The sequence below is a fragment of the Peromyscus maniculatus genome, chromosome 6, assembly GCF_049852395.1.
Source record: "Peromyscus maniculatus bairdii isolate BWxNUB_F1_BW_parent chromosome 6, HU_Pman_BW_mat_3.1, whole genome shotgun sequence".
In the NCBI taxonomy this organism is placed as follows: domain Eukaryota; kingdom Metazoa; phylum Chordata; class Mammalia; order Rodentia; family Cricetidae; genus Peromyscus; species Peromyscus maniculatus.
In genome coordinates, this window is record NC_134857.1 from 100,810,094 (window position 1) to 100,954,272 (window position 144,179).

Consider the following 144,179-nt stretch of genomic DNA (forward strand, 5'->3'; position numbering starts at 1 on the left):
TCGCTCAGTGACTTCAGTATGGGGGCGGTGTGCCACTGACCTTTTTCATTCATGGTTATAGTCATACTTTAAATACTAACACCGGTAAATGCACAATAGCAACTTCAGGCATTCCACTCTGACTACTGCCTGGAGAGTTCACTGCAAGACTTACAGTGTTCGATCTTAATCCTTTCCTTTTTCTTTTTGAGACAAGATCTAATACACCCTAAGCTGGCCTAGTACTTGCTATGTAGTGATTACAGGCATGCACCAGTTTGATGTGGTACTGGGGGGAAAAAATCATGCATGCATACATCTTGTACAACCAACTGCGCTACAGCCCCAGGCCAACTCGTCAACCTTCTAACTCACTGTTCTTCCCAGCCCTTCACTATCCATCCACTCCCCCATCTCTGCTCTTCTGTCTTCACTTTCTACTCTGTCCGCAGAAAAATCCTCAGACCTCGCTCCCTGGGGAAGAACCTTCTCTGTGTGCTGTATTCACCTGTCAAAACTAACTCTGCTTGAAGGCAATTATCTGCCTTTTCCTGTGGGAAGAAAAAACATGTAAACTATGTTGATTGCTTTCTCCTGTGTTTGTTATCACACGCCTTAAATGGCGTTTTCTTTGTTTTGTTTCTGAGACAAGGGCTCTAGCCTCTGAGCCTCTTGCTTCCTCCTCTCCGAGCTGTAATCACAGGCGTACCCCACCAACCCCGGCTTCAACAGCATTTTTAATTACCCTGGTCCTGGTGAGGGTGCCAGTTACCCATGGTTATTATCCTGTACCTTCCTTCTTCAGACCTCCTACTAACACACACACACACACACACACACACACACACACCTAAACACACACACCTACACACACACACACACACACACACACACCTACACACACACACACACACCTACACACACACACACACCTACACACACACACACACACACACACACACAGACACGTTTCAAGCTGTCATTCACTCACTGTTGTTCAAATCTTTTTTTTTTTTTTTTTTTTTTTTTTTTTTTTTTTTATTTTCTGGAGATGAGGACCAAACCCAGGGCCTTGTGCTTGCTAGGCAAGCTCTCTACCACTGAGCTAAATCCCCAACCCCTTGTTCAAATCTTAGATGGCCTTTTAATGAAAAAAAAAAAAAAAACAGAGCCAGATATCAGGGTGAAAGCTGAAAAGTCAGAGAAGCAGAACAGCCAGCCGCTAGTTCTTACCTCTATGAAATCCTCAGCCTAAAGAGAGAGAGTTCCTGTTTCCTCAGGCCTTATATACCCTTCTCTGTCCTGCCATATTACTTCCTGGGATTAAAGGCCTGTGTGCTTCCCAAGCAAAGGCATGCGATCTCAAGTGCTGGGATTAAAGGTGGGTGCCACCCTGCCTGGCTCTGTTTCTCTCCTAGACTACATCAATCTCATGTAACCCAGTGTGGCCTTGAACTCACAGAGATCCAGATGAATCTCTGCCTCCCAGTGATAGGATTAAAGGTGTGTGCCACCACTGCCTGGCCTCTATGTCTAATTTAGTGGCTGGCTCTGTCCTCTAATGCTCAGGCAAGTATTTTAGGGTACACAATATATCACCACAACTCACCAGTTCCACAACCTTCCGTGTACTGCATCTCCAGCCCCTCTCCACCCCCACCCCCCACTCCCGGCTCTCTGACTGGTTAACAGAATAAGGCTCACCCCTCTAAGAGCCCACCTTCTTGGCTTAGGTTCTAAATTCCAACCCATTTCATCTTCTGAAGAAGGTCCCCTCTTGTCACCCTCCTTTTCTCTCCTGCGGCAATATTCCTCCACTAGAGATCCTCAATAGCAAATATGTCAAGTTCTCATCTTAAAACAAATTCCCTAGGGGCTAGGGATGCAGTTCTGGGGTACAGGGCTTCCCTAACATCCTCAAGGCCCTGCCTTTGGTCCTCACAGTATGTCAACCAAAGAGGAAAGCTATATTTCCCAATTCTCTGTGTTTTACCCAAGATGCCCACTTCCCATTAAGGAAAAATTGGAAATGCCTAATAAGAAATCTGATTTTCAGTCAGCAGTGGTGGCACACGCCTTTAATCCTAGCACCTGGGAGGCAGAGGCAGGTGGATCTCTGTGAGTTTGAGGCCAACCTGGTCTACAGAGTGAGTTCCAGGACAGCCATGGATGTTACACAGTGAAACCCTGTCTTGAAAAACCTAAATAAATAAAAATCAATGAGGGGGGAGGGAGAGAAATCTCTTCTCCTCCTCCTCCTCCTCCTCCTCCTCCTCTTTCTCCTTCTTCTTTTTTCTTCTTCTTCCTCTTCTTCTTCTCCTCTTCTTCCTCCTCCTCCTCCTCCTCCTCCTCCTCCTCCTCCTCCTCCTCCTCCTCCTCCTCCTCCTCCATTTCTTTCCTGCTCATTCTCAATGGCTTTCCAGCATCTACTATGCTATGGAATGCTGCTATTTTTTTAGATTCCAAGTGACTGACCTGTTCCAAGCACCTGACTTCCTTACCTGTCAGCAACATGCATAGGGCTGATTTCGGTCTGATCCTTAAATCATTTTCTTCCCTTGGTTTCTGTGGTCAGCTGCATTTGTTACTTTTCTATTTCTGTTATAAAACACCACGACCAAGTCGACTTACAGAAGGAAGAGTTTATTTGGCTTACGGGTCAGAGGGATAGGAGTTCCTCGTGGTAGAAAGGATGGGCAGCATCCAGCAGGCATGGCTGCAGGAACAGGAAGCCAAATGCTCACATCTAGAACAGCAAGAGCAAGCAGACAGTAAACCGTAAGTGGGAGGGAGAGGCTTGTTTCTCTTAAGGCCCATCCCCAGCAGTAAGACTTCCTCCAGCAAAGCCATATTGCCTTAGCCTCAGAGTGCCACCAACTGGGGACCAAGTGTTCAAAAATGCCTGAGACTATGGGGGACGTTTCTTATTCCAAACACTCCACCACTCTGTCCTGAGTCTCCTCCTACCTCTATGACTTTTCCAGCTCCACTTTTTTTTTTTTTTTTTTACTTCTCAGCCTCTCCTACTTCTCTAAGTCAGAGCAACCCCAGACTCCTCTTTATCCTGTACTATCCAATGCAATGTCCTGTGGTGATGTATTGTGTCCCCCAAAATATTGTGTACCCTAATAAACTTATCTGGGGTGAGACAGAATAGCCACTAGATACAAAGGCTAGAAAATGGTGGCACTCACACCTTTAATCCTAGCATTCCGAGGCAGAAATCTATCTGGGATCTCTGTGAGTTCAAGGCCACATTGGAAACAGCCAGGCATGGTGACTCATGCCTTTAATCCCAGAAAGCAAGCCTTTAATCCCAAGGGAGTGAGCCTTTAATCCCAGGGAGTGATGGTAGAAGACAGAAAGATATATAAGGCGTGAGGACCAGGAACTAGAAGCATTTGGCTGGTTAAGCATTTGGCTGGTTAAGCTTTCAGGCTTTGGAGCACAGTTCAGAGCCATTCAGATATGTGGACACAGAGGCTTCCAGTCTGAGGAAACAAGAACAGCTGAGAAGTTGGCCAGGTGAGGTTAGCTGTGGCTTGTTCTGTCTCTCTGATCTTCCAGTGTTCACCCCAATACCTGGCTCAGGTTTGATTTTATCAATAAGAACTTTTAAGATTCACGCAACACTTAGCTACATCCTCTGTCATTTTCTCTAGTCTAAGATTCTTGCCTGGGCCATTGTCCTGCTTATATGCCATGCCCTGCACCTACAAGTCTGAAAACCCTCTCAGGCACGCAATCAATATGCTGACTAAATGACACATGCAATCCTACAGAATGCTGCAAAAACTCCACCTTCGTACACACTTCAGAGATATGTCTGAATATTGGTATTTCCCATAGAAACGTTAGGAAATGATTTCTTTCCGTAGTTTTGAGGAACAGTCTCATGTAGCCCACATGGGCCTTCCACTTACTATGTAGCTGAGAATGACTTTTAATTCGTTACCCTCTTTTTCCTCCCTACCTCCCAAGTGCTGATGTGAAGAGTGTGAACTTCCAAGTCTATCTCAAGACACTCCCGTGAACAGATTTAAAAGTAATCACTTCCCAGACAAACTGAATGATTGGTGTGAATCACGTATCATTCCTTTTGTCAACCATTCGTGTTTTCCCGAAGGATCATGAATCTGTTATCAACAGGCCAGTCTGACTCACCTCAGGAAACTTTTGTTGCTACTTCTTCCTGCTCAGCCTTAACGTCCAATATCACACTCTTGCTCACTGACCTCTTGATTATAGTCCACATATTCCATCACAGCTCAGTACTCTGCTTATTCACTGGACATTTCTGTTCAGGGGTTTTCCACTTGTTCTTGCCTCTGCCTGCTTAGCTCATCCCTGAGGCTTTCACTTCCTTGACAGGAAAACAGTCCCTCTGGATAACTCAGAGTAACTCCATCAATGACTCTGTATCAGTTGCTTGTCTTGTTGCTGAGACAAGCCAGCTGACAGAAACAACCCAAGAAAGGGCTTACTCTGGCTCACCATTCCAGGGGATCTTCTAGGCCACGTCAGGGAAGCCATAGTGGCAGGAACGTGAGGTATCTTCAGTCACAGAGCAGAGGGCAATGAATGCTGGCACCCCGATCCTTCCCTCCTCTGCATTCAGTCCAGGACCCCAGCCCATGGAATGATGCAGCGCACAGTTAAGGTGGGTCTTCCTGGTCTCGACTGGGATAGGCAAGCCCAGAGGCTTGTCTCCTGGATCATTCTAGATCCTGTCATGTTGACAAGTAATAGAAACCATCTCACACATCAAACACTGTCTCTGCTTCCTTTGATTACTGGCATAACTGGTAGCCCCCAAATGCTTCACTGTTCACCCCCCCCCCCAAGTTGTGGTCAAACTGAATTTTTTTTCCTTCAGTTATGGGAATTATAATAACGAGGGGACCAGAGGATCAGGGGATGGGAAGTGTAATAGTATCCTTTCCATATTAAGTCTTCCTTAACCTGGAGCTTGGGGCCGGGAGCCATGTAATTAGTATATGCCTGACCACTGCAGCGTCTGTGTCTGTTTGCAAACCCACATCTTCACAGCAAACACCACAACTGCCTATGAAAACAACCCCCTCTCCTTGAGCTTCCGAGCTGTAACCAACATATAATGGCCATAAACCATATCAGAATTTTATGTCACCCTCCATTCCTATCTCCACCAGCTTTTGGGATCTACTTCATTTTATGTATAGGTGATCTAAATATGGCTTAAAATAGTGAAATAAAGTCTCCCATGAGGGATCTGAAAAGATATGTTTCTCTTAGCAGAGACCCAGTGACAACATAACAACTTCTTAAGACTGTGGAAATTGCCTTGTGTGGAGTGGTTTCTGGATCACTCATTGTTGTTGGTTGTTTCCTTTACCCTTTTGGGGGGCCCACCACCCAGCTCCCAAATAAATCACACACAGAGGCTTATACTTAATTATAAATGTCTGGCCTTAGCTTGGCTTGTTTCTAGCCAGCTTTTCTTAAATTATTCCATCTATCTTTGGCCTTGGGACTTTTATCTTTCTCTATTCGTGTGTACATTTTCTTTCCTTCTTACTCCATGTCTGGCTGTGTAGCTGGGTTGCTGGGTGGCCCCTGAAGTCCTCCCTCCTTCCTCTCTTGTTCCTTGATCTTTCTTCTCAGCTTTCTCCTTCTATTTATTCTCTGTGCCTGCCATCCCCGCCTATCCTTTCTCCTGCCTTGCCTTTGACCATTTAGTTCTTTATTAGACATCAGGTGTTTTTAGACAGACAATGTGTTACAGTTTCACAGAGGTAAACAAATACAACATAAACAAAAGTAACACAGCTTCAAATAATAACTAATATCCCCCTTTTTGTTTGTTTGCTTGTTTGTCTGAAACAAGGTTTCTCATTCTGTAGCCCTGGGTGCCCTGGAAATGACCATGTAGAAAGGAGCTGACCACTCAGAGATCCACCCTCCTCTGCCTCCTGGGTGCTGAGGTTTAAGGTATGCACCACCATGCCTGGCCACTAATATCTTCTTTTAATTGTGATTCAAGTCTTAGGTTGAATGTAAGATGAATCTTAAATGGTCTTATCAATAAAAAAAAAAAACCTGGAGCCAGATACTGGGGTGAAAATTGAGAGATCAGAAAAGCAGAAAGAAGCCAACCACATTCTTACTGCTAGGAAACCCTCAGCCAAAGAGACAGCTACTTCCTGTATACTCATGCCTATAAACCTTTCTGTGTTTTGCCATCTTACTTCCTTTTTCCGCCCAGGTACATCACTTCCTCTCTCTCTGCCCAGCCATATCACTTCCTGTCTGTCTGTATAGACCTCCAGACCTCTATGGTTAGTGCTGGGATTAAAGGTGTGTGCTGCCACACTGCTCTCTTCCCAGTGTGTGACTTTGAACTCACAGAGATCTGGATGGATTGTTGCCTCCCGAATGTTAGGATTAAAGGCATGTGCTACTACCGCCTAACCACTATGTTTAATATAGTGACTGGCTCTGTCCTCTGATCTCCAGATAAGTTTTATTGGGGTGCACAAATAAAATGTCACCACAGTTGAAGCCACTCTGGAGAATGGCAGAGGTGGTGGAAGAAAATAACATGACACTTGGTGATGTTCTTGAACCACTCTCTTCTGTGTGTGTCCACGTGTGTATGTATTTGTGATTGCACCTGCGTGCATGGGAGGAGGCCAGAGGTCAACACTGTCTTCCTCAATTGCTTCTCTGCCTTACTTTTATACTTAAGGATTTATTTTTATGAGTATGTGTGTTTTGCCTGAATTATTTCTGGGCACCATGTGTGTGCCTGCAGATTTTGGAAGAGGGAATCAGATCCCCTAAAACTGGAGTGGGAGATGATTGTGAGCCACCAATTGGGTGCTAGGAGTTGAACCCGGGGCCTCTGGCAGAGCAGCCAGTGCTCCTAGCCACTGAGCTATCACTCCAGTCTCTTTGTCTTATAGTTTTTGAGACAGGGTCTTCCACTGAACCTGGAGTTCACTGATTGTCTGGAGCCCATGAATCCTCCACCATGCCTGGCTTTTCTATCTGACGGGGGGGGGGGGGGGGTGAAACTCCTTACATCCTCATGCTCGTCTAGCCGGCACTTTACTTACTGATCCACCTCCCCAGCACCGGAGTCGTACTGTCTGTCATACCCACCAGAGGCCCTGCCCCTGCCTCCCCATGAGGTATGTCTAAAGCTACAGCATGGCATTCTCATTGCATCCAAATGTGCCAGACACTGACTTCTAAGTCAACAACTATGGATTTTCATCACATAAGTAGCTTTAGGCAAATTAACTTTTGTGTAATCTATTTCTCCATCTGTAATGAAAAGAATAATATCTGATTGTAAAGAATGAGGTCAAGAGGGATTGATTGATGAAAGTGCCCATAGGCGAAGTGCTGTGAGGTCTACAATCAGATAAAGATACAGTCAGGAAGCCTGACTGCCGACTCAGGAACCAACACACCTGGCTTTATAAGACGATCTCATGAGCCATCCTGGAACTTATGATCCCGTATCACTTCCAAAAGCATTCTAGGCTCCAGGTAAATGTGATTACCAATGACACTGAGTTTAACAAAGGAGTATATGATATAGCATTCTTAGGCAGCAGGAGTTAGGATTTCCCGTTTCTAATTCTAGATCTGATACTATCCCACTTAGGCAAGTAGTAAGACCTTTTAGACCCTGTCTTACTCATCTGCATGCCTGACCTATCTAACCTGCAGCCCTATGAGGGTCTGAAGGAAAATAACATTTGGTGTCAAGAGGTCTTATTTTGCCTTAACTTAGGCTAAGCAGACATGACCGCATCCACAACTGAGATTGGAGGAGGCACTGGCAACCCATCATTTCAGTGGAACTAGCCAGGAATGCTTTGGGGTAAAATTAACTATTAACTGTAGGACTATGCCTTCCTTCTCTTGCTATCTGAAGCCAAGGAGCTTCCATTTCTCTCAGGAATATGACATAGTTTTAAGTGATCATGAGTCTGGTCATGGTTTGAGATCTGTGAAATTGTCTAGAAAAGTTAAAACATCAACGTTGGGAAAAGGCAGATTTGAATGCCCCCCCCCCCCGCCCCTAAGGGTATGCCTCTGACTGGCTAACATCTTCAGTACTGTCTTGTCTGTGGAACCCAAGCGTCTTGTAAGAAGGGAGCAACAAAGGAACGAAGTAATGATGTATGCCGTGAAGCTTCGGCAAAAACTGGCAGGGCGGGGGCAGCTACTAACCCGGGGCTTTGTGGCCCTTGTGGAGTACACGTAGCCTGACCTGGTCACTGGTGGAAATCAAACTTCTCCAGCAATTAACCTCCCAATTTCATCTTCGCCTGCACAACTGCAGCACAAACTCAGGTAAGACTGTCTTAACCATTCCACCCAGCCTGGCTCCGGGCTCCTGCACTCAGCTCCGCCCATCACAGGCAAGCCCCGCCCACCAAACGCGAGCGACACGTCGCTCTGCGTTTTCCAATCAGAGCTGCACTTCTGAACTTTGACCGCCCAACTCATCAGAGCCGACAAGCCCCGCCCACAAGAGAGGCGTTTCGCTCCCTGCTTCTACTTTACGGGCGTACTGGCAACCTTTGACCGCTCGCACCGGAAATACTACGCGTGTGCCAGCCCTTTGCATGGTGAGCATTCTGATTTTGACTGCCGCAGTGGGAGCGGTGACGATCTTGCTGGTCCAGAGACTATGGGCTGTGTTTCGGCCCCATCACGTCACTCCCCGAAAGTCGCTCGGACTCTTGATAGTAGCCGGATCTGGTAAGTATCCCGGAGGTGGCCGACGTACTTGTGTCCAGAACTACAAACCCCAGAGTGCACCGCGAGTCTCTTCGGCCTTCTTAGCGCCTTTAAGAGCGCTGCATGTTGAGGTTTGTAGTTTTTCTGTGTTCCCGGAACCGGTCAGCCCGTAGCTGATGCACCCTCCCCCCCCCCCCCCCCCAGCCACCTTGTCATTAAGACAAGTAATTTACACTTGTCTGTAATTAAGCCTGTGTACAGCTTTCTAACAGATAATTAGCGACGGAGTACACTGAAGCCTCTTGATGCTGACATACATTGTCTTCTTTGCTGCCGCGCGTTATTAATCTAGGGTTTTTGTATTTAGTTTAAGAAACGTGAACATTCCATGGTAAATGAGGCAGAGTTGTCGCACTTACATAAATGTGCTAAGTCCTTGAGGATAAAAAAGTGGACGTTCCATACGACAATACCTTCAGAGTGAAAATTTAATTTTTAAAAATTAAAGTTTCAATATGAAAATTTAAAAATTTTAAAACTTAAAATTTTAGATGAACAGTTTCAACGGGTGTACAGTCAGACATGACTTTACACAACCAAGGTGATACCCGATCTTATACGTCAGTGCTATCTGGAATGCATATGTTGATCCAGGGGCAGGAAAACAAAATTAAATCAAGCCTAATAGAAAATGATGCGGTCAAAAGGCACAGCAAATCTGAGGTGTTTAAGGCTGCCTCTGCAACTGGGCTTGTAGTTTTACAGTAAAACTTTAAAATAGAACACTCTAATAAAGGAATTTCATAAATAAGTAATGTAGTTGTGTATTATCATTATATAGTGTTATGTGCTGTGTATAATTTAGTATATGTTATACTTTTTAATATGATAGGCAGCACAGTAAATTTGTTTATATAGCACTACAAACATAGATCACCTTGGGCTACCCTGTTATGATGATTATCATGTCACTAGGCAATAAGGATTGTTCAGTTCCCTTTTAATCTCATGTGACTGCTGCCAAGTATACTATCATTGACTAAAGCATTATGTGATGAATAACTACACCCATGAAATCATATGTATAATATAAGCAAATGTACCAAACTTACATGCCATTATAATTCCTTACTTTTTTACTTAGCATGTTTTGAGTCGTTGGAAAGGCCAGACACTAAGCTGAGCTCTGGAAAAAACAAGACAAAAAACTGGAAATAGAATAAATACAATAAAACAAATAATAGAATAAAACAAAACTGGTATCACTTGCCACAGACCAATGTCTGTGTGCCAAGCACTAGGAAAAGGACAGAGATACAGCGGTGAATGAAAAAGAAAAGCTGACAGAAGGTCAAACAGAAGGAGTAGTTACCACACAGAGAACCAAAACCTCATAGTAATCATAGAGGAAATGCAAGTTATTTTAAGTGAGATGCAAAGCCAGAGCATTTACTTTGAGCAGAAGTAAAATATTTATCAATTTTTTTTTAAGTAGGAGCACACTGGGTGTCGTGTTGAAAATAGCCACACTGGGTGTCGTGTTGAAAATAGCCTCCAGAAGTAAAGGAAGTGGGGATGTGATCTATAAAAGCTGTATTCATAATTCATGTGAGCGCGGCTTAGAGCGAGATGGTAGCTGAGGAGGTGGTGAGAAGTGGAGGGGCAGGGGAGGTGGCTCAGCAGGTAAGAGGACTTGTTCTTGCAGAGGACCAGAGTTTGACGCCCAGCACCCGTGGGGTAGCTCACAACCATCTGGAACTCCAGCTCCGAGGATCTTGTAGGAATTCAGTGAAGTCCTGAGGGAATGTGTATTCTTGGTGTAGTCATGCCGTATTGTGGTAGTTTGAATGAAGATGGCCCCAGAGGCCCACAGGGACTGGCATTTTTGGGAGGTGTGGCCTTGTTGAAGTAGGTCTGGGGTTATTGGAGGAAGTGCATCACTGGCAGCAGACTTTGAAGTCTCAGAAGCTCAAGCCAGGTCTAGTGGCTCGGTGTTCTCGTCCTGCTGCCGGCAGATCCAGATGTGGAACTCTCAGCTACCTCTCCAGCACCATATCTGCTTGTATACCATCATGCTTCCCACCATGAAAATAATGGGGTAAACCTCTGAACTGTACGTTAGCCCCAATTAAATGTTTTCCTTTATGGGTTGTTGTGGTCATGGTATCTCTTCACAGTAATAAAACCCTAACTAAGACATATATCAGGGACCTCAATGTCTCAACCCCATGGTAGTGGCCAAGCCTAGCTGAGGTGCAAAGGGATTACAAAGCCTTTCTCTGGTCCCAGTGAGAATGTTGATAGAGTATTCAGAAAATATCCACTAAAGCTCCCCCTACCCCAATGTTTACAGCCTGAAAACTGCTCCCCTATAGAGACTGCTCCTACAGAGCTAATCGTGCCTCCTTGTCCAGCTGTATATAATAACCCTGTCTCCTTGTATATCACTATGTAATAATCCTTCTTTCCTGTTCAACTGTATATAGTAAACTCTATGAGCTTCTAGGGTCCTGCAGCTCCTTCTTCAGAGTGCCCAGACCACCCAGTTCCAGCTTTTCTGTATGTGTGTCTGCATGTCTGTCCTTTCTTCATCCCCTCACCACCCAGTTAGGTCAATCTCAGGAGCTGTGCAGAGCACAGAGATCCTACGTGCTCTTCTGACTCCCATGGTCACCAGGTAGTCAAATGGTGCACAGATGTGCATGCAAACAAAACCTTCCTATACATTAAATAAATCTTAGAAAGTAAAGAAGTGATTGGATGCTAGGTGTGTGTTAAGGTATAGCTAATAGTATATTACCAGTTCCTATTGTTCACCAATGTCTCTTTTTTAAAGATTAACTTTTATTTATGCATATATAGTTGCATGTTTGTGTGTATGCCCATCTACTAAAAGGATTTTACCCCCCCTATTTTTTATTTATTTTTACTTATGTCTGTGTATGTGTTTGTGTGTATGGGTGTGTGTGTGTGTGTGTGTGTGTGTGTGTGTGTGTGTGTGTGTACATGCCTGCAGAGGCCAGAAGAGGTTACCAGATCCCCCTGGAGCTGTAGTTACATGTGGTTTTGAGCTGCCTAATGTGGGTGCTGGAAATGAAACTGGTGCCTTCTGGAAGAGCAGTAAGTACTCTTAACCACTGAGCCATCTTTTTGGCCCCCTCCCCTAATATAATCAAAGCGTAAAATAGACCCTCAGTAGCAGAGTCGGACATTTTAATGACTTTATTTAGTAACAGGGTCAATGATTTTAGTGACTGCACTTAGTAACCAGGTTAAATTTTCAGTGAGTGTTTCCTTTAAACAACAGAAGGGAGAGTATTCCAGAAAGTCTTATGAAGTTCCTATTTCATTGTGGATATTAGACTTTATCTGTGAGGGAAAAAAACAACAAAAACAAAAACAAAAAAACTACTTGGCAAACCGCAACACTTTTTCAAAGCCCCAAATGAAAACACTAAAGTTGAAAGCAGACGTGTCAATCACGTGCCCCAGGGAGGAAGACGCACAGCAGGTGACAAAGTGGACCTGTGCCTCTAGTTCCTGAAGTGCATGCACAGACGCCACATTCCTTTCTGATTCATTCTCGAGCCCTGAAGAACGGGCTTTCTCCTATGAAAAGACCCGGTGAGGGGAAACAGGTATTCTGTGTGCTTGTCTTTCTGTGTGTTCATGTCTAACTAGAAACTCATTTTCAGGACAACTAAGGGAATGGGGATGAAGGAGCTTCTAGGTAAGAGACACAGCCTGACCAAAGGCAAGGGGGGTGAAATGAGTAAGGTGAGTGTAGCGAATGCTAGAGGGATTAGCCTGGCCCCACCACAGGCCTTGTGAAGTAGAATGGCTGATAAGGGATTTGATTGCAGAGCTTCAGTGGTGTGTGGTGTCTGGTCTTCTGTAGTAATCGTGACAGTTCTCCTGACAGAAACTAGAGGAACATGCGCTTGGCTCTCCTTCCCTCTCCGTGTGTTTTGCATCTTCAGATCCAAAATACTGGAAAAAGAATGCATTCATAATGAACACCTACAAACTTTTCACTATTCCTTTAAAAAAATACAATATACTACTTAGCTAGCATTTACATTGTATTAACTAAGTAATTGAGGAATGATTTAAAATGTATAGGAGGAAGTGTGTAGGTGATATGTAAAAAATGACACAGTTTATTTGTAAAGAACTTGAGCACATGGAGACTTGGGGTTCTGTGGGGGACCCAGAATCCTGTGCCCCACAGGTACTGAGGGGATGCCTGTAATTGATTTTGAATGAAAGCCTTCTGTTTTAATTCATGTGTATGTGTGTATGTAGAGGGTGGCTTGGGAGGTTAGAAGGTGTCATGTCTCCTGGAGCTGGAGTTATAGGCGGGTGTGAGTCACTCCATGAGGTTACTGGGAGCTGGACTCCAGCCCTCCGCCAGAACAGGGAGAGCTCTTAACTGCTGAACAACCTCTCCAGCCCCCGCTGGAACTGACTTTTAAAGTTGCAATTTTGTGAATAAAGTGTTAGCATTTTTTATGTAGCATAATTTAAGAAACTGAATATAGACGTCTTTGGTGGAACTGGTTACCAGTTGAAGACCTCAGTGCGCTCAGACCTGAGGTTGGAGTGGCCAGCAGTGTTCCTCCAGGGAGCTTACGCCCTGATGTCAGCGCCTTAAGTCACTTCTCCACACAGAACCCTCCTTGTCTGGTCTTCCTCCAGCTTGCCTGACCTGACTCCACCTTTACCCTTGCTCCCAGCATTCTTGTTGCCCCATGAAAGCAGCTCAGATCTTACTGCCATGCTCTGAGGATCCTGCCTCTGCCCAGAGGCCTCCTGCTCCTGCCCATCTGTTGTTCTCACATTTCCAGTCTCCTTAGCTTTTTTCCAAGGCCGTGCTTGGTTTGAGGGTGCTGCTTTCTTCCCGTAACCCTTTGTCATCCCATTTTAGTGGCTCCCCCCCCCCGCCTTGCATTCTCTTTATATGTATATCTTGCCCCCCTACTTTCTTGTGTCTTATACTTCCATGTACCTTCCTTGTTTTTTTTTTAAATGCTAGTATCAATTTTTAAAATGCATTTATTATCTTCTGTATAAAAGTAGTACTTATACAAGGGCATAATTTGTATTTCTATGTTCATATTCACATGTCTTTTGGGAAATATGCAGTTACATTAGTGCCCCACCTCTGAAAAACACGACACTGGTATAATGTGGTGATATGTTTCCATGTGTCCATAGCAGGTTACTTCTTTAAATTAAGATTTTGTTTTTAATTTTGTGTATGTGTGTGTCTATGTGGGGAGTATGTGCATATGTTTACAGGTGACCATGGAAGCATCAGAATCCTTGAAGCTGGAGTTTCCCAACGTGGGTGCTCAGGACTGAACCTGGGTCCTCTACAAGAGAAGTTCACGCTCTTAAGCACTGAGCCATCTCTTCAGCCCACACTGTGTTTCTTCTCCCTTTTTTCCCTTAGATTTATTTTATAAGTATGCGTGGCTTGCTTGTGTGTGTATGTGTACTGTGTGCATGCCTGGTGCCAATGGAGGGCAGAAGAGGGTGTCTGGTCCCCTGGAACTGCAGGATGGACATGGACACAAGAGCAGCAAGTACTCCTGACCACTCAGCTGCCTCTCCGATGTCCCCTCCCCACGCTGTTTCTTCCTCTGAGGCCGCATTGTATTTGTTTCCAGGTGGTCACACCACGGAGATCTTGAGGCTGGTTGGAAGCTTGTCCCATGCTTACTCACCTAGGCATTATGTCATTGCTGAGTCTGACGAGATGAGTGCCAGCAAAATCCATGCTTTGGAACGTTCTCGAGCCGAGAGAGACTCTCCTACCAAGGTACGTGATCATTCCTGTAAACTGCAAGCTGCCTGTCGAGGTTAATTATCTCTGAAAAGAATTCCATGGTCTTTTAGTGCCCTGTCCCCAATAGGCAATACAGTGTGTACTGGTGGAGAAATGTGTATCCTTTACTACCAAGAGAAAAAAATTTCCTTAAATCTTCAAATTAAAGGTAGTTCTTACTCTCTTATATTATTATTTTAGAGAAAACAGTTTTTCATTGGATTTTAATTGTGAAAATTGTTTTGATTTATAGTTACATATATAAGGCATTCAGGATTACACTTCTTGGGTCTTCATTAAAGTTCTTTATTAATGTGTTATATTTATCATACTTAGACCTGTGATTGCTTTATCTTCAAATCATATTTGTATTCACCTTTAGAATTATTTCTCTATCACCTATTGATGACTTTATTTTAGCATTTTAATCAATAATGTAAAAAAAAAGTGAAGCAAAAAGAAAAAGAAAAGGTGAAATCACATCTTTATTGAAGAAGAGTTGCTCCTTGTGTGACGTTGCATCTTTTTCTGTAGAAGTTACCCAGCACAGGGCTGTATCAGGTAGCTCAAAAGAGGACAGCGGATGAAACTCAGGCCGTCAGAGTCTGGGACCCAGAGAACAGAATTCGTCTCCCTAGGGGTAAGCCCTGTACAAGATAAAAGTGGGAAGCTATTGGCTCATGTTCTCACTAGCAGATAAAGATGGTTTCTCAGCAGAGGACTGAAGATAATGTACAAGAGTAAGATAGAAACCAGGTGGTAAGTTTTGCCTTCTGTGGCTGAGGGATTCTGCTGTATCATGTTGAGCTAGGTTGGCTGGTTCTTGGTTGGACATCACGGTCCACTAAATGGAGCTTCCCCCTTCTCCCTTTAGTCCCCACCCCACACCACATACTCTCACACACGCACACCAATTTTTTAATAAGTCGTTGTAACTCGTAATTATTATCCCAAGCTAGCATACTGTTAAATGTACTCTTGCAAAATATGCTCTACATCAAACAAGATCAGAATATGAATTCAGCTGGCCAAAAATGTGTGGCACTTTCCCTATGTGTGAGACCAGCTGATGCTCCCATTTCTGTTTTAGGGAGCAAGCCTGTAAGTTCCCAGGACTGCTCTCACAGTAGTAAGACACCACAAACCAAGCAGCTCAAACACATAGATTCCCTTAGAGTTCTGCAGGCTGGAAGTCTGAAGTCAAAGCATCCCGCCTCCTCAGAAGTCCCTAGGGAAGACGCCTTCCTTGCCTTTTCCTGGCTTCCAGTGTTTCCTGGCAGCCCTCAGCCTCCCTTAGCTTGTAGCTTCGTCATTCCAGTCTCTACCGCTGTAGCCACATGGCCTTTCTGTCTTCGTCTGCCTGTCCTATGGGGATGCTGGTTGATTTAAGCTGTTTTTAAATGCTGGTGTATCTCATCGTCAAAGTGGTACCCCAGTAAGGAAGGAGCATCTCTATTTGTACCTTCCCTCTGTCACTTCTTTTCTTGCTGAGGCAATCCAGCCACCATTAGGAGCAATGGTGTCCCGTTCTGAAGGGATCTCTTTTCTTGAATCTAGTACCGGAAAAAGGATGTAGGGAAGAGTTGTCCTTTGTGCTGCTTAGTGCTGATTACCACTCTCCGGCATACACCCCCTATCCCCACCCCACCTTTGTGTCTGGGTGTCTGTCTGGGTAGGGCAGTGTAGGGGATTGGAGAGGCCAGCAAGGCATGCTGAAGGAAAGCTGCCACCTACTGGCCATATCCTGCGGTACTAGGAGCTGTCTCCCCTGACAGCCATCTTTTCTACCCTCCTCAGAGCTTAGTAGGACTAGGATAAGGAAGGGTCTCGTTGAGGAACACAGTGGTGACCACATGTGTGCTGGAAGAGCCCATCTGAGTCATGAATACAGAAGGATCTGGAACTAGACTGTACAGTATAGCAACCATCTGCCACATGTGGCTTTTCACATCTTGGTTTAAATTAATTAAACGAAATTGGAAAGTTGGCCCAGCAGTTGCACTAGTCCATTTCTAATACTTGCCAACCCCCTGAGGCTGGCAGCCCAGGAGACAATAGAGCATTTCTGTTGTTGCGGGAACTCACATGATGCCAATCTAGACGTATGTTTAGATTATAAGTTGAAAATGAAACCTAATCAGACATTGTGAAGAAAACCAGGAGGTTCAAAGCAGAGACTTCTGCCAAAAGTTAATAAAAAAGGGCAGAATATGTTTTTTACTTCATGCTGTCATTGAAATTCAGGGCAAAGTCCATTAATTAAACAGCTGTAGTTTGCTTAGCAAAGAAGCAATCTCAAAACAAGAAAGATTCCTTGGAAGAATTAACAAAAATGATTACCACAGTTAGACTTTGCAAGTTAATACTTATTTATGGGTTACCCAAGGTCCGGGGATTTCCAGCATGGGATATCTGAGAGAGAAAAAATCTGCGTACACTATGCTCTTATGTCTATTAACATTATTCCTCTAAGACAAAACTTTATCTACACAGCTACAGCTCTGTCAGGCATTCAGGGCAGGAATGACTCTAGATGCACCAAGCTCCTTATCCGTGTACTTTATTTCTCTGGGGTGAAATCCATAGCTTCAATTCCGTCCGGTTCCCTCTCATAGTCCTGCTAATGACTAAGCTCTTATGCTCAGCCTCATCTTCGTCCTCCTTTTCTTCATTCTCCATCTCTACTACTCTCTACTCCTGGCTCAAGAGTTCTGCCTTACCGTCTATATTACCTCTGTGTTCTTCTCTTCTCCCTGGTTGCGCTGTTCTGTCTGCTGTACAGAAAATGCCTGTCTTTCTTTCCCTGGCCAGGTGGTTCTCTGCCTCCTCAGGAAGGTTGCTCTACCTTCCACCTTGATATGTGGAAACCTCTCTTGTTCTCAGTCAGTTGCTCTGGAGGTGAGGAGATGGTCTGAGCTTCATTTGTACAAGAAACAAAGCTATGTGTCTCTTGCCAGCTTGTCTTTGCCAAGTACTGGCTCCAGCAGGGAAGTCAGTTACCTACAAGTTCAGCAGGTCTGAGGAGCTGAACTGTTTGCCAATTGTTCTAGGAGTATTGGGGCATGCAAGAATTTCATAACAGAAGACAGCTGGAATATTAAGAGCTGGATAACACCAGATATTCATAATAAATGGCGTGCCTTTTGACAGACCCTTTGCCGGTCAAAGTATAGCTTTAATACACAGCTGAATCTCTATAATATATTCTTGTGGCCCGCCACACTTTTTTTTTTTTTTTTTTTGGTTTTTCGAGACAGGCTTTCTCTGTGGAGCTTTGCGCCTTTCCTGGAACTCACTTGGGAGCCCAGGCTGGCCTCGAACTCACAGAGATCCTTCTGGCTCTGCCTCCCAAGTGCTGGGATTAAAGGCGTGCGCCACCACCGCCCGGCTCCCACCACACTTATTAGATTAATATTGCTGAAAATATTCATGGATCAGTAGTTGAACTTAAAGGAATTCTCTGGGGGAGAGTGCAAACGATTGGGGGGAAATCATGAAATGTTAAAAGTGGGAGGAAAAGAAAAAAAAGAGTCCATAGTAGATTTTGCAAGGCAAGCACTTGTCTCTCTGATTCTCTTTGTTTTAATGTGATTAAACCTCATGATGAACTTGGAATATAGGTCAGTGATAAAGCGCTTGCCTAGCATGCTCAAGTCCCTGTGTTCAGTCCTCAGGGCTGTGAGGGAAGAACTGACCCAGGGTGACATTGGCAGCCATGTAAGCTCAGCTTATCCCTGTTCCTTGTCTACTGAGCCCTTCTCCTTGGTTCAGGTATTTCCTTGAGTGTGTTTTAGGAAGGGCAGTGTATCTTCAGGGTGTTTCCATGTCCGAGAATCTTCGTTGTGACATTATACCCCCAGCATTCTTTGGCTTGGAGTACAACTTCTGATCCTCCTTGCCTGGATCTCCCAAGTGCTAGAAACACAATTGCATACCACCATATTCAGCTTCATAGGATTCTGGGGATCAAATCCAAGGCTTTCTGTATTGAGGCGAGCACTCTGTCAACTGAGCTACATTCCCAGCCAACATTTGCCCATTGTGTATGAAATCATCTTACCATATATGTATATGGTATACATATATATATATATATATATATATATATATATATATAGTTTCATATATGTAAATAAAAAGATTCTATGTCTATCGCTATATATGTTTCTTTCTGAACAGTAATACTATATACAATAAGAACAATTATCATGTATTGTCTAAATGAAGGGGGAAGTTTTTAAACTTAACAAAGTAAAACTATGTACAGTAAGAACAATTATGTAAGATTTACATTTACAATATCAAGTCTATTTGCATTTGACAAATTCCTAGAAAATACTCCATTTTCTATCCTATCTTGGTGAGTTCAAAGTTTTGTACCTAATTTACTTTTTATCCTAACTTGTATTACTGACCCAAAACTATCTTTTTAGACCTCAAAATATTTTCTTAGATAAACAACTTAAGTGTCTCTCAATCTTATACACTTTACACCTCTTTTGAGAGTTTCTTTTCTAAATTTGGTAACAAGGAAAACTGTAACTGTAACTATCTAGTCTTCAACTCCATCAGAGACCCAAGAAGGAAATAATATTACCTGAGTAAACAGGAAGTGAGTGCAGAGCAAACAAATCCAAAATTATAGAAATGACAGAGACATCTGGCTGCCTGGACAGTCACCCAAGGTTTCTCTCCAATGTTGGGGCATCTATCTTTGGCCTACAGGCCTAGAATATATGACAAACTTTTCTGTGAAGCAGGAATTCTGAAGGACTGTCCTTGTCTTGGCAAAGTATGGTAGTCACTTTTTTTGTGTGTGTCTTGCTGGTCCAGTTTGGACAGAATACTGTCAGCAGTCGAGGCAAGGGTGGTTTCTTGCCCAGTGGTGCTAACCTTGCCACAATGAAAGCAAACTCCATGTGGAGGCTCTTTGATGCCCATCATCCTTTTTTGGAGTAAATTGGTACCACCAGGAGCAGATGTGTCTCACTGTCATGAAAAGCCTTATGTTATTAAAACATCTTAAATGTCATATTGTGTAGCCCTGAAATGTTTAAAGCCCATCTCTCTAGCTAAAATATATCTCTGTTTGACCTTTAAAATATATCTAACATTGCCATGGATTTGATTTTAGATGACTAACTAGTAACCTGTATTTCTGAATTATTCTAAATAGTTTGTAATAATTACTTTTTTTTTTTTTTGGTTTTTTTGAGACAGGGTTTCTCTGTAGCTTTGGTTCCTGTCCTGGACTAGCTCTGTAGACCAGGCTGGCCTCGAACTCACAGAGATCCACCTGCCTTTGCCTCCCGAGTGCTGGGATTACAGGTGTGCGCCACCACCGCCCAGCGTAATAATAACGTAAAGAATGGAAATTTACATTACATTGTTAAATGAGCTGTATAGGTACAATACCTTAAACAAGAGTAGAAACATATATACAGTATAACAAAAATAACATTAAATTTGTATAACATACAAAAATACCTTAAATAAGAGTAGAAACATACATAGAATATTCTAACAAAAATAACCTTAAAGTTTGTGTCAATATACAAAAATCCATACCAATGTAAAATATTTTAGATTAATGGTTTTTTTTAAGTTTAAAATTAGATTTAGTAATCTACTCGTTTATCCTATCATTCCTATATTCCTCTGTTTTCCTTTTGAAGGAGATTCCTGAATCTAACCTCCTTTGCTACGTTTTCCCCCCTAACCATGACCAGTAACAACTTGAAACCAATCCCTCCCCCCCTCCACCCTGTAAACAGTGACAAACATACATAATCCAAAACGACCAAAAACTACCCACCTCACTTCTTGGAAATGTAGGTGTTGTGTTCTTAAAATTACTTCCTGTTGTCTGGGGGCAACTGCATCTTTAAGGGACCCTGAGAAAATTGAGATAATGGTCAAGACCTGGGAGAGCTAGCTGTTGTCCAGTCTTGGTGTGATGGGAAAGTGCAGAACTTATCTGGAGTCTCAACTGGAGTAGTCGATGAGGCTGGACCATCTTAGCTAATCGCTTTGAAGTTGTCCTGAGCAGTTTGTAGTCCAAAGCTGATCTTGAGGTAGTCTTTGTCAGCTTAGTGACATTACCACAATCCAGGTGGATCTGTCATTGCAGGGCCCCATCATCTTCTTAGAGACCTCAAAGGTTACTGCAGGAATGGTCACAGTTCACTACAGAAAACTTCAGTATTTTAAATGTCATATGCAGCAGATCTCTGAGAGGTTAAAGGACCACACTTTGTTAACTACATCTGGGGTACACAAACTTAGTTCCTAGTTACCAGCCATAGGAAGCTGGATGAAGCCTATCTTTTAGAATTAGTACTCTGTATGACCATTAATATCATGACAGAAAGTTTAAATACATATATGTGTGTGTGTGTAGCTAGAGTTTTCCTGCCTGGCCCAAAAAGTCAGGACAAATCTTTGTCACCCACCAGTCCCACAGCCGCTCAGACCCAACCAAGTAAACACTGAGATTTATATTGCTTACAAACTGTATGGCCGTGGCAGGCTTCTTGCTAACTGTTCTTATAGCTTAAATTAACCCATTTCTATAAATCTATACCTTGCCACATGGCTGGTGGCTTACCAGAGTCTTTCCATGCTGCTTGTCCTGGCGGTGGCTGCAGTGTCTCCCTCCTCCGCTTCCGCTTCCCAGAATTCTCCTCTCTCCTTGTCCCACCTACTTCCTGCCTGGTCACTGGCCATCAGTGTTTTATTTATATAGAGCAATATCCACAGCAATAATTTTATAAATTTTGAGATAATATTTATACCTTAAGAAAAGTTTTAAAGAGTCAAAATTAAACCAAAGGGTTATGAGATTAATGACAAGAGAATAGTCCCTTAATTTTGGTTTTCTTCTGTCCCATACCAGGTGGCTCTTCTGACATGTAGAGAACAGCAGAAACAAACATTTGGGGAGATTTATGAAATTTTATTCTGTTGGAAATGTGCTATACCATTAGGCCAATTTACTCTTTTTCTTGGAACATTTTCTCTGGATGATTTGTCTCCTTCTTCTTTAGATGTCTCATTTGTCCAGTGACCTTCAGATTCCTTAGTTGGATCCTTATTCTTCTGGAAAGACAAAAACAAAACCCTGCCCCAACCCTAACTTTGGGGAGTTTTCCTTTTTGGCAGGTTATGTCTGATCAAATGAAAGGCGTTTTAGTCTTCTAAGTTAGTTTAGATTGAATGCCCATGCTGTTTGATGAACTATCACCTCTCCTAATCAAGAGGCCTCTGAAAGATCAGCAGCTGTTGTGCCCTGCTTATATTCAACCTGAATGGTCGCTGACTGTTCTTGGTAATACCTTTTAATATTTTTCTCAGAAGCATTGTTTATGGTTAGTTTCAGAGATTGGAGGAATGTTAATCTGTTTTTTCCATTACTGTAACAAATCATGTCCCCATAAATGCATTGCTATGTTAGACACATGGCTTTAATTTCCCTACCTGTCCTTCTGGCCCTATACATTCAACCCACCTTGTACTTTGTTTTATCTGAGATAAAGTTCCAATCCCTAGAAGCTGAATATTTACCTCCTGAAGAGACTAATCTGTATGCCAAGATTTTGGTGAAATTATTGTTACATCTGCAGCTGTGTCCAGTAAACCTTCAATCAGTAAATGTCATTTATTTATAGATTTAGCTTTGGTCTTTGATCATTTATAGACATTTGCCAAAATACTTGTTTTATGGTCTGCCTTGAAAATTTTGTTTTATCTGATGAAGCTATTGTATCATCCAGAGCAGTATGGCTTTTAACAATAGACAGGCATTAAGTCTTTTAAATGCTCTGACAGGGAATGATTGAATCACATTTGATGTTGGGACCTGCAAGAGGCCCTCTAAGATGTTTCCCAATGGTAAAGGGTTACCTTGTGTATCCCTTATTGATCTGCACTCATTAGTCCAGTGCCGGCTTTTGCCACACCTTCTGGCATATTCCAGGAGGCTGGAGCCTTCTGTGTAGATGTAATTCTAAACAGTCTTATTAAATAAGAAACACCAAGCCAAATAAAGAGTTAAAAGCCCAAGAGGTCAGAGCACTAGCGAATAGCCTTTAGCTTACCAGTCATTGCCATCCTTCCCCTGAGAGAGAGACCTTCTCCTGTGTGACCGTCTTTTTATTGCCTTTCTGTTCTGCCTTCTCATTGGTTCTAAACCCAACCACATGACTTCCTCATCACTGTCTATACAGACCTCCAGGTCTCTGTGGTTGGTACTGGGATTAAAGGTGTGTGCCTCCATGCTGGCTGTGTCCTTCAACACACAGAGACTTTGCCTGCCATGTGATCAGGATTAAGGGCATGTGCTACCACTGCCAGACTTCTGCTAAATGGCTTGCTGTTAGCTCTGACCCCCAGGAAACTTTATTTATTAATATACAAATAAATCACATTTCAACACAAATAAAATATCACCATACTTCTGTTTGAATTATCTCTCTAGAAAAAAAGCACTGTTTCTAGGAATACCTTGTCTACAATCCTTTTTCTGATTAACCTTTTTTACCACAATTAAAACATCTAACATTTTGATTATTCTTAAAATTTTTAGAAATCACTTCTATCAAAGTAGTATCATAAATGTGAGATCCATATCAGCTGTATTTTGAATCCATTCCTCCAAGGGTGCGGATCTTGCCTTTAAAGGCCTAATTACCCTTTTGCATTCTGAATTAGCATTTTCAAAAGCCAAAGATTCAATTAATATTTATCTAACTTCTGGATCTGATTATCATTCTATTTACAGCTGAAGTCAGTTTTTGTTTAAAAAAAAATCAGTAAAGGCTTCTTTTGGGCTTTGTATAATTTTAGTCAGTGACTCAGTCCTCTCTCCTGATTCTTCAACCCTGTCCCAAGCATTCAAAGCTGCTATGTGACGTAGAGCCAAGGTGTGAGCATCAAATCCCAACTGCCTTTGCAAATCAGCATGCTGACCTTCACTGAGAAGCTGGTCTTAGAAAATACCAATACCTTTAGCCCTGTTTTGTTGTTCTATGGCCCTAGCTTCCCCTCTCCACCATATTTTCCATTGTACCTGAGCGCCAGCTTCCTGTGTTGCTGTAGATAAATCTTTCCAGTCTTGTGGAATACTTCTGTTCCGAGTTGCCCATGAATTTAACATCTGCTTCACATAGATGAATGCATGCCATGTGAAACGACTACTTCTTTAAATCTCTTCAAATCTAAAACTTCTACAGAGGATCCCAGTCAACTTCTGCATAGCCTTGGGGGTGCCTATCACCTGGTGGTTGTTCTTGTATGGTAACTGGATAAACGGAGGATGGTTTTCTGTTAACCTTGGGCCACTCCTCTTCAGCTTCATCATCCATGGTGCATTAGGTTCTGCCCTAAACTCCTCTGTCTGTGTGTGAGTACTTACTTTTCTTAGCTTCATTGGCAGGTTTTTCTAAGGATTGTATCTTAACAGTCCACTTTTCCTATTTGACACGGATATCAAACCACTTTTTAAAGGATAAAACATGAATTCCCGAACCGATCATAATTATAATTGACGATATGTCAGCCCCTGCTATGTTTGTCATTCCTTCATTTACTTTTTCCAAATTCAAACCATCCATCATGGAATCATACAGAGTCCTAACTCCCTGCATGGTAATGTGAGAAAGACTTTTTCTTTAAACCTAATTCCTCCGTTAAGAATTGCCAAGTGTCTCACCAGATCTCCTAATGACGGCAAAGGTGAGCTGTGCAAGGATAGCCAGCTGGGGGTGTTTGGGGCCCAGCTGCCTGCAGTACTTGGGGCCAGGGGCAGGAGGCTCCAGAGGCTGCTATGGAAAAGCCCGCGTCATGGAGAGCCTGGGGAGGGAGGGGAAGCTAGCCCTCCGCAGTGGCAGTGGTGAGGTGGTGGCTCTTCTGCCTTGGCGTAATCTAATGATGCCCTAGATGATGTGTTGATCTAAATTATTCTGTTAATAAAACCTTGGGAGTCAGAAATTGGGACAAAAACTGACAAATCCAAAGAGCAGCTGAGAAAACGATCGGCCGACCCTACTCTCCAAGTTTCCTGGGATTCAAAACACCCACGAATCTCTAAATCCCCCCTACTACTTCCTGTGCATCTCCCTATCTGGCTCACTTGGTCCCCCAACATCTCTATGGCTAATTCTGCCCAGCTGAACGTTGACTCTGCCCCCTGATTCAAGATTTAACTTCATTGGTAGTCTTGGAGAGTCAGTGTGAACAAATCTCCAGAAACAATTACTTTTATCTTTGATATGATTATCAAGCCTGTGCCGGTAATTTTATTTGATTAAATTGCATCCATCAGTTTGGGAAGTATTTAACATAGTTGGATCGATGAGTCAGAAGTTCAAGGGAGAGGTCTGGTCGGGAACAGAAATTTTGGAGCCATCTTTGTATAGACTACCGTAGTGAAAACAAGAAACCGTATTTGATAACAGAGGAGGACTGAGAACTGGGCCCAGGCACTGGGGTGTAGGGACTGATTGTGGGCGTAGTGGCCGCCAGTTTCCTGTTCGTTTGCGGGCCTCTCCGCCAGGCCCTTTGGTGCACAGCAGCCTCGGCTCTAGGTCCCTGGCGTGACTGTGCCTTCTTAGCCAACCCTCAGCACCACAGGTCCCTGCTCCCCTTCCTTGTCTCCTTTTGGGGGGCGGGGCAAGTAGGTATTTCTCTTCCTTCCTCCTCAGTTAGATGTATGCTGTTATACTTGCTGCAGCGTTCCTCCAATCTTATCTAGAAATATGCTGAACGCAATCTACTGCGATGAAAGGAATTTAAATTTGTCTTGCCTCAGGAACTTTAATTTCTCTTAAAATTCTCCAAATGCTTCTGAAATCACTTATCTTGATCAATCACTTTAAAAACATAGTATAATACAATAAAAACCGTAAAAGCAGAGTGCCAAGGACCCGACTCCACTTTTCTTTCTTTCTTTCTTTTTTTTTTTTTTTTTTGTTTTTTTTGAGACAGGGTCTGTGTCGTTTTGGTGCCTGTCCTAGATCTCCCTCTGTAGACCAGGCCTCGAACTCACAGAGATCTGCCCGGCTCTACTGGGATTAAGGACGAGCGCCACCACCGCCCGGCCACTTCTCAAGAGTCTCCTCACCCATATGGAAATGTCGTCTCCATTTAGACAAATGACATGCATCATTGGCAGTGCTGACACGGGCTCCTTGACCCTGGCCGTCACTGCGCTGATGCCCCTGCTGTATCCAGAAGCAGACTCAGAAAAGCCCTGGCACCTTTGGGGTGGGAAGTGCATCCGTGGGTAGAGGTAATGTGAGGAGACGGAAGTGAGAGCAGAGGAAGGTCCCAGCCGTTGACTGTACTGCGGAAGCTGGCGCTGGAAAACAGAGCGGGAGGCGGAGTCCTGACGCCCTCCAGGATGCTTCCTGTGGCGCCTCATGACCTTCCGCAGCAGCGCCAGGCCTTTTTTCCTCCTTCCTCCTCCGCGGCTGAGAGCGCTAACCGGTGGTCTGTTGTATTCTGGTCTATTCTGTTCTGGTCTGTTCTGTGACATTTGAAATAGTCAACACTGTCTTATTCAGGTTGTTTTTATTTAAAGTTACATAACAGTTTGGGCATTTCCACATTAATTTTCATCAAAATTTCTGGAGTTAAAAGTTTTCCTGCCTGCGCATATAGCCATGTCAAAATTGTCTGTGATAAATCAGATTAACTCGTAGGATGACTGGGAGGGATGGAAAGAAGAAGGAGCCGGTGAAGAGGATGCGGGGACCTTGAGTTGGTGGCTCTCTCTTCCCACCCTAGGGTTCTTGTCTTGATCTCTGTTAGTTTGAGGGGCGTGGAATGGGGAGACGGGGTCCTAGCAGGTAGACCAGTTGTCAGCCTTAATCTGTTTATAGAAGGACGACTTTTACTTGGCATTACCATTCTGTCTGAAGCAAATTCAGAGTCAGGATCTAATTGGACTCTGGGTTTTGATGTTTGGTCTGTGCCTGCCCTGCCCGGTACCTGTTCATATAAACAGCACCCCCTCCCTGGAGGAGTTTTCCTCACCTTTTTCCCTGGTAGAACTTCACCAAGTGCAGTTTCCTTGTTATCAATAATGCTCCTGTTGCTGTGGGCCTTGCGCTCTCTCTTTATAGTTTAGTTTTTCAGGCTTTTTAGGTGAGTTGGAAAATGTGTTCCATTTTCAAACACGAACAGTAACTGCAGTGTGGGGCTGGTTGTAGTCTCCCCCGTATCCCTCCAAGCCCTTCATAGTCAATGTTGGTGCAGGTGAGAAGCTCAAAGCTACATCCCTAGTGCAGGCTTGCTCTTGAACAAGTAAAGAACCTCCCAGAAATCCAAAGACACACCACCAGTTTGAATTCCTTAGAATTAACTAAGTTATGTGGGAATATTCTCTTTGGTTTATAGTTTATTTTTGTATAGAATTTTTATGATGCCAGACACAGAGAATCACACCTATAATCCCATCACTTGGGAACTGAGGCAGGTGAATTGCTGTGAGTTCAAGGCAAGCCTGGTCTATATAGGGAGTTCAAGCCAACCTGGACTGCAGAGTGAGATTCTGACTCAAAAAAAAAAAAAAAAAAAAAAAAAAAAAGATCAAGATGAAGAAGCTAAATAAATTAGTAAAATTTTAAATAATAAAATTCAGTGAATTTTTAAATGTTTTTGCCAGTTTGTAGAAAAGTATCATTGTCAACCTATTTATGATAAATAAACATGCAGCATATTTCGAGTTTTAAAATTTAAAAATATAACTTTATTAAGTAAATGATAGAGGAAACTTTCTCTATATTCCTTTTATTTAGATTGTAAGAAATAATTCTTTTCCCCGTTTTTTATTTGTGTGTCTGGGTGTGTGAGCATGTGTGTGTGCCGTAGGAGGGAGGTCAGTGCTGGGGTCTGAGCTCTGGCTCTGAAGAGCAGTGAGCTAGCTTAGCCTCCGAGCCACCTCTCCCGACTCCAGGTAGTTTTAATGGTAGTGAATTTTAGATGCCTAGTCCACTGTGTTTATAACACGAAAGGAAAGCGAAATGAGTCTTCTCAGTTTATTATATGGTTGTACTAGTAAACTTCCGAGTCACTTCATTACCTTTGTGAAAAACCTTTCCCTTGACTAACAGCAGCCTGGACTAGAGAACTAACTGAGAAGCAGTGGGCTAAGACACCCCTCCACCCCCCACCCCACCCCACCCCCACCCAGAGAGGAATATTTTCTTGTGAAATCAGGGGCGTGAGAAAATGTCCCACCAGGCATCGGTGGCACACGCCTTTAATCCCAGTGCTCAGCAGGCAGAGGCAGGCGGATCTCTATGAGTTCCAGGCCAGCCTGGTGTGCAGGGCAAGTTCCAGGATAGCTAGGGCTACACACAGAGAGGAACCAAACAGAAACAGTGTCCCCAAACTTCTAAAGAACAAGTAGTCTCCACTGGGATTAGTTCTGAAGTAAAGAGTAACTGAAGAGGTGCCACCAACCACTGTGGGTAGTAACCTCTCTAGAGAAACGGTTCCTGGAGCTAACAGTGATCCGCACTGGAGCCGGTTTCAGCAGGGCTGCTCACACCCCCCACACCGCCCCAGCCAAGCCTGGAGGGCAAGGAGGCCCTGGGTGTCGCTGTGGGCTACAGTTCATCTTTTTCTTTGCTTCTGAATGGAGCCTTTGCTTTCCTGAGTGCCTCCCTTGACAACCAGCACTACTCCTGCTAACTTCTTGAGATCCTGATCATATGACTAAAGGGAAAGGCACTGTGGCACTGAACAAACTATTTTTTAAAGTGCGTTTATAATTATAGAATGAAAAGTTCACACATACAACAGCGAAGTCCTCGAAAACAGATGTGAAAGGTTAAAAAGTGGAGCCAGCCTTCATTACTTTGAGTTTTCCCGCTGGTCTGTCATTAGCCTTCCAGTGTTTTCCCAGGAAAGGATGATTGTTTGTTCATTCATTTTGGAAACCTTGAGTTCTGATTCTAGACAAAATACTACTGTGAAGATGGAAGCGATTCTTCATCTACTAGATCCTAGAATCAACCCTGACAGTCTTTCTTTCTTTCCTCTCTTCTGTCCTACGCATATTTTATTCCTCTTTGTTTCTTTCGTAATCTGAACCGTTTAGACAGTAGAGATTAAAAGGAAATCTGGGCCTTGTTCATCACTGTCGCAGCCCAGTCTCTAGAGGTAGCTGTGGTGCTGGCTGGCGTGGGTCCTACAGTGCTGATCTCCTCCTGTATACGCGTGCATACGACCAAGGGTTAATCCATGTACATGGAGTCATATAGACCATGTGGAGGGCTTTGGGGAGTGGTTGGGGGGTAATTTATAAATCAGAAACTCTGTATTATGTTGTTTAGGGGGCTTTCCCCCCACTTAACTCTACACCTTGCTGGTTTTCCATGTTGGTACACATCTGTCCACTTTGTGCTTTGTACCGATTGCCTGGTAAACTGTAGTATTGATGTCTCTCTCTCCCCTCCCCCCCTTTTGAGGCAGGGTTTCTCTGTGTAACCCTGGCTGTCCTGGAACTCACTCTGTAGACCAGGCTGGCCTTGAACTCACCGAGACCCGCCTTCCTGTGCTTCCTGAGTGCCTTTAATCCTGGCTGGGATTAAAGGCTTGTGCCACTACTGTCCAACTGTAGTAACCATTTTAATTGATACAGATTCTGCAAGCATTCTTATGACTGACCAGATTTTCTGTGCTGATTATGGTTGTTGCTGTGATTAGAAGAAAGCTAAGCTGAACAGTGTGTTGACAAGAAAAGGCCCGTCCACCCTTCCCTGACGTCGCCTTCTGGCAGATTGTTGAAACACCATAGGGATTATGAAAGAGCACACAGATGTGGAGCAGAGACCAATGTAATGGAAATCCCAAACTCTTGTTCTGTTCTCAGTGAAAACCACGTCTCTGTTCACAGTTTTAGATAATCTACTTAAGCCAAGACACAAAGGAAACTCTGAGGCGCAAATCTCACACATACTGCACTTACTTTGGGCTCTCGTTACTTTGCGTCACATTCATGGCCGTGGCTGTCCATATTTAGCTTCCTAAAGCACTTCATTGCCCCAGTCATTCATTATCCGAATGTTTCCAGTGGTTTCCTTAATATAAAAAGGTATAATTGGAACCAAAAGCCAATGTCCGTCAGAGGTACTGTTTAAAATCGAGAGCTGGATGAAAGTATCTGCCATTAGTCATACCTCTTTGTTTTTACCTTTCACCTAGAATGAAATAATAAGTACTGAGAGGACAAATAAAACCTTGTGTTATATAAATAGCTGTATCTAGCAGCAGCAACAACAACAAGCTAAAAAGCTTATCAAGTGTTCGGGTTTTAAAAGATTTTAGGGGCAAACTGGTCACTGGAAGAACTGAAGCTGTTTCACATGGGGCTTAACTCTGAGAAAATAACAGTGAGAAGAGACATGGTATTAGATCCCGGAAAGGGGTGTTTAATAAAGAGGAAATAAAACAGGCACAATAGTGAAATCCTACCAAGATATATTAAATATGATATAAATAAATGTAGAGGTGTATTCTTGGTGTTTAAAACTGATATTTTTAGCTAGCCCCTTCCCAATTAAATATTATAGCAGTCAAAATTCTTGTGCTTTTTGTGTGTGTTTCTTTTGAGACAAGGTCTCTTTATTATGTTGCTCTGGCTGTCCTAGAACTCCTATGTAGACCAGGCTGACCTTGAACTCATGGAGATCCACCTGCCTCTGCCTCCTGATTGTGAGTGCTGTGATTAAAGGCATCTGCCACCTCACCTGGCAAAACTCTAGTTTTTTAGAATACTTTGTTCGACTGTAAACATTTGCCCCTCTTGACAGGCATTGATATGGTTAGTTCAGGTCCATTGGTTAACAGAGTCAAGGCTAGACCGCTCCCGCTATCACAGGACCACCTCCACTGCAGTGGAGAAGACAGTCACCCTAGGCACAGTGGTTAGGATAACGAAAGCTCACCAGAAAGTGAACAGTGCACGATGCTGTGGAAGTCACACTGGGATGGGCAGAAAAACAAAATCAGTTGCTCATTGGGCCTCGAACAAGATGAGGACACAGAGGAGAGGCGTGTTTCAGACACAGGCACATCACAAAAGCACATCACAGGGTGTCAGATTCCTACATGTTGACCCAGTGTCAGAGTGCGGGTCCCAGGAACAGAATGAGTGGAGGGACCCTGAAGGGGAGATGGGGGCGGGGTGGGGGCAGATGACGCCACAAGAACTTCCTCTGTCACACCGAGGAAGATGGGAAGTCCCGAGAAAGATGGGAAGTCCTGGGAAGATTCTGCTCAGATGTGTGATGCCCGAGTTACAGACTCTCAGTGCTGTACCACACGGCACAGACAAAGCCTTGCAGCTGACTCGCTCAAGTCAAGGTATGAGAGGGGGAAGCAGTTGGACTCCGTATGTTTTGTTTTAGGTAATTTTTTATATGTCTGAATGTTTTACCTGAGTGCATATATGTGCACCGCATGCATGCCTGGTGCCCATGGAGGTCAGAAGCAGGCACCGGATCCCCCAGAGCTTGAGTTAGCAGTGTTTGTGAACCACCATGTAGGTGCTGGGCCGTGGACCCAGGTCCTCTGCAAGAGCCATCTCTCCAGGACCTGTGTGATTTTTCTGGAAGTCGAGTTAGGAGGATTTCCTGGCAGGTTTGATCGGAATTTGAGAAGAAGAAAGTCAAGCATGACTTGGGAAGTATTGATCTGGGTCACTATAAGAATTCTGTCGTTGGCCTGGAGAGATGGCTCAGTGGTTAAGAGAACTTGCTGCTCTTTTGAGGACCCAGGTTCAGTTCCCAGCACCCACATGGTGGCTCATAACTATCTGTTCCTCCCAATTCCAGAGGATAGTACCCCCACTTCTGACCCCTGTGGAATGGACACTAGACATGAACATGGCTCACATACAGAGATGCAGGCAAAACACTGATACACATAAAACAAAATAAATCTTTAATATATATATATATATTAAAGCATATATATATATGCTTCTGCATGTGTGTGTGTGTGTGTGTGTGTGTGTGTGTGTGTGTGTGTGGTGTGTGTAAGCATACTGTTGCATTGCCGCCACACCCTGGGAAGTCTGTGAGAGCAGCATTCCTGTCTCAAAGTCTCTTATAATAGTGTCTCATATCACCCAGTCTTAGCCCGCAGCCTCCACCATGATGACTGCAGACTGGGCTTGAGATGGGTTTTGCGGGTGCTGCTTGCATTCAGGCAAAGCTTTCCCAACCCTACACGTTTGCTTGCCCTCTCCTTACTCTCCTGGCCTCCGCTCACCTCTTTAATCCCTTTCTCGTCCATCAACCCTTTCGTTCCTTCTGTGGTCCTCTCCATAAGGTCCCACAGCCTCGGAAAATGTTCCTGGAAGTCCCTCCTGTGGGTTGGTGAAGAATTTCCCTTGTACCTTTCCTCTGCAGACAGGCCAGCTGTGCTTGATGTCATTCCCTCATCCTGCCACCAGGTGGCAGCATACCACATAACATTGAGCTATTGACCCTGTGCTAAGAGGAGACTTTCAGAATGGCTGAGATGATTAGTGTGTATCACAGACTAATCTGGGCATGGATAGACAGGAGAGTCTTCTCCACTTCTTCTTTGGTGAACATCACACATCTCTGTTAGATGCTATTGTCTTTTCTTCTTTTTTACATTGTCCTTTCTTCAGTTAGAAAACACTTTACATAGCTCTGGAATCACATTTCCACCTGCAGAAGTTGTCTTATGGACTGTCTTCAGGGACCGGGAGCACACATAGTTCAGCGGTAGCATTGCTTACGAGGATGCACAAGGGTTTGCATTTGGTCCCTAGCATTACGGAAAAACGACTCTTTCAACCCAGACACATTGCTGCAGTACTGTTACATTTATTTCTTCTTGTTTCAGATGTTCTTCTTTGAGGTAGTAGAACAGTTCACTTGAAGCTTTACCTCCCCCCAATAAAATATTTCTTGTGTGTGTTTGGTGGTGTGTGCATGCATGGGAGGGGGTCGTGTGCAAACGTGTGCGTGAGCCGACACAAGGGCCGGTGTCCGACTGTCACTCTCTGCCTTATCTTCTGAGTCAGGTTTTCTCCCTGAACCTGGAGTTCATTTTTTTCCAGCTAGGCTAGCAGCCAGCAAGCTCCAGCAATCCTCCTGCCTCCGTCTACCCCCCATACCACTGAGGTACAGGTACACGTGTTATCACAGCCGGTAGTCACACGGGTATACAAAAAGCACTCTTTGTTGTTGTTGTTGTTTCTTTTGTTTGTTTGTTTTTTTTCAAGACAGGGTTTCTCTGTGTATCACCCCTGGCTGTCCTGGAACTCACCTTGTAGACCAGGCTGGCCTTGAACTCACAGAGATCCATCTGCCTCTGCTTCCCTACTGCTGGAATTAAAGGCGTGCGCCACCACCGCCCAGCTTTCTCGGGGGTGGGAGGCGTTAACAAGCACTCTTAACCACCTCTCTAATCCTAAAGTATTTCTTGAAAACTATGAAGTGGCTGCTAATTGAGCAGGTTTGTATGCAAAATTAGGGCTGAATTTTGTGAGAAATATAAGGGAAGCACATGCCTCTGCGTCAAGACGCTCTCAGTGCAGTTGGAGAGAAGCACAGTAGTAGAAGCCGTGAGAGTCGGCTGTCGATGGGGTAGGGTTGGCTGTCAGTGAAGTGCCCGCTGTGTGAGGGTGAGGACTAAGTCCGAATCCCCAGCACCCACATGAAAGGCGGGCAGTACAGCATGCACCTGTAACCCTGGGCTGGGTGTGCAGATGGGGGGCTCCTGGGAGCTCACTGGTCAGCCAGCCAGCCTCGTCAAATTGGTGAGCTACAGGTTCAGTGAGAGACCTGTCTTGCTGAATAAGGTGAAGAGTACTTGAGGAAGACACCCATGTTGTCCTCTGATCACACACACACACACACACACACACACACACACACAGCAGTGTTGGTGAGCAAGAGACAATGGACATCAGTTGTCTCACAGTCGGGGTGAGGCCCTCATAGAGAGCGGCTGTGCTCTGGACACTATTTTAGCAGGAAGAGGACCAGAGCCTTAACTCCTGAGCTGTGAAGGCGTTAGCCTTCCTGCTACATGGCAGATTGAGGGCGGGATGAAATGCTACCTTGAAACTGGGGGTTCAGGAGAACAAACACCTTCCCTGTCCCCTTCCTTCTTACCACCCAGGCCCCCTTTCTGCAGCAGTCCCCAGAATGCCCCATTTATATCCTCCAGGCAAGGAATTAAAGATCAGTCTTGAAGAGCCTGGTTTGCCCCACAGAACAAAGCTACAAGCTCTGACACACGGGTCCTGTTTGTCTTTCACCCTCCAGCGCCCAGAGCAGCCCAGACAGTGGCCACCACCACCTCATTCATCAACACGGGCCAGGCTTCCCACTGCCTCAGCTGTGGACACTGGGGCCACAGAAGTCCTTGTTATGGGAGAGTGTTCTGTGTATTACAGGACGCTGCTCACCAGCAGCCCTGGCCTTTCCACCAGATGCCGGTGAACGACACCTCCCAGCCCACGCACCCACCAGCCGTGACAGCCCTGAATGTCTCCAGTCCATGTCCAGTGGTCTGGGGAGGGGTCTTTCCTCCCGTCTACTCAAAAATCACTGGTTTGACCCGATATCCACTGACTGCCAGACGTAAGAACCCAAACCGCAATCAGCAAAGGGGTTTTGAGAAAAGGAGGGATTGGGGAAAAAAACAGTTATTGTCGGAGAAATGAGAGACTGTCGTGTCACTGAGAATAAGGTCTAGTTTTTCAAAACCTCAGAAATACTCCAATTGAAATTTTTATTGCAAGGATGAAAACTAAGTCTACGAAGCACTGGACAGTCATACGGATGATTCTGCTATAAACTGTAAGAAAATTGAAAAGCAGAGAGCAAGCACTCGGTCACCAAATAGAATATTGAAGGATATGCAGGAAAGGCAAGGACACGGGAGAAAAGTTCCAGACGGAGGGATGGCCTAGGGAGGGTTCCCAGACCTGGAAGGACATGACCTTCAAAATGAAAGGACAGTAACCGGTCCAGTGGGACTGTGGCCACAACAGGGTAAGTCATCTAAGGATTCAGAACTAATGACGAAGGAAGATTCCAGAAAGACGAAACAAGACCCAACAGGAAGGGAGTCAGTACAGATCCGTGTGTGTGTGTGTGTGTGTGTGTGTGTGTGTGTGTCTGTCTGTGTGTGTGTCTGTGTGTGTCTGTGTGTGTCTGTGTGTCTGTCTGTCTGTGTGTCTGTGTGTGTGTCTGTCTGTGTGTGTGTGTGTGTGTGTGTCTGTGTGTGTGTGTGTGTGTGTGTGTGTGTCTGTGTGTGTGTGTGTGTTTGTTTGGAAGCACAGAAGTGCGGGGATTATATTAATGATAACATTCTTTGTTGGCTTCTTATCTTTGCATTGTTTGGTTTGGAGGTTTGATCTCCTCTAAAACGGACTTGGCAAGTGTCCACATCCAGCACCCCATTCCACAAGGTGGGGTGCTGCCTTCACAGATGACTGGGCCTGCCCGTCTTCTGGAGAGTTTGACTTTAAGGCATTTGGTGTCTACTGTCAACAGCATCCAAGCAGTTCACAAAAGAGGGTCATAAACAGCAATATAAGTGTAATTGTGGGGTTCCACTTCAGGTGTAAACTTTCGTTACCGCTGGTGATTTAGTGCAGTTCTGTTGTTGTGTTATTGTTGTTGTTCTTGTGTTCTTCTTTTCTTCCCCCTCCTCCTTCTTCTGGTTTTGGTTGTTTCAAGGCAGGGTTTCTCTGTGTAGCCCTGGCTGTGCTGGATCTCACTCTGTAGATCCGGCTGGCCTCGAACTCACAGGGATTCCACTACCTCTGCCTCTCAACTGTTGGGATTAAAGGCGCGTGCCACCACCGCCAGGCTTTGCACTTCTCATTCTAATGAACATTAACCACATCCAGTCTACCTAAAAGCAAACTACCTCAACCCAGAAAAAGTCAAATGCCTCAACTCAGAGTAAAGAAAGAGGAAATGAGCAAAATATCCGAGTAAGAAAACGTGTATTAACTACCAAATACTTTTTACCACACCACCCGGGCCCACAATTTCTATCAGTATGTGGCTTACTGGGGGATTCCCTGTCTCCTTCCTTTGAACACGTGGACGCTCTTTCCATAGCTATTAGGCCCAGGAACTACTTGTGAATCCTGGTAGTCAGGCACACGAGGGATTGCATAATTCCCATATCTTCAGGTAGCAAGGCTGGGTGGTTATCCACTTCAGGGTCAGGCAGGACAGACTGGGGAACTGCATAGGTCGGCGGGGATGCCAGCGCAGAGTGTGTGTGTTCACACGTCCTGCAGATGCCTGGTCAGTGCTCACTGCATAGTAGCCGGTTGTGTGGCTGAGGGAGAAGAGCCGCTGGCTCCCGACTGGGTCCCGATGATAAGTTCTGTCTGCTTGGACAGAACTGCCTCTTCCCCCCCCCCCCCCCGTATTTGTAATACTTCTTTTTTTTTTTAATTTTATAATTAATTTAATTTTAAATATCAGCCACAGATTCCCCTGTTCTTCCTCCTCCCACCCCCCAGCCTTCCCCCCCCCAATCTGCCCCCCATTCCCACCTCCTCCAAGGCAAGGTCTCCCCTGGGGAGTCAGCCCAGCCTGGTAGATTAAGTCCAGGCAGGTCCAGTCCCCTCCTCCCTACACCAAGGCTGTGCAGAGTGTCTCAGCATAGGCCCTAGGTTCCAAAAAGCCAGCTCATGCACCAAGGACAGGTCCTGGTCCCACTGTTTGGGGGCTTCCTAAACGGTTCAAGCTAATCAACTGTCTCACTTATCCAGAGGGCCTGGTCCCAGAACTGCCTCTCTAGGCCTGTCTTCTTCCATGAGGAAGCCTAGCTAAGATCAGGGATCCTCGGCTAGCCAAGATCCACAGCAGGCTCACGCCGTGACCTGCCAGCTCTAAATGAGGCTGCCACTCCAGGCCATGCCTCTCTAGGGTATGCCAATGCCTGAATCTTGGCCTCCATCACCAGTTTTATGTACCCACCTGCTGGGTCAACCCATTGTCCTTGTTCCAGAGACAGAACCTCATCCTGCCCCATTTCCACCTAAAAAGTGTATGTTTTTTTAATATACTTTTTTTATAGTGTGTGTATATAGATGTGTGGATGCATGTGCATGTGCATGTGTGTGGATGTCAGAGGACAACTTGCAGGAAATAGTTCTCCTTCCCTATGTGGGTCCTGGGTATTGAGCTCAGGTCGTCAGGCTTGACACACAGTGCTTTTACCTTCTCAGCCATCTCGGCAGCCCCAAAACATGTATTTTCTAACAGCGATAGAGTTTGTATTTGGAGAATTTCACTGGTTCACAAGATTCCGCTCAAAACCAGACTACAGCTGGCCCTCATGGCAAGGACCTTTAATCTCAGCTCCTTGGAAAGCTGAGGTAGGTCAAGCTGTCTGTACCATAGACCAAGTTCAAGGCCAGCCTGAGCTGCTGTGAGATCCTGTCTCCAAAGAAGTAAGAGAGGGCTGGGGAGATCGCTTGATGGACAAGGCTTCTTGCTCTGCAGGCATTAGGACCTGGGCTCGAATCCCCAGCATGTATATGAGCTGAGCATGCTTCTGCATGCTTGTAACTCCAGGGGGGGAGGGGGGGGGAGGCAGGTGGATCTGAAAGCTTGCTGGCCAGCCAGATTCGCCAAAACTGTGAGCATCTGGTCTGGTGAGAGACTATGTTAAGGCAATAAAGCGGAGAGTGATAGGTGAAGGTGCGGTCCTGCTTTGGCTTCAGAGTGTGCGTGTACACACACACACACACACACACACACACACACACACACACACACAAGGTCAGGAAGGTGCTGAGGATAAAACTCAATGGTGTGGTCCCTGCCTGGCATGTGTGACATTTTCCGTAGTACTATGATATAAGTTCACAAGTAGACCTTGGTAGTACGGGTATCCCCTCAACTTGTTGTCCCTGCCTGCACTCTCCTTGGTGTCTGGAGAAGTGCAGCCCTTGGGCTCCCCGGGAGCCAAGCCCCTCCTCCCCATTGTTTACCCTCCCATTCCTCCCTCTTAACTGACAGCAGCATTGCCCTGATAAGGTGGGCTGTCTCCCAGCGTCCCTCCTCTGGTCCTGCCACATCTGTTTTTCCTCCTGCTTGTCAGAGTGGTATTTCTTGAATGCGGATCTGATCCCAGATCCCTTCTAACAGCGCCGGCCCGCGTCTCATTCCTTTAGATTCAAGTACGTGCTCTCCAGCCTGACTTTACGGGCTTCACCTCTCTAACCCCGTGTCTCCGGCCTTCTATCTTGTTCCTTCTGGGTCAAAATAGAGCTCCCCAAATAGTTCAAAATAGTCCCATCACAGACCTCTGATGCCGCTCACTTCTGCCTCAGACACTTCCTGCTCCTCTTACACTTCATAGATTTTGTATCTGTAGTGATTCAGATCGTGTATCTCCTGCAGGAAACCTGAGTTAGGAAATGTCGTTAATTGTTTCTTACTTGATGACTAACATGAAAATTATGTCACATACTGTACCTCCATGAATTATCTCCATGAATTTCCCTCCGGGACTCTAGTGAGTTCCCCCTCAGTGTCTTATCCACCCTTAATTCTTGTCACCTGGTAAGTGCTTGTTAGGTATTTAATGAATGATGTGTGAATAATAAGTACAGTTCTGAAGTCCAGGGTCATAAACAGTTGCTTACGTAACAGAGAATAAGAAGAATTTGTCAACTTACAAAACAGGAAAAAAAAAAAACAAACAAAAAAACAAAAAAAGAAAACCCTGTGATCTTGCCCCTGGCAAGACCCAGTGCAGCTGCCCAGGGATGTCATTGATGATAGTGAAGCCTCTTGGCCCTGACTTCTGCACTTGCACTGGGCTGATGCTGCCTTAAGCTCTATTGTTAAGGGAGCAAATGCTGGCTCCATAGTCGTACTGGTTGTCTGAGGAAACAGTAGGTCTCTTACAGCTTATGGACAGAGAGAGGAAACCTCTGCTTCCCAGAAGCCATGGCAAACACCTGCCTCACGGTCTCCTCCTGGGTTGTGTTCCTATCTATTTTAGCCAGCCATAGGAGCCAGGAGTGGCCACTTTTTTGTGTGTGGGAAACTATGGTCATTTTGATTTTGAGATGGTTGGTTAAACCATCCAACATACATTGGAAGTAATACCTCACTATGCTTAAGCCATTCCAAGCCTATTTGGGGGTTTTGACTGGGGATAAATGAGATGGGATGAATATCACCAAAACCAGCTGGAAGAGTGACTTATCCAAAAGAAGACTGGATATTGTCAAAGGGAGCCCAGAAGACAGCTGTTCATAGAAGGCTTCAGAGGCTTTGGGTCATAATCCACTAATTATTTCTGGAAATAAAAAATATTGTTTCCCCTAGACAGGAAGGGGCTTCTCAAGGGAAGGAGGAGCCCTCGCCTCACTTGTCTCTAACAAGTCAGGCTGGGTAAAGTGGGTGTGGTTTCGCCTGTTATCCCAGTGCTTGGGATGTACAGGCAGAAGAATCGCCTCAAGTTCAAGGCTCGCCTGGTCTGCACAGCAAGTGCCAGGCCAGCCCGGACTGCATCTGTCAGCACATAGTCAGCACACCTGAGAACCGAGGTCATGCCCGCCCGCTGAAGAGCGTGCACTCTCCAATGAGAGCCGTGCACTCTCGTTTCATGCCCACCAGCTGGGTTGCTAGACTGGTGGCAGCAGGCTCACACCACCACAGCTCTGTGGTTCATGTCACTCCGTGACACGTCACCAGTTCCCGTGGATAAACGTCTACCCAGCCTTTGAAGGACAAGCGTTTGAAAACTGTTCTGTGGTAAATTGTGGTTATCTTACTTTTTTTTTTTTGGTTTTTCGAGACAGGGTTTCTCTGCGTAGTTTTGCGCCTTTCCTGGAGCTCACTTGGTAGCCAAGGCTGGCCTCGAACTCACAGAGATCCGCCTGGCTCTGCCTCCCGAGTGCTGGGATTAAAGGCGTGCGCCACCAACGCCCGGCGTGGTTATCTTACTTTTAAAATGATTAGTTCAGGCATCACAGGAGGGGTGTGTGTGTGTGTGTGTGTGTGTGTGTGTGTGTGTGTGTGTACATTTATATATAGAAATAGATGACATTATTTTTAAACATTATGAAGAAAGCTGAAAGCATGCTTAGTTGAAAAAAATGGCCATTTTAGTGTTCATCTTGTTCCCAAGATTTTGCAATAGTGTGGCATCCATTAAATAATAAGTGTGTTACACGTTTCAGTGTGTGGTAACAAGAAGAAGTGACTTCATAGCCACTTGGTCCGCTCTGTTGTGGTTTATGATGCCATCTGGATTCTTCGGTGGAATGATTTTCCATCTAAATCACTGTAAACTTCTATTTAGTTTTCACAAATCTTGAAGGCAGATCTGTTTGTGGTTTTTAGCAGTGATGTAATTCTGGAACATACTGTGACTGCTAAAAGCTGTCGTATACCACCAGTATTTAACTCAGTGTCTCACATCATTTCAGACAAAACTAGAAGCCTGGAAAAAACAATCCGCTTCTCCACTCGAAGATTTTATACTTCAGTGTTTCCTGTCTGCCTTACCACTCACATTTGATCTTGCCAGTTGAGATGAGTGGGGAGGGGCTCTGGAGAGTTCTGCCCCTCAGTTAGGAAGCTCGGATACAATGTTTCACTGACGTATGCTTTTTTACCCCCATGCGGTAGAGAAAGAGAACCAATCTCACTTCTTGGCTGACAGTGTAAAAGTGAGTGGGTTATATTTCAAAGTACATCCATATTTGGGATGTACACAGTGAACTGCACAGAAGAAATAGGCAGCTAAGCCTTCCTTTCTCAGTTCTGAAGATGTCAAGGTCCCGTGTTCTTACTCTGCATTCCTCCTCAAAGCGGAAGCGGTCTGAGGGTGGGGCGTGCCACTGATGACAGTGGTTGATGGACGGGTAAACTCAGCCTGTGCTGCAGACCCAACACAGAGGACAGAGACAGGAGACAGTTCTCAAAGAGCCGGAGAGAAAGCGAGATTTGTGGGCTCGTGTCAGTGTATTAAATACAAAGTTGAGTTGAAAAACCAAGAAGCCAGTGATGGTAGCACACACCTTTAATCCCAGTACTTGAGAGGCAGAGGCAAGGGAATCCCTGAGTTTGAGGCCAGCCTGGTCTACACTGTGAGTTCCAGGACAGCCAGAGCTACACAGAGAAATCCTGTCTCAAAAAGCCAAAAAAAGAAAGAAAAAGAAAGAAAAGGAAACTGGTCAGGACGGGTTCTTGCTGTACATTGGAACAGTAGGAGGCAGATATGAAGGTGGTATAGTTTCTAAGGTGTTAGGAGGGTGTTATTAAAGTCTCCTCAGCAAGGCACAGAGATCCGAGAAACACCCATCAAAAGGACTACTCCACAGATGTCAAACATGCAGAAAGCCTGGGTCCACGTCCTCTGCACTCTCACCATGAAAAATGTAGATTCCTCTAATGTGAACCGAGGACTTGGGATTGGTTGGTCTCTTCAGCCCTAAGACATGAAGAGCCAGAGTCATCCGCCTCACCATCTTGAGCATAAACCACAGACTGAACATCTGGCAACTATAATGATAGTTTTTCTGTATGCGTAGGAGAACGCTGTCCTCTGGATACAATGTGGCCATTGTCCTCTTGAACTCCAGCATTGTAATTATCCACAGGCGACCTGCTCAGGATTGGCTCTGTTATCATCAGGTCCTGGAAGGGAGGAAGGGGCCCTCAAAGCAGCACACACTGAGTATGAGGCTCCCCATTCCCTAAGGACATGGAGGAAGGTGGGGAGGTGTTTTCTTCAGTGATATGTTGCCCACGCTGTAGCTAGCCTGTCACCTGGGCTACTGTAAGTAGCACAGTTAAACTCATTAGTTCATCAAATTAAACTGGGGTGCAGTAGTTTCTTCAGTATGTCATTGGCACTCTATATGGATGTGGAAGACGTGTGCTCACGTCTCCCCAGGAAAAGTTCATGCAATGATACGGCAAATGTTTGCTGTAGGTGGAGTTTTCCTGTGTTGGCCATTCACTTCCAAATAACCACTCAGAGGCTTAATATTAATTATAAATGTTTGGCCAATAGCTCAGGCTTGTTACTAGCTAACTCTTATATTTTAAATTAACCCATAGTTCTTACCTATGTTTTGCCACATGGCTCGGTACCTTTTCTCAGTATGGCTGTCCATCTTGCTTCTCTCTGCATCTGTTGGTGACTCCCCTGACTCTGCCCTTCTTCTTCCCATCATTCTCAATTTGGCTCTCCCACCTAACTTTATCCTGTTCAGCTATTGGCCAGGTCAGCTTGTTTATTAAACTAATCACAGTGACATATATTTACAGAGTATAAAGGAATATTCCACAGTTTGCCAAGTGCTTAAAATACAGGTGATACCAGACTAGATCCTAGTATCACAGCAGTGGAAGAGTGAAAACCCTCTCAAGTTGCATTCTGGTGAGAGAGGCAGAAAATCAGATACATAAATCAACAAGGTAAGCTGGGGTGCTAATAATTTGTATGAACACAGTAAAGCAGAACATTGGCAGAGGGGGTTCTGTCTGTCCTCTGAACAGCGATGTTCAGTTGAGAACTAACCCGAAGGACAGAGCTGTAAGACTGCCTGGGGACGGGGCTGGCAGGGTGAGATGGAGAGGAAGAGGTCTTCAGGAAGGAGTTTGATACACTGAGAGGACAGACTGTGGCCCATTGAGCTAGCAAGGAGGAATTAGAAGCAGACTGGTACCAGGTTATATGGGAGCTTGGGAGCCACTCCAAGGAGCTTGGACTTTATCTCAGGTGCAGGAAAGCCTGTGGGCGGTTTTAAGCAGGAAAATGAAAAGATCTGCTTTACGTTATCAGAAGATGAGTCTTGGTGATTCCATGGAGAATAAATTATAGCAAGATAAAAGGAGGAAGGAGGCCAGTTAAAAGGCAGTAAGTAGTAGGAGCCAAGGTGGAAGATGGGATGACTAGAGCCGTGGAGTAGCCGAGACATTGGGAGTCACCGAGTGGCTGTGGGATACAGACTGAGGTTTCTGGAAATACAGACAGGGCTCCCCCTTCCCTCCATGCGTCCCTGCCAATCGCTACATAACTCTTCATTTCTATGCAGGAAACTCGTGATAGGTCCTACTGTTCATGCTTTTTGTTTCTGCCCAGAGAAGGGATTTGGGCTCTGTATTATTACTTGACTTATTCATTTTTCAATTAATAATTCATACAAGTGAGTCAAGTGCACAAGTTTACTTCTTGGTTACTTGGATACTGCTTCCCGCGCATGGATTCTGCCTTGCAAGAATGAGGGCATTATTTAAGAACTGTGTGCACTACTGGGATCCACATCACTGACCTGTACAATGCAGTACATTCGCAATTTAATACTGCGGCTGCGCCCCACAGGCCAAAGACAGCTTAAGACGTTAAAGTTTGCTTATGATTTAGAGGGGTGTGTGCATATGTACGCTTGTGCATGTTGGGGTCAGAGGGCAACTTTGCAGAGTCTTTTCTCTCCTTCCACTTTATATGGGTTCTGGGAATGAACATAGATCAAGGCTTGCACTAGCCACCATCCACTGTCCGAAAGTTGCATCAATGTATTCACACAGGGAGTATGTATCCAGTTCTCTACACCCTCAACAACACTAAACGTCTGTAATTACTGTTCAACTAGTAACTGAAAAATTACTTTTTGCTTTGCTTCATTGTTAACTACCTCTTCCTGTTTGCTGGCTTTATACTTCTTCTGTCTGTCTTCTTTGACTATCTTGATATGAGATTGCTTCATCTATTATTTATTGGATCTCTTTGATATATCTGCATGTTACACTCTGCTTGTACTATATTTTATGGAAAATCTCTCCCAACATATTGCCAAAACTGACTTGGCCTTTTAAGTTGCATTTAGGAACCTCTTTGTCAGAATCCAATGGTGTAGGGTTGGACGAAGCATGAAATAAGCTTTGCACCTCTTACTTTTAAAGCAGTTAAGATGAAAATTAAAATGAGTAAGGATATAGATGCTAACTCTGGTAGTTTAATTGTGTCTCTGTTGTTTCCTTCTAGTGTCCCCAATACCACCTTCACCGAATTCCTAGAAGCCGGGAGGTTCGGCAGTCCTGGCTCTCCTCCGTGTTCACCACCTTGAACTCCATGTGGTTTTCCTTTCCGCTGGTTCACCGAATAAAGCCAGATTTGGTAGGTAAGCCTGTCCCTCGGGACAGAGAAAGTAACTCTCCCATCGCTTGTCCACTGATAATAAGATCTGTTGTTTATCGGTGAGCCAGGGCTTTTTAGAGATAACAGAAAATGTATAGTTTATGTGCACTTTGCTGAAAGAGGTGGGAAGTTTGCCTTCCTAGCTACAGTTTGAACTGAGAGTTTGTCCTGTCCTTCCTTTTATGATGACAAACACCAACAGTGTCTCTAACTGACACTTGTGGCTGGCTGCTCACTGTGGTACCTAACCAGCACCATGTGCGAGTCAGCCACCAAATAGTTGATTCTCTTTCAATACTCTCTTTGGTATTTGTTAAGACTTTTACCAAATATGGTATGTGGCGGTCAGAATTTCATATGTATTCAAGTTTTCCTAGGAAAGGAGTACAGGAAATAGAAAGCTGAAAGTTGAATACATTCCTGTATCACTGCCTTCTCTGTCTGTGAAAGTCCTGCATGCTCTTGCAGTCTTCGTGGTAAAGTTGGAGGGTTAATTGCAGATGTGCAGCAGAAGATAGTGCAGATCAGTGGATGTGTATCACAGTGCTGTGCATGGCTCTGAAATTATGCTTATTCCTGTAGACGGCGGAAGCCATTAACTGCTGTAGCCTGATTCCCGGATATACAAATCCTGGCGAGTCTATATTATTCTCTTGAATAATTGAGCCAAAGCATGTTTGCTAGTGATTTAGAAAGTTCTTCATCAGCTAGATTGTAGTTTAAACCCTTATTTTGGAGGACAGTTTAAAACCCTTTATTTTTTTACATGAGTAGTTCTCTATGAGTTTTTTAAAATAGCATTTACATACCATAAAATGTACAGCTCTTAAGTGTATAGTTTGACCACGTCCCTAATAAGACATAGAAACTCTCCATGATCTCAGAGTGTTTTCTCTGGCCTCTTCCAGTCAACCCGAGCCCCCAAGACATCACTGTTTTCTGATTTATACCACCCTAAATTAGTTTTATGTGCATTTATTTTTTTTAAAGTTAATTTTTATTTTATATGTATGGGTATTTTGCCTGCATGTATGTTTGTGTATCATGTGCATGCCTGGAGCCCACGGAGGCCAGAAGATTCATCGGATTCCCAGAGACTGAAGTTATGAAGGGTTGCTAGCTTCCATGTGGGTGCTGGGAATTGAACCCAGATCCTCTGGAAGAGCAGCCAGGACCCTTAACCACTGACCGATCTTCCCAATTCCCTTAAATTTTTGTCAAAATAAGTTGAACTCACAGTCTACAACTACGTTGTTTAGCATGTAGTAGTCAAATATCTTTCTTAAAAAATTATTGTTGGCCTCAAATACTTAATTTATTTTTAAACTTAAGAGACAAGTGGAAGGGGAGAAAGGTCATTTTATTTTATTTATTTTATTTTGAGGCGTGTTAAGTATTCTTTATTTGATATTGTACATAAACCACACTACAGTGCTTTCTAGTGAGTTAAAAGCAGCCTCATTAGATAGCAGAGAATTCTGATTAAATTGACTCAGTCAAGCACAGTCGAGACCCCTGCTTCCTCATCTTTAATCACGGCCTGTAACAGGCTAATGAGTAAAACTGAAACAAGAATGAGTCATGCTTTGTTCTGACAGTGAAGGGAATTTTCCCCAGTATGAAAACACACTCCTATAACCAATTATGTAAATCTACATATAAAGCCATTCTTTGGAGCTGGAGAGAGAGGTCAGTGGTTAGAGCTCTAACTGCTTTCCAGAGGACCTGAGGCTGATTCCTGTACCCACAAGGTGGCTCAACCATCTGTTACTCCAGATCCAGGGCATCTGATGCTCTCTTCGGATCTCTTCGTGCACCAAGCGTGCACACACATAGTGCACAGACATAGTGCAGACAAAATACTCACATACATAAAATTAAATGAATTGAATTTAAGGACCACCATTCTTCAGTAGATTTCAAGGTGAAAAGTTGGGCATTACTAATTAGATCCAATCATATCTTTATTTTTTAAATTTATTTATTTTATGGGTATGGGTATTTTATCTGTACCTCAGAAGAGTCTGTCTTGATTCCATGGGACTACAGTTACAGCTGGTTGTGAACTGCCATGTGGATGCTGGGAATTGAACTTAAGACCTCTGGAAGAGTAGCCAGTGCTCTTACTCACTGAGCCATCTCTCCAGCCCCCCAATCATATCTTTAAAGGGGGGAAATAGTGATAATATTTAGTAAACTGAAATTGCTATTTAAAAAAAAATCATATTGGGCTGTGCATGGTCATACACATCTTTAATCCCAGCACTTTGGAAGCAGAGGCAGGAGGATCTCTGTGAGTTTAAGGCCAGCTGGTCTACATTATCAAGCTCTAGAACATCCAGGAATATATAGAGAGACCCTGTTTCAAAAAGCAAACAAATAAACAAAAAGATCATATTCACTTTACTATAATCTAGTTTTACTTAAATCAGGACTGGCTGTCCAGCAAAAATACTATGATACCTTTCCTACTGTGGATTCTGTTCATGAGTTTAATCCTGGCACATACTGAAAGCCGGGAGACATTTGCTTTATAATAAGTAGGGCATGACTATCACTGGTTAGCAGCCCCTTTAATAAAACCGTTAAACCTGCCCTTCCTCCCTTCTGAGTCCCAGCGAAGATTACTTTGTTCCAGAGATTGCCTTTCTGGGGATTCTCTAAATACGCCATCGGTGTGTTCTCTCTCTAGGTGATGCCTGTGCTATGTGTGAGAGAGCCCTGGTGTGTCTTCCTCCCCACAGGCCATGCAGATCTGGTCCAGCCTTCTGCTTGCCCCTGTTTTCTACAGTGTGCCACTGAGTGCGCTTTGCAGCAGAAATCTCTACGCCTTTCTGAGTGTTGCCCATTTATAATTCATTCTTCCGTTACTCAGCCACTTTGAGTGCAGCAACATCAGAGTTCGGAAGGAAATGATAAGTGATGGGTAATGTCCGCTGTGGATGCAGAAGAGCTCGGTGACCCCCTGGCCTGGTTTTTGTTTGGTATTGCAGTGTCGGGGATTGAACCCAGCTCCTCAGGAATGCTAGGCATGTGCTGTAACATTCAGCTCTATGTTTCTGATACTCTGTTGGTGTGCCTCGTGGGTGTCGGGACTCTTGGTCCCATTTTGCCTCTTACTTTAGTTCATTCAGTTTCCTTCGAGGCCTTATTACCTAAAAACAAAAAGGATTGGGCTAGCTGTCCTCTCCATTTCTTTAATTAGTCCAAAGTTTCATCAATGCTGTAAAATTGCTTGTAAAAAGTGTAGGGTGGGTATGCTCATGTTTGTGAGGGAGAAGAGAGGAAGGACTTGGGGTGTGTGGAAGTACTTCTTGCACTTTCAAGTGCTGAATTTTAAAAGTCACATCAAACCTGAGTGTCGTTGGACGGCTGCTTTGCTCTAATCAGCAACACTGAAAGAAAACCACAACACAAAGATCTCGCCTATATTTATCCAGAGCCACTGAATGTGAAATGTTCAGGTGCTGTAGTACTTGCAGAACTGACTAGAAACGCTTGGTGTTCCCACAGGACCAAAGTAGAGTTTTATAAACAGTGACTAGAGGGGAGAGCCGTGTGGCGGCTGTGACGGCGGCGCTGTTATTGTGACGATAGAACCTGCACCAGCAGCAGGCACAATTAAAGCCACGTTGAGCGTGCCCTGACAGCCCTCAGAACAAAACCAGTGGGTCGGTTTTAGAGAGATCCTGCCGCTGCCCTGCTAGCCAAGTGCGTTTGTTCACTAAGAGCCTTTTTATGCCAACAGCTCCGCCAAGGTGACTCAGTTCCCAATTGCACCAGATACCGATGGCTACTTACAAAAGAAAGTAAATTATAGTAAAACCTTAATTCTCTGTTACTTAATACCTGTAGTTAGCAAGTTTTTCATGTGTACTGTGTTGCCAGACTCTGACGTTAACTGAGAAGCAGACAATCTTCTCTCCCGTTGGATAGGAATCAGTTGAAATGTGTATGCTACGTCAGCGAACTGGACATTTTTACAAACTGAGAAATGAACATCTAGGCGTTTCATGGGTGGCTTTGCTTTAACCTTTGGATTTGACTTTTTAAATTATAGCAAAGATAATGTGTTCGAAGATAATGTGTTTGTTGCTACAATTTAAGAACTTCATTTAAAATCGATTTTGGAAGATTTTTCTAGGTATATGTTTTGGAATAGTTTGAACAGTAGCCAGGTGGTCACCAAGTAAACTCTATGGCTTAAAGGGCTGGAGAGATGGCTCAGCAGTTTAGAGCACTAGTTTCTCTTCTCTCGGATTCGGGTTCCATTCCCAGCACCCACATGGCTCACAACCATCCATAACTCCTCCAATGGCCTCCTCAGTCATGCAAGTGGTACACAGAGATCCATGCAAGCAAAACACTCAGACACATAAAACTAAATTTAAAACTTTTAAAAATCATGTTGCATGGGACTGGAGAGATGGCTCAGAGGTTCAGAGCACTGGCTGCTCTTTCAGAGGTCCTGAGTTCAATTCCCAGCTGCCACATGATGGCTCACAACCATCTGTAATGAGATCTGATGCCCTCTTCTGGCATGCAGACATACATGCAGGTAGAACACTATGTACATAATAAATAAATAATTTAAAAAAAATTTAAACTGTGGTTCTCAACCTTCCTAATGCTACAACCCTTTAACACAGTTCCTCATGTGGTGACCCCCAACCATAAAATTATTTTTGTTCCTACTTCATAACTGTAATTTTGCTGTTGTTATGAATCGTAATATAGATATCTGTGTTTTCTGGTGGCCTTAGGCGACCCCTGTGACAGGATTGTTTAACCCTAAAGAGGGTTGTGACCCACAGGTTGAGAATTTTTGGCTTAAGGGAAAACACAGTTAGAAAAGAGAGCATGAGCCGGGTGGTTGTGGTACTCACCTTTAATCTCAGCACTCAGGAGGCAGAGGCAAATGGATCTCTGTGAGTTCGAGGCCAGCATGGTCTATAGAGTGAGATCCAGGACAGCCAGGGCTACACAGAGAAACCCTGTCTTGAAAAACCAAAAAAAAGAAAGAAGGAAAAGAAAAAGACAAAGGCAACGTGAGCCTTTAGGTTGCTGGAGTTGTAGAGACAGCTGACTGTGCCCCTGCATTCCTAAGTCCATCTGCTGGTCGTCTTAACCATACATAGGCTGTCCGTGTTGGTGCAGAGGGAGTGTAAGATAATAGAGGGTTTAATCATGTCGAAAGGGCACTTCCATCTGGTACATAATTGCTAACATGCATTGACCACTTATGTGTGTTACCCCTGAGCACTTTGTGTTGCGGCTCCGTGTGGTGGCCTTGCTCCTTACATTTAGTGGGTGGAGCAACCGTAAGACCGAAAGTCACTTGCCACGAGTTGGCACCATTAAGAAGCTCGGCTCTTTCCTATTCCTAAGAGCCGATCCACCAAACTGCATGCCATGCCATCAATTCTGGAGGATCATACCTTGAGAGATGTATTCCCTCAACACAACTAAGAGTCAATTAATACAGTGTGTGTGTGTGTGTGTGTGTGTGTGTGTGTGTGTGTGTGTGTGTGTGCAAGCATTTGGAGAGGCCAGAAGACAGCCTTGGGTAGCATCCCTTGGGTGCTTTCTACCTTTTTGAGTTTGTTTGTTTTTCATTTAAGACAAAATCTTTCCAAGGCCTACAACTCGCCAAATAGGCGCTAGTCAAGCCGCCAGGGACCCCCAGGGACCCCAGCTCTGCCTCTCCAGGACTAGAATTATTACTGCGCCCAGCTTTTTAAAAAGTGGGTTCTGAGACTCAGGCGTGTCTCCTGTTTGTAATGCGGGCCCTTTACTGACTGAGCTAGCTCCGCCCTCCCCTTCACTCAGTTACTTCTGGGTCTCCACAAGATAAATAGTAAAAGTGAGCTACCCCTGCTAATATAACCCAGTCAGGTGTCTGCTTTCAGGTAGACTCAACATCGGCCCAATCGAATAATAATAGTACAGAGTTCAAAATCAGCTGTCAAGTGTATCTGCTCAAGTACAAGTTTAAAATGGACATAAATGGAAAGGTTAAAGAAGGCAGGCACAGTAGCATGTACCACTAGGTACCTCAGCTTCCTAGGAGGCACAGGTGGGAGGACTACTCGAACCCAGTTCAAGGCTAGCCTAGGCAATGTAATAAAACCATTTCAATAAAATAAAAGAAATTATCAACAAGGGGGTGTAGGGAGACGGCTCAGTCAGCGAGCTTGCTGTGTGCTGCACAGTCATTAAGACCTCGGTTCAGATCCCCGGCACCCACGTAAAAGCCAGGCATGGTGGCATGTGTCTGTAATCCCACCTGGTGGAGAGACAGGAACAGGCAGGTCCCGGAGCAGAATCTGTGAGCTGTTGGTGCAGGAAGAGCCGGGGCCAGGGGACTGCTGAACTGCTGAAGGGCCTGCTGCGCCAGGGTGAGGACCCGAGTTTGGATTCCCAGCCCCACCCCCCCCCCAAAAGGCAGGTCCATGTGTCCACCACCACCGCTCTGGGCTGGGATAAGTGGGCAGATTGCATTGACCTCTGACCTCCACACGCACACTCAAACGTACATGCACACATGAAATGTGCACATACACAAAAGAATTATTAAGGAAGGATTATTACAGAGTTCTACAAATGAATTGTCTTGGAAAACTAAACAAATTGAAATTTTCCAGGTTCTAATTGTAAAAACAGTTCTGAGATGTACTGTTCCAACTCTCTTCTCTATGTTAACATACAAAGTAAAGAGTTTCCTGATCACATTTGCATACGCCTATATTGTTTTCCTTGCTCATATTCACACCCCTGCTACTCTCATACATCCTTCCTCCTCCTCATAATCCCTTTTCTGCACTCGTATCCTATCGTGCGTGCGCGCGCGTGTGTGTGTGTGTGTGTGTGTGTGTGTGTGTGTGTGTGTGTGTAAGTTCTGCATGAGAGAAAGCATGATAGTTCTTCTTCCCCCATGACATTCTCTTGCTCCCTCCCACCTTTCTGTCCTTTCTCCCCTCCCGTAGTACCCCTGCACTTTCACGTCATAGACATATATATGTATGTGTATGTGTGCGTACATATGGATTTAATATATATCCCACAGAGTTGCAGTATTTGTCTTTCTGTGGTGCTTATTTTTCTTAGCATGATATGGATCAGTTCCATCCATTTATTGAAACTGACATAATTACCTTGTTGTTGTTTTTTTTTTTTCTAAGACGGGTTCTAAGTTGGCCCATAACACAGGCCAGCCTCAAACCTTCTAGATAGTGGAAAATAACCTTGAACTTCTGATCCTTCTGCCTCTGCCTCCTAAATGCTGGGATTACAGGCATGCCCCTCCATACCTGGCTCAATTTAATTCTTCTTTACCACAGAAGGAAACTCCATTGTGTCTGTATATATCACATTTTCTTTATCCGTTCATCTGGTGAAGGACACAGTTGTCTATCACGTGAATAGTTCAGTAGTGAACGTGGATATACATGTATCTCTGTGGCATCCTGACATACATTCCTTTGCATGGATACCCAGGAGTGATGTTGCTGGACCCTGTGGTAGCTCTGTCTTAGTGTCTAAGAACCCTCCATATTGACGTTTATAGTGCCTATGCCATTTTACATCACCACATTGTGGTGACATCTTAATTGTGCTGAAATGTGATTTTATCTGTATGTTAATAAATAAAGTTTGCCTGGAGATCAGAGGTCATTAGCAAGCCAGGAATAGAAGTCAGGTGATGGTAGCCCACGCCCTTAATCCGATCACGTGGCAGGCAGAGTCTCTGTGTGGTCAAGGACACAGCCAAGCGTGGTGACCCTTGAGTCTTTAATCCCAGTACGAACCATAGAGACCAGGAGGTCTGTATAGACAGGCAGTGACAAGGAAGTCATGGTGGCTGGGCTTAGAGCCAATGAGAAGGCAGAACAGGAAAGCAATAAAACACACAGGAAGAAGGTCTCTCTCTCAGGAGAAGTGATGGCAGCAAGTGGTAAGATAAGGTAGTCTTGGCTCTTCACTAATGCTCTGATCTCTTAGGCTTTTAACTTTGTATTTGACTCTGTGCTTCTTATTTACTAAGACTGTTTAGAATTTCGTCTACACCACATGGTTTCTGCCCTGATCTGTCCCTCTGCTTTCTGATGTCTAGCTCCACTCCATCAGGGTCATGGAAATGCTTCGTTTTTTAATTTATTGAGGTTTGCTGTAGGATCCAAAATACAGTCTGCATGGATAGTCCATGAATGCTTGAAAAGGATGTGTGCCCTGTCCTGCTGTTGCTGCACTGGTTGATGACACTGTTGAGTTTTTCTACGGATTTTCTGGTGGTTCTGTTTACTGCTGGAAGGGCCACACGTGCTTTGTCACCCTTCTGGAGAGCCCCGTAGATCTTAGCCTATACTCTCCCCTATCCTCTTCTCCCCGGCATGTGATGTACATACTGATCCCATATTAAAACCCCTGGGAGGTTACTGTTTTCTGTCTCAAAGCCCAAAGATTTCATTTGTTGCTGTGTCTTCAGTTTTTCCTGAAAGCAGGAATATTTGAGTCACAGTCTCTGGGAAATAGACTCATGAAGAGAACTGGTTGGTTTCAAGCACAGGACGGGAAAGTTCAGTTTGCAAGGTTGCTGCGGATTCCAGTGAAGGACCGCTTGTGTTCCAGAGGGAGCAAAATCTGTGAGGCTCTGGAGGGTAGAGGGCAAGTGTGTGTGAGTTTCCCATGGTCTCTTCTTAGCAGAGCGCTTTCATACTTGTGGGGTGACTTAAAATGAATGAAGGTTGGACCATGTGAGTCAGCCCCAAAACAAAGACACCCACTCCTGCTGGTGCTGGTCAGGCCTGCCAACAGCTGGCTGTGTTTGGTCCCTGGCTTCACTCCAGCCTGGCCCTTGTCAAATGGAGCACTCAAAGAAAGAATTTTACATACAGAGATGAAACCCAATTTAACTTTTAATCAAATAAGAAATATCTGAGATGTTCAGTATATGACAAGAAATAGACCATTCGAGCCTAATATTCTGCCCTTTTGTCTGAAGCTGTCTTAATTTACTGTATTAGATGTATTTTTTTAATATCCTTTTTAATTTTTATTGAAAACAGATTCTCCTCTCAAACAGTACTTTCCGTTCACATTTTCCCTCCCCTCCACTGCCCTCCACCTCCCTTCTTTCCCAGGTCTGCCCCCCTCTATTTTCTCTTCAGTAAAGAGCAGGTCTCCAAGAGAGGACAGACAGGACAGAACAAGACATAGAAAGACAAGGAAAAGGCCCTCATATGGAGGCTGGACAAGACAACCCAGTAGGAGGAAAAGAGTCCCAAGAGCAGGCAAAAGAGTCAGAGACACACCTGCCACCACTTTTAGGAGTCCCACAGAAACAGCAAGCTAACAGCGATGACAGAGGACCTGATACAGACCCATGCAGGCTCCATGCATTTGGCCTCAGTCTCTGAGAGCCCATGTGAGCCCTGCTTAGTTGATCAAACTTAGATGTATTGATTAAACTCATGCCTTGAATGAAAGAGGCCATTATTTTACTTAGACGTTCTTGCTCCTGTAACAAACCCAGCTTGAGTTAAGAAAGTCTAAGTCTGTGGCCATAACAAGTTGCTGACATGCACAGAGGGTTATTGTCCATAAATAGAATGCTATGATTTTTTTTTTAAGTTAGGTGTTTTCTGGGGAGAGCCACAAGCTTGGTGGCACCAAGATTATTACTGTTTGGATAGCATATAAAAATATTATTGGCCTACTAATTAATATGTGTTTAAAACATTCTGAGGGATTAGTTAACTTTCTGTCAAGATGCAAAACTCTTGGGCCAGCATTGCATCTCTCCTTGTTGATACGATTTACTTGTTTAACAACCTTCATCTTTCAGTATGTTTTAGTGACCAAAAACCTTTTAACATATTCAAAGGTATCTATCTATCTTACTAGACCAGAAAGAGGTCAGCTATCCCAGTGTTTCTAGTGGTCAGGATTGAAACACAGTATCTCCGTGTTCTTGGTCTCCTATCCAAAGAATAAGGCCTTACAGCTTTTCAGTGGTAGCAAGGCAAGCTTTATTCAAAAGCAAATCAGTAGAACAGATTATAATGGAATTCACTATCAAGATTGGCAGTGGGCCCCTTGAGCACAGATACTCGAGGGTCCCCATTACTGTTTGAGGCACTCTTACGGGGTTCAAAAGAAGCAGGAGTTTGGTTACTAAGGGCGTAGTAAGAGTGGTTCTCTGTATTGATTGATAGATTAGGTCATATAATCATTTCTCTACTGCATACATCTCTTCGCATAATGCCTCTTATTTTAAGCATGTGTACACCCGATTATGCATAGGCATAAGATGGCAAATAGGGCATTCTCCTTAAAAGTCACTTGAAGATGCAGTTTTGCCTTACTGTTCACACAATAGAACCTATTTTCACTGGATTAGACTTTCCATTTTTTGTACCAGATGCATTAGAAATATGTGTGAATAGAAACTGCTGGCTGTTAGGGGAGGAACTTGTCTCATTTGTCCAAAGAGGATTGTATGGGTAGCATGATAGAGGTGGGTGTCAAAGGTTGAGAGGTGTCTTGTTTAGACAGCAGTGTGTGTGCATAGTCCGTGCAGGTAAAGGAGCTAGGCTGTCAGATGCATTATTAGAAGGAAGGGTGTTCATAATCCAAACCAAGTAGAGTCCAAGGTGCTCAGCTACTCCCTGTGCTTGTCTGCCTCACTCGGTGGCCTGTCTACAAGTGAGGTGAAGAATAAGATTTTCCAAGCCCAGTCAAACAGAAACAATTAGATCACACTATCTGCTGCTTTGTGTACAAGATGAATGAGGTCATATCTGAGAACTGTTTGTTTAGTTTTCTTCTGTTCCTATTCCTCACTGCCCAGTCCTCTGTAGGGCCTTAAGATGATAACAGTATTTCTCTTTCCCTGCTTGCTTCCCTTCATCCATGCAATGTGAGTTCAGCAACCTCCCTACAGACACATGTTTCTATGAGACTCTTAATCTCAGGGTCGTGGGTTCGTGCCCCACGTTGGGTGTCAGATATTGGTGAAATTATTAAGGCCACTCCACGTAGTTAAAAGGGAGGTTTATTTAGTGGTGTAACTTACAAATGAAGGGATAGGTAGGTTGCAGGGTCTAGGAAAGATGTGGCACAGTCTGTCGGTGTCCTCTGGAGAACTCTGCTCGGTCTGCCTCCAGCATCCAGGGTCCAGGAACCAAGAGAGCCCGTTCATCTGGATCTTGGGTCTTCAGGGTCCTCTCTTGGCCCCGCCTTGTAGGCGTGACAGTTACCCAAGTCTCAATGGGGGTTGGAACTTTCAGATCAAAGCTGGAATGGCTATCCACTACAATCAGGGTCCACCGAAAGAAGTGACTGAATATGCAAATCCTCTAAATATCTAGTTCCTTAGGACCAGCAGAATCGTAGTTGAATTACCGGCTCTCCTACCGACACTGGCTTGGTGACAGCCTGTAGCCGTTTTTACCCACATATGAAATATTTAATTTAAACCTACAGCTTCTGTTTCATGTTGTGAGAGAGCTCACAACAAAATCTGAGTCCAAGTTAGGCCATTGCCCGTTAGCAATTGCTTTGAACTGTTCTTCCTCTCTACTCAGGGACTCTGAAGTTTGAAAATCATTTTGCTAAGTTGATCCTTTTTCCACTTGGCAGGCATCGCCATTTTCCCTCTGCGGAATCCAGCGTGACTGTCTGCCAGTTTCGCTCCCTCATCTGGTTTTGCTCGTCCCTCTCTGAGTTGTTGCTGTTCTAGTCCAGCAAGGCACATGTTGGATCTGGGCTGGGTGGTGCCTTTTCCTTTCAAAGGGAAAGCTAGCATATTTCCTTAAGCGTCGTGGTATGGCTACAGCAGAAATGAAAACGAAAGTGGAAGAAAGCTAAATCTAGTTTAAAAGGTTAAGAAAAGGGGAAGTGTGGGGCTGGAGAGATGTCCCAGCGTTTAAGAGCTCTGGCTGCTCTTCCAGAAGACCTGGCTTGGGTTCCCAGCATTCACACCGGGCAGCTCACAACTGCCTGTAACTGCAGTTCCAGGGCACCCGATGCCCCCTTCTGACCTCCACAGGCACTGCACACACATGGTGCACATAAACTCACGCAGGTTGTTGGTGTGCTGGTTCCTGTACGCATGCACAAACGGCCCCCCCCCATACACACACATACAGATTTTTTTTTTTTTTAAGAAGAAAGTGTAGTGGAGGTGAAAGTGCTTTCAGAGAAGGAGCAGATGTGTGGCCAGAGAGTGTGAGCTTGGGAGAGAGCTGGCCTGTGGACAGGGAGGTGGGACGTGCTAGTGGCCACTGGAGAACAGTGTGGTCAAGAGGGAGAAAGGGTTGGAAAATGACCTTAAACGCACAAGTAATTCTTCCATCCAGTCCAGCTCTGTAGGTTTTCACTCACAAGGGCCATGTGAGCCTTTAGCTCTAGTCACACATGGTTTAGATTCAGGAAGGTGATTCTTTCCTAGAACTTTAAACATCGTTCTTCGCTCTTGGTCAAAGAGAAGGGAGGGAGCAGGAATGTATAACCGATAGCAGATGCAGCAGAGCTTCTGGGCGCGGTGAGGAGGCAGGGGGTCTTGCAGGCTGTAGCCAGATCTGAATTAGAAGCGAGGGGGGAACTTGTACAGATCTGACTACAGACCGTGGCTCTTTAAGAAGGGGTAGAAGCAGCCTCCATCTTGGCTACCCGAGTACCCCATTCAAGTGCCCAGAGCATGGTGGAGTTGGGCAAGTACCAGAGGTGAGAAGTTGGGACAAAGGGGGATAGGAAGGGGAGTCGCCAGCCCCCCACTGCAAGTGAATGGTGACTGCTTACAGCTAGAAGCAGGGCTAGAACAAACGGATGGATGGTGGGGTGTGGAACTGCTCCTGGGCAAACTTCGGCTCCTTCTGAGTTAGTCCCTGGAGTTCATCTAAGGTTTTTTTGTTTTTTTTTTTGATAATATGTTTCTGGTGTGTTGGATATTCTAATAAAAAGAAAAGACAAACTGAGTGTGGTAGCACTCAGTTCTCATCCAGTCACTCTGGAGGCTGAGGCAGGAGGGTCATGAATTCCAGGTCAGCCTAGGCTACATAGTGAGGTTCTGTCTTTAAAAAAAAAAAAAAGAAGAAGTTTGAAAGTCAGTGTTTTCCAACAGCCCCTGGACAGCAAAGACCCCCTTTTTCCTCAGCCTATGTAATTTCCTGTCCCACTGGGTAGAAGAATGGTTTTCATCTAAAAAGTCCACATAAATCATTAGCTCTATTTGTATGTACTTTAAAATCAGGAAAGGTGGAAGATGATCAGCATTTACTATTTGGTAATTTGCTACTTGGTGGCTTCTCTTCCTGCCTCCCCTTTCTGGACTTTCAGTGTAATTTGTTGTCATTTGTAGCGTGAATACAGTGAAATCTAATGGTGGTGTGTGTGTGTGTGTGTGTGTGTGTGTAGCTTAGTGTAAAACATGTGAAATTAAATCAGCTGTGAAAGTTACCACGTCATAGTTCGGACACAGTTTGGGACTGCTTGCACCAGGCCAGCCTTTTATTGGAATTGTGAGCCAAGCTGTTTCTTCTTCTTTTTGTTTTTATTATTTGGTTTTAGATTTATTTTATGTATGTGAGTGCACACCTCGTGAGTGCCTGGGAATTACAGATGGTTGTGACCCATAGGTGCTAGGAATGAAACCCAGGTCCTCTGCGAGAACGAGTGTTTTTAACCACTGGGCAATCTCCCCAGCCCCACCAAGAGTAACTTGATTTTCCCTGAGACACAGGGGCAGATAATTACAGGTACACATCTGAAACACCATGGCTCATAGAGAGAGATGTGGTAGCCATTGCTGGTTATGGTGAGAAAGGGTTTGGTAAGAGCCAGGCCAGAGGACTGTGGCTGAGGGTGCACAGTTTTGAGAACAGGAAAAGCTCCCTGTGGATCAGGCCTCTGAATTACATAAGAACGTGTTTTGACTGATCACTTTTTAAGAAAGGTGAGCACATGGTTTATAAGCTTTGTGTGTTTGCAGTATCAACATTTCCATATTCTGTCATGAATAATGAAATCTCGCAGTGGAATCCTCTGTAGAATTGCAAAAAGCAAATTCCATTTGTTAACCTACGACCGTTTTTGACGCCTTGATCTTCCTGAATTCATATTTAAGCCCCTTACACAAGTCTTGGGCACAAGCAGTTTTTAAAAATGTGTTTACCGGTGATCGTTTGTGAAAAGAGGCTTAGTTTTGCCTTTGTGCACTAAATAATCACTTTTCTCTAAAGACAGATGGGTGTGTTGTGATTAAATCAGTTTTGTACACACCTTCGAAGCTCCAGGTGCTGTTTTCACAAAAATTGCTTACACTATGCAGTGTTTTGTAGGAAGCTCTTGTCAGCGTGGGCGGTGGGGGGCGGGGCTGGCTGGGGACTTGGTCTGTTGCTTCCTGATATCTAAGCCAGCTTTCCCTTCTCAGGTTCTTGTCAGCCTGCATGGGGTGGGTGAGGGTGCGAATATTCCTCAGCAGTTACCCTGCTGGAGAGCAGAAGTGGGATGGGATGGGTGCGGGCATGTCCCCCTCTGTGGGGACCAAGGAGACTTAGGTAAGACGGACTTCCAGACCTGGAACTCGTCCTCATGGGCTTCATTGGTGATGCATCCTTGCATTTTTCTCCTACGCGCCAGTTTTCCTCCCTCCGGTTTACGTTCGTTACTTCCCATTGTAGTAGAGGAGTGGAAATGTCACTGGGAGGCCCAGGAGGTTTGTCGGGAATTAGTCTGTAGGACCTCGGCGCTCTGGCTGACCTTGGCTTTTCCTGCTGCCACATGGGAACAGTTACAGAAGGAGCACAGACCGCAGATGCGCCGACTTTAAAGCCGCTCCGCCGCCTGCCAGAATGACTTAATGCCCCTTACAGCTCTTGCACCTCCACGTTTCTTAGATGTGGAGAACAAAAATAGCTTTGCTTCCATGGGGGCTGGAGTCATGCTGGGCTTCTTTCTGGTTTGCTTCAGGAGCACAGTTGAGGACTTGGTTGTCTTCCTGCCCTGCTCCACACATGCTCAGTGTGCCTCACACATCCTCTCTGCTGCCTCTTCACAGCGGACTACATTATCTCCTCACATGCCTGCTTACCTCCCTGTCTGTTTTATCTCTTCCAGTCCATGCTTACACCCTTAATGCAGGTTATAGCACCCATGTTCGTCTTCTCTCACCTTGCTGCTTCATAAAGGCCCTTGGTCTGCTGTTTGCATCTATTCCTTCCCTTCTGTCTCCATTACAGGAACTCTTTTTCCTCAGGACTTCTGGGAAATCAGTCTTCCTTCCTTCCTCCCTCCCTCCCTCCCTCCCTTCCTTCATTTTAGACAGGGCCTCACTATGTAGTCCTGGCTGGCCTGGAAGTCATTATTTTAAGATCATTGTGACCTCCAGCTCACTGCGATCCCCCTGCCTCTGTCTCCCAAGTGCTGGGGTTAAAGGTGTGCGCCGCCGTGCCAGGTTAACACCGGTTCTCACCCTTTTCCCTCCTAGCACACCAAGCCCTTTTGAGTTTTGTTTTGTTTTGTTTTGTTTTGATCATTTCTCCTCCCTCAGACTCTCAGTTCCTTAATGGTGTCTGACGCCGCCGTTCTAGGCCTTTCTAGCCGTTGACTGTGGGAAGCATGTAGATGTTGATAAAAACCGTAAACATCGTAGGTGTTAGATGTATAAGAGCCTGGTTCAAATACGAGTTAGATGAGGCCTTCTCAGTGCCTTTTCTTCCTTACAGTGGGTCCTTTTTGTTTCTAAAATTAGCGCTCATAGGACTCCTTCCTTCCTTCTTTCCTTCCTTCCTTCCTTCCTTCCTTCCTTCCTTCCTTCCTTCCTTCCTTCCTCCTTCCTTCCTTCCTTCCTTCCTTCCTTCCTTCCTTCTTTCTTTCTTTCTTTCTTTCTTTCTTTCTTTCTTTCTAAGACTTATTTATTTTGAGTGCTCTGTCTTCCTGTAGGTCTGCACGAGAGAAGAGGGCATCAGATCTCATTATAGATAGTTCTAAGCCACTATGTGGTTGCTGGGACTTGAACTCAGGACCTCTTAACCACTGAGCCACCTCTCTAGCTCCTCATCAGGACTTCTTTCTCTCTCCTCAGCCAACTCTGAAACAGATGACCTCTGGGCCACAGGACACAGGCATGTTCTGTCTCTTCCGTGTAGTTAGTATCTGAACCTCACAATTACTCTAGTTTTATTTGTTTGTTTGTTTGTTTGTTTGTTTGAGACAGGGTTTCCCTGTGTAGCCCTGGCTATCCTAGGACTCACTCTGTAGATCAGGCTGGCTTTAAACTCAGAGAGATCTGCCTGCCTCTGCCTCCAGAGAACTGGGACTAAAGGTGGACACCACCACCACCCGACAAAAATCATCCTTTTCTTAGAGTTTATATTGTAGGACCAAGAGAAGGTGTGTGCCTTGCCTAGAGAGCAAAACAGAGATCAAAACTCAGTTCTCTCTCCCACCTCCAGGCTCAGCCCTAGACCAAATACAGATGAGTGATTGCTTGTCTGTGCCCTCTGCAAGGGTATCAAATATACCCTCTCTGCATGGAACAGAGAGGAAATAGGCTTGGGTCCTATGCACACCAGCATTCAAACTGTAGGTAGGTCCACCATTCTGTAGTTAAGCAAGTTTAGGTGAGCTAGTCCATATCTACAGACTTGCATTCCCTTGTTGATAAACAGAAACCATAATTCTATTTTCTAGTCTTTTATGATCATAACTATACATTGATGAGAATCTTCCATGGACGTTCCTGGGTCCCCTCTACTTCTTTGTCATTAGTTAGAAATCAAATAAACATTTCTAAATCCTTAGCAAGAAATGTCTGCACAGTGGCCAGAGTGATTTTCATGGCACCATGAGCCCCTTAGGCATGACAACAAACAAGAGTTCTTTGCTTCTCTTCTTTCTTTCTTGGCCCTCTGGTTGTGTTTTCTTCACAGATTCCAACCCTTCCAAATGCATTGGGTCAGGATTTACCCATGAACCTCAGCTCTCTCCTGCTGGGCAGCCATTCAAGGCTGGCCTTCTGCACCTGCTCCTCTCCGGACGGGGCAGCCTGTGCTTGACCCTCAGACTTCAGGCCCTTGTTTCCTTGAGGCGGCGTCTTCTGAAACGTGACTACACCCCAGTCTTTCCCTTTTGTGAGCACACTTGACTTTACAGCTTAGCGGTTCATGGCTCTCTGGTCCCTCTGTGTGCACATGCTGAGGTATTCTGACTTTGTTCCTGTCCCCACTCCCATCACCACCGCTACCACCATGGAGCTTAATTAACACTGTGCTGGGTGCTTGAAGATGTCTTTCACTGTTAGCATTTTCTTGACTTGGATTCTTGTCTTCTACCCAAATGGGAATTCTGGGTAGACAAGAAGAAGCTCTTCAGTGTAGCTGTGTGGCAGCCTTCATTTCCCTCAGAGCTTGGTAAGGGGCGGCGGCGGCAGGCAGGCAGGCAGGCAGGCAGGCAAGTGGGAGCATCATCTTACGGCGCTCTCTAGTGTTACGGTGCTCCCAGGCCTTCAGTATCAGGACCATTAGCTCCGTGAATGTCCAGCTCTGGGCGGTCCTAGGAAATCCAGAGTTGTACTTCAGCCTTCCGTAGCAGCAAGTGTTACAGCTCTTGGCTCAGGGTCTGAGACCCTTAGCCCTGACGAGGTGGCAGATCTCTCTTACTCTTCCAGCAACCGGGACTGTAGAGTCTCTTCTCTAGCTTCTCTAAGCCTTTTCTCTTTCTTCAGTGTCAGCTCTTACATCCTTTTGCTGTCTCTTCACACCCGACACCCATCCCCCTGCTGCTCCCTTCGACAGCTGGCTGCCTTGTCCTTCCACAGCCCGGCCTGTGGACACCCAAACTGCCACAGGCCCCAGGCTCCCCTGTCGCTCTGCTGCCTCTTCTTTCTCCTGAGAGTGGTCCAGAGGTGAGCCCTGGCCCCTTTTATCGGGCCTGACTGTAGCTCAAGGGGAAGCGGCATGGGAAGATGTCTCCCAGATGACTCGCTAAGTGGGTTGAGCAGCCCAAGAAAGAGATGTTTGGTCCAATCACAGGCATTTGTTCCACCCAGTCACTGCCTTGCCTCTCAGCACCAGTCACAGCCACTGAGGTTTGTGGGAGCGAGAAGTCTGGCACAGACTGTTTCCAGCAGCCCTGGCTGAGGCCCCGCCACCAGAAGCTGAGGTGCTCAGCAATGGTGGACATACACTTTCCTCAAGGCGTCCTAGAGTGTTGTGGGTGACTGGTGCCAGCCTAAGGCCAGTCCAGCTAGCTGTTTGATTGGCAGCTCTTTTTCTCAAAGTGACAGAGCAGCAAGAGAGTCCAGATGCTGCCAGCGAAGGGTCTCCGGTTCCTCCATTCCCCATCATATCTGTGTGTTGCCTTAGTTGGTTTTTCTGTCGCTGTGATAAAACATTTAGTGACAGAAGCCACTTAAAAAAGGAAGGGTTGGACTGGAGAGATGGCTTAGTAGTTTAGAGCACTGACTGCTCTTCCAGAGGTCCTGAGTTCAATTCCCAGCACCCACATGGGGGCTCACAACCATCTGTAATGAGATCTGGTGCCCTCTTCTGGCACGCAGGCAGAACACTGTATATGTAATAAATAAATAAATCTTTAACCAAAAGAAAAAGGAAGGGTGAATTTTGGCTCACAGTTGGAGGGACACAGTCCGTTATGGTGGGCAATTCAAGACAGCAGGAGGCAGCTGAAGTGAGGACCATGCCCAGCTCACTTTCTCTGTTTTAACTCAGTTCCCTGTGCACTCCAGGGAGCGGTGACACCCACAATGGGAGGGATTTCCCACCTCAGTTAACCTAGTGAAGATCTCTCCCCAAGGCACCGCACCCAGATGATTCTAGATCTCTGTCAACAATTGAGATGAACCATCACACTTGTCTACAGGACGGTGACCATCAGAAGAACCTAAAGAACTCATCCTGATAAGTGATTGAACACCTGCTTAGTGCCCTGGGAAGAGGTGGGTCTCCCTGGTCAGGCTTAGAACTGGAGTCCATGTGACTGGTAACCACTCACCCCCTCGGCAGTCCCTCCTGCATCACAGGGAGAAGTGCATGGCATTTGAGGCCCGTGGGCTGACTGCTTCCCGGATCACTTCCTCTGGTTCCACTAGATCGTGGGTTCTCAACCTGTGGGCTGCAACTCCTTTGGGGTCAAACGACCCTTTCACAGGGGTCACATGGCAGATATCCTGCATATCAGTTATTTACATTACGATTCATAACGGTGGCAGAATTACAGTTATGAAGGAGCAAGGAAAATCATTTTATGGCTGGGGGTCCCCACAACAGGAGGAACTGTGTTAAAGTGTTAAAGAAAGGTTGAGAACCACTGTACTAGGTGGATGTGTACAGCCCTCTTCGTTAGCCAAGAGTAGATACTCCATTCCGTGTCATGACGAATTTAAAACTATGCGATGCTCTCTTCAGAGTGAAAAGGATTAGGAAGTGTAACCAAGCCTTTGGTCTCCCTCTGCCACCAAAATACCCACTTAATTTTAAAATACTATTCATTGAATTATTTTTACTTCTTAAAGATGTCCTGAAACTATCAAGTAGAATCGCTTTCTAATCATAAAACCTAGATGTCAGAGCTATCTTGAAGTTACTTATTTCTAAATTATTTATAAATTTAAGCACATTACAAAAAATAGATGATTTTGAAATTTGTTTTTATTTTGTATTAACTGCTGTGTGAGCCGAACTAAAACTGGCTATTGTGAAAGATGGAGACAACGTATATTTAGATTGAGAAGCATCTGTGATCTAGGAGGCCGGCGTGAACCCCAAGTCTAAGGCTCAGAAGGAGGAGTGGTTTGAGTTGAAAATGGGCTGACCTGCTCTGGACTGAAGTATCGGCATGAGTCTTTGGGGGGCCTTTAGTCTCGTCTCTTAGAGGCGAGAGCAGGTTAATGAGCCGCCATCAGTCATCACAGGCTGAAGGACTTACGCTGTAAACACTGTGACATGAAACTGTAGGATGTTAGATAGAATAGTCCAGAAGACAAGGTCAGTTTAGGTCAGTAACAGCCCAGGCACCAGAAGAGGAAGCCTGTTTCACAGCCAAGCATTGGACAGACAGCCCGCCCAGACGCCTGCAGTCTCTGGGGAGTAATTGGAACTTGTTCCATAACCATCGCTTTGTATTTCTGAGAGTGACCTGACTATAGAACGGTAAAACTAGTAAACTGGTAAACCGGAGACGGTCACATCAGAACGAAGCTCCAAAGTCGGTGAGAACTGTAAATTTGGAAAATTTGGAGGGGACGTGATTTAAAGGCAATGCTAATAAAATAAAAATAACCCATGACTAAAAATACATGCTAAAACAGTTCATCTCACTGGAGACCCAAGAACAGTAAAATATCCAAGTTGGAGTCTAGTCCTTACCAGGCCAATAAATCAGTTTGGAGATTCTGAAGTAATCACTGACTTCCTTTGTCTTGTGCAGATGTTGGGTATTGTTTCAGTTGCTGACAAAACACTGTAAATACCCAGATTCTGGTCATTGCATTTTTATTATGAAAACCAGGAAACTTTTTTTTAATGGAGGCTTAGGATAAATTGTGGATAAACAATAACTTTTGGTCAGGTTTAAATATGGCTTGTCATGTACCCTGTCATGGAAAATTAAGACATTTCTGTGTTTGGACATATAGAGTAATTCTCATATTTTTAACAGTGAGGACATTGTTGTGGACTGATTTTCTTTACTAACAGCAAATACAAGCAAGGCTTAGAAACAGCTCATTAGATTAGAGCGTTTGCTATCCATCCTTTGATCTTTAAGGCCCTTCCAGCTCTAGAGTCTTTGATTCATTGATTCTAAAGTAATATACTACAAAATTCTACCAAAGGAAGTCTATTTAGAACAAGCCTCTCCAATCATGGGGCACACATGTTCTCCGGTTGGAGCCCCCGAAGTATGAAGACAGAGTGTATGACTCACCAGAAGTGTTGCCCGATTGGGGGCTGCATCCAAACCTGCCTTAATGCTGACTCCGCCTTTGTGACTGTTAGAGGTGGCATTTGTGTCTCTTTGGTACAAATATAAGGAACTAATTGGTACTTGGTGAGCACCGAAAGTCTTGCCCTGCCCAGTACAATACCGCTGTGATAGCTTGCTTTAGTAAACGAAACGAGGCGACTGTAAAGGAGTTCTAGAAAGTTCTGTTCTAACTCTGTTTCCAAAGCTGGATGCTATCTACCATTTCAGGTGACTGTGACGTTCATCCAAAGATCCAAATTAAAGTCCATGTGGCAATGTAATCATTAAATTTAGTTAGATTTTATTTGATTGATCTTTGTTTTATGGTGATGAGAATCAAACCTGGGGCCTCATGAATGGTAGACACGTGCCCTAGTGATCAATTCCTACCAACAAATTCAGTTTATGGATATAAAGAGTAAGAAGAAGCTTAATCTCATTTTATGTGGAAAGGCCTAAGTCTCTTCAGGGTACGCCAGGAGAATACCATAAACTGGCTGGCTGTTCACCAACAACAACAACAAAAATGCATTTCTCCACGCTGTCCAGGCTAGGAAGTCCAAGCTGACAGCCATGGCCACTTTGCTGTGTGGCGAGAGGCTACTTCCTCATTCTATCACTTCACGTGGAGGGAGGGCCGGGGAATTTCTGGGACCTCTTTCGTCACAGGCACTTGTCTCATTCAGGAGAGTGCTGCCCTGGATGAACTCACACCCCAAAGGCTCTGCTGTGGGGGTTCAGCTGGAGGAGCCTGTCTTCTGCAGGAAGTGGCTGGGTGCTACAGGTTTCCTTCCTAAGTTACTGTTCTTCTTTTCCTCCTAAAGCGGGACTGGGTCAGCACACTATTGTAAGGCGTAGTCCAGACAGCTCCTTCTACCCTTACTTGGTGTCTTTGTTTGTCTGGGGAGGAGCTTTGCTTGTTTATTTCTGCTAGGCGCTGTTGGAATTTGATATTTGGCTTCCAAATTTGTAAAACTTTTTACTAAATATGGAGTGATATTCTGGTACTTTTTTTTTTTTTTGTCTTTCCAGTCAAGAACTCTCTCTCTCTCTCTCTCTCTCTCTCTCTCTCTCTCTCTCTCTCTCTCTCTCTCTCTCTCTCTCTCTCTCTCTCTCATTTAAGAATGGCAAAAAGAACTAAGTCACCCCTGTGGTATTTTCCATAATCACAAGCAGCAATCATACAGCTAATAGAAACTCCAGATACAGTCGCTTGTCCCTCGTTTGTGTCATGTAAAAACGACATGTTCTCACCATCAGAGACGCCCTGAATTCATTTATAGACAGTCTCTTTTTTTACATTGTTGAGCCCAAATGGAACTTTATCACTGATTGTCACGAGTGTCTCTGTGACTCTCGATAATAAAGAAACTGAACTTCACCTTTATACCACAGTGAGTAGATAGATGTGTGTAGACCCAGATTCTGAGAGGTGGTCAAATTCTAGGCTGAGCTGAGTCCTGTGCCTCACTGGAACAAATGGGGTTGACCACAGCCGTCCTGGGAAGGGAGCCGTAGGCTGTTTTCCCTGGAATGGGTGGTGTCTCTGCATCCGTTTGCGTGACTTAGGACTTGGTCGGGACAGAGTCTATGAAGAGGAAACTGCTGCAGTTAGAAACCGACGTAGGAGACTGGCAGGTAGATGCTGTCAGAAAATAAAAATAGGGAGTGGCAAGGTAACGCTGGGGGTAACGGGACTCGCTGCCAACTCTGATAGAGTCCAATGACCTGAGTTCGATTCCCAGAACCCACATGGCGGCAGAGAACCAACTCCAGCAGGTTGTTCTCTGACCCCCACACTGTAGAGTCACGGCAAGCATGCGCACCCCACACACAAACACAAAGGAATTAATAAATAAATGTAAAAAATTGTTATTTCTTAACCAGACCCACGTTTTTAAATGTAATCCTTGAAACGAAACAAGGGGGGAAGTTCTTTGAGATCAGCAATCTAATTCTAAGTGTTAAGAATTAACACGGAGGGCCTGAAAACCACTCACCAGGTCATTTGCACCTTGACTGCAGTCCCCAGGAAGGAAAGAGCTCCGGCCTGCAAGTCATCTTCTGACCTCCACACATACACCACGGCATGTGCTCACCCCCCCCCATACACACCACACACACACACACACACACACACACACACACACACACTAAGTAAATAAATGTCATTACATTTTCAAATTCAGCTGGGTGGCGATGATGCACACCTTTAATCCCAGCACTCGGGAGACAGAAGTAGGTGGATCTCTGTGAGTTGTAGGCCAGCCAGGGCTACACAGAGAAACCATGTTTCCAAAAAATGAAAAATTAAAAAAATTAAAAAATTAAACTTCAAGTGGAATTTGCTTAAAGCAAAAGAAAGTCTTTCAGTACTGAGATACAATGATTGAGCAGTCTGTCCCTCCCTCCTCCCCTCCTCCCCTCCTCCTTCCTCCCTCCTTCACCCTGCTTTCTGTGAAGGAAGAGCATTTCCCTTTTAGGAGCATTAGGAAATACAGTTATGTATTTCGGCTCTGGAAACCACATTTGGTTCTGGCACCACGCTGTTAAAGGACCATTGACGAACTGGAACTTGTTCAGTAAATGACCCAGATGGCGAAGGAATATGAAACCAAGTTATATGAGAAACAGTTGGAGGAAGTCAGGAGATTCAGCCCAAAGGAGAGAAGATGAACCAGAAAGCATCTCGGCCACTGTGTTCCGAGCCTAGGGGAGCCACCACAGGCAGGGGCTACATCACGTTCTGTCCACTGGGGCCTTCCAGAATAAGGGCCTTGGCCGGGTAGCTGCAGCAAGGGTATCTAAAAGACGCAAGTCAGGGCCATGCCAAGATGAACTGCATCTTGGAGTTACCTGACAGAGGCCATCAGTCAGCCCCTGCATCACACTCCCATGGGCCTTCCAAGCCCTCCCATGGCCAGTAACCTTCCTTCCTTATTAGCCTTTTGACGGTTTATGAGGTGCACTTAACGTTGATGCAAAAGAAATCATGATTTTTGGACTGTGGATTTCAGATCGTTATAAATAGGATCAAACATATCTTTACTAAATAGGAGCCATTATAATCAACTCCCCCATTTTGGAGTCAACTCATGCACCCCTGGTTGGCGAGGAATTCACAGTGTAGACCAGGCTGACCTCACACTCAGAGGTCACCTGACTCACCCTGGATCAACCTGTTTTTGCCAGTGAAAACTAAGTTTGTTTCTTCCTGTGCTGTGAAACCCTTGTTTTAGAATTTGACAAGGTCTTGGCAAGCATGTTCTGCTTCCTGCTGGTTATGGAAGCATTTTCTGTGTAAAAAGTTCACAGGATGCTTGAAAAAGTGGTAGTCAGTTGGCAAGAGGTCATGTGAACATGGTGGGTCAGGCACAACCCTGGAGTCCAGGGTCAAGAGCATGGCTCAGGTGGCCAAGCACTCACCTCACAATCCTGAGGACCTGAGTTCCATCCCGGGACCCAGAGTGAGAGAAGAGAGCAGACTTTTGAAAGTTGACCTCTGACCTCCACGTGCACACTCTTGCACATAACCCAAAACTGCAATGTCTACTCCATTATAAAGAAGAGGGGAAAGCAGAAAGTAATTTGCAATCAAATTATATGTCTTATAGAGCCTAAATACCCAGCATGACCCCACAGGTAAATCCACATTCAGAATCCATGGAGCTACAGTTCCACCTGACAGCCCACAGACTGCTTGCTTTGAGGCCGGTGATGGGACAGTGTTAAATAGTGACGGTCCTTAGTAACGTTCCAAACAAAACCAAGTCTAATTCCTGTTTCTCCGGAGGCCCTGTGTGGCACTATCCAGTGTACAGAAAGCAGGCCAGCTTTGCTTTACTCCTAGGTAAAACAGAACCAGGATTTAGGCTCACACCGTTTTAGTGGATTATCACCCCCATGGATGTCCAGGGGACATTGGGAAGTCAAGAGGAACACAGGACGGTGTTCAATCCCAAGCGTTGCGGAACGTTATGTCCCTGGCAGCACCCATCAGCCCCTATAAAGCAGAGATGTCACTGTGTGTTCCATGTCACCCCTGAGAACCAGACTGAGATCTAGAATAGGGCCCCGTTCTGTTCCCCCTCTTACCATCCTCACTGCTTGGTACCGGAGGTGCTCGCTACTGATGGGAGTGGAGAAGGCAGTCGAGGATGCCCAGGTAGCCAAGGTTAGTTTTCCCAACCTGAGCTAAGACCGCATCTTCCTCCTCCCTGGCCCACCCACAGTCTCTTTATCTCTGTAGTTGTTATTCTTACACTACATCATTTAAAACCTTCTTAGCAAGTGTAGATTTGCTGACTTCACCACCTCTAACAGGTCGCCAGACCACTTCGTTCATGCCTTAGACCCCCTCCCCAATCCTGGCCTTCTCTGTTACCCTGCTCTCCCCTCCCTTTCCGCCTTCACCTGGGCTGGCTTCACGTCCGTATCTCTCTGTTTCCAGACTCTTTGTTTCTTATACACACCAAACTCTGACCGTCCTGGGATGTGGTAAACACTCAGAGCTTTGGTATTTATAGTTTCCTATGCCTGGATGAACTACTGTCTTTGCGCTCCAAAGAGGCTTCCCTTTGCCATCAAGACTGTCTTTGAGACTGCCTGGACCTCAGTTAGTCAGTGTGTCTGTTCATGTCCATGTCTCAGCGTTTTTGTCTGCTTGTCTCTTCCTATGTCTGTGATCTTAGTTAGACTTTGAATTTCTTAACTAGACGTTAATTACTCAGGCTCTGGAGTCAGTGGCTAGAGTTTAAGTCCCACGTGATTTAATAGTCCTGTGGTCTTAAGTCTTTAATCTCGTCTGAAGCCCTAATCTTCTTATCTGTAAAATGGGAATAATATTACCTACACCATAAAGATATTGAGGATTAAATACAAAACTTCAAAGGTTTAAGGCAATGGCTTGAAACAGTATCCAGCTCCTTAGCTCTGTATGTGCCCAATGTATGTACCCCACAGTAAGGAAACTAGACAGAGTACTTAAGGATGGAAGGACTGACTGCTGGTACTGTCCTGTTTTGAGATTCTCTCTCTCTCTCTCTCTCTCTCTCTCTCTCTCTCTCACACACACACACACACACACACACTCAAATGTATGCATGCACAAAATGGATATTATATTTAGAAACTCTAACCAATTTTGCCATAAATAAATGCATCTGTGGGGAAAAGTGTGGGGGTGGGGGGATCCATTTTCTTCTCTAACTTTTTTTGTAGGTTAAGAAGTACACATTCTATCTGGGTGGTGGTGGCTTCACACCTTTAATCTCAGCACTGGGGAGGCAGAGGCAGGCGGATCTCTGAGTTCAAGGCCAGTCTGGTCTACAGAGTGAGTTCTAGGATAGACAGAGCAACACAGAGAAACTCTTGTCTTGAAAAACAAACAAACCAAAAAAAAAAAAAAAAAAAAAAAAAAATAGCTGGGCGGTGGTGACACACGCCTTTAATCCCAGCACTTGGGAGGCAGAGCCAGGCGGATCTCTGTGAGTTCGAGGTCAGTGAGATCTAGGAGAGGCACCAAAACTACACAGAGAAACCTTGTCTCCAAAAAAAAAAAAGAATATTCATTCTAAAAGAACAATCAAAACAACAACAAAAAAAAAACTTTCAAGTTTCCCAGCGTGGGAAATATGTATTTTGGGTTTTGACTGACACCTGGCTGAGTGTGAAGAGTGGAGAAAGTCGCCTCCCTCTCAGTGTGAAGGCCGTCGGACACCAGCAGCCCGTGTGCTGAGCTGACTTCCGTAACAGCCTATACCTCCCTATCCAGCCTGTCCCAATTACCTCCTTGCTTTTAACGTCTTTCTTTTTGATTTCTGAAGTGCTGTTTACAATAGAAAACGGAATCCTCCATTTTTAAAAACGTCCATAGTTAATGCTCAGCTAAACAGTGAAGTCCTGACATTTAATCTCCGTGAACGGGAACGCTCTGATTTCACTGTTTTCAGCTGGTAAATGTCACTCCCAACATTGTTGCTTTCACTCACACTTAAGCGCTTTCATCTGCGGTGGGCGCAGTGTGTCAGAGAATTCTTTGTGCACCACTTGGGGGGGGGGACAGGGGGAGCAGCTACGCCCGGCCTTTAAACCGGGCAGAAAAACTGCTTGCAAGGCAAAGACAACCCTGTTTTTATATGGTGTCTGTGAGTACACAGTCCTGAATTCTACCAGATACTCTTTTAAAGCTCAGTGAGGCCGGGCGGTGGTGGCGCACGCCTTTAATCCCAGCACTTGGGAGGCAGAGGCAGGCGGATCTCTGTGAGTTCGAGGCCAGCCTGGTCTCCAAAGCGAGTTCCAGGAAAGGCGCAAAGCTACACAGAGAAACCCTGTCTCGAAAAATCAAAAAAAAAAAAAAAAAAAAAAAAAAAAAGCTCAGTGAGTATGGGTCCCGCTGCGCTCCCGGTTGGCAGCCAAACAGCCCCTTCTGTGCCGGGCAGGCGGGGGCTGCTAGTGGCGGGGGCCCCTTCAGTGTGCCTTCTGACTTCCCCTCTACCTTGTTTATTGGCTCCCCAAACCGTTTTCAACTAGGATGCTGGCACCCACCCACCTATAACTTCATCTTTTTTGTGTATTTGTTTAGTTTTAATTTTGCTTTGCTTTGTCTTTTAAGAGAGGAGCCCCCTATGTAGCCCAGGCTAGCCTAGAACTTAATGATCCCTCTGCTCAGCCTCCCAAGTGCTGGGATTAAAACCACAACATCTGACACTTTTTTGGGTTGAGGAGAAGGGTCACTTGTCACCATTTTGACATGAAATAGAAAGTGACTATTTTCCTTGCAAGCAATTGACTCCTGTTCTTATATCTGGTTCCTCTTTAAATTCTCTGTGTGTGTGTCCATTTGTCTGTGTCCATGTATATATGTGTTCGTGTGCGCGCATGCATTTTCCCTCTATCCTTTTATCTCTTGGGATTTTCCTTCTGTTCTTCTTGGGTTCTTCCATCTGTTGCCTCCTCCCCACATCCCAACCCTGGTTCCTTCTGGGCCTCTGCCTCCTGCTAGTGCTCAAGTCCCTTACCTCACCCCTCCTGCTCATGCATCTTCATGCTCTGCTGCATCCCATTCTCCTCCCCATCTGCTGCCTGCTGCTGCTCAGTCACTTAACTACTCATCTGCAGTTCTGGTCCCTCTCATTTTCCTAGAGAGGTGAGTCAGCCTTGGCCCGTGCTGCGGCAGACGGCAAACAGACTCAACTCATCCTTTGCCACTGTCGTGGGTATAGATCCTCAGCAGAGGTCTCAGGCGTGCATGTGTTTTTAGGGAGTTAATGCTTCTGCCAGCCAGTGTTTCCAATTTCCTGGCAGCCCATTTGAAGCCCAGAAATAAAACTCATACAAGAACCACTGGAGTGGAATTTTAGAAAACCATGGACTTTTCCATAACACATGGATTCAAGTCCCTCCTCTGTTACTTATTAACCACATGACCTTGGACATATTCATTCATTTATTTAACAAATACTTAGTGAATATGTATATTTGTGCCTTGTGTTTAGTTCTCGGGAGGCTGTTAGCCCCCTGACTTCCCTTCCTGTATTCACAACAAATTCAGAAATAAGATGCAAATGTAGAGATGTTGCTCAGGGGTAGGGTGCTTGGCTGAATCCATAAGAATGGGAAGCCTAAGAAGTAGCTCTGTAATGTTGTCTCCTCCTGAGATCTGCGAGTTCCTTTTGCTCTGGTGAAGCAGGAAGTGAGCTTTATACTTGACCAGTGGTTGCCATAGTAAACAATGTGAGTATTGCTTGTCTGTTCCTCCACCTGGAAAATACGGGCCCACAGTCCTGCAGCAATCAAAGCTATTTACAAAGAGTGTGAGTGAATTGCCATTCACTAGGTTTAGTATATCTCTTTATTCTCTTTCTGGATCCCTAATTTGCTGGATTTTCTCCTTCTCCTATTATTGTTTTGTTTCTTTAATCTGGGAGTCCTGATACTAAAGCTTTTGATTTCCAGTACATCAGCTTGAATTCATTCATCCTGGCCAAATCATTGCTAATCCAATCTGTGTGTTTCAAACTCACTAATTTGGACAGAGAAGGTACTGGGAACGATCAAATATACTTTAGAATCATGAAACTGGCTGTACCTGCCTAGTCAGCTGGTCACTGTTTATCTAGTGCATGGCCACAGGCAGGCTTCCTTACAGGAGACTGTATCTCTTTATTCATCACAGTCAATGTCATTACATTAAATGCATTGCATGCATTAGAGAGATAAAGAGGAAACAGGAGGGAGAGGTGGACAGGCCTCTGAGTCAGGTGAGAGAGGAATCGGGCCGCAGCAGGCAAGGGCAGTAGAAATCTAGAGAGGCCAGATGAGGGAAACTTTCGGAGTAGAATTAGGAGGGCTTGGGTCTAAAGGGGAATGGAAGAAACAATTTTAGGTGGGATAACTATTAAGATACAATTTCAAACCAGGTGATGGTGGTGCACGCCTTTAAGCCCAGCACTCAGAGGCAGAGGCAGCTGAGTTTGAGGCCAACCTGGTCTACAGAGTGAGTTCCAAAACAGCCAGGGCTACACAGAGACCCTGTCTCAGAAAAAAAAAAAAAAAATGAAACAACAACAAACAAAAAGATTTGAAACGACTTGGCTGCCTGGGGCCTTGTTCCTGCAGGGTTAGAGTCACCAGAGAGGACCATTGCCGTTGCCGCTGAGGAGAGAGAGGCCGACCAGAAAATGAACAACAGGGTCCCCACAGGGTGCAGGGTGACACTGCCCTCACCCCACACACGTTTGCCAGTGCAGAGGTAGAAGAGGGGACATAATGAGAACAGGCCCTGTGTTGGGGATACTTGGGGGGCCACGTGCTTTCAAGAATACCAGCATAGAACACAGTCTCCTGTCTCCTGCATAATCACATCTAAATAGTCAAAATGTGTGAAGTCTCGTTCCACATACCTCATGGGATGCTAAGCCAGACATTTTTTTTATCCTGTGAACTTATGTCTATTTTATTTGTTTTGTTTTAACTGCCTTCTTATGCTTTAAAAGTTGCCTGGGATGGAGGGAATTCGGTCTCTGGAATGGGCTGTCCTGTGGTTTATTTTTATAGGATGTTCTTAGAAGTTTAAGATTCTGAAAGCGCAGTCTAAAAGCAGCGATCAAGGGAAGGATAGCGGATGCTGTTTCTTGCAGGGTAGAGAAAGGAGTGCATTTTACGGCTTCAGAACAGTCAGTGCCGTTCCTCATCCGGTCCTCCCTATCTACGTGCTTAAACGATGAGTGCCATCCATCCGTCCATTCCTCTTAAACTCTTCCCTGTCTGGTGTCTAAAGGGTTTCTGTAGCGGACTGACCATGTGCCACATAGGCCTGGCCTGTGGCCTTCCAGGGGTCCTCTGACCTCCACCTCCCCTTCCCAGTGCTAAGTTCCAGGTGTGCACAGCTGCACCTAGCTGTTTCTGGGGGGCCCTGGGGATACAAACGTGGGTCCTCATGCTTGTGGGGCAGGCACTGCAACTGAGCCACCTCCATTTTAAAGCTTGTAAAGAGCGTCAGGACGGGACACAGACGACTGTGTAACTAACGGCTTGTTCTAGAAGCTTTCTGTTCACAGTTGGGAAGTGCCCACTGTCCAGAGCCTTTGCTTGTGCCGAGGCCTTGTGATGTTCACCTGGCCAGCACCTACAAAGCGAGGGGGCAATCTCACTGCAGGTCCTCTTGAAACACTGGTGGCCTATTTTATGCAAAGAAGCATATACTAGGGATTGAATACAAACCACATTTATAGATTGAGTTCCCCGAAGGCTGACTCATCATACCAAGCCCTTAGCACCAAAAAACTACCAGATACCACTGTGATGGTGTACACATTTTAATTCATGTAGTCGTCACAACAGTTCTGTGAGTTAGTTACCTGCTGTTCTTACCCCTGTTTTGTAAATAAGAAAGCTGGGGCATAGAAAGAAATTTAACTTAGCCCACGTCTGATGGCTAGGTAGCAGAGACAAGACACAAACCCAGGTAGTCCAAGGCTGCAGCATCCAGATGGTGATCATTCAGCCGCGCCGACCCTCTACTCCTGCATAAATTCTACAATAAAGACGTGGAGGTAAGACAACCGGAAGGGATGGGCTGGTGGCGTAGTTCAGTTACAACATGGATTTTAACACACTGGCTTATAGTTAATGTTGAATTTAAAGTTTGTGTCTGTTGCACACGTGAGTGCCTTGCTTCTGTTCCCGTTAATGCCTTCCCACTGCCATCACTTCCTGTACCCAGAGGGAGCCTGTTTCTGCTTCCAGACCCAGCTCTCAGTTTCAAAACCTCACACCATGGCGGGCAGGGACGGCTGAATGGAGTTAGATGCAGGGAAGGTACGAGTTGGGAACAATGGGCAAGCGGATTGGAGACTGCGTGGCACTCACTCTCCCTGGAAATGCTCTGTCACACTCGGGAAGTGTGATTTAGTCCTGGATAAGATCGTTCCATTTCACACCCTAATGCACTGCCTAAATCTCGTAATGGACTTTTAAGTCTTACCCTCAGAAATCCTACCAATAAATAGCACAGCGTAATTGTTGGCTCTCTTAGCCGAACCACACAAAAATAGGGGTTCGTTTTTTATTATTATTTCTACCTCTCTTTTTTCCTTACAAACTACTTAAAGAGAACCTGAGAACTGACTGCCCAGCGGAAGGCACCTGGACTGCGGAGCAGCAGTACCCTGGGCTGGCTTGGAGGGAGGGGGCAGAGGAATTCAGTCAGAAGAGGCACCGTAGAGCCGGAAAGAACGGCAGCTGTCGTGTGCCACGGGGCTTCTCTTCCCTGAGCCCGCGGGCCGGGCTCCCGGTAGCTGCAGCGATGGAAGACTGTCCAGCTTTTCCTCGCTGACCTTCACTGTGACCCAGCGGGAGAGACTCTGCTTGACTCTTCATTTTAAATGTGAGGGAACAAGCAGAGGAGAAATAACGGCCCCACGTCACACAGGTGAGGGCGACCGAGCCGGGTACCAAGCAGTCAGCTCCAAAGTGTCCCCAGCCCTTCCCTCCCTAGCAGGTCAGATACTCACCGGGCAGAAACGCGTTTCCAGAAATAAGGAACTCCATCTTTGAGTTAGGAGCTCTAGAGGGTACAGAGTTCTTACAGTGGCTGGGAATTCCTTTTTAAAGAAACGTTGGCTTTGGGTCAGGCAAGTCCTTTTCCAAATGACTTGTTGGATTCCTTTAAAGCCTGCTGCCCATGCCTCTAAACGTCTGTTCTGACAGGAACCTCGTTCTGTTCCGCTGATAGACTGGGCACCCGGCCTCAGTGAGGCTGCGATGCCAGTCAGGGCCAGTAAACCATCCCCCACGTGCTCCGAGAAGGGATGGGACAGAATCCTGGAGACTAAGGCGAGCTTGGGTAAACCCAGGGATACGTTACCTTACAACGCCACCTTTACATCCTGTCTGTCCGTGTCCTCTGAATGCCATCAGCTTTTAAAAAGTATTTTGGGTAACTATGGAGCAAACTCTGAGGCCTTAGGCTAGCTGTCACCTCCGGGGATACTTGGGGTGTAAGAGGCACTGAACCTAACGGACAGAGGGAGGGGTTTCTGGCCGAACATCTCTGCTACTGAGTCTCTAGAGTTGTTCAGCTAGACTGTTTGCCCCATGGTGGTACTGAGCAGGAGGAGGGAGGATGGCTTGTATTGGCTCTCCATTACCCATCTTTGCTGGTTTAGTTAAGGTTTTACCATGACCAGGGTAATATAAAGGAAAACATTTCATTGCAACTGGCTTACAGTTTCAGAGGTTTAGTCCATCATCATTATGGTGAGAAGCATGGCAGCATGCAGGCAGACATGGTGCTGGAGGAGGAGCTGAGAGTTCTACATCTGGATCTGCAGGCAATGGGCAGATAACTGGCTTGAGGTTCTGAGACTTCAAATCCCAACTCTTTTTTTTTTCCTTTTATTTTACAATACCATTCCGTTCTACCTATCAGCCATGGATTCCCTTGTTCTCTCCCCTCCCGCCCCATTCCCCTTCCCCCCAGTCCACCCCCCCATTTCCATCTCCTCCAGGACAAAGCCTCCCCCGAGGACTGAGATCAACCTGGTAGACTCAGTCCAGGCAGGTCCAGTCCCCTCCTTCCAGACTGAGCCAAGCATCCCTGCATAAGCCCCAGGTTTCAAACAGCCAACTCATGCAATGAGCACAGGACCCGGTACCACTGCCTAGATGCCTCCCAAACAAATCAAGCCAATCAACTGTCTCACCTATTCAGAGGGCCAGATCCAGTTGGGGGCCCCTTAGCCTTTGGTTCATAGTTTATGTGTTTCCATTCGTTTGGCTATTTGTCCCTATGCTTTATTCAACCTTGGTTTCAACAATTCTCGCTTCAAATCCCAACTCTTAGTGACACACTTCCTCCGACAAGGCCACACCTATTCCAGCAGGCCACACCTCCAAACAGTGCTGCTCTCTATGGACAAAGCATTCAAACACATGAGTCCATGGGGGGCATTTCTTTTTGTTTTGTTTTGTTTTAGTTTGTTTTGTTTTTCAAGAAAGGGTTTCTCTGTGTAGCCCTGGCTGTCCTGGAATTTGCTCTGTAGACCAGGCTGGCCTCGAACTCACAGAGATCCACCTGCCTCTGCCTCCCACGTGCTGGGATTAAAGACGTGCGCCACCAACTCGCAGATCTGGGGGGCATTTCTACTCAACCACCACAATGTCCCCCATAGTGTCAGGCATTTGCATGAATGCTTGGTTCCCGGTTAGTGGCACTGTTTGGGGAGGCTTAGGAGGTGTGGCTTTTTGAGAGGAAGTATGTCCTTGGGGGCAAGTTTTGACCTTACGGACTTGTGTCATTTTGAGTTAGCTCTCCCTGTGTCCCATCTGTGGTTCAAGATGTAAACTCTCAGCTGCTCCTACTACCATGTCTGCCACCTGCTGCCACGATTCCCTGCCATGATGCACCCTATCCCTCTGCTTTCCCTTTGGCACACACAGACCCGCTTGTAAGAGTGATGTGGGTTTCAGTGCCGTACCTGAAGACTGCCAGCCTGCAGTGTCGTGTCTAATCAAGTAGAAATTCCAAGTGTTGATGTACACCAAATCATCAGAGAGTGGCTGAAAGTGAATATCCCTGGCCTTAGACTCAGGAATTCCAATTTAGAAAGACTCTACATTTTTAAATAAGAGTCCCTGGATGGCTATGGTTTGGAGAGCTCAGAACCACTGGTGTAGAATTGCTTTTCCACTCAGTACTTTCAGTGGATAAGAAATCCACTTTTGTGCAGAGATCGACTGATGAGTTCCTGCCAATGCTCCTGCTTTAAGTCTGCAGCAGGAGGAAGTCCTTCATGCAGCCAGGCCAATGGCATCATTCAGATAAACTTGAAGTCAATAGCAACTTTGGAGATACTGCAGAGCTACTGGACATCACTGCAGCATTGCTGGGATGCTGGGAAATACTCGGACAACTTCGAGAAGAAACCACTTTTGAGACCCTGAACACACAGAGAATAGAGCACATGTTCTTCAGAGGATTGTAGCTGTTCATTCCAGGTGTGAAGTCTAAACTTTGCTCTAGAGTATCATGTTGTTTAATACAAGAGCACAGCTGTTTGGTGCAGTTCAGTTGGTCAATCCATTTTGTCTGTTTTTTGGTCTCCAACTCTACTTCATATTCTTTCTATCTGTCTTGTCTGTCTGTCTATCTATCTATCTGTCTGTCTGTCTACCTACCTACCTACCTACCTATCTCTCCCACAGCCACACACACACACACACACACACACACACACACACACACACACACACACACACACACCAGGGAGGTGGGGGGGTCCATCAGTGTTTTTCTGTATCCTTTAGAAACATCGTCTTAGGATTAAGCAGTCAGATATTCTTCTATAAAAGCTCTTATGCTTTCTTTAAAATACAAAATTAGTTTGCACATAAAATATTTAAGGAAAACTGCAGGCTGATTTTCAGTCCAGCAAGATAGAAATTTAATGCATAGGAATTCAGACAAAAATTGAGGAAATGTCCTCTGAAGCTCTCACTTACCTGCTTACGAGAAGGCCTCAACAGGAGCCAGGAGTTGTATAATTACTTTGAATTCAAGCCAGTTCTTGTTTAGAAAGGTTATTCCCTTTTCTGTTTTAAAAGGGTTAATCCTTTTACTATTTCCGCTGCAGAAAGGCCTTACTCATGGTTGAGCTTGCTTGGATTGGGAAATACTTGGGAGACGGTGCACTCCTCAGTATTTGTTTGTGAGAGTGTCTCCAGAGACCGTTAAGAATGAGGACTCTAAGCCAGGTGGTGGTGGTGGTGGTGGCGGTGGCGGCAGCAGCGCACGCCTTTAATCCCCTCACTCAGATGCAGAGGCAGGCGGATCTCTGAGTTTGAGGCCAGCCTGGTCTACAGAGCTAGTTCCAGGGCAGCCAAGGCTACACAGAGAAACCCTGTCTCAAACAAACAAAACAAAACAAAACAAAACAAAAAAATGAGGACTCTGCTCTAATGAATGGATTAATACTTCAACAGGTAACAATATGGCGGCTTTATTGGGAATTACTGGAAAGCAGAAGCAGAGCCATCCTTAAAGGAAGTAGGTCCCTTGGGATGTCTTTTGGGGCCTTTTGATGCTCTACCCTCTCGTCTGTCCCCTTTACTCTCTGTTTGGCATTTCTTCCTGGCTGTGATGGAGTGGACCCTTTGGAACCATGATGAAAAGAAATCCCCCCCCCTTTAGTTGTTTATGTAATTTGTTACAGCTGTACTGAAGTAGCCAGTCCACGAGTCTGCCTTACTCCACCGGCATGCTCCAGCCCACCGAGTTCCCTGTTCAGACTCTAACACTTTCCTAACAGTTGCCAGGTTTCCACCTGTAAACTTCCGATTACACTCTGCCTGGTACCTCCTTCCCTTCATCCTACTTCTGGCTAAAGTGGGATTTGATTGACAGGCCTAACGTGTGCCTGTGCGAGGGAGAGACAAACCCAGACTTGACCTTTGTGTCTTGAGTGCGAGTCTCAGCTCACTCACTGATAAGCTGCGTGATTGTGTACATGGCCATGAATTTCTCTGTCCCTGTGGCTTTAATTGAAAATAGGAAAATAGCCTCACAGGGTTTTGAGACAAGGTTTCTCTGTATAACAGCTCTGGTTGTCCTGGAACTCGCTTTGTAGACCAGGCTAGCCTGGAACCCAGAGTTCTGCCTGCCTCTGCCTCCCCGCTGAGTGCTGGGATTAAGGTGCGCTCCACTATTCTTGGCCGCCATTGTAAAATATCAATAAGGTACAATAGCCCCCTTCATCCACGGTTTCACTTTTTGCAATTTACTCATGTGATTTGCAGTTACTCATGGTAAGCTGCACTCTAAAAATATTAAATGGAAGACTCTAAAAGTACATAATTTATAAGGTTTCGGTTTCTGTCTTGAGTAGCATGAGAAATTCTGGCCTTTTCGTCTGTGTCCCTACCAGCACGTGAATCTTTCCCTTGTCCAGCATTCCCACTCAATGTATACTACCTACCCGTTAGTCACTGAGAAGCATTCTTTGTTATCACAGTGACAGTTATAGCATCACTGTGCCTATGTTTAAGTAACCCTTATTTTATTCAGGAATGACCCCAAAGTTCAAGAGTAGTAATGTTGGCAATTTGAATACGCCAAAGGAAAGCCATAAAGTGCTTCCTGTAAGTGAAATGGTAAAAGTTGTTGATTTAAAGAAAGAAAAAAAAAATCATATGCTGTGGTTGCTAAAATCTGCAGTATATTTTTATAGTTTTTCTATTTTATTATCAGTTATTGGTAATCCCATATTATACCTTGTTTACAAATTAATCTTTTTCATGGATATATATATATACATATATATATGAAGACATAATATATATAGGGTTTGGTATTCATGGCATGAAGCAACTGCTAAGGATAAATCATATCCCACAGGTAAAGAAGAACTATAATTATGCAAGATGAATAATTACATTAAAACACATAATTATATTAGGCTCTACCTAGCAAAGAGTGGGTGCTCAGTATTGCCACCTGCAGCTCTGGCTGGCTGTGCATCAGAAAGTCCTACCTTAAGGCAAACACTGGGCCCCTAGGCTTTTAAGAACTTGTTGAAAACACATTTCAGTGGATTGAAAATACAGGGAAAACTAAAAAGGTCGAGAAGGCAGGAAGTTGGCCCTTTGGTCCATTTGTGCAGAGAACAGGAAAACTCCACGATTCTGTTTCCTCGGCTGATAGCAGGAAGCAGTCAGGAGACCCAGAAGCCGTGCTCGGCGCTGGTGATGGTGTGGCTGGGTTTGTCTGTCTCTTCTAAGTCTTGGTTTCCTTCATGTACTTGGCTTAGCAGTTGCTGACAGTGTGGGCACTGACGAGCTCCCAGCTCCTTTACTGGCTTTGTGCTTGGAGGAGAAATAGCCTTCAACAAGTGTGAAACGTCTAAACAGTGTAGCCTTAGGTCTGGCGGGTGTTATCATCATGCACTGATCTCTCCAGTCCCGTATGTGTATCTTTTTATTTCTTGTCTACCTCCTGGAATGTAACCTTTATGAAAACAGGACTTTGATTCACCAATACATACATCCTGAATTCCAGAACAGAACCTGCCATGTTGCCTTTGCTTAATAAAATATTTTTTGAATGGGTGAATCTGTAAGTGGGGAAATTGAGACATGGAATAGGTAAAGATATTGTCCCAAGTCACAGTGCCATTCTGCAGCCAATCCAGGATAGCATGATTACCAAGCCTTAGCCCATAAGCACCGTATTATTTAATGTCTTCTTAAAACAATTAAATAGATGTTTTTACTCATTTACATGGTATAATATTATAACTTGTTATACAATGTATAATGATCGCATATTATAATTTTCATGTACTGGAAAGCGATGCATCGTACTCTCCTGTAGTTATTTTGAAATATATAATGGCTCCCACCTGCAGTTTCCCTTCTGTGCTGTTTTACAGAAGAAATACCTTCCCCCCATGATCTGTGTTTTGTTCCAAGTCACCCACTCTATGCCTGCTCCCCCCAGTCTCGAGTGACCTCAAGTCTACTCAACTTCCACACCATCAACTTTCTTAGCTTTCACACATGACTGAGAACATGAGGATTGTCTTTCTCTACCTGGTTTATTTCATTTAACATGCATCTTCCAGTTCCATCCGTGTTACCACAGGTGAGGGGACTCCCTCCTTTTTTATGGCTGTCATTCAACTCTTTGATGGACGGTGTGAACACAGAGTCAGTAGGGAATTCCCTCTGAGCAGGAGTAATCAGTGATAGTTTGTCAGTCTGGAAACTTAACAACTGGACAAGATCTCACAGGCCTGAAGTTTCCTGTCCTTTCCAGTAACTTGGTTAAATTGTCAACAGTGCTTTTGAATTGCTCACAAATGTAACTGAGGAGCTGGTGTTTTTTGTTTCTTTTTTTCTTTCAACATAATTCTTTATTGATTCTTTGGGAATTTCACATCATGTACCTCAATCCCACTCACCTCCCAGTCCCTTCATATCCACTCCTCGCCCCTGCATCAACTACCCCCCAAAATTAATTCAAAACAAACATCAAAAAACCCACCTCACTCCTCTTATCTTTCCAACACGTCTTCATTCATCCTAGTGGCACTGGGAGCTGCAGTGTGTCATACAATATACCCTTTTGTCCAATCAGCTACACCTGAAAAAATGTCCGTTGCAATGAGTCATTGGTCTGGATCAAGGCCTCTAGCACACCATCGTCACTGGACCCTCACCAAAACTCCTCTTGGATGTCCTGCTATTGCCTCAAGTCATGGAGGTCTTGCAGTTACTGTTACACAGGACCATTCTTCACACACTCTAGCAGGTCACAGGTGGGGTTGATGTTAGGGTGGGCCAACCCAAGGCCCAGGATGTGGGTCTGGGTGGTAGCTGAGCTGATCAGTCCAAGCCACTGAAACAGTCCTCTTCAGGCAAGGGGCAGAGTCACCTCTCCAAGGCCCATGCCATTGAGGCCAGCTCTCCCACTCCCATGGTGAGGGGTGAGGCCATATCTCTCAGGTGTATGGGTGGGGAGCTCTCCTGCTGCAGTGTCCAGCAAGGGCCAGGGCCAGTGAGAGACAGGGCTGGTTCAGCATGGCCTTTGGATTTCAACCCCCATGGTTCCTATTATCCCCTGTGCTAACATGGGCCATGGACATCATCACAGACCCCAGCGCCAGCAGGAACACAGAGCTAGACAAGCCCTCGGCAGCGGCTCGAGCCCAGGCATCACCATGGCCCTGATGGCAGCACAGGCTTTCCAGATCGGTATGGCCCCAGCAGAAGCAAGGCCCTCCGACACCAACATGGTCTCAGGAGGCTGTCCAGACTCCAGGCATCTGCTCAGCCCCTGGTGGCAACAGGAACCATGAACATCAACCCAGACCCGGCTGCTGCTGGGCCATGTACCCAGACATGGCCCAGCAGCAGCAGCCTGGAGGACTCCATGGCCTCAAGGCAGGCAGGCCACCAAGATCAGCATGGCCCAGTTGAGCCAGGACTCTTAAAGCATTGGTACAGCAGCTTAGATAGAGCCTGTGGCTTGCTTACCTTTTAACGTGGTTTAAAAGAACCATGGATGTTATGTCTGGGTAAAAAGAATTAGAAAAGTGACTGAGAGGAGACAGACTTAGATCATCAGGTTGGCTTTGACTTAAAAGCACTGGTTCCTTTCTCTTGAGCCTGTTCAATGCCATTTCTAAAGTCAGTGTGGTAGAAATCAACAAATATGAATTCCAAAACAAGAATAAAAGCAGTTGGGATGGACTGCACTGGAGCCACAGATGTCAGCACAGAAACATGTGGTGAGATTAGTTACGCACGGACATGTAGAGTTCAGTGCTCACAGTGACGACGGACAGTCTGTTAGCACAGACCTGGCAGAGACCTTGAGGTTTATAAACTGATTCAAGTGTTTAGGATTGACTCGGTTATTCCACGTTGGCCCTGCTGTTTAGATGTTCCTGCCTGTTACCACTCAGATGACAGCATGTAAAAGAGAAGAAATACACCTTAGCACAATGTGAGCCAAGCGCGTGCATCCTCTCATCCGCTAACACATGCCTCCGCTGCCTGCTGTCCACACACTGATGGTGCCTACTCAGCACTGCCCTGCCCCAGGCTCACCCCAGCCTTCTGGATCGACCATTCCGTTGTCTAACCATCCGCCCTGCAGTGACATCTTTTTCTCCTCCCTGACCGTCTCAGAAGCATCTGTTTCGGTTCTCTGACACGTCCCCGTGGCTGCCTTTACCCTCCTCATCCCCTGTAGAAGGCCGTTTGTTTATTTTCTCTGTACACCTGGGACACTTGCACATCTCCCTTTAGAGCGAGGTCTCACGAGTGTGTCACCCTTCACCTTCCTGTGCAGTGGGCCAGCGCTTCCGCCCTGCCCGAGGAAATCGCAGCTGTTGGAGTGTCTGTCCTCTGGCACTCGGACTGCATTTGCTGGTCTCCTAGTCCTGGTTCCTCTCAGCCTGTTAGCGTTTTCCGTAGCACAACACCATCCCTTCTGACTGACTGGATAAAAGAAGTTAGGGAAGTACGGCTGAGAACTCTAGAACCGGCAGGGAGCTAATGAAATAGCCACAGCACACAGGGATGACGTCGGAGCTGAGCAGGCAGGGCCGTGCTGCGGCTGGTCCCACTGACACTGGGTGCTGGGCCCCGCCAGCGCCACCTTTGCTACTAGAACGGATTCCCCTCCAGCCCTGCTCCTTTGTGCCCATGGCTCCTGGTCAGATGGAGGCAGACATCTGGCTCATGTATCTACTGCAAAGGGAGCCTAGAAAGGGGTGTCTCCTGTGCTGTGAGAAATGGGAGTCGGCTGCTACCAGAATCAGATTTTAGAAACAAGCTAAAATTGTACGTATGCATTATGTACTGGGGCAGGGTCTCCTTATGTAGCCCTGTTTGTCCTGGAACTTGCTATGTAGACCAGGCTGGCCTTGAACTCACAGGAATGTGATGTGCCTGCCTCTGCCTCCCAAGAACTGAGAGTAAAGGCATGCACCACCACACCTGGCCTCCCGTGGAACAATACCAGCAGGATCTGCATGACTCTGGTGGCCACGGGGTGTCCCAGAGGAGTTCCGGTGAGCATCAGTGAGGATGGTGTACTAGAAGCCAGAGGCCTTGAGTCAGACCAGTGACTCCTGCAATGAACATTTGCTAATAAAGCTGATTGGACAAAAGGGTAGACTGTGTGACACACCACTCCCAACGCCACCAGGACGAATGAGGAGGTGTTGGAGAGGTGGGAAAGGAGAAACAAAGAGGTGTTTTTTGTTTGTTTTTTCATTTTTGTTTTGTTTGTTTTGTTCTTGTTTTTGTTTGTTTGCTTGCTTTGTTTTGGCTTGATTTTTTTTTTTAATTTTCTTTTGAGGGGGCACTGCAGGGGTAAGAGGAGGTGAGCAGAATTAGAGTACATGATGTGAAATTCCCAAAGGATAAAGAAATGACGTTTTGTGTGTGTGTGTGTGTGTGTGTGTGTGTGTGTGTGTGTGTGTATTAAACACATACATACATATATATTATATATATATAAAAAAAGAATGAAGCCTTGGCATGACTTCCAGTCTCACCTTCACATGCCCTGTCCTGGATGAACCTAAACTGCATGTCAGTGACCTAGAACCAACACAATACCCCAAATGTCTCAATTCTGAGTTCAGGGTTGAGAGGAGATTCCTGCTGAGCTGGGAGTTAACTTCAAACTGATGAAGTTAAGCATGTCTTTTCATGCATGCAGCTATTATGTTTCAGCCAGTGAGACTTGACCTGTGTGACCCAAATATTCAGAACAGCAAACCTGTTATGACTGTTCCTTGGTCCTTGGCCGGTGCATCTCCCCTCATGACACCATATGTAGAGTGGCCTGGTGCATCCCTCCTCATGACACCATATGTAGAGTGGCTGGTGCATCCCTCCTCATGACATCATATGAAAAGTGGCCTGGTGCATCCCCTCATGACACCATATATAGAGTGGCTGGTGCATCCCTCCTCATGACATCATATGTAGAGTGACCTGGTGCATCTCCTCATGATATCATATGAAGAGTAGCCTGGCCTCTTTCTGTTTTCTAGATCTACGGCATACATTACCTTTAGTGCATCTCTCAGACTTCCCACTTTCACAGTATATTTATTGATTTGGTCATTCATCCAACAGATACACATGGAACACCTACTGGTTGATAATGCCAATAGGCTAGTTAGAGAATTAGACAAAATAAAGGATTGTATCAATCAGTATGCTTTTTAATTGCCAGTCACAGAAATTTTGATTCAAACTGACTTAAGCAGAGATAGAATGTGTCCCCTCACATACCTGGTAAGTCTAGGGAAAGACCTGGTTTCCTTCAGGCACAGCTGGATTCATGGATCTTAAACCTGGTCTTCAAAGGGACCCTGGCCTGTCTTCATCGCTCAACTCTGCTTGCCTTTGCGGTGGCTTTATTCTAAGGTTCCCCACATGATAGCAAGCTAGATGTCAAAAGTCCCAAATCCACGCACATCTGGCTTCCAGTAGAGAAAGCACTGCTTCACCCAGACACGGTGGACCTCACCTATAATCTCAGTGCAGAGCAGGAGGAGAAGCCACAAGTTTGAAGCTAACCTAGGCTGTGTATAAGTTCCAGGCCAGCCAGCCAGGACTGTATGACACCCTGTCTCAAGAAAGAAAGAAAAGGAAAGAAGACACATTCACTCAGCCCTCAGCAGGCCTATCCAATGTCCTGCTGTCTTATGTGCTCTTGGCTGGACCAGTGGCATCTGGCAGAAGAATCCAGTGCTCTGGTCAGACAGGATTTATATGTGCCTTCCTTCTAGCTGGATATAGTCATTCAAATACTTAAGAGCAAAGGATATACTGGTTCTCCTGAGAAAAAGGTAAACAGATGTTGGCTGTTGGCCAACATAAAACACTCAATGGTATTTTTGTAAAATTTTTTTTGCGTTGTTCCAGCTTTTTTTTGTTTTTGTTTTTGGTCTTATCTTTTGCCTGTTTGTTTTGATTTTCGTGTGTGCACTTGCATGCGTGCGTGTGTGCGTGCGTGCGTGCGTGCGTGCGTGCGTACGTGTGTGTTGGGGACTTATTTCTTGCTTTTTCATTTTTTGTTTGTTTTTTAGGGAGAGAGAAAGAACATAAAGTTGGGTAGGGTAGGGAGGTGGACCGTACCTGGGAGGACTGGAGGGAAGGGACGAAGTTGATCAACATAAATTATTAAAAAGAAAAACCTGTTGGGGAGCCATTGTGTTAGCAGCCACCGAAGTGTGAATCTATGGCTGGGTATGTGCAGTCAAGTTCCAAGTGGCCAGTCGCCAGAGGGGAGCCTTTGACTCGACGTAGGCTGAGCATGAAGTAGTCGCTCTCTGTCCTTCCTCCCCTGTACCTGCCTCCTCTTTTCCTTGTAGGCAGCTCTGTTCTGTTGCAGACTGTAGAGTGCCTTTGAAGTAGGTCATACCAGTACTCGGGGCTTACAGGATGGTGAGGAAGAGACCGCCAGGGCGAGACGGCCAGGGCAGTGAGAATTTGTGTTTTCAGTCATTACATTAAAGGTGTTTAACACAAGGCTTCTTTTTCTCCAATGCTTGGAGTAAATCTCTGTGGTATGCTTCTTAGAAAAATAAAATCATAATCCACATTTAAAAAAAAAAAACTAGGCTGCTGCAACTCAGAATTAAAATATGTGCTTAATTAAAAGTGGTTTTCCTTGAGATTAGTTTGCCTTCCCCCCCCCCCCCAGTTCCCACCTTAGCTCCCTTACCCCGGGCTAGAGGTCAAAGCCAGGGCCGTGTGCACACTGTGTCAGTAACTTTATCCGGGGCCTATATCGTGCTCCCTCAGACGTGTTGATTGATGATTTTGTAGTTTTGCTGTACCTGTGCCTTTTATATAAGATGCCTCCAAGTATGGAGATACAGAAGAATGGCAAGAAACAAACAGAATACCTCTGATTTTCGCTTCTACCAACCTCTCACTCCCACCCATGGTAGGCTGTCTAGGCATCGCTCACCAGGACCAGGTCATTTATCTACTAATCACTTGTATAGAGCCAGCTGGATGTTGAAGTGAACACACGTGGATAAGTATGTTTTTTTTAAACGACATATTAAAATGTCTTGTGTCACTCAAGTTCCAACAAGCTGTCGCTTTAGTTTTGTTCTGTGCTGTTTTAAAGAAGAGTGATCTAAAGAAGCGCTTTAATAGTGGTCGTCACCTGGAAAGGTGTAGGAGAGCTCGAAGTCCTTCTTGGTTGTCTTGACTACAGAAGTCTTGTGGACGGAGACCAAGGATGCTGCTGCCCATCCTGTGCTGCACAGGGCCATCAGCCCCACAACTGGGAGGGGGCACTCTAAAGCCTGGCAAGGACTCAGAGTGAGTTTGTAGGTGTCAACCACAGTAGAGGCAGACTGGAGTTGTGGGACTGACAGGTCCCTCAGCCTGGTGTTCCCGTGTTTAAGCTAGGAGGATAAATGTCGCCTGAAGCCATATGACCTCTCTACCTCCTAAACCTGTGACCAAGCAGATTGCCTGCCTTCTTATCTACAAGAAAAGAGAGCGGAGCCTCTCTCAAATGGTTACTGTGGGTAATAATTAGAGCATTTTATGTGTAAGGTGTTTGGTGTGGACTGTGGCCATAGTGAGTTGCTGATGGTGGTGAGAGCCACTGCTGTTGCCCAGTCTTGGGTACCCCGCAGCCTTGGACCTCTTCCACCCCAGCTCGGGCTGTGTCTGTGCTGTGCTGCTTTGGGGGTCTGTTGATCTAATGGAGATGAAGGCTGGACTCGGGCTCCGCTTCGTCACTGCTAACCCAAGAGACATCCTAAATGAAAAGTTCTCCATGAAAGACAGAAACCATTTAAATTATAGGAAGAACACATCAGAAAACTACAAAAAAAGATCGATCCCTCCTGAGACTGGGCAGAGAGAGCTCTGTGAATGGTGTCTAGGTGGTCATGCTGGCGGGAAGGATGGAGCTAGGCTGGATGACCCTTGCCATCTTAGCCATGTTTGCCCGGAGGCAGGCTGTCCATCTGGGTGAGAGTCCTATTGTACAAGGACGTTCAACCCTGTATCTGAAGACCCATCCCATTGGAAGAGTCTCTGATGTTTTGTGGATTTGGTTTTGGAAGGATCTTGTGACATTGTGCATGATGCTAATAGGCATGTGTAGACAACTACAAGCCTCCTGTTTCGTAGTTGGGAAGTCAAATGATTTATTGGGTTTTACTAATTCAGCCAATATGGGCATATGAGGAAGATACTGTATAAAACATTTTTTCCTCTCAAATAGTAATAAATTATCTTACTAATAAGTCTATGAAATAAGATTCCTCTCATTTCTTCAAATCAAAGACCAATAAAAATTCTTTACAGTTATTCTGTGACTGGAATTGTTACTTCATTTGTTGAATTTGTTTAAAATTGATGGCTTTCTAGAGATATTAGCAGAACTCCAGAAATACTAGAGCTCTTCTGTGTTACAAGCCCAGATTCAGTTCTCTTGAGAGAAGAAAAAAAAAAGCTTCATTCATGTGGCAGCCCTCTTTTGAATGTCCATCCTGTTTGTGGGGTGGGAGCCCCAAGAGATACTACATCATAGTCATTGAAAGCATTTTCTTCTACATTAAAAAGACGTCACTAGAAGAAAGAGAACTGAACGGATGATAGTTAGATTTTTTTTTTTTTTCTGTTTTCTCTGTATTGTGGGACACTGAAGATTCGTAAGGCTCCGGGAAGAGTAGAATCCTCCGTCCAGTGAGCACTGAGAATAGCCAGCCACTGTGTTAGAGTCTGGAAGTTAAGTGACTGGTGGTGCTGGCGAGATGGCTGGGAAGGTAAAGCGTCTGCTGTACAGTGGGAGCATCTGAGCCTGGATCCGCAGCACCTGCGTAAAAGCCACAGGAGTCTGCAGCCCTGCGTGGGCGGGTGGAGAGAGACAGACGTGGGACTCCAGGGCTAGCCAGCCGCTTAACCAAAATGGCGAGCCCCAGATTCAGCGAGAGACCGTGTCTCAAAAAAATAAAGTGGAGAACAATAAAAGGAGACTCCCAGTGTCAACCTCTGGCCTCTACATGTACATGAATGAGTCAGCATAGGAGACACACACACACACACACACACACACACACACACACACACACACACACACGAGAGAGAGACAGAGACAGAGACAGAGACAGAGACAGAGACAGAGACAGAGGATGATGTTATGTGGATTGCCCCAAGTCACACAGCTGGAAAGCAGGAAAGCCAAGACATCAAAGCTGTACATGGCTCTGAGTACCTTGCCTTCAGTATACACTGTCGCATCTGCATTCTTAGCAAGAAAGACTTAACCAGATTAATAAATCCCCCTGTCCCCAAGATTAGGGTGTTTTTTAATTCAGAATGGTCCACTGAAGACAGTATTCTGTATTTTGATTTGGTCTTTTTTTTTTTTTTTAAGGTGCTATGTAATGGACCAGGAACATGTGTACCTATCTGTGTGTCTGCCCTGCTCCTTGGGATTCTTGGAATCAAGAAAGTGATCATTGTCTACGTCGAGAGCATCTGCCGCGTGGAAACTTTATCCCTGTCTGGGAAGATTCTTCGGCACCTCTCTGATTTCTTCATTGTTCAGTGGCCAGCTCTTAAGGAGAAATACCCCAAATCTATATACCTTGGACGAATTGTTTGACAAATGGTAACTTAAGAGTCTTGAGAATTTTCTAATCACCAATAATATTTACTATAATAGCTATCTTTATTGTAAAGTTTTCCAAAAGCCCAAAGAATTACCAGTGGTGAAGAATTTAAAATGTGAAATAACTCATTGAGGAAAGACAGACAGTAGGCACAGAGTACCCATCAAATCACTATGTCTGTGCACTAAGATATTTTTCTAAATAAAAGAGTATAACACTGCTTGCAGATTTTCTTTTGACTCTTATAGCCATGAGCTTTTTTTGTTTTGTTTTTCTCGACCTAAATATAGAGTTTGTATGTTTAGTAACATTTCCTGTTCTACAGCTTTAAATAAAACAGGATTCTACATTATAAAAAGAAAAGAACAGGATAAGCCAGGCTTGGGGGTAGGTGTTGCTGTTTCAGCAACAAGAGGTGTGGGGGCGAGGATCAAGAGTTCATGGGTATCCTTGGCTACATAGCACATTTGAGGCCAGCCTGGACTACATAAGAAGCTGGGCACAGGGAAGTGAGGAGGCGGGGGGGCGGGGGGGGGGGGGCGGGGAATCGGGGAGAGAGAGAACAAGGTGCTCCTTTGGTTTTGTTCAGACATGTCAGGCCTTAATCCTTCTGTGGAAGCAGTGATGTCCCCAGTGAGCTACCACAGCCTAAAGGAAGCAGTTTGTTAAACTGGTTTCATGACAGTTTACACTCCACAGGCTTCCAGCTCTCTGGCCATAAACAAATGTCTTTCTTCAGTCTTCAGTCTTCCTTTCTGTGTTACTGGCCTGTATCCAGACAGTATTTTACAATCTGTTTGCTTAAAATAAATTAAAAAGTGACCAGTGTTGTAGTTATGAAAGCATGATCTATTGATCAGGAATCTGAGTTCTCCAACATTAAAAAAAAAATAACGTTATTTCCAATGTGATGGCTGTAATTGTCTCTAGCCTTTTGAGATGCTTAGGCCTCCTGGTAGAGGGTGTATTTATAAACATTTGTGTAGTGCTTGCTGTGTGCCAGGTATTTTAAACACTGTTCAGATAATACCTAGTTTCAACCTGGAATGACTCAATAAGGTGGAGACTCTTACTGTCCCTGTCTTATAGATGACTCGTCCAGGATCACATGACTAGGAATTGACAAAGCTAGATCCAAACCTAGGTAGGCCTGCTTGAGAGTGGGACCAGTTTCATGAGTATGTGGCCTCTGGAGCCAGAGTGCCATACTCAGGGGGTCCCCACCCTCTGCTTTTTCATTTATTATTATTATTATTATTATTATTATTATTATTATTATTATTATTATTATTATTTGTTGTTGTTGTTGTTGTTGTTATTGTTGCTGCTGCTGCCATTGTCTGGTGCTTGAGATTAAACCAAGGATGAGTACTTGGTCTCTCAGCTCCACCCTCAGACATCTTCCTAATTTTAAACAGGAACTCACACTTTAGACCCCACAAATGATGTAGCTGGTCCTGCTTGAGACCGTGCCCCTAACAGAACCATGTCTGTGACAGATGTTCGCAGCGCCTGCTTAGTGACTAGCCTGCAGTGTCAGAGAGAGTCTGTGTGGTGTATCACTAAAAGCTGAGAAGTATTTCCCCAGTTCGGTCTGCTGTGAACACATAGAGCCAGGGTAAGTTCCAGATTATGCGGTAAAGAAGTGCATGTCCTGCTGTATGTCACTCTTACAGATCCAGGTCGCACTGGCAGAGGTGACTGCTTTGATCTTATAGTAAGGGACAGTTTCCTTGCTGTGCCTTTTTATACCTTTGAGAAAGAATGTTCTAGTTTCAACTTGAAATGAAGATCAATAGGTAGCTTTTGTGTTTCTCTTGGAACACTCCAGAATGAACCTTTTCAGTATAAGACACCATTTATGCGAAACGAACTGAACCGGCCTTCAGATGAGAGGCAGGGAACCCACACATCCTGCCCACACCCACTTCCCTGTAGATTTTTATCTACTATTCAGCTATCCCGAAAGGTCTCAGCAGCCTTCCAGGTCAGAAGGTCTGTTTCAAAAAGGATGCCCAGAAGTCATGGCAGGAAGCTCACGCCTGGAACAGAGGGCACTGTGATCCATGTCAACAACAAGAACATTGTAGGACTTTAAATTGAATAGCAAGAGGTCCTTGCTGCGAAGGACCAAGCTTCCTTTTACAAAAGCAACTTAAATACATTGCTTTACCTTCTGAAGTAACACAGTGAGTTAAAATTGGAAAGCCTGTCCCCTTTCTGTACTGTGTCTTAGGTTGAGTCAATACATTTCTTTTATATAAAGCCCAGTCTACTAAAAGGAGGGATGGTGGAGATGGGAGGGGGGGGGTGGTGGATGGATAGTGATTCTGCATGCAAATAGGTGTGGGTGGAGACCAGAGGTCTCTACCTTTTTCTTTCCAGTCATGGTCTTTCACTGGATTGAAGCTCTCCCCATTCAGCTAGGCCAGTGAGCCCCTGGCTTCGGCTTCTGGCCTCCACTGCCGGCACTGGGATACAGGCACACACCATCATGGCAGGCTTTGTGTGTCGTCTGGGGAATCTGAGTTCAGGTTCTCAGACTTGCACACAGGCACTTCAGCACTGAGCCACCTCCCTAGCCCCAACTAAAAGAAGCTTAATGGCTTTGCAACACTAAGCACCTTCAGTCACCCGTGGGAACCTCTCTTAAGTGTTAAGGATCGCATCATAATGGTAGAGCAGTTCAACCACGATGCCAAGGAAAAAACAGAAATTAGTGTTACCAGAACTGCCCCTTATCCTTCCTTCCTTGTATCTCTCTGGTATTACCTTTACTGTTTCTCTCATTTACCAAATCCATCTGTGGATTCTGCCATTGATAAAGTACTTATCTTCAGTCTACCCGTTCCTTTCCGTCCCACAGTCTCCACCCCTACCACGCCCTCAAGCACTAGGTATCTATCTGAGATATCTCCCCATCCCCCATGGCCACAACTTAAATGGAACTCGGCGTAAATTGCTGATTTGATTGATATATTTTGTTAAGGAATCGAAGCACAGAGAGGCTAAATAACTTACTAAATGTAACAGAACTTGGATTTGACCCAGCCTTCTCTAGCATCTGCCAGGCACCTTTTTGCCCCTCCCCCGCTTCAGTGCTGAGGTTTGAATCGAGGGCTATGTGGCTACATTCCCAATCCCAGACTTTCCTTCACACAGTACTGAGGAGGAAATCAACAGGGCGTCCTGAAGGAGTGGGCCGCGTCCTCGCCTCTCTTGAAAGAGCTGTCAGAAGTCTCAAAAGAGACATTGTAGGTGAGATTGGAAAGGCCATGCCTGAAATATCTGTCCATCTCTGTCAAGCTTAAATTTCACCTCCATAGTCTTCCTTGTCTCCTAGAGCCCAGTTTGTATTGAGTCTCCAAAGAACTCGGACCCAGCCATCTGCAGGAAGGCGACCACGGGGTTTGCTGCCTTTTGAGCGTGGCTGGGCCATGTGCTCATGAACACCCGTGGAAGGAGCAGACGAAACACTTCATCCAGAGTGCTTGTTTGGCTTCAGGACTGTCTACCATTCTAATTCCATCTCCTTGTTTCTCACTGAGCAATACTTGCACCATAGTTCTGGACAAAATATTGACATTAATCAAACACATAAGTTCATATATATCCAGACTTGACGCAGGGCTGCTTTGGTAATAGTTCATCCAGACCAGAGGACCTGGAGCTTTTTGGTCTCAGGTATTACACCTTTAGAATTGTCAAAGACCCCAGTGAGATTCTATGTGTGAGTTTCATTTGTCAAAATTTATCATGCAAGGACATATTCCATTAACAGCAATGATGTCATCATATATGGTGGACCTGGAAACTACCGTGCAATAATAAGATCACCAATAACCAGGAAAGTGGAGACTCACATTCCACCCACACAGGCCAAGTACTCAGACCCAGGAGTTTATCATCATCATCTTCATCATTGTCCTCATCCTCATCATCGTCATCCTCATCATCGTCATTATTACCTGTTTGGGTTTGAATGAGATTTCCCCTGTAAGTCCCAGGCATTTGAACATTTGGTCACAGCTGGTGGCTGTTTGAGGATTAGGAGATATGGCTTTGCCCGAAGAAGCATTGTCACGGAGGGTGGGCTTTGAGGTTACAAATGACCCATGCTATTTTCAGTCAGTTCTCTCTGTTTTCTGCTCGTGGTTTGAGATGTGCGTTCTCAGCTGTTACTCCAGCTGCCATGCCCTGCCCACTGCCACACTTCCCTGCTGTGATGGGGACAGACTCTTTGCCCTCTCGGAACCATATACCCAAAATAATCCCTTTCTTCTTGCCTTGGTGTGGTGTTTTACCACAGTCGTGGAAAAGCACATGATACCCAACCTTTCACCTCAACCACCAACCTCCTACCTCATCATCCAAGTTCCTTTTCTTTTTAAGATTTATTTATTTTTGTTGTTTGTATAAGCACTTGGCCCATCTTGTCAGCTCTACTCTTAGAACTAAAGTGGTTTAATGATTTATTTATTTTTAAACTTTTATGTGTATGAATGTTTAATTGCACAGATATATGTGCACACGTACATGCCTGCCTGGTATACTCAAAAAACAGGGGCATGGGATCTCCTGGAGCTGGAGATACAGGTAGGAGGTAGTGATGAGTCACCATGAGGGTGCTGGGTATTGAAGCTGGATCCTCTGCAAGAGCAGCAAGTACTCATTTCTCTCTCTCTCTCTCTCTCTCTCTCTCTCTCTCTCTCTCTCTCTCTCTCTCTCTCTCTCTCCTTCTAGAACCTTTAATTGTGGAAATGTTCACACCTAGTATGAAAATGAGAGCAATGGCATTCTTTTTCTGTAGCATTCCCCATGGACATCATCCTCACTGCCTCCCCCACTGCTCAGGGTGGGGCATGGCTAGTCCCGTTTCATCCAACTGTTCCCTTCCCTTCCCCACTCTGATGACAGACCTGGGGCTCAGCACTTTCATCATCTCACTCATAGATACTTAGGTTCCAGTAAGATCTCGAGGAGAGCATTTTAGGCTCACTCTCCATCTGGCTTTTTTAGGCTCAGCTTGTATGCTTGGGCTGCTGTGGACCACGGGACAGTCCCTTTCACACGCTCTACGTGCTTTTAGGTCCAGATAATTCTGGGACAATCAGTTTGAGATTTGAACGTCTTTTAATTTGCCTACTAGGCTGGAACTGGGCAGGGAAGGGTTCGGGCCTCTTTTGATTCCTCGCCGTCTCCCTGCCAACTCTGAACGTGGTATTTCCATCGACGGCTTGTTTTTCTTCCCTTCTCTGTGAAGAACGGAGCTTCCTCCCTCTTCCTTTTGAGAAGGGACAAGAGCCTGCCGCCGTTCCAGACTCTTCTCCCCTCCTGCTGTTGCTTGGCTTCTCTTCAGTTTTATTCCAGCCGTAGTTTGAGCTCCTACATTCTGAGGGTTGGCAGCCACATGGGGCCCCAGAAATGAGGAGGGAGGCCCTCCTGGATATCATAGAGGATGACTGTGTTTCAATCAGGGGAGCCAGGCTGAAAACTTTTTTTAAGCTCTCTTTATATATCCATTAAACATGAAATCAATATTTTAAAAGACTAAGGCAGGGGTGGGGGGTGGGGGTGGGGGGGTGCTGTGTTGAGGATTCCAAGTGAGACAGAAGAGCTATTTCGTACTTCCCTGCCAAAAACATTGTTCTTGCTTTCAGGCAAATGGCTCGGGTATTAATTAAGGCTTCACACTTCCCGGCTATCTCGTTTTCCACATTCTTGCTGCTAATCGTCATGTAAGAAACACATGACTTCTGTTTCAAAGGCTCAAGTTTATTAGAGTGGAAAAAAAAAAATCTCAGCTCTACAGGAAAGGAAAAAAGATTAGGACTCGAGTCCAACTGTTTGCTTATTCATCTGCATATGGTTAAAAGATTTCCAAGTATCCACTGGTTTCTGTTTCACTGTGACATGAGGCCCACGTGAGGAGAGGAAAAGAAAAAGTTCCTAGCCGGGTGTAGAAATGCGTCTTCCTTTTGCCTTGAGGGCAAGAAATTACTTCCTTTTTTAATAGTAAGCCAAAGTAACTGAACTTGGGAGAAACTTGCTTCTTTGGATAGTTATTTTTTCAATTAGCTTTTTAATTTTATTTGTAGCACCAGGCTTGGAACCATGGCCTTGCACACATTAGGCAGATGTTCTGAGTTCCTCTTGCAGGCCTAATTACCTATTGCTTTACATCCATTTACCTCACAAATTAGTAGTGGAAAACAACCATCACTGAATGAAGCCTGCAGACTCTGTGGGCCAGCAACCTTCACAGGGTTTAGAAAGGAAAGGTGCTCTCTGCTCCATGGTGGCTAAGCTTCCCTGCAAGAAGGCTAAAAGGGCTAGGAGTGACTCAGGCTGGGCTGGGAGATCCAAGGCCTGGAGTACCAAGACTCAAGTGTGTACTGAGATCTCTCAACGCAGTGTTTACACACAGCCTGCCCATCCATGTGCTTGAATTCCTCCACAGTGTGACTGGGCTCATCCTTCCAGAGAGCGAGCGTGTCAGGACTTTTGAGTCCGAATGTCACTTGAGATTCACAAAACGGCAGTTCAGAGAGAAGGGAGAAAGTGGGGTGCAGAAGACCGACTTGAAAACCATAAAGCCAGGCGTGGCACATGCATTCAATCACAGCACTTGGGAGGCAGAGGCAGGAGAGCTGTGTGAGTTTGAGGCCATCCAGAACTCACTATGGTCTACATAGTGAGTTCCAGGTCAGTCAGAGCTACATTAGTGAGACCCTGTCTCGAAAAAAGTCACCTCAGTCACACTGGCTCAGGGGGACTGAAGGGGCTGTGCTGGAGTGATAAATGAGGTCACTTTATCAAGATGCAGGAGCAAGTTGTTTCATGCTAGCCATAGCGGTTTTCACTGAGATATAATTCACACACCATAAAATCCACCCAGATGCAATTCAGTGGATTTTAGTACATTTGCAGTTACACAGCCCTCACTATGAATTCAGGACCATTTTTCATCATTCCCAGAAGACACCATGTATTTGTCTTCCACTGTCCCTGCATGCGACTAGCACAGTTTCTGTCTATGGAGTTATCATTTTATGGATTGGTCATTTTATGTGAAGGGGATCATCTGCTATTTGTCTTTTGTAATGAGCTTCTTTCACTTGGCGTAGTATTTTCAAGTTTCACCCACATCACATGCGAGTGTGTGGTGTTCTGTTATGCAGGGTGTGTACACATACGTGTGAGCATGTGCATACAGATATTGAAGTACGATGTCTTTCTTGGTCACCATCCACGTTATTTTTTGAGACAGGGTTTTTCACTGACTTTGGAGTTCAGTGATTCAGCTAGACTGGCTGGTCAGTGAGCTCTATGGATCAGCCTCTCTCTGCTGCCCCCAACCCTGAGCTGTATTACAAGAACATCCTGCCATGCCTGGTTTATCACATAGGTGTTGGGAGTCTGATCTCTGCTCCTCATGCTTGCTTGACAAGCAGACTTGATTATCTCCATAGCCCATTTCATTCCTTTTATCAATTAAATAATATTCCATTGTATGGTTCTACCTGGGACATTCTGTTTATCCATTTAACAGTTGATGGGCATTTGGGTTATTTCTGGGTTTGGAGTTATTACCATGTAATGATGTTGTGAATATTTGTGTACAAGCCTTTTCATGAAACACAGTTGCGATTCTCTGGGGATATATAGCTATGGGTGGACCTGCTGGTGAGTAGCCAGACTTCAGGACTGGGGAGATGGTTCCATGGAGTCACTTGTCATAAAAGCTTGAGGACTGCAGTTCGGAACCCTGGGATGCTCTTAAGAAGGTGTGGATTCCTGCCTGCAGTCCCAGTAGTCAAGAGATGGAGAAGGGATCCCCAGAGCTGGTTGGTTAGCTAGACTAGTGAGCACTGGGTCCAGTGAGAGACTGTCCCGATAGATAGAGAATGATTACGGAAGACATCAGATGCCAGCATCTGGCTGCCACATGCACAGGCATCCATGTACCTGCACAAACACATGTGCATGGATACATATGAATACCCATAAATGCAGATACCAGACACCCACACACTCCCCCCCCCCATGTCACAGAAGAAATTTTCAGATCCCCCCCAATCAAAGGATATATTGATTGTAGACAAAAATAAAAGTAGGTTTTAAAATGAGAACAAGAAAGACCATTTAAACACCACTTTTCTTTTATGTTTAACTCATGAAGGAAAGGGCTTCAGCCTGTAAACCTGATCCACGAACCTGAATCAACAATCTGCTACCAGGCACAAAATGTCACCACGTCCTTTATCAGCCTAAGGCCTGTACCTCTTGTTGCTCGGTAAATATTTGAGGCATTCCAGAGTCAGCCTGACCAGATGTTTGCTGGAGGCTTTTAACTCTCCCCGAAGGCTCCCTTTTCTCTAAGGACACACTCCCTAAACTGGAGCAAAAGATGGGCCTGGCTCAGGTCACCTCTCTGAGCCAAGAACATGGTAGTTCCGGTTGACCTCCAAATGCCCCTGCTTCTGTTGCCTAGCAACTGCATTACGGAGCAGAGGGAAGGCAGGTAGCCGGTGGAGCCCTGTGTGCGGGTGCTGGCTTTGCCACCTACACAGATTTAAGCACGGCTAATTTACATTTTCCAGTGTTTGGGTTTCCTTACCACAAAGAATTTGAATGGTATCAATCATCTTTGAGAGCCTTCCAACAGCCGTAGCTACCACCGCCACAATAGTCCCACCCTCCATCATTTATTGAGCACTAGCAACAGGCCAGGTACTGGCTACACTGGACGTGCTTTGGCTCATTTATTCCTCAAAGTCAAGCAACCTAGGCTACATACTTTGGAGATCCCCAGTTGTCTCCCTGTGGAGACATGGGATATGGCGATACCTCTTGTTGAAGTTGAATTGTTTCTCTGGGACCCCAGAATCTCGTCTTGTGGTCCAGCCTGCTTCTAGGGCTTACGTGGGTCTCTTGTCCATAGAATACAAGGGAGCCATGCCTAGGACTCAGATGGTGGAGTTGCTTGTGTTGGGGAAATGTGGATGGTGTTGGACCTGAAGGTTAAGGGATGGGCACTGCATAGGCAAGTTCTCACTGTAGGGAACGGGACCAGGCAGAAAGAGAAGGGGGGTGGCTGAGACCAGGAGCGTTTATTCATTTCCTTGCCTGGATCTTGTACATGTCAGCAGTGGACTAAATGAGGTATTATGGTTACCGCTTCATTTTCTGTTGTTTTGTTTTTGAGAAGCAACACAGGCTAGCCTCAGATCCACTAAGGCTAGCCTTGAACTCCCGATCCTCCTACTCCATCTCTGAAATGATGGGCTTACAAGTATGGGGTACCCTGCTTAGCCTACCGCCTCTTTTTGGGAAAAAAAAAATCTAACAGGAATCTGAAGAACAAAACGAAAGAAGTTCTTAACTTTATAAAAGAGAAGCTTGAATCATTTGCTTTGGGTGCACGGCTGGTTATTGGCCCAGACAGAGCTTAGACAGTTCTTAGGATTCCACATTCTTTCCCACCGCACTGCCAAAGGACAAAACCACCCTCCCCTGGGATGGCTGGTGCTCCCCTGAGATCCTCCTGAAAAGCAGCTTCTACCAGTAAATTGCTTTTCTACTGTGTCCTACCTTGTCGGTGCCAATGAGAATGTGGCAGACACACAGCAGTGGTGGCAAAGCTGCCCAATTACCATGGGAAGTTGACTCAACGGAGAACTATTTGATTTGAGGGCATGACAGTTAATCCTGGGATTTCACTCTTTGTTCTGAACTTCTGACCTGCAGCTGCTGGCCCAGCCACAGCAGGCTCTCCAGGTGACTAGCTAGCCGGTAACCTTGTTGAACCAATGTCCAGCCAATCAGATGAGCAGGCCTTTGTGTCTTTTAAACGCTGTAGCACGGATCTTAAAAGTTAAGATCTTATTAATAAAAACAAACCCATAGTCAGGTATTGGGGTAAACGCTGAAAGATCTCTAATTCCTGTGAGTTCAAAGCCACACTGGAAACAGCCAGGCATGGTGACACACTCCCTTAATCCCAGGAAGTGATGGCAGGAAGCAGAAAGGTATATAAGGTGTGAGAACCAGAGTCTTTTTAAGCTTTTAGCTTTCGGCAGCAGTTCAGCTGAGATCCATTTGGATGAGGACACAGAGGCTTCCAGTTTGAGGAAACGAGATCAGCTGAGAAGTTGGCGAGGCGAGGATATCTTTGGCCTGTTCTGTTTCTCTGATCTTTTAGTGTTCACCCCAATATCTGGTTCCAGGTTTGTTTTTATTAATAAGACCTTTTAAGATTCATGCTACAAAACCCTAATGCTGGCAAGTAACTTCTGATATGCAGAGACCCCCACCTTCCTTCCAAGGACATCCTGAGGCACAGAAAAAAAATCTAGTCAAATATAAGTTCAATCGTTATTCATAATGAAACATACAGCAAACTACGGGTAATTTGAAAAAGCAAATTCCTGAAGAAACACACACACACAATATTACAGTATCTTTAGAGGGCATCATTTGATGTGCTTAATAGCAAGTAGTCAGTTTAATTCTGTTTTGGATACTAACCACAAATATCTAAAGTTAGGAACAATGACCATAGCAAATGGAATTGAGTGCTTACATGCCAGGCACAGTTTTTTGTCTTTCATAGAGACCAAAGTCACTGGATTCTCTCAATGGCCTTAGGAATAGTATTGCTAGTTGTTGTTGTTGTTGTTGTTGTTTTTCTCTTTTGGGGGGGTCTGCCACCCAGCTCCCAAATAAATCACTCACGGAGGCTTATTCTTAGTTATAAATGCCTGGCCTTAGCTTGGCTTGTTTCTAGCCAGCTTTCCTTAACTTAACTTGTCCCATCTACCTTTGGCCTCTGGGCGTTTCCCATTCTCTTACTTCTCTAAATCTTCCTCTTATTCTGTGGCTTGCTGTGTGGCTGTGTGGCTGTGTGGCTGTGTAGCTGTGTGGCTGGCCCCTGGAGTCATCCTCCTTCTCTGGCTACTCTTCTTTTCTCCTCCCAGATTTCTCCTTCTATATATCCTCTCTGCCTGCCAGCCACACCTGTCCTTTCTCCTGCCTTGCCATTGCCTATTTAATTCTTTATTAGACCATCAGGTGTTTTAGAAAAGCACAGTAACACAGCTTCACAGAGTTAAGCAAACAGCAACATAAACAAACATAACACACCTTCAAATAATATTCTACAACAATTTATAGATGAGAAAACTCACATAAAGATTCCCCAGTTTGGGAGTAAGACAGCACAGTAAAGCAATTCTCTACATGTCAGATATAATAAAAATGAGAAAACAAACAAAAACGGTAAGTATTTAATAAATTATTGCATGCCCACACAATAATTATGCCACCATTAAAAATTACATTATTGGGCTACAATGAAAATAATAATAATAATAATAATAATAGTAATGGCTCTGTTGCTAAGGTGCTTGTTACATGAGGAGGTCCTGAGCTGGGATCTCCAGAGCCCATGTAGAAGCTGATCATGGCAGTGCTTGCCAGTGATCCTGACCCTGGGAGGCAGAAGCAGGGGGAGCCCTGGAGCACATTGGCTGGTCGGCCTAGTCAAACTGATGAGTAGGTTCAGGGAGAGACTTTGTCTCAAAAAGTAAAGGGGTGCCAGGTGTGGTGCACACACCTTTAATCCCAGCACTTGGGAGGTGGAGGCAAGTGGGTCACTATGAGTCTGAGGCCAGCCTGGTCTACGAAGTGAGATCCAGGGCAGCCAGAGCTACATAATAAGACTCTGTTTCAAATTAATTTTTAGAAAGGTAAAGTGCCAAGTAACTGAAGACAGCACATTAATGTCTCGCCTCCACATACGCGAGACAGACAGACACACAGACACACACACACATACAAACACACATTCTTACAGGGTATGGTAACCTACAATCCCAGCCATGAGGCAGGAAAACTATAAATTCAAAGTCAGCCTGGGCCACATAGTGAGTCTCTTTCTAAGAAAGTAAGAAAGAAGCCAGTATGTGTGTTGGGGGCGGGGGGGGTATAGACAGACAGACAGACAAAAAAGGAAAGGAAGGAAGGAAAAGAGAGAGGGAGGAAGGAAGGAAGGAAGGTAGGAAGGAAGGAAGGAAGGAAGGAAGGAAGGAAGGAAGGAAGGAAGGAAGGAAGGAAGGAAGTTAGCTCTTATGGGATTGAGGTATAGTTCTGTGGTAGTGTGTTTACTTACTATGTGCAAGGTCCTGGGTTCAACTGTCAGTACTACAGAAGTCATTTCCTTAGCTGGACGCTACGGTGCACAGCTACAGGCCTCCACCACTCCTTGGGCAAGAGCTAAAGACCAGACTGGGCAACGTGGAGACCCTATCTCAAAAACAAAATCACCAGTCATGGTGGCGCACACCTTTAATCCCAGCACTCAGAAGGTGGATCCATCAGCAGATGCAGATGGATATCCGTGAGTTTGAGGCTAGCCTGGTCTACAGAGTGAGTTCCAGGATAGCCAGGGCTATGTTGAGAGACCCTGTCTCAAAGAAAGAAAGAAACAACAACAACAACAACAACAAAATCACATTCCTAAAGAATATTTATTGCCATAGAAAAATTCTTTAAAAAAAATTCTTTTTACATTAAGAGAGTTGGCGTGTGGCAGAAGCAATAGCTCAGCAGTTAAGAGTGCCTGCTGCTCCTCCAGAGGCCCTTTGTTCCAGTCACCCATGTCTAGCAGCTCACAACTGTCTGTGATCACAACTCGATAGGATCCGACCTCCTTCTGGCCTCCGTGGGCATCCACAGGTGCTCACACATAGACACCTACACGAAAGTTAAACATCAAGGAAAAAAATAATAAAGAAGCTGGTTTGGTGGATGCTGAGGCAGGAGGATTGAAGCTTGAGACCAGTCTGGCCAACTTTAGCAAGACCGTGCCTTGAAGCAGACTCTATGAAGGGCCAGTGATATAGGTCATTGGCAGAGTGCTTGTCTCAAATGCACAGGGCCCTGGCTTCCATCTCAAGCACTACAAAATATCAAGAAATATTTTTTTAATTAAGTACCTCTTTACTCTCTATGAGGGAGACACATGTGGAAGGGACCAAGGATGCCTCTAACCTGTGAAATCAGAGTCAGGAGACCTGAGTCCCAGGGTTGGTGCTTGTGAGCTAGGTCCTGAGCCCCAGTGTTGGTGCTCTGAGCTAGGTCCTGAGCCCCAATGTTGGTGCTCTGAGCTAGGTCCTGAGTCCCAGGGTTGGTGCTGTGAGCTAGGTCCTGAGTCCCAGGGTTGGTGCTCTGAGCTAGGTCCTGAGCCCCAGTGTTGGTGCTCTGAGCTAGGTCCTGAGCCCCAGTGTTGGTGCTCTGAGCTAGGTCCTGAGTCCCAGTGTTGATGCTCTGAGCTAGGTCCTGAGTCCCAGGGTTGGTGCTCTGAGCTAGGTCCTGAGCCCCAGTGTTGGTGCTCTGAGCTAGGTCCTGAGCCCCAGTGTTGGTGCTCTGAGCTAGGTCCTGAGTCCCAGTGTTGGTGCTCTGAGCTAGGTCCTGAGCCCCAGTGTTGGTGCTGGTGAACCAGGTCTGTGGCAAATCCTTTGGCTTCTCTGGGGTGTTGTTTGTTCATCTGGATACAACACACATACACTCGGGCTGCCGGAGCCCAGTGCCTGACCTGGAGGTCCTCATGGTCACATGCCAAAATCCGCTGAGATTCCAAATGCTTTGAATAACAACGTTGGTATTTCACTGAGGATTTTTGTCGGAGAATGAACTGTATTACCAGCAAATGCCCATAAAGTCTCTGACGAAACACTTCTCTTCTCCCCCCACCCCCACCTCTCTTCTTCTACCTTCTGCCCCAACCCTCTCTCTTCTGTGAGTTTGTGAGTGTGTACATGTGCTCGTAGGGACTGCACATAAGGCCTGTCACACGCAGGGGAAACATGCTACCACTGGGCGACACCTCCAGTTCAGCTTTTTGAATTTGAAGCCAGACCAAGGCAGGTTAGGGAGGCACATGGGGACTCCAGTTCCCAATGATTTCTTTTTGAAACAAGCTCTCATGTGTCTGAAGCGGGCCCCAATTTGCTACACAGCCAAGGAGGGTCTTCACCTTCTCATACTCTCGCCCCTACACCCTGATTGCAGGTACCACTACCACACCTAATTTATTTGGTGCTGAGGATCCAACCCGAGGCCTCCTTCATGCCAAGCAAATGTTCTACGAAATGAGCCACATCCCTAGATTTTTGTTGCTGTTTTCATTTTTTGAGATAGGGTCTCTCACTATGTAGTCATAGCTGGCCTGGAACTCGAATTGTAGAACAAATTTATCTCGAACCTGTGGCAAAGATCTTGCTTCTGTCTCCTGAGAACTGACTACAGGCATGAGTCTCCATGCGTGGCACTGATGATGTTTTGAATGTTACTTATAAAATGGGAGGTAAGCTTTCCTGCTCACACAAAGCCTCATAGTTGTTATTTATAATAGTTCTATGATTTTATAAAACCAAATCCATAACAGTACCTCCTTCCAAAATTTTGATAATAGTTACAGCCAGCATATATTGGGTCCACAGTGGCCCCATAACAGTGCATTGACTGCTTTGCATTCCACACTCATAATATAATGAGCGAGGCACTATTGCTGTGTCTCGTTTCTCAATGAAGAAACTTAAATCTAGATACTTGGCTTGTCTCAAGCCAGATAGCCACTGGGTAGCCAGGCAAACCCCAACCCCAGGCGCTAGCTATGCCTTTCAGGTACTGTACCTTTCAGGTTGTCTTCTAAGTGGTCCCCATGCACCCATAATGTTGTGTCTCACCCACAGTCCGCATGGTCCCTGTGACCGTTAATATAGTAGGACACGTTTTCACAATTCTTGCCCTCTGCCAGAGCATCATCAGGTTCAGCTCGAATGAATCATCCATCACTTGAGCTTCTCCAAGGCCTGTGGAGCACTGGTCAGGTGCCAGGCCCTAGAGCAATGCTGTGGATTCATTCTAAACATTCATATGGTTTCTGTGTCTAAACTATTTTTTCCTTCTTTAGTTTTTAATTCATAACCATAAACTTAACTCTGTAGTCCAGCTGGACTTGGAGGCGAATGAGGAAAATATGGAACCCAGAGAACTTCAGTGAGAGCAGAAATTAGAGGGCACTGTGAGCAGATGGGGTGGGGTCCTCTCCTGAGCTACAGAAGAAATGGTCTGATGGGTGAGACGCTCACAAGTCAAAAGAATTAGAGTTGTCCACGGCTGGAAATGGCGATCTTCTTGCTGGTCTTGCCATTCCTGGACCCAAAAATGCTCCATGGCTTCCACAATGCTCATGTCTTCTTTCACCTTCCCAAAGACCACGTGTTTGCTACCCAGCCATTCAGTCTGGCAGTGCAGATAAAACAACAACAATAAAACCAGCTGGGAGCCATTTGTGTTTGGTCCGGCATTTTCCATGGACAAATGCCAGGACCTGTGTGCTTGAGGATGAAGTGCTCATCCTCAAATGTCTCCCCGTAGATGAACCTGCCACCAGTGCCATGGCACATGAAGTCACCATCCTGGCACAAGAATCCTCGAATAATTCTGTGAACGAATGAACCCTTCTATCCAAATCCTTTCTCTCCAGTGCTCAGAGCATGAAAGCTTTCTGCTGTCTTTGGAACTTTGTCTGCAAACAGCTTGAAGGAGACACACCCCCCCCTCCCAAAGGGCTCGACATCAACTACGATGGCAAAGAACACAGTGGGGTTGACCATGGCTGTAGCAAGTGGTGACAGGACAGTGGCATCTGCAGAGCCAGTTTCTATGTCAAAATTCTTAAGGCTCATATAACGGAAACCCAGTTTCAAAACAATTTTAATTCCTATCAAGGAAGCCTAGGAGTCAATCCAGTTCAAAGCCTGGTAGACTGAGGAGCTCGGGCCTCATCTACGTCTGCTCCTTCAGGGGCTCTGCTCTTTCCTTCCTGTTTTCATTCTATGTCAGCAGAAGCTTTAGGTTTACATTCCCCTGGTTCAAGAAGAAGCTTGTGCGCGCTCTCTCTGTCTCTGTCTCTCTCTGTCTCTCTCTCTCTCTCTCTCTCTTTCTTCCTCCTTGTGACTAGCTCTGCCGGAGTCCCATGAGCCTGTCATTATGGAGTGTGATTTATAACCTCATCAATGTGGCAAAGGAGTAGGGGAGAAAATGCCCGTAGAAGTCAGAGGAAGAAAATGGGAATGTGCAAGATACAACTGTGATTCTCCACTATTATGTCACAGATAATAGAGTAATTAATGTAGGTGAACAAAGCAATAATACAGAGATGCTCACTGATTGGTGTCCAGGAAACAAGGATCTTGAGTTGAAGATAGGAACCAAGGTGTTGTAGAATATTATTTTAAGATATGCAACATTTGTTTATGCTGTGGAACATTTGTTTTAATGATGTAAAAATATGTTGCATTCTTTTATGTTGCATTTGTTTAACTCAGTGCAGCTGTGTTACTTTGCCTGTCTAAAACACTTGATTGGTCTAATAAAGAGCTGAACAGCCAATAGCAACACAGGAGAAAGGATAGGTGGGGCTGGAAGGCAGAGAGAATAAATAGGAAGAGAGGTCGAGGAGCAAGAAAGAGGAGGAAAGGAAGACTAGAGGGGCCAGCCACCCAGCTACACAGCAAGCCACAGAGAAAGAAGTAAAGGAAGGTATACAGAAACAGAGAAAGATAAAAGCCCAGAGGCAAAAGATAGATGGGATGATTTAAGTTAAGAGAAGCTGGCTAGAAATAAGCCAAGCTTTATAAGTAAGCATTAGCCTCATTGTGATTTATTTGGGAGCTGGGTGTCAGCCCCCCGGAAAAAAAACAAAAGAGTGGCAAACAACCAGCTACACCAAGGAATCAGAAATGCAAAAGAAAGGACCTCATAGCCTGTGTAGGTCTCCCAGTTCCCTACCCATCCCTTCACCAGTTTCCTGTTGGCTTTCCCTAACATCAGTCCAACTGGTGCTGGTGGGAACAGGAGGGAGATCCTGGAAAAACAACAGACAGAGACCGTTACAGAAAACTACAACAGGTCAAAATACAGAGAAAAATGTATGGGGTTCCCAGCCCCAAAGGATACATCTGCAGCACAGCTCCTGCAGCTGTGGTGGAAAGGTTGTAAGAGCCAGAGGAGCAGGAAATCTGCTCCGAGACTGTGTCTTCCAGAAACAACTAGAAGCTTTAGTTACGGTATCCCAACAGTATGGCTGCCTAAATGAGACCTACATCACTAGACATGCTAATGGAGAAAGGAAAACTCACGGGGTCCCACCCCTAGCCAAAGAGCTACAGGCAACTAAGGATGCTGAGAGTGGGGTAGGTAGATCTCCTCCATGGAGGAGCCCTCAAGTTGGTCATCTAATACCAAGTGGGGAGCCCTGAAATCAAGTTCGTGAAACACTGAATAGTCAGCAGGTATATATATAGTGTGTGTGTATCTGTGTGTGTGTGTGTGTGTGTGTGTGTGTGTGTGTGTGTGTGTGTGTTTAACAATAACAAGGAGGAAGAAGCCAGGAGTCTGGAAGGGAGGGGCTGGGGGTGGCAGAATGGTTGGAGTTGAAAGAAGGAATGAAGGGAATTGATATAGCTGTATTTTATAATTAATATTTTAGGAAAGCAAGACAGATTCCCAGTTAGTGAAATGTATTGAATGAGACTTAAGATGGAAATAAGAATGAGCCAAGAGAAAGAAAGGAAGAAAATTAACTTTAAAGGAAACTCATATCTCCATGTTTTGCTCTCTGTGTTGAGTAAAAACATGATCTTTCTTCAATGGAGAAAAAGCTCCATTCCTGACCTGCTGAGACAAAGAACTTGGGCCTGTTAACATGCTGTAGAGTCATGGGCTTCCTCATGTCCCTATCCGGCCCCTTCTGAGTTCTCTACACAGTCCATGCTTCACGTTATTATTACAGCCTCCTGTTATAAGAGGTGTCAACAAATCTTCCTTGAAGACAGCCTTCGGTGAGAATACCTAGAGGGACTCTTGAAGGATCAGAATAGGTTTTCTATTTCTCCACACAACATGGATAAGAGGCCACATGTCTTTAGTGAGCTGCCAACACATTCCTCCTTCCAACCAGGCTGCAGTGATCCAGTTTGAGCCACAGAAGGCACTGGATTCCTCCTGACATCAGTATTGTGTGTGAAAGGCCTGCCTTGGTATCAGTGGAAACAATCTCCACTAGTTTGTTTCTTTTGTTGCCTAACCTTTTGTAAATGAATGTTCACATATTTAAAGGGTCTGAGGGCTGTCACGTGAATCTGGGGTGCACACTATCTGGAGTCTATAGGTGTGAATGTAGAACAGTGTTACCCAGCAGCTTCCTGGTCTGAAAAGGAAGTGAGCCTGTTCACGATGGAAGGATTTCCATGCTTTCCCCCTCCTGCTCTGGAGAGGGGCACAATAGTCTGAAATCAATGTTTATTTTACCAGATGTGTGTATTTTTTTTTTTTTTTTTTTGGTTTTTCGAGACAGGGTTTCTCTGTGTAGCTGTGCGCCTTTCCTGGAGCTCACTTGGTAGCCCAGGCTGGCCTCGAACTCACAAAGATCCGCCTGCCTCTGCCTCCCGAGTGCTGGGATTAAAGGCGTGCGCCACCACGCCCGGCCCAGATGTGTGTATTTTAAGCCCTTCTCCCTGGCTTTGAAGACAAAGATTCCTTTTTGTTTTTGTTTTTGTTTTTGTTTTTTGAGACATAGTTTCTCTGTTTAGCCCTGGCTGTCCTGGAACTCACTATGTAGACCAAGCTGGCCACGAACTCAGAGATCCTCCTGCCTCTGCCTCCTAAGTTCTGGGAGGATAAGGATTCTTAAAATTGGATCTACGGCCGTGTCCGCACAGCTCTGGGGATTTAATGTATATCTATGATTCCCCAGGAAGACAAGCCATACTTTCATTAGATTCTCTCCCAGACCTTTCCTCACGATTCCCCACCCCCACAGAAAGATATGAAAGATACAAAAGGGATTTTGAAGAGACTGCTTATTTACTTTAAAATCTTTTCTCCTCACCCTACCCAAATCTGGGGCTTGAATGTAAAGGAAAACCTATCCCTTTCCCGTCTGCTCAGTCATCCCATGTTCCCAAAAATGAATAGTGAAAGAGTGTTTGTGGTGTGTGTGGGGGTGATGGTCCAAGGAAAGAAAATAGGAAAGAAATAGTGACAATCTTTAAAGAAACTATTAAACTATGTAAAACAAACAAACAACAACAAGGAGAAAATAACCCAGGTGTCTGGGGCTGGAGACGGCCAGGGGGTGAGTGCTCAGTGTTCTTGCACAGGACCCAGGTTTGGCTCCCAGAATCTACATGTTGTCTATAACTACTGCAACTCCAGTTCCAAGGCATCTGACACTTCTGGCCTCCACTGGCCACATGCATGTAGTGCATATAAACTCATACACACACACACACACACACACACACACACACACACACACACACACAAATAATAAATAAACTTTAAATAAAAAGCAAACATTTCTATCTTGGAATCTCCCTCTTCCCCCCCCCCCACCTCTCTCTCTCTCCTCTCCTCTTCTCCCTTTCCTCCCCTTTCCTCTTCTCTCTTGACTATCATTCATTGTTATTTAGTGTTCTTCACTGTGACTTTTTTTGGGAGGGGGGGCGCTGTAAATTACTAGATTTCTTTTAACGAGAAAAGCCAGAACAGCCAATTCATATTCTGTTATAAATTAAATGACGTGATGACATATACTTAGCAGTTAGACTGACACACAAAATAAATCAGATGTAATCACTGGAATAGAAGTTTGAGATATAAAATAAACCATGTTGGGGTCGAAACATAAGACAGGCCCATAGAAGCAGCAGTTTGCCAAAACACAAATAAACTAATTCTGTTTAGAGTCAGTGAGAAAAAAATCATTTCAATTGGATTTTTTTTTTTTGTCCTGAAAAACAGGACCATGAACAGATGTAACTCAGAAGTGAAAACATGGACTTCAGATCATGCATGCTCACAGGTGAGAGCAGGGGACCGAAGGCACATCACAACACAGAGTGTCTGGTCACCAAAACACCAGAGTCCTAATCCCCGGGCAGGAGCAAGAACAGTGGCCTTGCAAATTCCTCTTCAATGCTGTTAAAGGACGCAGTTAACCCCCACCACCACCATGTGCAATGTGCTTGCATGTGTGTATTCATGTTGGCCTGTGGAAGGGTACATGTGTGTGCTAGTGCACACGTGTGAAGAAGGGCAGAGGTCGGTATTGGATGTCACCTTGATCACTCTTTACTGAGGCAGGGCCTCTCACCGAATCTGGAGACACCCCTAACCCCCAAGTTCAGCTTAGTCTGGCTAGCGAGCTTGCCCTGGCCGTTCCCAGTCTCTGCCTCCCAAGCACTGAGCACTGAGATTACAAGCAAGCAGACGTAATCACCCTATTTTAACACGGGTTCTGGGGATCCAAACTCCCTTTCTCATATTTGTACCGCAAATGCTTTATCTACGTAGTTTCCTTTTCTGGCTGTGTGCCTCACTGTAGAAGAACAGAGACCAGAAAGCTGATTCAATTATTAAAATAGGACTTTCAACTGGCAACCCATAACTTAATACACCGGAGGAAGCAGACTGTGTGAGAGGCTCAGGGACTTCCGGGCAACTACTGATAAAAGCAGCATGGCTTCCACAAGCCTCTGTCCTTTTTTAACCCCTCAGCAACCCACATACTAGAATTCCTGCCATGGAGCAGTCCTGGGCATGGTTCATCCCATTGGCTTTCTGTAGCTCCCACTGGAAAGAAGTGTCCATGTGTCTCATCTCCCTCCAGACATCTTTTTTTTTTAATTTTATTTATTTTTAATGTGCATTGGTGTTTTCCCTGCATGTCTATCTGTATGAGGGTGCCAGACCTCCTGGAGCTGGAGTTACAGATAGTTGTGAGCTGCCATGTGGGTGCTGAGAATGGAACCCGGGGCCTTCTGGAAGAGCAGCCAGTGCTCTTTACCACTGAGACAACTCTCCAGCCCACCTCCAGACTTCTTTACAGACCCTATCTCAAAAACAAACAAATAAAAAAATGTTGGATGGACCCTGAGCAGTGACTCTAAGACTCATCTCTAGCCTGAGGGTGGGAGTGGAGAGGGTAGAAGTCAGGGGTTGGAGGGGGGTTCTCAGTGGAAACACTACCAGATAGAATTGTTTATTCACCTCTGTTTCCCAGCTGGATGATGGCATGTTGCTGCTGTACCAATGGTTTGATTTTGAAAAGACTGAACAGACGATAGGTTTAGTAAGAACAAAGCACACAACCTTTTCAAGATGTTATTTTCAGCATTTTAGATCCCTTGTGTTCAGTTCCGATGCTGGAGTGTGGGAGGCAAACGAAACAGACGTAACCTCACGTCCTACAAGCCAGAGAACAATCAAGTCCTCTCCAATCCGGAGTCAGCACACGGAGTGGCAGAGCATCGGTGCCCTGGTGCCAGGCTGGCGAGGCTTTAAACCCTGTCTTGCGTGTACCCTAGCCAAGCTACTGAGCTGCCCCTCTTCCTCAGTTGTTTCATTTGGAAGGTGGGGATTTCAGCTGTAACTTCTTTACAGGGTTGTTTTGTTGAAGATGAAAAGACTTAATAGACATGAAGCGCGGAGTCATACACAGTAAACACTCAATAAAAGGCTTTATTAACTTAAATACATTTCTTCACGGTGCTCGTTAAACCTTTACCACCTTTTTGGGCCAGGAAGCATTTTCGAAAAGTCCTTCATACCATCCATCCTGGACTCCCATCATAGAGCTTCGCTGGAGGTTCCTGAGAGCCTGCGGAGTTGACAGGCATTATTAGTATGTCCTGTGCATCCTGCACCACAGGCATGGGTTTTCTGTGCAGTCTCGGGTCCTTGGACATGAGAGCAGAAACTAAAATGACAGAGAATCAAGGAGAAAAGCAGATAGAGCCAGGTAAGTCTTAGCTGTTTCCCACTTCACTGTGTATCAAAAAACAGAAGACTAAGGTTAGCTGAAAACCTGTGGAGTCCAGGATGTATTTCAGGGCTGTCTTAATTTTCTGAATATAGGGTGAGTTCACAAATACTCATTCAGCAAGCACCTGTTGATTATTTAGTATGGGACTGCCCTGATGCTCTGTGTGTATCTGGTGGCCATCTACTCTGGATTTCCTACAGCAATCCTAATTTTAAATATCTTTGCTATGTTTTTGTGGGAATGCATCAAGACAAGAAGAAAGCCTTCCTCAGACCTGTGGCCAGAGCTTTGCTCATGTTTATTGTCAGCTTGCCCTGAGGTCAAGAGCCACCCACTAAAAATCCCTCCAGGTCCTGAAGGGCTGCGGAAGCCAGGACAGAGAGATTACAAGCAGGTCACTCTGTGTTGTCTCTGCAGGAAGAATAGAAAATATTAAAACTTCACCCACAGTTGTTGTTTCTATGAGGCCAGCAAACCTGGAAAATAGTTATATAGTCCCATAATTTTTGTTCATTTCACTTTACAATGAGATGTATTATAGTGACGAGAGAAAAAGAAAAAACTTTCCTTTATCGTGGCTTACTGCCACAAATAAAATACAGCCTCTCTCTAAGCAAGACACATGAAGAATGGAAGAAAACTCCACAGGGGTGAAGGTGGGAATCACCTGCCCTTCTCCTGGTCTTCTCCTGGGGTCCCAGAAGCATGCTGGAGAAACATCTATCAAAGGCGTGAATGAAGGCCTCTTTAATTTGTCCGAAAACACCTTTATTCTCCCAAATAGAAATATTATAACTCATGTTAAGCATGCCAAAAGGTAACTCTGTGTGTGTGTGTGTGTGTGTGTGTGTGTGTGTGTGTGTGTGTGTGTGTGAGAGAGAGAGAGAGAGAGAGAGAGAGAGAGAGAGACCTGAATTTATATAGAAACTATGATTCACTTAATGAAGTATTCACCAGGATCCCTTGCACAACACATCTCCAGAGGTTTAAAGTAGGTTTGATTTTCTTTACTTTCCTTAGGAGATGATGAGGTAAAGTGTCCTATTAAATAGAGAGCGCAGGATGTGAGTCCTGCCTCTTCTGCTTCCTGTTCAGTCCTTACTTTTTTTTTTTTTTTTTAAAGCTGTGACTCAGAGATAACTGCAGTAAAACTAGAGCAGTCTGCCTAATTACAGACACCCACCGAGGCCCCTGACACAGTGCCAGGAGCACAGACAGGAACGTGAGCTGCTCTTCATGTTGCTTACTGGCTAGCGCCTCTGGAAAACCTCGGGCATGAATTGGTGTAGTTACAATGATAACCCCAAGTCCCGAAATGCACTGCGCAGCTCAGGCCCAGAGAGTATGAAAAAGCAAGCTTTTCATGCTTTCTCCCAGCCAAGGGATTTAAACGCTTAGACTCACATCATTTCATGCTCAGAGTCCTGGAGTACAGAGGCCTCCTTCACTTCCTTGTTTATATAACACGAGTGGAAATCCCACCCTCCCCCAGCCCAGCCTTTGAGGTTCTGCCAGGGGTAGGGAAAGTCAAATTTGGGAAGAGGACAGCTAAGCTTGGATGTAGGGACTGCACACTAGCCAGAAGAGGGGGGAAAAAAAGATCTCAGACTTCAGTACAAACTTCCCCGTGTGATAAATGGACCATCATATAATGAGGGTAAGAAGTGTCCTCCGGAACTCTGAGGTGGGACAGATCCTGAGGGGTGGATGGGCTAGAGGTTCAACACAGCTGGACACGGTTCAGACCATGTAAGCCAGTCAGCTTCAGGCAAACAGCTGTTTCCATTCCGTCTCTGGGATCTGCCTCCAGAAGGTCGAGCCATAGGGCACCAGCCAAGCCCGGGTTGCTCGGAGTTCCTCTGAGCTTCCCTGTGGTCAGGGACTACAGGAGCCCTGGCCTTGGCTGACATTCTTGGAGAGTCAACAAGGCAATAGGCCTCCTCCCGAGGCATGCCTGGCCTGCTCTCCTCCTGGAGTCAGGGAGAGGTACTTGGGAACTGGACACAGACCACGGAGCTGCTGGACCTGCTGGACATTCCCATCCCAACCGCATAAATGAACTCTTATCGCATGTCTGTCACGGGAATCCTCCTGAGTAATTAGATAATTATATTGCAATTTAAAGGAAAGGTGGATTGTGTTTTGGGTTGTTTTTGTTTTTAAAAGAGTCAGAGGCTGGGTGGCCTTCAAGACTGAAGATCCTGCCTGGTAGGGTGGTAAATGCTTGTAATCTCAGCACTTTGAGTGCAGAGGCAGGGGGATTGCTGCAAGTTCAGGCCTGTCTGAGCTAAGCAGTGAGTGTTTGGACAGTCAGGGATATATAACAAGCCCACAAGATAGGTCAGCTTCACCTAATCAGTGGAAAATCTGAAAACAACAAAAGTCCTCCCAAGCCCCGGGCCACAGAGATTTCCACCAGCTGCGGAAGCCCTTTGGTTTGAATGCCTGTTCATTCTTCCTCGGTCCCTGAAACAGCTTTTTGCTACAGGAAAGAGAGCAAGAGTTTGTCTTCTTAAATATTGACTTTCTTGTGCTGATTTTTTCAAAAAACCTTACTCCATTTGCCTATAATCCCTTCTTTGTGGACTCTGGGAACAGAACCTTGGATCTTTCTGGAAGAGCAAGCAGTACTCTCAACCACTGAGCCATCTGTCCAGCCCTGGGGCCTGGGTCTTAATAAGAAGTATTAGATTATGTGGGGGTCTGTCCCCACAGATGGGCTTTGGTCATCCTTGGCGAGATTTGTGATCAGTTCAGCCCCTCGTCCCTTCTCTTGTCTTTCAGTTGCTACTATGTCAAAGCAAGAAGACCTCACCCCACCTCAACGCCATGCTGAAGACCCTTCCCAGAGGTCAGTGCCACACTCAGGACCTCCAAGTCTCCAGAACTGTAAGTAAATACATTTCTCTCTCTCTCTCTCTCTCTCTCTCTCTCTCTCTCTCTCTCTCTCTCTCTCTCTCTCTCTCTCTCTCTTCATTTTGTGATACTGAGGCTTGAGACCAGTGCCTTGGGCCTGTTAGTCAAATGTTCCACTTCTGAGCCAATGGTCTCACCAAACTGCCCAGGCTAGCCTTCAGCTTGGGATCCTCCATCCTCAGCCTCCTGAGCAGCCCAAATGTTAGGTATGGACCACCACACCCAACTAAATTTGATTTCTCTCTAAGTTACTTAGCCTGGAGTATTGCTTCAGCAACATGCATGCGTTATAGCAATGAAATCTGGACTAACGCCTTAAGTGCCTGGCTTCACGCCCTTCAGTCTTACATAGACTCAAGTTTTGGCAAGGAAAACAAAGCTAACACAGAAAGATAAGTAATTACAGAAGCCGGCATGTTCCTATGTGTGTGTGTGTGGCGGGGAAAACCAAAACCAAAAATGACCAGGATGCATGGCCTAGTATCAGAGTGCTCAGAAAGGAAAAGATCTCTGGAGCTGTCATTTCTTTGAGAACATTTATAGAAGTGTGTGTGAATTGGGACTGTAAACATGAGGTGGGATTTCCATGGGAAGAGGGGAGTGGGAGGCCATTTCAGGGTGTGTGAAGAAGAAGGAGCAGGAGAACAGAGAGTAACATTTATGGTTTGGTTAACAAACCAGCCTGACTAGAGAGGACACTAGGAAATCGCTGGTTTTTGAAAAGGCAAAATAAACGGATTTCATTCTAATTGGATTAAAGTACTATGTAAATAACAGAAGTCCTTAGAAGCTTTTTGTATGACAAGTAATGTTTGGAAGAATTCACAGTGGTGTGTTGGGGGGCGGGGTTAAGGGACACCTTTGATTCATTGAAAACTTTAAAGTGACATGGGAAGGAAACACAACCAAAACCAGCTTAAGCAAAAAGAGAATTTTTAGCCGATCACGGTGGGTTTCTCGGGGAGTCTAGCACTCAGGAGGTAAGACAGAAGGATCACCCCTGGTCCAAGGCCATCTGGGCCACATAGCAAGTTGGAGGCCAGCTTGGGTCACACAGACAGACCCTGCTTACCATTCCACAAAATAAAATAAGTAAAAATTCATTGGTTTTGGCCGGGCGGTGGTGGCGCACGCCTTTAATCCCAGCACTCGGGAGGCAGAGGCAGGTGGATCTCTGTGAGTTCGAGGCCAGCCTGGTCTACAGAGCAAATTCCAGGAAAGGCGCAAAGCTACACAGAGAAACCCTGTCTCGGAAAATCAAAAATAAATAATAAATAAATAAATAAAAATTCCTTGCCTTGTGTAGGGGGAAAGCTGGGACTCATTCGTTTTAGTCATGGCTGGATCCAGGAACATACCTCTACAGAATGTCGCCTTCGAGACGGCCTGCAGTCTTTTCGGATGTGCTGGGCAGTGTGATGAGGTCCACAGGCAGCTCCAGCGTCACACCCCCATTAGCCTTCAAGACCAGCAGGAAGAGACGGGCTTCCTAGACAGGGCCTAAAGGGAAGTGCCGGGGCAGACGCCCACGGGCGTGTGTGTGTGTGTGTGTGTGTGTGTGTGTGTGTGTGTGTGTGTGCACGTGCGCGTGCGTGCCTGCCTGCCTTTACCCAACACTATGGGTGGAGGATAGAGGTGGGAGAGGGCATCTGCCATGTTAGAATGGGCCCACCATGAGGAAAAAAAAATTCTTAGCATCAAGCCAAAGAAAGGACTCCCGTTAATCCTATCTCTTTTTGTCCAACTTGGTCTTTCTTCTCTAAAAGATTTGAAATGCTTTGCCGGGGATGGTAGCACACACCTATGCCAGTGTTTAGGAGGCTGAGCCAGGAGAATTGCTGTAAGTACCAGGCCAGCCTTGGCTACATAGTGAGTTCCAAACCACCCAAGGTTACAAGGCAAAAACAACAACAACAAAAACCAAACCAAACCAAACAAACAAACCCTGTGTCAAAACAAACACACAAGAAAGAAAAGGGAAAGAAAGAAATTCCTTGTGAGACAAATCCTGAGTGGCTTTGGCAAGAGATGGCGTCGTCCCGTTAACAGAGCACATCTCTCTACACTGCCTGACCTGGTACTAGGCGTGTAGTAAGCACGTGACTCTCTGTACTCCCCTTCAGAAACGTCTTGTGTTCATCCTTCCCTGAGAATCCCACACCTCTTTCCTGTTCCGTGCCTTCCTGCCTGGCCTTCTCAAGCAAACACCTCACTGGGCTTCCTGCCTCTTAACTGGCCTAACTTCTTATGCCACTGCCGGATTCTCTGTGAGTTCAAGGCCACACATGAGAAACCAGTTGAGGATGGACTGGCTTGTCCAGGACCACCCAGGGAGTGAGAGAATGCAGAAGCCGAGGCCAGAAGACAAGACCCAGGGGAGCCTTAACATTTACGTGCTCGAAGGAAGGACAACCAGCAGAAGACTGCATTTGCAACACCATGAAACGGGATCTGATTGATGCCTGGGATGGTCACCTGCAGGTAATACCGGGAAACTTCGAGGACCGACTTGCTACCCATCCTCCTCTCTCACGGTAGCCTAGAGACTCTATGAGGCAGTGGTGAGATCTGACACATACACTCCCAGGCCCCAGGCGAGCTCAGTAAGAAGCATGGCAAAGTGCGCGGGGAGATCAGCCACCCCACACTGCTCCCACTCGCCTCCGTCCCCAAGATGACAGTCTGGGGACAACCCAAACACTTCAGAGCAAAAGAGCAAAACAGCAGCTCTGCTCAACGCCAGAAGACACAGCCACGACTTCAGTTACAGGAAGGCATGGACAAAACAGGAAGAACCCAGACATCAGTGAGCAAGACTATGAAGATGATGGATCCGTGAGGGAGCATGTGCTGCCCCTTCCCCAGACTCAGCTCTCTCAGTTCCAGCACTGTGGCTTTCTAGATTATTCCTGTGGGGGAGGGGAGGGATCTCGATTGCTCCTTTTGCGTTCCAGGACTGAAGTATGTAATCACGTATTTAAGCCAGTCTGACATGCAGCATCCAGAAGCAATGGCCGCTTAAATGAACAGACCTGCTGGCGCTGTTTACAACATAGAATGACTGTGTGTGTGTGTGTGTGTGTGTGTGTGTGTGTGTGTGTGTGTGCAAGCGCACATGCACATGTGCCTGTGTTAATCCCGGTGTATCCCACATCAAAGCTGAGTTATCTTGGATCTACAGTCTCCTTGTGTTTTACAGTTTTGGGGCTGTTTCTGACAGTACGCCCGCTGCCCTGTTTCTAACCCTGCCTAACTGAAGACTTGGTTTTATAGACACACGCTGATCACCCACACCAGGCAAGGTCTGCAGAGCACACGCAGATGACCAGGCGTGCTGTGCTGGTGAATGACACTTCGGGAAAAGATAAGGCCTGGTTTATAGCATTGGCCCATTTCTGTGGTGTGCATGCTTCCTCCACAGCTGACGCCAAGCTGCTGCCCGTGTAACAACTGGCTAATAAAAACCTTTGGGACAGGGACTAGGGAACTGGCTCCCTGGGTAAGAACACTTACTGTGCTATCAGGATGACCTGAGTTCAAATCCCCAGCACCTACACAAAAAGCTCATTGTGGCTGCATGTGAAACCCAGAGCTGGTGAAGGGGGAGACAGGAAGAGTTCTCGGGCTTGCTGGCCACTTGCTTAGCTATAAGTTCAGTGAGAGACCTGTTGGGCAGTGACGTATCAAGACACCCAATTTCTTCCTCTGCCCTCTGTGCAAGCATGAGCTTGTATACACACACACACACACACACACACACACACACACACACACACACACACACACACAGGGGACAGGCAGGCAGGCAGACAGACAGATGCAAATACACACACAGTCAAAAATGATACAAATCCTTTGGGGAACATATTGAAGGATGAGGTCTGAAGTACTTCAGCCTCAACAGCACCAGCTCTCAGCTCTGGGTGTGAGACCTCATAGGTCCCTCCAGGACAGCTGATCTGCAGCTGAAGTCTACTTGGGGGAAACCAACATCAGATGTCACAAACCCATCAAGGAAACAAGAGTCACTTGTTTGAAGCCACTAAGCTTTGGGGGTGGTTGGTTATGTAGTAGTTAACTGACACACACCTAGGAAGGAAGGAAGGAGGCCTCTCCTCCCCTCTGCCGTAGTCCAGTCCTGTCCACAGCTCTCTGGGCACTTTCCTGATTTCTTTTGTCTACACCGAGACTTCTGGAAACCTGGTGCCAGAAATAAGCACTCATAACTTGTATACTTTTGTCCCTTGGTAGATCAGTGTCACACTTTTCATCAGCCTGGGGGCTGCACGAAGTAGAGACTTGGTTTGGCAGGCAGGTATTAGGAAACGTTTTATTAAAAACTAAAAACTGGATTTTATCACTGTAAGCCAAGCCACTCCAAAGCAGGCAGGGGGTGGGGGTGGGGGTGGGGCTTGGAGCGGAGCTCCGTTGATAAGAGTGCTTGCCTAGTCCCGAGTTCTGTCTCCAGCACTAAACAAGCCAGGCTCAGTGGTACAGCGAAGCCAGCATTCAGGAGGTAGAGGCAGGAGAATTAAGAGTTTAACACCATCTTTGGTTACACAGCGAGTTGTGATCCATCCTGGGGTGCATAAGACGGTGAGCAGGCAACCTTTAGTAGTACCTTCCTCTTCTATTTTAGTGTGTCCTTTGGATACAGATCAACCTTCCTTCCTTCCTGCCTTTCTCTAAAGCTTATGAGTATTTTGTCTGCCTGTATGCCTGTGTGCCATGTGCATGCAGAGCCAGGAGAGGCCAGACAAGGGTATTGGATCCCCTGAAACTGGAGTTACAGATGGTATGAACTACCGTGGGGTTGCTGGGAACCTAACCCAGGTCCTTTGCAAAAGGAGCCAGTGCTCTTAACTGCTGAGCCCTCTTTCCAGCTCCTGGATTACAGACCTTCCTTATGTGTCCCACCATCAGTAACAGACTTTGGACAGTTATAACTGGTGTACTGAATGTTAACAGCGCGCAGTAAGGAGGACCCATTTCTTCCAGGACACCTCACTCTACAGTTGGTGCTTTGCAGGGGTGGTACTCTCCTTTGCTAAGCATCACGGCTAAGCCCCGGTTGGACTTCGCAAAGGCATTATCTTCTCCCATGGATTTCAAAAGATAAGCTCCCTCCCTTTGGATGGTGTACCTTTACCCTGAGTGGAAAATCATTAAAGTGCCAGGAACAGGCTAAGAACAACAGCAAAATCTCCTTGAAAAATCAGTTGTCTAGAGCAAGAAAATCATTATCATAGATGTCAAGACAGTGTTTTCTCCAGTGAGGAAGGAGTTAATGATTAAAGAGGACGCAAAGGGGGAAGCATTTTAACTCTTGCCTAGTCAATAGGATAACATGCTTTTCAGTCTATAATATGTTTTTAAGTATTCATACATTCTTTTTTTTATCGTGTGTGTGTGTGTGTGTGTGTGTGTGTGTGTGTGCCTGCTCGTATGTATGAGTACAGGTAGGAACAAGCCAAGGCACATGCACAAAGGTCAGAGGACAATCATAAGTGTTAGTCTTCCCCTTCCACCTCAAGTCAGGGTCTTTTGTCTGCCACTGCAAATGCCAGGCTAGCTGGTTTATAGACTTCCAAGGATTCTCCCTCCCATCTGGACCTCCCACCTCAGTACAGGAGCACTGTAGTTACAGATGCAGCGGTACCACTGTGCATGGCTTTACATGGATTCAGGGGAGCTGACTGCCGCACGTCTTCATACTTTTGTGGCCCCAATGCGTTGTTTGTTTGAGGCAAGGGTCTCACTCTGTAGCTCAGGCTGGCCTGGACTTGTTTCATAGACCAGCTTAACCTTAATCTCCCAGATGTCCATTTGTCTCAGCCTCCCAGTGCTGGGACTCAAGGTGTGTATGACCATAGCCTGCCATCCCCAGCCCCAGTGCAGTGTGCATGACTGTGGGAGGGTGTCAGATCCCCTCTGGAACCTTAAGCCAAAATAAACTGTTCCTTCTATAAGTGCTTCTGGCCATGGTGTTTCATCCCAGTGACAGAATAGTAACTAACACACCTTACCTATCAAACACCAGAGCTAAGCCTCGCCTGCCTAAAACATATTCGGAACCAAACACCTAGATTAGCCCATTGGGCAAGCTCATCTACACACACCTATTGTACAATCCAGAGTATTTCATTTAACCTCTTACATGTTCCACCGAAAGTCAACAATACATAGCATGGTTATGAGTGCTCATTTCCACCTGATCATAAAGTCAGAGAAGGAGGTCCAACCCTGGAAGGCAGGAACTGTCTATAACACATTCTGCATCCAGTTTTCCTATTGTATCACCTAGGAGCTTGTTAGATGCGAAGCCTGACTCCACTCCGATCTACTGGACCTGCTGACCCTAAAGATGGTTTTGTCTGCACATTGAAGATTGTGAAGCACTGTCCGAGATTAAAAGACCACAAGCCATGGTCCTGAGATAAAAGGAAGTCACCGTATCCAGTACCTCTGCTTTCATCTATAAAGTAGCCATAATCACATAGATATGTCTTCCCTCCCAGGCTGTCTGTGAAGACAGTGTAAATTGATATAAATGTGTTCCTGTGTGTGTGTGTGTGTGTGTGTGTGTGTGTGTGTGTGTGTGTGTGTAAACATCACACAGGTGAGTTATTATCATCATCCCAGGATAGAACCTAGAGATGGTCAGTTACAAAGGAGAAACCATTCTCCCCATCCTCTTACATTCCAGATTTTCTGGAATACCTTCAACCCCAATTTCCTGGCAGCCCCTGCTTCTTGATTCTGCTCTGTCAAAACTTCTTTGCTCTCTCCCTTCACAACCAGATGTGGGCTTCTCCATGTCCACCACCAGGTCTCTGAGGCAGATTATGCTCTTCAGATGGCTCTGGCGTCCCCAGACTGACTATCTGGGAGATCAAACCCATCTGTTTGGCTGTGCCTGCCTTATGACAACACTGTCTAGGCTTAAGGAAGAAGATGAGTTTCAAGATGAGAGAAAGCTAGGCAGGCTGGCCTCAGACACATTCCATTACTCGTGGCTCTTTTGCTTTTATATTTTTGTTTGTGAGCCTAGCCTTTAATGGCTAAGCCATCTCTCCAGCCCCTCTTTTGCTTTTAAAATATATATATTTGTTGTTTTTTTTTTTTTCAAGACAGGGTTTCTCTATGTAGCTTTGCGCCTTTCCTGGAACTCACTTGGTAGCCCAGGCTGGCCTCCAACTCACAGAGATCCACCTGCCTCTGCCTCCCAAGTGCTGGGATTAAAGGCGTGCGCCACCACTGCCCGGAAAAGATAATTTTTTTTTTTTCCGAGACAGGGTTTCCCTGTGTAGCTTTGCGCCTTTCCTGGAACTCGCTTTGGAGACCAGGCTGGCCTCGAACTCACAGAGATCCACCTGCCTCTGCCTCCCGAGTGCTGGGATTAAAGGCGTGCGCCACCACCGCCTATTTTTTTTTTTTTAAGTACCAAGAACTAGCATGGTTTTGTTTGCTGAATAGCTGATATGACATTGGTCTTGACTGTCAATTTGACTGCATTGAAAGATGCCTTGGACTCTGGCAAAGCATACCTCTGGGTGTGCCTATGAGGGCATTTTTGGAGATGATTGGTATTCGGGAGAGCTAGTGAAGCGGAGAGATATATCCTGAATGTGGGTAGCACCATCCAATGGGCTGGGGACCCAGATGGGATAAATGTGGAAGGAGATGAAACTGACCAGTATATGCAAGCTCAAGTCTGAGCCAGTGTGTCTTGTAGTTGGAGTTTTTCTGTGTCCCACAGTCCCGCAGCCGCTCAGACCCAAGTAAACACACAGAGGCTTATATTAATTAAACCTGCTCAGCCATTAGCTCAGGCCTATCATTGACTAGCTCTTACATTTAAACTCAGCCCATTTAATCTATATGTTGCCACGTGCTCTGTGGCTTTACCTGTGTGCCATTACATGTAGATGTAACCAACCATCTTATTAAATAAGAAACACAGAACCAATGCAAAGAAGAAAGCCAAGAGATCAGAGCTAAGAGCCTTACCACCTGCTGCAGCTAGCCTCTTCAGCCAAGAGACCTCTCCAAAAGAGAGCTACTTCCTGTCTGTTTGTCTTTATATAGTCTTTCTGTTCTGCCTTCTCATTGGTTGTAAACCCAAACACATGACTGCCTTGTCACTGCCTGTATGTACAGCCCTCCAGGTCTTCTATGGTATTGAGATTAAAGGCGTGTGTCTCCAATGCTGGCTGTATCCTTGACCACACTACCTAGCTCTGCCTACCAAGTGCTGGGATTAAAGGCGTGTGCCAAGAACGCCCAGCTCTGCTATGGCTTGCTATTAGCTCTGACCCCCAAGCAACTTTATTTATTAACATACAAATAAAATCACATTTCAGTACAAATAAAATACCACCATATTTCCCCTTTTCTATTTTAATAAAAAGAAAAAGGTTATAACTGACAAAAGTGAAACTATATACAAAAGTACAATAATTATATACAATATATACAAGTAATAAATACCTAAACAATGTTTAGTCCATTTGTATTTGACAAATTCAGAGAAAATAATTTCATTATCTATCCTATTTTGGTAAGTCCAAAATGTATCTAATTCATTTTTTATCCTAATTAATCTTTAACTATAACTAACTAACCTTTAACTATAACTAACTAATCTTTAACTTCCTCAGAGACCCAAGAAGGAAATAATATTAACTAACGAAAATAAAAATAGGCAGTGCATGTAAGCAACTTCCAAAAAATTTGTGAGTTGACAGAAACAGCCACCTGCCTGGACAGTCACCTGAGGTTTCTACAGTGCTGGGGCATCATCTTCAGCCTATAGGCTTAGCGTATCTGACAGACTCATTTGTGTAGTAGGATGTACACTAAGTCAACAGTTCAACCTCACATTGGGTGAGAGCAGTCCATGTACCAGAAACACCTGAATTCCACTAGTGTCCTGTCATGATTCAGGATTTTAAATTCTGGAAATTGTTGACGGTTTTTTAATTCAGCTGTCCATTCTTCTTGGCTGTGTATATATGGCTTCATCTCAGCATCCCCTTCTTCTCCACATCCCTCTATTAAATGCCAGTCTACTATTGAGAGACGTGAGCTTTCAGCTGCTGTTCCATTGCACAACAGAAGCCATCGTTCCACTGCCTGTTCAGCTGCCTTTGAAGAAAAGGGCACTGTACCTTTTCCGGATTGCAAAGGCCACTTCAGGGATGGTGCCATATTGTCCTGGCCTCAGAAGATGCCTTTTGATAAAGCCATAACCACACTTGTTTTGGCAAGAATCAGTAGTCCTTTGTTTCGTGTCCTGTCTGTCCATTTTGTCCTGTTGATTTGAGGATACTTTGTTGTCCAGTGGCTAACTTTTGCCACAATGAAAGTTAACTCCATATGCAGTTTCTTCAATGCCCATATTTTCTCTGAAGTAGATTGGTACTGCCAGGAGCCTACATGTCTCAAAAAAGAAAAATTTTTTAAGTTATTAAAACATTTTAAATGCCATATTCTGTAGATCTCTGAAGGGTTTGAAGATGACCTGTCTAAAATATATCTGTTCAATTTTTAAAACATATCTAATATGACTACAAGTTCTATTGTAATGTCTAACTATTAACTTTCATTTTTTATATCCTAATATTTGGTAATAATAACATTCAAGGATCAGAATATTGCATTGTTAAATGAACGGTATAAGTACAATTAGAAATATACATATAGCATTTTCTAGCAATATCAATTTTAATATATATAATTTGTATACAATATAAAACAATCTAATCTAATGCTGCTCCCTAGATGGCAGGCTGGCATCTCCTGACTCAGCCTTACTTTTCCCAGAATTCTCCTTGTCTGCTTATCCTGCCTATACTTCCTACCTGGCTACTGGCCAATCAGGATTTTATTTATCAACCAGTCAGAGCAACACATTCACAGCATGTGGAGAGATATCCACAGCAGTGTCTATTATTGTTACTGTCACCCCAGATGTCAGACCCCAGCTTCTTCATCCTTTCAATGTAGACTCACACCAAAGCTCTCCAGGAAGCTTCTTGGCCTTCAGCCTTGGATTGGACCACATCCTTGTGCCCCCTGAGGCTTCTAGCTTCTCAAGACTGCACAGCTACTAGATCGTCTATCTAGATACCCTGCAGGTGGCCATTGCAGGACTATTCAGCTCCTATTTCGTAAGCCAATCCAATGTTCTTCTGGCCCAGTTTTGAGATATGGGAGCACTAGCTAGTGCCAATGGCATGGACAATCCATTCAGGACAGGTCCTCAGCCCAACTCAAGAAAGCCCATTTCAGCAGAGGTGTCAAAGCCAGTCCTGTGGTCAGAAGTTTGAAGGTGGCACCAACAGAGCTGCTGGTGACACATCCCTTACAAGAAAGCTATAAGGGATCTTATTATTCAAGGTGTCAACCTGGGCCCCAGAGCCCCTGATAGACAGTTCGCACCTCCTAGTTCAGCCCAAGCACTGACAATTAGTTGTGAGGGGTTTTTTTAGATTTATTAATTTTATTATTGGTGGGCATGAGTGCTTTGCCTGCATGTATATATGTGCACCATATGTGTACCTGGTGCTGGAAGAGGCAAAGGAAGGTATGAGATCCCCTGTATAGACAACTGTGTGAGCCCTCGTCTGAGTACTGGGAACCAAACTCCAGTCGTCTGCAAGAGCAGTGGATGATCTTAACCACTGAGCCATCTCTCCAGGCTCCAGCTGTGAGACTTTGGGGGTTTTGTTTTTGTTTTTAGAGTTTTATTTGGTTGTTCGTTTTGTTTTGTTTTGTTTTGTTTTTGGTATTTTTTTATTATTATTATTATTATTATTATTATTATTATTTTACAACACCATTCAGTTCAACATAATAGCCACAGAATCCCCTGTTCTCCCCCTCTCGCCCACCCCTCCCCCCAGCCCACCCCCCATTCCCACCTCCTCCAGATCAAGGTCTCCCCCGAGGACCGGGGTTGACCTGGTAGACTCAGTCCAGGCAGGTCCATTCCCCCCTCCCAGACCGAGCCAAGTGTCCCTGCATAAGTCCCAGGATTCAAACAGCCAACTCATGCAACGAGCCCAGGACCTGGCACCAATGCACAGCTGCTTCCCAAACAGATCAAGCCAACTGACTGTCTCACCCGTTCAGGTGGCCTGATCCAGTTGGGGGCCCCTCAGCCTTTGGTTCATAGATCCTGTGCTTCCATTCATTTGGTTATTTGTCCCGGTGCTTTGTTTTGTTTTTTAAGATAAGGTCTTACTATGTCGCTCTGGCTATCCAGGAGCTCACTCTGTAGCCCAGGCTGGCCTTGAACTCATAGAGATCCACCTGCCTCTGCCTCCCAAGTGCTGAGATTAAAGGTGTGTGCCACCATGTCCAGCTTCTAGCTGTGAAATTTTGAACAAGTTTCCCTAACACACACTATCTGGGTCTAAAATAGTCTCACCTATAAAATAAGGGAAAGGAGATAGGACTTGTTTCTTGGTTTAACATCAGATTTAAATGATTGAAACAGTATCCTGGCATGGTAAAGGCTCCATAAACATTAATTATAGTATGAGTAAAAAAAAGACCAGCTATCACTTTATTGTGGGGAAACAAAAAACATCAAAAGGTGGCTGAAAGCATAGCTCCATGTCCTACCTGTCCAAGTACCAAATACAAGAAAAACCGTTCACGGTTACTACTGTTAGGCTCGTGATTATCTCTACCGATGGTGTGCATGCAGAGAGAAATGTGCAAAGTGGACCTGAACTCCTCCACATGACAGGCCTGCTTGCAAGGCTGCCTCTCGGGCTGCTGCCTGGGAACTTGGATTTTGCTAGCGTTCCCTCCCTGGCGTTCCTCCTCGGCGATAAGAGGCTGGCTGTGCCTAAACTATGCAAACAATTATGGTTTATGCAGAACACCTGCTTTCCTCCTGGGAGTCTCAAATTCGCGCCTGTGCCAAGCAGAGGCTGCCTGGGTGACTGGCCCCCCTCAATAAAAACTTGGATGTTGAGTCTCTAACGAGTTCCCTGGGTGATAACATTTCAGCCAGTTCCCACATGGAGAAGTCCTTGCTGGAGGTTTCACTTGTGTCTGGCTCTCTTGGGACAGCATCCCCGGGAACCTGTGCCCGGGTCTGCCCAGAGCTCACCCTGTGTTCTCTTTGTTATTGCTGAGTGTGCAGACACTTGTCTCCTTGTGTGAGTCCTCATCCTGCCTAGGATTACATGGGTGTCCTCTTAGGGAGTTTCCAAACCTGGGAGTATTTCAGGGAAACCTCAACGCAATGCTGAATCAGTTACCCCTGAAAGAATGTTTTGAGGGAAAACACCACATTATCTAACTCAATGCATTCAATGAACATGTTTTCATAAAAAGACTCAAAAACGCTGAAAACAAACGTTCTTTTAGGTGAGGGGTTACTGGAGATCAGGGAATCAATGCCCACCCCCTACCCCCCCACCCCCAGCACCCCTCCCTCCCGCCACCTTATTCATGCTAGGTAAGCATTCTATCACCCCCAACTCTTGGAGGAACTAGTCCTAAATGAATAAAGGGTACAAATGCCATCGAGCAGTGTTTTGTCATCTTTGACAACGTTTTGGCCTTTCTCTAAAATGCTAAAGACACCAGGAGCCGTCGGGACCTTAGACTCTAACTGCCTTCCACACACTGAAACAGAAAGTAACAGGGCTATCGTTGAAATCTTTAAATCGTTCAGGTCATTATACACTAAAAGCTTTCTCATTCTGCCCCACCCATGTGTGATTTTTTTCCCCCCTCTTCAATAGGCTCTTTTATGAGACAGGGTCTCACAATGTACCGCTGGCTGGCCTGGACCTCAGATGTAGATCACACTGGCTTCACAGTCATAGTTAACCTCCTGTGTTCGGGGGTTATGATTATGTGCCACCACACCTGGTTGAAACAACGGTTTAATTTGTGTGCGTTTTTTCTTTTGTTTAGTTTCACTGTGTTAGGGATTGAACCTAGGGCATCAGGCATGCTGGCCAGATGTTCGCACCACTGGGCTAGACCCTCCCCCACCCCCCAGGTCCATCACCTATAGATGGACTGGCTTTTCTACATAAGTGAAGGGAAATTGCATATTCAATCGCAAATCCTGTATGGTGTGGGAGTTCTGTGTCAATGTGTTGGATGAGGAATGTTCTATCATTTCTGAGTCTGTTTGAAACATAATCAACAAGAATTAGTTGAATACCTTCTTCGTGCCAAGCAGACTTGAGGACTTCTTTGGTTGAACATGAATCCTGTAGCTTGGAAATCCTCATTACAGAAGCCTCTGGAAAATCCCATTCTCTGTGGAAGAGAATCAACAAACTATGTGTTTCAGGGATGTTGTGCTGGGCTTCGTATCCAATGTGCTAGGTGGTGGGGTAGGGGGGTGGTGGGTGGAGGGGGTGGGGATGGGGAGGCAAGAAAACAAATCTTCATTTTACAAAGGCTTAATAAAATGGTACTTTTTTGAGAACTCACTATGGAACTCAGGCTGACCTGCCCCAGCCTGGGAATTACAGCCATGAGCTACCATGCCCAAAGTGGTACTTCTCTCCAGCTGGTTAAATTTAAAACACTGGAAAAAAAATAAAATAAACACTTTCTCATGCAAGGCTCTTCAAATCCAGGCAGGAGCATATTCTTTTGAGGGTGAGCTGATCATATTGGTATGTCACTCATAGGTCTGCAAGCATTTGTCTGCTCTGGAGAGAACTGAGCCCTCCAGGCCTCCGTAGCCCGTCTGGTTCTCATAACAGTGTGGTTTGCATTACTGCTGCTGCTGCTGGCCCCTTCTCTTTGAGTGCTGACAGGTTTCAAGGGAGGGTTGGGCCAAAACTGTTACTATTTTCTTCTTCAAGTTCTGAACTGAGGCAATCCCTGACGTCCCTGTGACTGTTTCTGAGGCGATTTGAAGGCTCCCTTATACAACTGGCAGAAACGACGGAGGCAGATAATAAGTGCATCCAGCTGCAACAGGAAGCAATACAGTTAAGTCAACCCAGTATTTACCTAAGAGCATGGGTGCTGCTGCCTAGCCTACACCCGGTGTCAGGAACAGAAGGCCGCTGGGCTGGCTTCCCTGGGGTGACGGTAAACTAGGGAGGAAAGCTGCTCGGCCTCCATGATGACCTCAACCCAAGAGCCTGGTGCCCGCAGGAGGCTGGAGGAGTCGGGAGGCCCCGTTCCTGCTACTGCTTTTTCTTGGAGTCTACTTGATGCTCACTCCCTGCTGACACAGTGTCTCTGCTTGTTGTGGCTGTGACATCACTTCCCCCTTCTGAAAGAAGAGAGTTTTTGCTGGACAGATAAGCAACCACACAGCAAGTGGACACACTGCTGACGAGGTTCTGACCAGTGTGGTATGGGCAGACATGGTTGACGCTTTCTTTCTGATTGTTGTAAAGACGAATTCAACGTGAAGCAGGCTGGCCTCAAACTTGGGATGTTCGCACCGCCACCTTTTGAGTGCTTGAATTACAGCCTGCTCATATTAATCTTTTAAATAGACATGGGTGAACTCTTTTCTCTTGTTCTCTCCTTGGTCTTGGTGTGCCTGAGATGCAGGAGTTGAAATCACTGTCTTTGACCTAGAGAGATGGGAACTGAAGGTGGACTATGGCAACAATAGCACACAAGTCTGGTGTTAGTGGACTTTTCTGTCCTGCCAGTCACTCCCCCAAATAACCACACAGAGACTTAATATTAATTATAAATGCTCAGCCAATAGCTTAGGCTTGTTTTTACCTGGCTCTTATAACTTAAATTAACCCATTTCTATGAATCTATGTGCTGCCCCAAGGCTTGTTTACCTCATGTATGTACTTCCCATCCTGCGCACTCTGCATCTCATGGCAGCTCCTCTGACTCTGCCCTTCCTCCCAGCATTCTCTCTGCCACAAAAGTCCTGCCTAGCCATTGTCCAATCAGCTTTTTATTAACCAGTGAAAGTAATACATATTTACAGTGAACAAAAGGATTATTCCACAGCAGTCTGGGCCATGACTGCACAGAGCCAAGATGATTATTAACTCTGCTTAGACGGCTGAACTTCATTCACACTCTCCTATAAAAGGAAATTTTCTATCTTATTTGAGCTATTGTTATACTGGGCCTTTAATGAGACAGTCTAGAGCCTGGTGTGATGGCTCAGTGGGTAAAGCACTCACTCCTCAAACCCAAGGACCTGAGTTCAATCCCTGTTTCCCATGTAAAGGTGGAAGGAGGGAATCTGACCTCCACATAAGTGTGGAGGCATGCCCCTTCCCCACACATCATACCCAAAATAATAATAAAAAAATAAACATTTAAAAAATTATAGGACCAAACTGATAAATCTATTTTTTTTTCTGTTTTCTACATCTAATATGGAAAAATGATCACCTTGTCACTTCTAAATTTACCAGACCTCAGTTGAAGTGGCCATATGAGAATTTTCAGTTCTTCCACCCAGGAAATTGATTTTGTTACTGGGTACCACTGGGGAAGGACATTCCCAGAGGAAGGTCATCTACTTTACTGACCCAACCAGTCCTAGAGGCATGTACGTGTTACCTTAGGAAGAAATAATTTATAGCATGTAAACAGACTAGCAAGAGATATATGCCCTACCAGCTGCCAAATCCTCGACTCATTCCAGTGGCAATCCTTAAGTTCCATTTAAACACCATGTAAATCAAATATAAGTGAGAATCTAGGCACGTCCTGAGGTGCAATCCCTCTCCATCATCAGTGAATCCGTAAAACCCAGTCACCTACATGCTTTCAGAACAATAGCTAGATACTCCCTTTCTGAAAGGGAGATAAAAGGGGAAAGGAAGAGATGACAGGTCCCAAGCAAGTCCCAACCCTACCAGAATAAACACCCCACATTCTCAGAGCTGAAGAATGATCTCTTCAGATGCCATTCTCTGACGCTTCTTCTCTACTGGGACAGTGGCCCTGCCTCTGTGACCCACTGGGGTGCTGTTCTACTCTTCTAGATGGACTGGCACTGCAGTCTCTCTCAATTGCAGCCTTCAAAGCTGTTCACTTGGAGTTTTAATAAGCAGGTCTTGAGGACTCCCATGACTCTGAGAATAGTGCATTTTTTGCCTTCCAATAGACTTATGATCTCATCAATAATAATAATATTTTTTAAAGGCCACAAAATTGACCTCTCCTCCTCTTCTTCCTCCCCCTCCTCCCCCTCCATTTTCCTCTTCTTCCTCCCCAACCTTCCTTCTCCTCTGATTTGGTTTTTGAGACTGGGTCTTTCTATGTAGTCCTTGTTGGCTTAGAACTCACTAGGTAGACCAGGCCCACCACAAATGTGCAACAATATTCTTGCCTCTGCCTCACAAGTTCTGGAATTAGAAATGTGCACCACCATACCTGTTTTGAGACAGGGCTTACTATGTAACCCAGGATGACCCTGACTAACTCTCTTCTTACCTTCCAGGAGCTAGGCTTGCAGGAATTAACTACCATGCCCAGAACGGCAACCACTGCTTATCCTGCCCCTTTCCTTCCCTTCCCTTCACACTGGTGATATTCTGTTCAGCGTGCACAGTTGACCCTTGCAACACAAATATCCTTATGGAACTTGGGCTGTGTCAGTCGGCCACACACTGAGAGACTGACCTCTTCTGAGCTTGCTTTCGCAGTTTTCACAGGGTGGGTAGGGTGAGCATTTTCTAAATCTTTTACATTCTAGTTCCCTTTGCTTATTCTGACTTCAAAGAATTTCTTCCTTCTCACATCTTACTATTAGAACCCAAGCTCCTTTTCAACACTTTGCTTAGAAATCTGTTCAGGTAAATGGCCAATTTCCCCTCTTCCACGCTCTTTGCTTGGCAAGAACTGTCTTTTCCTTACTGTCCAATAACATGTTCCTTTCTGTTGGAATCGTGGTCACGATGGAGTTACTACCCACATGTTTATCAGCTACACTGGTTATAACTTTCTAAGACACTTGGTAGCTTTCTTCTTTGCTCTCAAAGTTCCTAGGAGACTTGCTTGATTTTGAAGTCCCTTCTTGACAATCTGGGCTGATGAGCCAATCTCAACCTAGGCCACCCTTTACCCAGTTCCAAAGCTCCTTCAGCATCATTAAGTATATGCATAGAACCATCCCACTTCTCAGTACCAAGTTACAGCTTCACACACACACAGGCCACAATAGCAAACTACCCCATGTGCCGGGAAATTCATACAAAGCTGAGAGGTCACCAGCCCAGAGTCTGCTCAGGGTTCCTCTGTTTCTAGAATGCCAACTACATAGCACAGAGAGAGCATGCCAACACCATGCCAGGGTACTGGAAGGAATCAAAGGGGGCAAACAATAGAGACGTCTACACACCCATGTTTATTGCGGCACTATTTACAACAGCCAAGATAGGAGTCAGCCTGGTGCCTGTCGGCACATAAATGGATAAAGAAATCATGGTATATCCACACAGTGTAGTTTTATTCCACCATAAAGAAGAATGAAAGGCTGCCATTTTCAGGAAAATGAATGAACTGGAGAACATCATGTTAAGCAAAATAAGCCAGATTCAAGAAGACAAAGTTACATGTGTTCTCTCATATGAGTAATCTAGATTTAGCAGCAACAAAAAAGGCATGTAAATGGAAGGGAGGCTGTTTTAAAAGGGGAAGGAGGCCAGTTAGAGGGGTATGGGAAGGCAAACCCAATCAAAACATTATATGTATATGAAACTGTCATAATGAAACATGGTATTTTGTAAAATTAATATATACACATGTTGGAACACAGCCCAAGAATGGAGTTGTGTGAGAATTCTGAGTGCTTGTGGGAAAACTCCAAGAAAACAAGACAAGTGTCTTGCAGGCACCACACACCTTTCATTTCAGCACTCGGGAGGCAGAGGCAGGTGGATCTCTGTGAGTTCAAGGCCAGCTGGTCTACAGGGTGAGTTCCAGGACAGCCAGGGCTACACAGAGAAACCCTGTCTTGAAAAACAAAACAACACAAACCAACAAACAAACAAACAAAAAAAAAAAAACAAAAAAAAAAACAAACAACAAAAAAGAGTCTTGTGACGTCCGTTTCACGGAACTGTTCTTGGACTGTGTTTTCGTGCTCCTCCCCAGGTGTATCGGACAGGAGTGAGTTGACTTCAGCTGTTGTTACTCATATGCCTCTATGGAAAAACCTGCTTCTACCATGTGTGGCTTGGCTTGTCCTTGTGATTGTACCCCTTACTCAGTTGACTCTTCTTAACCCTCAGAGTATAAATTGTCTGATGCACTGAATAAAGTTTGCTATTGCATGAGACTTTAGTCCCCCTCATTTTCAGCCCCTCTGTCCCAGGTTCATGCTGCCAACTAGATTAGTAAACACCCATATATATGCGCACACACACACACACACACACACACACACACACACACACACACTCACAGAGGGAGGGAACTAGTTCTCCTGCTTCTTCATGCAAGGGCACTAATCCTATTCAGGAGCTCTGCCTTCATGACCAGTCACCTCCCAAAGATGCCATTTCCTTGACCATCACCTTATGGGTTTGATTTCAACATGAATTTGGGGGGAACACTAACAGTCAGTCAGTAACAGACAGACTATAATAAACTGCAGATGGGCATGCTGGAGAATCTTCAGTCACAATAGTAACTGGAGAAAAGAGTGGTGAAGAATGGTTTTGTGAATGAGGGCGGGGATTCTTTGTGTTTGGCACTCTCCTCTCCAAGCAGCCAAGCAGGATTTGTGAATGAATGGACTCTGGAGCCCCCTTCCCAACAGTGGCCCTGTAGGTATCACCCTCTCAGGATTGCCCTTTCTTCACTTCCATATACCGAAAGAATATAACCACAGGACTATATTGGAATTCAGAATAAAAATATGGAAACAGTAAATGCTGTGTACTAGCCTTTGTTGAGATTAAGTCTCTAGAGTAGGGTATGGTTGCTTACACCTGTATTCCTAGCATCTTGGGAGGCTGAAGCAGGCGGATGTTGCAAATTTGAGGCCAGCCTGGGCTACAGAGCAAGACTGTGTCTTTAAAAAGCAAACAAAAAATTTAGAGCTCTAATAATAATTATTGTTTCAAGGGCACATGCTTATTAAGCCCTGCTTACTGCTAGGAATAGGGGCCATCTGAGTTAAATAATTTAGCAGCCCCACAACTAATCACTCTCCTGGGTATGGTGATATTTTATTTGTGCTGAAATGTGATTTTATTTGTATGTTAATAAATAAAGTTGCCTGGGGGTCAGAGCTAATAACAAGCCATAGCAGAAGCTGGGCGGTGGCGGCACATGCCTTTAATTTGATCACATGGCAGGCAGAGTCTGTGTGTTCAAGGACATAGCCAGCTTGGAGACACACGCCTTTAATCTCAATACCAACCATAGAGATCTGGAGGTCTGTATAGACAGGCAGTGACGAGGAGGTCATGTGGTTGGGTTTACAACCAATGAGAAAGCAGAACAGGAAGTCAATAAAAAAAACAGACACACAGGAAGTAGGTCTCTTTCACAGGGGAAGGACGGCAGTGGCAGCAAAGGGCAACAAGGTGGGTAAGAAGGCGATTTTAGTCTCAGCTCTCAGCTACTACTCTGACCTCTTGGGCTTTTAACTCTGCATTTGGCTCTGTGTTTCTTATTTAATAAGACCGTAACATCTACACCTGGGTACAACTCTAAAAAAGCAGGTACTGGGAAGAAGTATCTTCTTCCTCCTACCCCAATTCTCTCTCTCTCTCTCTCTCTCTCTCTCTCTGTGTATGTGTGTGTGTGTGTGTGTGTGTGTCTGTCTGTCTGTCTGTCTGTCTGTCCTGGCCCACGCATGGAAATCAGATGACAACTTGTAGGAGTCGATTCTCTCCAGGGATCAAACCCAACTGTCAATCTTGGGGGCATGCAGCTTTACCTGCTAAAGCATCTCCCCAGCCTCTAGGGAGAATTCTTATCGAGAACACATCCTTCCTTTCTCTTCTACCAACTCCTGCTCCTTCTTCTCTTTGTTTAATATAGTTCCCACAAAAGAAAACACAATAGTCTCTAAATTTAAGAAGCACGATGTAGTGGGTAGCTGTTCTGTCTATGACCTTGAAACATTGGCCCTAGAGATGCAGCAGGTAACTGCTCTACCTGTCTATGACCTTGAAATAAATGCCCCTAGGGTGTGGCCTCTCACCTGAGATGCACGTAGGGCACATTCCCTCTTCGCTCCCTTGTGGGACTGATTCAGCCGGCCTGAACAATGTTCCAGACCTGTGACAATTCTGTTCTGTACATTGAGTTTTTCTCCCCTAATAAATTCCTTTGCCCTTCGAGCAGACTCCGTGGATTTCTTGCATTAGCACGTAGTTTGGTGAAAAGAGCAACTAGTCAATTATGATGCACTGGATCCTAGGACATGTTAAAAACTAAGTCACAGAGCCAGGTTTGGTGGCACACTCCTTTGATCCCAGCACTTGGGAGGCAGAGGCAGGCAGATCTCTGTGAGTTCTAGACCAGGCTGGTCTACAGAGCTGGTTCCAGGACAGTCAGGGCTGTGTAGAGAGACCCCATCTGAAACAAACACAAAACTAAGCTATAGGAAGCTAGCGGTAGCTACTGAACCAACATGGGCAGAAGGAGACAAGAAAGGCTTCCTGGAGAAGATGACAGATGGGATGAAGTTGGAGCGATAAGTCACATAAAGAACAGGAGAACATGGAAGAGGCCTCCAGACACAGATGTGATGCTTGGTGACTGAAAGCAGGTCACTGGAACACAGCTTAGTAACATGGCAACTACAAAGCTCAGAGACCCATTTATTCCAGGCTGCCAGTGAGATGGCCCAAGAGAAGAGGTCTTTGTAGAGTTGTCCATGATGGGGCTTACCAGTAATGCAGGCACTTGGGGAACTAAGGTAAAAGGATGGCTGTAAATTGCATGCCAGTCATAGCTGCATAATAAGATCCTGTCTCAAAAACAGAGTGTTCTAAACTCTAAGATGCTTGGAGCTGTCCTCCAAGCACAGTTGAGTCGCCCACTGGAGGGACCAGGTTGGTTATGCAACTGTCCTTGGGCACATGCAGATTTGGTTAAATCTGAAAATAGGGCTCGAGGTGTAACTCAGTGGGTGGAGCATTTGCCTAACATACACAAAACCTTATATTCAATCCTGGTAACACATTACAGTCAGAAGGTGGAGGCAGTATGCTAAGTTCAGGTCTATCCTTGGCTACATAGTAAGGTGGAGGCCAGCCTCGGGTACACATGACCCTGTCTCAAAGAAAGAAAGAAACCTCTTGAGTTTCCATAAATAAGTTTGGATGATAAGTCCCCAGTAATGTAAGCCATGCTTTTCAAGGCATGGATTTTAAAGGTATTGCTTATAGCTTACTTCTCCGAGTCCAGGACAGAGCCTGACACACAGGAGGCACTCAATCACCATTTGTTAAATGAGTAAGTGAGCTGGCAGAAAAGATGTGTGTGTTCTAAGAGCACTGTTTGGCGACCTTTGTTCATCCTTTTTGGGTTGGCCCTGATTGCAACAGCATTTTTGGCTCCGTCTGAAAGAGACAACAAGTTTTTTTTTTTTTTTAAGTTGTATATTAACCAGGCTTCTGAATGGTTATGTAAATGGAAAAGCAGTCTTCAAGAGGTAACATTGAAGCTTTCATTGAAAAGAGAATCTGGCCGGGCGGTGGTGGCGCATGCCTTTAATCCTAGCACTCGGGAGGCAGAGCCAGGCGGATCTCTGTGAGTTCGAGGCCAGCCTGGGCTACCAAGTGAGCTCCAGGAAAGGCGCAAAGCTACGCAGAGAAACCCTGTCTCGAAAAACCAAAAAAAAAAAAAAAAAGAAAAGAGAATCTGGACAAAATGAATAGTCTTCTTGTTAGCTTTCCATTACTATGACAAATAACTGGATGAAGATCAATTTACATGGCAGGAAGGTTTGGTTTTGGTTCACTCTTTCAGAGATTTAAGTCTGTCATGGTCAGTTAGCCCACTGCCTTTGGGCCCGTGGCAAGCAGATACTTCAGGGCAAGGAGCACATGGCGGAGCCGGAGCCAAAACTGGTCACTTCTTCATGGCCGGAAAGCCAAGGAGAGAGAGAAAGAGGCTAAGGTCCCAGGGCTGCCAGTGACCTTACTTTCTTCGTCTAGGTCATGCCTCCTCAAAATTCCACTCCTGTAGCACCCCAGGCCTTAGGGATTTGTCACTGGAAATGATGGAGCTGTTTATTTCTCTCACGTCTGCCTCATCTTACAAACCAGACAGATAAAAGCTTAGAAAGGTCAGATAAATCATCTGTGTAACATCTCTCCAGGCTGCTCTCCTAACATCTGCCCTGCAAGTCTCACTTTATTTAAAAACGCTAACTAGGAATTGGCTCCAAAAATACTTGACTGATGTCAAGGAAAAGCAAATCAACTGAATAAAAAAGAAAATCACATTTTCAAAAAAGAATAAAATTTAGTTCTTTCTTTTTTTCACAGGGTCTTGCTATGTTGCCTAGGCTGGTCTTGCTTGGATCCCTGAACTCAAATGATCCTCTTGCCTCAGCCTCCCAAGCAACTGAAATGATGTGCTCCCATGCCCAACGGGTAGTTACATTTTTTGGACATCCCCTTGCTCTGACTATGCATCTGTTTGTGCAGTCATGACAATGATTCCCCACTGTCCTGAAGGCTGGGAAGCCTGTGGCCTTCATGGCTGCACAGGGCTGCTGGGTGTCCTGATGCCGCACCCTCACACTGCACGAGGCAGAAGAAGGGGCCAGTTGTCCTGTGAAGCCTCCTTTCTAAGGTCCTTAATCTCACCCCAAGGGAGGGGCCCTCAAGACCTGTGACCCCCTGCAGGTCTGAGCTCTGGACACTATCACACTGCAGAGTGAGTTAGGGACATGGTGAGACCACTGCACAGTGAGTTAGGGACACGGTGAGACCACTGCACAGTGAGTCAGGGACACGGTGAGACCACTGCAGAGTGAGTTAGGGACACAGTGAGACCACTGCACAGTGAGTCAGGGACACGGTGAGACCACTGCACAGTGAGTCAGGGACACAGTGAGACCACTGCAGAGTGAGTTAGGGACACGGTGAGACCACTGCAGAGTGAGTCAGGGACACAGTGAGACCACTGCAGAGTGAGTTAGGGACACAGTGAGACCACTGCAGAGTGAGTTAGGGACACGGTGAGACCACTGCAGAGTGAGTCAGGGACACAGTGAGACCACTGCAGAGTGAGTTAGGGACACAGTGAGACCACTGCACAGTGAGTCAGGGACACGGTGAGACCACTGCAGAGTGAGTTAGGGACACAGTGAGACCACTGCAGAGTGAGTTAGGGACACGGTGAGACCACTGCACAGTGAGTTAGGGACACAGTGAGACCACTGCACAGTGAGTTAGGGACACGGTGAGACCACTGCAGAGTGAGTTAGGGACACGGTGAGACCACGGCACAGTGAGTTAGGGACACAGTGAGACCACTGCACAGTGAGTTAGGGACACAGTCAGACCACTGCAGAGTGAGTTAGGGACACGGTGAGACCACTGCACAGTGAGTTAGGGACACGGTGAGACCACTGCACAGTGAGTCAGGGACATGGTGAGACCACTGCAGAGAATGTTAGGGACACGGTGAGACCACTGCACCATTGGCGAGATATCGAAACCAGGCAATCAGACGCACATTTCAACAGATGAAATGGATTTTTTTTTTTTTTGGTGGGGGTGGAGGCAGAGTAGGGTAGTATTTGGAATAATGCCTATAAATCACACCCATACACTCTTCTAGCTGAGAGCTACAAGCAAAAAAGTAGTATTCAGATCCCTTTACAAAGCAATTTCCTTGAAAACATTTTTTGGGGAGGGGGAGGAAAAAAATTTAGGTGAGGCTAATTTTTTTTTTTTTTAATCTATGATCACAATCCAAACAATTTAAAACGCAAAGTTGGAGAGAGCAATGGAAACGAATGTGGAGGCCAGTTCTGAGCACAAAAGGGAGTGGAAAAATTCTTTCCTATTATGCTGACCACATTCCTCTCCTGAAACATAAGCTCCCAGCTGAAGCAGTATTATAATATAACAGGCGTGTTTTTATCCAGGATGGCTGGACAATGGGTCCACCTCCTTCTTTTCTTCAGCACTGGGGGTTGAATGCAGGGCCTCCTGCCTGCTAGGAGTGCTCCACCACTGAGCTGCAAACAAGGCCCGCCTCACTTTCTAGTCCAGATATAATGGAACTGCCGAGGCTGCCCTTGAACTCTAGCCCAGGCAGGATGTGAACTTAGGGTCCAGCTACCTCAGCCTCCCAAGCAGCTGGAATTACAGGCCTGAATCACCTGCCTCCTTCATTTCAGTTTGGGGCTGAGTTACCAGATACACTCACTATTCAAGACTCCATTTTAAAAATCGCCTCAATGCCTAACTCATTTGGGCTTATTTGAATCCTTTAATTCAGCAACACACACGGAGGGTTGTTGGGATTTTTGTGTTTATTTGGAGTTTTTTTTTTGTTTTTTTGTTGTTTTTACTTCCTTGTCTTCATTGCTGGTTGTAGTAGTCTGTTTCCTGTTGTTAAAATACATCTGATGCTGGCTTACATAAAAGCTTGGGCTGGGATTTGGCTCAATAAGTACAGTGCTCACCTAGCAAGCACAAGGCCCTGGGTTCAAGGCGCAGCCCCGCATAAAATTAGACATGGTCAGGAATGCCTGTAATCCTAGTGTTTGGGAGGTAGAGGCTGGAAAACCAGAAGTTCAAGTCATCCTCAACTAGATAGCAAGTTCAAGGCCAGCCTGGGCTATATGAGACTCTGTTGCACAAACAAGGAGCAGAAGGAGGGGCAATGTGTTCCTTAAATCTAAGTTTTAGAAGCTAAAAATACAAAACATACAACTCCTGGCGGGGACCCTTTGAGCTGTATTTCAGCATGGCAGATGGCATCATGGCAGGAACCTGTGCACAGGGAGAGATCACACATTGAGACTGGAGGCCAGAAGCAGGGAGGGACCGGTGGGATCTTTCTCTTTTTGTAACAATCCATTCTTGTGAGAACTAAGGTCCCGAGAGAACTGCATTAATCCTTCCTGAGGGCAGTGCGCTAATGATTTAACCACCTCCAACTAGGCCCTACTTCTTTGTGCATGTCTCAGTTAGGGTTTTTATTGCTGTGAAGAGACACCATGACCACGGCAACTCTTCTAAAGGAAAATAATTAACTGGGGCTGGCTCACAGTTTCAGAAGTTTAGTCCGTTATCTTCTTGGCGGCGTGCAGGCAGACACGGTGCTGGAGGAAGAGCTGAGAGGTCTACGGCTTGATGCACAGGCAGCAGAAGTGGACTGAGATACTGGGTGTGGCTTCAGCATATGTGAGACCTCACAGCCCGCCCCCACAGTGACCCACTTCCTCCAACAAAGGCCACGCCCACTCCAACAAAGCCACACCCCCTCACAGTGCCCCTCCCTCTGGGGGCCATTTTCATTCGAACCACCTCAGTGTGTGTAATGTATGTGTTTATGTGTGAATTCATATGCATGCAGTGCATGTGAAGGCCAGGAGCCAGCCTCAGGACTCACCTGTGTTCCTTTTGAGTATCTCACTCACCGACCCCACCCCCACCCCGGAGCTGAGGACCAAACCCAGGGCCTTGCAGGAGTATCTCACTTTATCGTGGCACTTACTAGGCTGTTTGGTCTGATCCCTTCACCTCCCCGGTGCACATTACATGTGCATCCCCACATCCGACTTTATGTTGGTTCTAGAGATCAAACTCAGGTCCTTATGCTTACTGTAAGTACTTTACCAATGGGGTCATCTGCCTACCTAAGCCCAACCCTCCTACAGAGTCTGCTACCACCGCCGCCACACTAGAGACCAGGCCTCTGGCACATGGACCTTTGGAACACAACCCACATCCATCCAAGCCATCACATTACCCCTTCAAGGCCAAACTCCTCACAACCTTCAAAGCCCTCTTGCTCTGACCTCTGCCTGACCCTCCTACTTCACCACCCTACCCCCACCCCCACCCCACTCAACGCCTCCAGCGACGTCTCTCCTTTCTCTGGGTTTCCAGGCCATCCTCTCCCAGGAATGCATTCTCCCTTTATCTTATCAACACCCGCATCTCCATTGAACGTCCATCCTTCTTCCCCAGACCACTCTCCCATAGCACACACCCAGCCTCTAGTGCAATGTTGTTTGAGCACATGTTGGCACTTGCTAGAGCTATGGCATTCGTTCCCACTAACTAGTACTGGACTGACTGTCTCCTGCACCCTGCTGCCTCCTAGATCAGAAGGCCTGAAAGATCTTACCTGTCTCATTTCCCAGGTATTCCCAGAGCCTAGAAAAGTCTGGTTCAGGGTTGGCACTCAACAAACAATAACTGAATTGAATGAAATGGATTCACCAGATAATAGGATTCTGTAAACTGCATTCTTTATCAGCTTTTCTCATATTCATTTATTAAATATCAGAAATATATTTAATATTTAATTTAATTATTTCATAATAATTTATTTAATATAAATAATTAAAAGTTATTAGGCGTTATGAATTGTTGTGCAGGGGGGACCCGCGAGAGTATCCTGCACGTGCAGGGAAACATGCTGGGCAGATGCAGCGGCAGGCTGGGCAGACGCCCACCATGCAGGCATGGCGTCGGCAGCGGCAGCCAGTAATTCACAACCAACCCAGACACTGCGTCCACGTGGAGAGTTTATTATAAAAAAGAGATGAAGAGAAAGATAGGAAAGAGAGAGACAGAGACAGAGAAGAGAGAGATGGAAGGAGATGTCAAGAGTGCGCAGCCTGTGGGAGGAAAAGGAGAAGAGGAGAGAGAGGAAGGGGAGGAGCTTTTCCGTAGAATAAGACTTTTCTGTCAGGACGCAGGGTGGCACCAAGGGGGTGGGATTTCAAGAGGTGGATCATAATATTAACATGGGGGCCCCAGATATGGCTAATCCCAGGCACTGTCAAACATTAAAACAAAATTAGAAATGGTGTCTTTAGCCAGGGCTTGAGGCAGCAGCAGCGGTGATCAGTCGTTTGAGGTCGTCCTCAGCCACACAGTCCATTCTGGGCTGCGAGACCAAGACTCAGAAACAGCAAAGCAGACCTGACTCATGAATCAGGCAGAACTGGACCCCGGCCACTGCAGTTCCATACAGAGGCAGTGAAGAGAAGCGGGGCTTTGTGGGCTGTGTGCAGAAACAAGGCAAAGGAAACATCTCATTGGTTAAATCAGAAAGCTCCAATAAGAGGTTAGCTGGTGGTTTCTGATTGGCTAAGCTGAAGTTTCCTTGTAATACAGACAAAGTTTCGTTTCAACAGCCTCCTGATTTAGATTTATCGCTGTTGTAGTTGTGGCCTTGCTGAGAGGCAACCCAGGGCCTCGCACATGTTAAACAGTGTTCCTGCCTTAGAATTCAGCTCCTGGCTCACAACTGATTGTTCTAACAAGATGAATATTTATTAGTGGTCACCTTGTGTGGGTTATCAGGGGATATACACTGTTGGATAGAATGATTCTTGCCGTCTTGAAGCTTATAATCTAATGGGAAGGAAAACAAAAATTTGGGTTAACAGGGTGTAGGCAGAAGTTTCTATCCTGCCAGTAACTCCCAAGTACTTGGCAGCCACTTCCCAAATTACCACACAGAGGCTTATATTAATTATAAATGCTCGGCTGGTAGCTCAGGCTTATTACTAACTAGTTTGTTTGTTTTGTTTTTTGGGGTTTTTTTTTTTTTTTTTTTTTTGGGAGACAGGGTTTCTCTGTGTAGCTTTGGAGCCTGTCCTGTATCTCACTCTGTAGACCAGGCTGGACTTGAACTCACAGAGATCTGCCTGGCTCTGCCTTCCGAGTGCTGGGATTAAAGGCATGCACCACCACCGCCCGGCCTACTGACTAGCTCTTACACTTAAATTAACTCTTAATTCTTATCTAAGTTTAGCCACATGGCTTGGTACCTTTTCTCAGTACAACATTCTCATCTTGTTTCCTCTGAGTCTGGCTGGCAACTCCTGACTCCGCCCTTCTCCTTCCCATCATTTTCAATTTGGCTTTCCTGCCTAACTTCCTGCCCAGCTACCAGCCTGTCAGCTTTTTATTAACCAATGAGAGTAATACATATTCATAGTATAGAAAAAGATTATTCCACAGGAGCAGGGTCTTCAGTTTCCTATATGAATGCTTTAAATATCATTGATCAATTCAAGCATCTTCATTACCAAAAGGTAAATGTTTGTGTGTGCATGCATGTGTGTGTGTATTGATTAGAGATACAACTAAACATAATTATTGAAGAAACAGGTGCCCAGAAACTTTGAACAGACCAGAGCTTCTCCCTTGCCGCAGTGCTAAAGGAATTGTGTTTCAGAAAGGTGGCTGGCTTTCATATTTCAGTGTAAACAAGTTTACAAAGGAATTAAACTGCATTAGTATTCTGATCCCTTCCTAAATCAAATTGTCTAAGGTTTTTGGTAAGCAATAAAGAGGACTGGAATGTGGCACTGGAATGCAGGCTTTACTTCAGAAAGTTTGCTTGGCAGAGAATCTCAGTGTTTGCCCTGCTCTTTATAGGCAGAAGTCTTTAAGCTACACCAAACTCAAGGACTTAAATGAGCATAAGAAGCTGAAATGGAGCGAGTGTGTGGGATGGGGTAAGGTGGAGGGCCCAGGGGTTGTGATCCTCATTGCCTGAGAATCAGAATCTTTCTAAAACACACAATGGGCTAGGCATGGTGGCACAAGTCTTTAATTCCAGAGCTCCAAGGCAAAGGCAGGTGGATCTATGAGTTCAAGGCCAGCCTGATCTACAGATGGAGTTCCAGGACAGCCAGGGCTACCTTGAGAAACACTGTCTTGAAAAAAACAAAACAAAAACCCCACACTGTACATGAGCACACTATACACAAAACTAGCATGGGAAGTCTCCAGTAAGATTTAAATCCCAGACCATATAGCCTGGCTCTTTTGTTCAATTCCAGGCTACTAAA

The 144,179-nt window shown here is 45.4% G+C and overlaps 1 protein-coding gene and 1 long non-coding RNA gene across 3 annotated transcripts; one reads left to right on the forward strand and one right to left on the reverse strand.

Annotated features, from left to right (window-relative positions):
- Positions 1 to 8,501: 8,501 nt before the first annotated feature.
- Positions 8,502 to 90,625, forward strand: Alg14 (ALG14 UDP-N-acetylglucosaminyltransferase subunit). The gene is made up of 4 exons (XM_006977850.4): positions 8,502 to 8,739; positions 14,391 to 14,542; positions 43,592 to 43,723; positions 90,168 to 90,625. Exons 1-4 carry the CDS (start codon positions 8,604 to 8,606, stop codon positions 90,396 to 90,398), a joined length of 651 nt encoding a protein of 216 aa, XP_006977912.2. The 5' UTR covers positions 8,502 to 8,603; the 3' UTR covers positions 90,399 to 90,625.
- A 33,359-nt stretch (positions 90,626 to 123,984) lies between these two features.
- LOC143273970 (uncharacterized) lies at positions 123,985 to 128,789 on the reverse strand. 2 transcript variants are annotated; one of them, XR_013052344.1, is made up of 3 exons: positions 128,693 to 128,789; positions 128,418 to 128,515; positions 123,985 to 124,653 (listed from the first exon to the last, which is right to left on the reverse strand). It is a non-coding gene; the product is annotated as an uncharacterized LOC143273970 (long non-coding RNA). The 2 variants fall into 2 exon arrangements; XR_013052343.1 differs by having other exon boundaries at positions 123,985 to 124,661.
- Positions 128,790 to 144,179: the final 15,390 nt, after the last annotated feature.

What these genes read in the sequence shown, in the direction of transcription:
- Alg14 (XM_006977850.4), top strand. Translation starts at nt 8,604, where the DNA reads ATGGTGAGCATTCTGATTTTGACTGCCGCAGTGGGAGCGGTGACGATC. An exon ending in CTTGATAGTAGCCGGATCTG is followed by an intron (nt 8,740 to 14,390) that starts GTAAGTATCCCG and finishes ATTTGTTTCCAG; the next exon opens with GTGGTCACACCACGGAGATC. An exon ending in AGAGAGACTCTCCTACCAAG is followed by an intron (nt 14,543 to 43,591) that starts GTACGTGATCAT and finishes GTTTCCTTCTAG; the next exon opens with TGTCCCCAATACCACCTTCA.